We start from the raw sequence: 113,699 nt of genomic DNA, 5'->3' as shown, positions 1-113,699 counted from the left end.
ACACATTCACACACACACATTCACACACAGACATTCATACACACATACACACACACACACACACACACACACTCACACACACATTCACACACGCATTCACACACACACACACACACACACACATTCATACACACATTCACACAGACACACACATTCATACACACACTTACACACACATTCACACACACACACACTTATACACACATTCACACACTTATACACACATTCACACACACACTTACACACACACTTATACACATTCACACACACACTTACACACACATTCATACACACATTCACACACACACTTACACACAGATTCACACACACACACACACACACACATTCACACACACACTCACTCACACACACACATACACACACACACACACATTCACACACACTCATACACACACTCACACACACACACACATTCACACACACACTCACTCACTCACTCACACACACACATACACATACACACACACATTCACACACACTCATACACACACTTACACACACATTCACACACATTTGTAGGGGAATGGAGATGGACATTCCACGGCCAGATAACAGAAAATCTCTCTTTGAACATTGGGGGTTTTTCGTTCTCCCTGTCTCCCTCACCGCAGGGGAGCCGCTGTGACTTTTGTGATAACAGATCTTCTTCTCCCCACAGTCTTACAGGAGGACGCCCCGATGAAAACTATGTTTTATGTGATTATGCCATGAATGTTTGTCCGAATCAACTCCCTACACCGCATGTTTCACCTTGTGTTACGTATCTTTCCACTGTTTAAGGTTTTATATTCCCAATGCTTAAACTCTAGCGCCCATCACAGGTGAAAGAAGATGTAAAGTGTGTCTACCTCAAGAAATAATGTGCACAAACTGCCAAAAGTGTTTAACGTGTAAATGTTAAAACAGGGTTCAATGTTTTTGCCATTATTATTTACGTTATTCCAGTTTTATTTTCTCGGCCAGGAAGTTTTCGCTGTAGCGCCCGCCCCTTTCGCTCCCAGCATGCCCTGCGGGCCAGGTATCAAAAGGACTCCAAGCTAGAAACGCTCTCTTCTCTTGCTCTTCCTCTTCTCTTCTCTCTTGGAAGCCGTCTCCACGGACCAGCCTTTCACTTTTCCTTTGTCTCAACAAAATCCGTCCGTCACGTGGTCGACAAGGCCATGCCAGCCCTGGACTCTGAAACCACCTGAAACCACCTGGAACTACCTGGAACTACCTGGAACCAAGCTTAAGCGCTAAACCGGACAGAGACTTTCTTTGCTACTTTGTTTCTTTTTCTTTTTGAAGTAATCTACGCCGTTTACGTGGATCAGCGCTACGTCCTCATCTGAGTAAAGGCCGCGTGAGGAGCTATCACGCCGCTAAAGCGTTCTACCGCTAAGGAACTCCCGGACATCGCCTCCGTTGCCACCGGCGCCAAGGACCTCACAGCACGTCGCAGCAAGGCCAGCACACAGCTCCACGGCCGCCGCCCGCTTCACGAACCTTCGCCGCCACACCGCTCCATGCGACGCCTCGCTACGGACCTCGTCCGCGGACAAGGACCAGTCGGACCGAGTCTCTACAGAACCGTAAGCCGAATTCAGAGTGCGGTTTCTTTTGTGGCGTGATTTGGGTAGAGCTCAGCTGTTCCTCCTCCCTTTAGCTTCTCACTTTCCCTCTTTTTGATATAGATTAGCATAGACACGTTTGATTATCAAAGGCAAAACCCTGGTTTAACATTATCTGCATGAAATTTGCTGTTAAATCTGATATAACATCACCTGTGATTTACCTGTGCACATTTCTGCTCCGGTATTTTTGATTACCCTTTTGATAAGTCGGTGTAATCCCTCATTCGTCCAGGCGTGTTCCATAGTAGAAAAAGCTTCAGTTGTAGTCATCTGGACTCAGTTTGAAAAATATTATTTTTCAAACTGAGTCCAGATGACTACAACTGAAGCTTTTTCTACTACCCTTTTGATAAATAAACTACACGAAAGAGTTATTGACTATTGTTTGTTTGAATAGACTATGTGTAAGTCCCTGAATCGTGAAACACCCTTCAGACCTTTTTAACGAGCGCGATTAAGGACCGTATCTTAGCTCTTTGGGTTTAACCCTGGTGCCCCGTCTTGTCTCGTTTCTGCTAAGAAATCTCCCTTAATCATAAACTGAATACATGTAGTTTGAGACCCTACATATTTGGTGCCCCGTGTGAGACGATTAAAACTTTTCATAGTCTTTGAATCAGATTAGTACTCATATAAACTTTTGTGGACGTTTGAACTCAAACTGTATGCTGCTGTGTCGATGCTGGAATATGAGACTGCTGTGTGAACTTGCCTGCGCTGTAACGATGCTTGGATAAACCGTACGCTGCTGTTACCGTACGCAAACCGCCTAGTTACTTCACGAACACGTGCACAAGATAATTATCGACCTGGGGAAGCTTATTAGGGCTGTAACGCCGCATAAGCACATCCACCCCAAGACGGCAGGGGCAGTACGGCGAATTTCCCGTCCCCGAACAACTGCCACGCTCGCGAATACTTTGACTCGCTACCAAATGACACGAGCAGAAGCTAGTACATAGGCTACGGCCCTGAGCTAGCACAAACACGAGCCGAGCTAGTATGCTAAATGCCATGTTGTTGTGCTAACCGCCATTTTGTCTTTACAAACCACGCGGCCAAGCGTGGATGCTAACGCTAACACATGAGCTAAATGCTAACAAAGCCGTGTAGAGCGTGCTGAATGACGTCTCGACGCTAACTCAGACCCCCCCTAGAGGCGGTCCCAGGCGCCCTGCGCCCAGCTGGAATTCCTCCGGAGGAAAACTCTCCAGCCCAGGAGCTTTGTCTCCACCTAGTGGTCATTAAATTGAATCACTCTTTGCGGAGCTCTGTCTCCATCTAGTGGTCATTAAATTGAATCACACTCTTTGCGGAGCTCTGTCTCCATCTAGTGGTCATTAAATTGAATCACACTCTTAGCGGAGCTTTGTCTCCACCTAGTGGTCATTAAATTGAATCACACTCTTAGCGGAGTTTTGTCTCCACCTAGTGGTCATTAATTTGAATCACACTCTTAGCGGAGCTTTGTCTTCACCTAGTGGTCATTAAATTGAATCACACTCTTAGCGGAGCCTTGTCTCCACCTAGTGGTCATTAAATTGAATCACACTCTTTGCGGAGCTTTGTCTCCACCTAGTGGTCATTAAATTGAATCACACACTTAGCGGAGCTTTGTCTCCATCTGGTGGTGGGTAAATTGTACTACACTTTACCCTTAGGCTGACCCTGTTCCCCTGTCAACACACACCGGGGGGTGACAATTAAGTCTCACCTAGACACTAACAAGATTAGTGTTTACTTTCGCACTGCATGCTCCTCGCTGCTAACACAGATTGTTTAAATGCTTTCGCACAGTTTCCCCACTGTTGTTTTAACGCTTTAATCAATATTTTTATTTTAGAAGTGCATGGCCTGTTTTAACTAACCGCTTTGTACCTGTTCTGCTGCAAGTGTGTACACGCCCCAGAACAACACCTTGGTTAACGCTCGTTCTGCACAGCTGACGCTGTTTTAACGCGTTAATCAATATTTTTCTTTTGAAATGCATGGCCTGTTTTAATTAACCACTGTGTATCTGTTCTCCAAGTGCTTGCATGCTCCTAAGCTCACACCAATTGTTTAAATGCCTGTTCACACAGTTTCCCCACTGCTGTTTTAACGCTTTAATCAATATTTTTCTTTTAGAAGTGCATGGCCTGTTTTAACTAACCGCTTTGTACCTGTTCTGCTGCAAGTGTGCACACGCCCCAGAACAACACCTTGTTTAACGCTCGTTCTGCACAGCTGACGCTGCTGTTTAACGCTTTGATTAAACAAAAAAATGTCCTTTCTATACACTGCATGATTTTCAACTAATCTCCGCAGGTGTACCCCGGCGCTAAGTAACACTTCACTGTGAATGCTGCACGCTATCAGAATAACAGCTTGTTGTTTACCTGTTTGATTGCCTACTGAATGCTGGTCAAGAACAGCGAGTGTCGCCCCGATCAGACCTCTTGTTACGTAACTGCATGGCCCTGACCCCGCTAAGCCTTGCCGTGTAACCTAGTGAATTGCCGTGGACACTGCATGCGTCCATGGTTGATGTCTAATTGCAATGCCATTTAACATGCCTTGTTAACTGTGTTTCATCCAAACATCAACACCCGCACGACTGCATGCCCCGCTCACGCACGAACTAGCAAGCTACACGCACAAAGGTTAGCCTAGCCACAACAACTTAACATGAACACTCTAAAACGTTTCTTTTAAATTCTCCTAAGCGAGCGATTTTAATTCAGAAACTATCAGCGTCCCGACATATCTGTCCCACTTGACTGAATTGATCTAGGCAACTCACAGACCTGGCGACTTGGGACCTTCTCGTCCCGACCCTGCCTAAAGTAAACATGGCGGACTCTGATAGTGATGTCATTCACTGGCCTGTAGACAACCTACACGAGTCCATGGTAGACTATACCAGTGAAGTAGCCCCTGGTGTCCTGGGAAGGAACAGGCTCCTGTCCAACAGGAACCTTCACAAGGACCTTACGCTGTGGATTGGACTCCAACAGGCGCCAAAGGCTAAGGACATGGCCGAATGGGCCAGCCACGTTGCTATCGATTTGTATCTCATCCTGGAAAGGACCTGGGAACTCCTTGAACTTGAGCGTCACAAATCGGAAGCCAGGAAGACAGACCTGGAGGCACAGAGAACTGAGACCGCCGACCTCAGAACGGAGCTCGACCGAGCCAACGCAGACGTTGCGCTGCTAACACAAAGCGTTGACGCCAGGTCAAGATCTGAGGGAGCAAAGGAGGACGAAACCTCGTACCTCCGACAGGAGCTTCAACGGGCGGAGCAGAAATTTGCTGACCAGGAAGCTGATCTGGAAGATGCCAAGCACGCGCTCCATCGATCCATTCAGGCGACTGAAAAGGCAGAGACTGAGCTGCATGACCTTAGACTCCAGATAAGAGACCTGACTGACAGGCGAAGCCGTGCGAAACCGTCCTACGACCGACCGAGTACAGACAACCGGGAGGACCACGGGCGGGGGACTCAACCCAGTCCAACCCCCGTGGCCCGCCTGGATCCACAGAGGAAGGAAGAAAGGGGAGACTGGACAGACCGTAGCTGGCCACCACGGGACCACGACTACGACAGACGTAAGAGCCCCACCCCGTACGCTGACAATGACCGACCCAGAGACGATCGAACCTCCGACTCTGACACGCATGGACGAACCTACGGGGGGAGGAGCCCAAGCCGGACCGACACTGACGGTAGACGACTGGGGGACGGCCGTGACCGAGACAAGTCCCGGTACCACCCCGGACCCTACTCTACCAGCTCCGCCCGACGTTATTCAGACTATGACCTACGGGACAGGCGACGCGACAGACGTGACAGCCCCCGCAGACATCACGCCGAACTACAGGACGCGCGACGAGACGACCACGTTAGCCCCCGCAGGCACTACGATGACCACAGGGACGCGCGACGAGACGACCACGGTAGCCCCCGCAGGCACTACGATGACTACAGGGACGCGCGACGAGATGACCGTGGGGACACTCGCAGGTACCCCGACGACTTCAGGGACACTCGCAGGTACCCCGACGACTTCAGGGACACTCGTAGGTACCCCGACGACTTCAGGGACACTCGTGAAGACTATCGCGAGGGCAGAGACCCCGATAGACGCCATCGAGGCCCGACCGACCATGACTTTGACAAAATAGCCAGGCATATCTCTCGGTTTGAGCCCAAGCCAGGCGTCGCTAACGACACCAGCGCGTACCTGAGAGACATCGACTTCTATGCTGGACGCCTGTCGGATCCGTAAATCAAAGACAAGATCTTCTTGATCAAACTAACGTCCAGCCGAGACGTTAGCTGCTTCATGGAACGCCAACCTCCTTACGTCCTGAAGGACTATGAGCTCTTGTGTCATGCTCTCCTCGAAGAGTACTCAGATAAAGGCACCTCAATAGGGTTGCCTGCTGCCCTGATGTGCAAGCAAGACAGACACGAGGCTCCTCAAGCCTACTACGACCGATTGAGGAAAGCGTATTTTGGATCACAAAATGAAGCAGGGATGGAGGAGGACAAACATTTCAAATCTTTGTTCCTACAGAACCTCCACCCCGCAACCAGCTACCACCTGGGCGTGGCAGCCTGCCCAATAACTTAAAGCAGCCGCCAGCTGCGAGATTTAGCGGTAAGGAGCTACACCAAACAGGCAGGAACAACAATCAGAACCCAAGGCCACTCTTCCGTCCTGAGCGTCGAAAGACCTCTCGAGCTAGAGGGCACCTTGGAAAACCATCGCTCGGGAGACACCCGAGGACCCCAAAGACCGTTTAGGGACAGGGAGAACGCCTCAGGTAGGTATAACAACCGAAGGGATGCCAGACCGTTCAAAAGGGACTCCCGGCCTAACGGCTCAACGAAGGAAGAAACCCAAGGAGACTCCGCAGGTAAGTCTTCCTGTAAACTGAGTCTCGACGCTTCGAACCTCAGTAAAGAACAGCTGAGTAAGGTGCTGAAAATGATCCAAGACATGAAATGGAACCAGAAAAGTAAAGCGGAGGTCCTCGCCGTAACCTCCCTCGGACCTGAAACAAGTGATAACTCAGCGCTCAGCCAATCGGAAGACGAGTTAGAAAACTTCTATCGGAGCCCTGTGGACCTGGACCCTCTGTCGGAAACACCTGTCACTGGGGACCAATCCCCTGAAGACCAGGAACTTGACAGCGACGATCAAATGCCACCGGAGGCCAACGACGTCTTTGTGGTCCAGGTAAGTTCTATCTCCAGTCCACAGGATTACGACCCGTCGACCATCCAATGCAAGCCCCCCTTTACCCAGTTTCTTGGTGACCTTTCCGAAAAGGGAGCTGCACGCAAGCTCTATCTTTCAGTCCTCTTGGAGGACAACTTCGTGCATGATGCACTCCTTGATACAGCCGCCGACATCAGCTTGATCTCTCGCGAACTTTTCAGAACCTTACAAAAAGTGGCCCAGCACTCTCAACGAGAACTGAAGTCACAGCCCTGCTGCTTGGAAATCCGACCTTACTCTCAGGTCAACACCACCCTTGACGAGGTGGCCCTGATCCAGATAACGATCGGCCCCATGAAACTGATGCATCCTGTTTACGTTTCACCTTTGAATTCTATTCCCCTTCTTTTAGGTCAAGAGCTGCTCAGTCGCTTCGAGCCACTGGTTGATTTTAAACGACTCAAAATCTGGGCACAAGTCCGTCGACCTCTGCCCATGCCCCAATCAACTCCGCCAGTTCAGTGCTGTGCCATCGTGACCCCTCCCAAGGTCGACGTGCCGCCAGACAAAGACCTCAACGACCTAGCCGACTCCCTGGCAAAACAAGGGGCCCTTGAAGGGGCTCCCTGTAACTTACAGGCTGACTCACTGGACAGTGAGTTGATGCCCACCCAGCCCACCCTTTCGGTGGCCGCGATCACACGGCCCTGTGCTGTCACCGGACGGCCCCAGCCCGATCGCGCCCTTCTTGAAGTGTCTCCGACCTTCGCTACCTCTGACCTTGTGTCTCTACAAGCAGCCGATGGGGCCATAAGCCGCATCATCGGTTTCCTTCCTGACCCTGCGCCAAGTGCCATCCCTCCTGATGCACTTGCTGCCGACGCATCTCTCGCCGCGCTGTGGCGCACAAGAGAGAACTTCACCTTGCGTCATGGACTGCTGGTGTTTGCCTCTGAGATCCTCACTGCACCCGCATTTGTGGTACCTCAGAGCCTCCGGGGGGTTATGCTGACGCACGCACACGACGCCTACACCACCCACCAATACATGTCGGTCTTACAGGAGCACCTGAAAGCGACCTTCTCTTTTGCTCAGAAGAAGCTTGAGAAAAGTGCAAAGGATTGCAAGGCTTACTACGATCAGAAAGCCCCAAACGACGAGCTCCAGATCGGGGACAAGGTATGGTATTACATCTTAGCGCACCCGATCGGACAGACAAGAGACTGGCTAACCAAGCTAACCGAAAAGCTCCTCCCACGTTGGTCGGGACCCTACGAGATTGTCAACAAACGATCTCCGGTGGTGTACCACGTGAAGATCACCAAAGGACGCAGAGAACCTACTCTGAAGTGGGTTCATTGCAACCAAATCAAAGCGCACCAAAACCCCATGGGACATGTCAGGGATGCCGATAGTTCCAACTAGAACACAACTCCGACAAACACACGCCCGTTAGGGACTGTACTAACAACTGTTTTGCACGGATTGTAAAGTCTACTAACCCTAACCACTAAAACCTAATCATCAAAGAATTACGTGTTAGTGTCTCTAAAAACATCCCCAGATGTATGTTGACAGAAGCATGTGGTCACAACGCCTCCTCCTGATGGCATGTGACACTTACAGACCCCAGACGTTATTGCGTATCGTGATAGCAATACATGACAGTACCGGCGGCGTTTGCGGTTAAAAACCTGTGACAGCAGGCAGCGCGTGCCCAACCTTCGTGGCGGTGCGAGACCAGGTCACAGAGACCCGGGCTAAAATAGTTGGGGGGGCGTTGACTCGTGAACACTTCCCTCCGAGAGGCGATCCTCCACTATGACAAGCATGACACAGCAGCACGAGTTGTTCTGCCCCAACGACACCTAACACAGGCGCCACCTACTGGAGCTTGAAAATTTTTTGCCAAATCCCCGACTTACAGCTGGTTCTAAGCCCGCAAAGTCCCTACCACTAGCCTCGTATGTTAATCTCCCCTGCATGCAAACCATAGAGTAGAATATCCTGTCACCTGTTTCGAACAGAAGCGGTCCAACCTAGAAGTTGCCCCTTCGCTAGGGTGAAACGTATGTCAAGAACCTTGTTAACCACTTTTGTTTTGTTTTTTTCACCATAGACATCCACTTTGATAAGCTACCTCGGTGTCTTAGAATCTTGTTTCTGCGCCCAAATTCTTGCACTAGGAGTCAAGAGCTCTTGCATGGTTTACCACTCCCTCTGAGGATGATGTGCTGAGAGTTAGTAGCCTAGGGATAGTGTAACACCCACTAGCACCTGCCCCTCAGCCCAAATAGGATAAAGCGACCAGTCCAGGTTCAGAGGTGTACCCAAATCATGCCACTCTGTGCCGCTCGCTGATTCGGTAAGGACATTCCCTTTGACATTTGCCCGATGCTTCTTCATCGGAGAACCAACGGCCAATCGGGGGGTTGTAGGGGAATGGAGATGGACATTCCACGGCCAGATAACAGAAAATCTCTCTTTGAACATTGGGGGTTTTTCGTTCTCCCTGTCTCCCTCACCGCAGGGGAGCCGCTGTGACTTTTGTGATAACAGATCTTCTTCTCCCCACAGTCTTGCAGGAGGACGCCCCGATGAAAACTATGTTTTATGAGATTATGCCATGAATGTTTGTCCGAATCAACTCCCTACACCGCATGTTTCACCTTGTGTTACGTATCTTTCCACTGTTTAAGGTTTTATATTCCCAATGCTTAAACTCTAGCGCCCATCACAGGTGAAAGAAGATGTAAAGTGTGTCTACCTCAAGAAATAATGTGCACAAACTGCCAAAAGTGTTTAACGTGTAAATGTTAAAACAGGGTTCAATGTTTTTGCCATTATTATTTACGTTACTCCAGTTTTATTTTCTCGGCCAGGAAGTTTTCGCTGTAGCGCCCGCCCCTTTCGCTCCCAGCATGCCCTGCGGGCCAGGTATCCAAAGGACGCTCCAAGCTAGAAACGCTCTCTTCTCTTGCTCTTCCTCTTCTCTTCTCTCTTGGAAGCCGTCTCCACGGACCAGCTTTTCACTTTTCCTTTGTCTCAACAAAATCCAAGGCCATGCCAGCCCTGGACTCTGAAACCACCTGAAACCACCTGGAACTACCTGGAACTACCTGGAACTAAGCTTAAGCGCTAAACCGGACAGAGACTTTCTTTGCTACTTTGTTTCTTTTTCTTTTTGAAGTAATCTACGCCGTTTACGTGGATCAGCGCTACGTCCTCATCTGAGTAAAGGCCGCGTGAGGAGCTAACACGCCGCTAAAGCGTTCTACCGCTAAGGAACTCCCGGACATCGCCTCCGTTGCCACCGGCGCCAAGGACCTCACAGCACGTCGCAGCAAGGCCAGCACACTGCTCCACGGCCGCCGCCCGCTTCACGAACCTTCGCCGCCACACCGCTCCACGCGACGCCTCGCTACGGACCTCGTCCGCGGACAAGGACCAGTCGGACCGAGTCTCTACAGAACCGTAAGCCGAATTCAGAGTGCGGTTTCTTTTGTGGCGTGATTTGGGTAGAGCTCAGCTGTTCCTCCTCCCTTTAGCTTCTCACTTTCCCTCTTTTTGATATAGATTAGCATAGACACGTTTGATTATCAAAGGCAAAACCCTGGTTTAACATTATCTGCATGAAATTTGCTGTTAAATCTGATATAACATCACCTGTGATTTACCTGTGCGCATTTCTGCTCCGGTGTTTTTGATTACCCTTTTGATAAATAATCTACACGAAAGAGTTATTGACTATTGTTTGTTTGAATAGACTACGTGTAAGTCCCTGAATCGTGAAACACCCTTCAGACCTTTTTAACGAGCGCGATTAAGGACCGTATCTTAGCTCTTTGGGTTTAACCCTGGTGCCCCGTCTTGTCTCGTTTCTGCTAAGAAATCTCCCTTAATCATAAACTGAATACATGTAGTTTGAGACCCTACACATTCATACACACACACACACACACACACATTCATACACACACTTACACACACACATTCACACACACACACACACACACTTACACACACATTCATACACACACTTACACACACATTCACACACACATTCATACACACACTTACACACACATTCACACACACACTTATAGACACATTCATACACACATTCACACACACACTTACACACACATTCACACACACACTTATACACACATTCACACACACACTTACACACACATTCATACACACATTCACACACATTCACATACACACATTCACACACACACATTCACACACACACATTCACACACACACTTACACACACACACTTACACACACACACTTAAACACACATTCACACACACACACACACACTTAAACACACATTCACACACACACACACACACACACACTCACACACTCACACACACATTCATACACACACTTACACACACATTCACACACACACACTTATACACACACTTACACATACATTCATACACACATTCACACACACACACTTACACACACACACACACACACACACATTCACACACACATTCACACTCACACACACACTCACACATTCACACACACACACACACATTCACACACACACACACACACATTCATACATACACACACACACACACACACTCAAACACACGATCGATCACATTTACACACACATTCATTCACACACACACTCACACACACACACACACACACACACACTCATACACACGATACACACACACACATTCATACACACATACACACACATTCACACACACACACACACACATTCACACACATTCACACACACACACACACACATTCACACACACACACACACACACCAGTTGGTCACAGACACTGGAGGGGAGGCAGGTCACCTGAGGCAGCTGCGATCGTACTGATGGGTCAGTGACCGCTTTACCAGCCAACCTTCGGATCAGAAGACGAGCACTCTACCAATGAGCTACTGCTTGGTTCTAAATTTTACTAAAGTGAAAAAGTCAATTTGTGATCTTGAAACTTGAAAATGTATTTTAAAATAGAAATATTGGTATCTTCAAATCTTTGGCTATTGACCACAACAGCATGCAAAATTTCAGGTATTGATATCGGCTCAAAAATACATATTGGACCTACGACAAAACCATGACTTCTGTGCTACTGGACTTTACATTTTCAGGAGCATTCCAAACCAAAGAGTATGGTAATAATATAATCAACAAAGCAAACATAAATCAGCAGTCTTTTATTGAGAAGCTATTGCAGGTTAAACCAGGTAAATTGAAAAGACAGAGCTCAATTCATACCACCGTTTACATAAGGTGTATAGGACCACTCTGTCATAGTAAAAGTACACTCAACCCTCCTCTCTTCTCCTCTCTACAGCTCAGCATTTATTTCTTGATCCAAAAGTGTCACTTGTGTAGAATGGCCTTTTGACTGATATGCTCTGAAATCATTTGGACTGAGTGAATGTACAGTCTAGTGTCACTCCACTCCTCATCCCACACCTTTTACCCAAGATGCTACACCATGACCACAATTTCAACGACTTCCAGGCTTAGATGTCCACTTTTGGCCCATAGAGGTGATAGAGATGTGGTCAAGAGCTTCCATCTCCAGTAACTGTGATGGTTTTCTTCCTCTCCAGTCACACATTCTGGAAGAGTCTCTCATCTCATTTTCATTGTAGAAATAACAGAAAAGATTAGTGAAGGTTATTTCTGGGATGAGCGTATTAAAAAACAATGGTATCCTCTTTTTCATGATCCTTTGTCACAAAACATTGTTGGCTTATTTCAATAAAAAAAAATGTATATTTGATACTTTGAAAATGTACATCATTTCACAATACTGAAAACCTGGAATAAAATGTATTTCGAAAGGTATTCTGTTGGCTCAGAGTACTGTCTGAATACTTGACCTTTCATATTGAGTTGCATTATACTAGTGTAAAAATATGACAGGATATTAAAACTTCTTTTAGTTGCTTAAAATGAGTATTAAAAAAACATGTTAAAATTTTGTTAACATGTTTTTTTGGTGTATGTGTCCATACTGCCTGTCTAACCACTTCAGTTACTAATATTTTTCAAAGAATGAATACGCTAGTGTGACTTGTTTCTCTCTCTCTCACAAGTCTTTTTTCATTTACCCAGTAATTTCTGGAGCTGGAATGTTCCAGTGAACATTGTGTTGATGCAAAGGGCTCTGATGCCACGTAACTTGTGTTAAGACACTCACGAGGACTGACACAATGGCCTTATAATCCTGGTTTTCCTGAGAGTTTGGTCAAACATTATTGCATTCACGTCTATGGACTTATCAGACCATCTTTGACCAAACTTTTGCTTTCCAATTACGAACCATAAGACTCAAACCATTTTTATGTCAAGTTGAAAGAAAACAAAAATCGAAATAATCACAGTAGGAATCGCAAATTTGTTGTGTAACATTCTGGATAGACACTAGTTAAACCCTTCATCTTTTAACCACTGCCAGAGACAGCAAACGGCTTGTCAGAGATGATTACGCATAGACATGTCTATAATACAAAGCCAGTTTCATTTTTCGCTGCTCTGCCCACACCACTGCTGCTTATGCAACTTCCACTGTTCCTGCTCCAGTGAACCGGCAGTTGGTTCACTTATAAAGCATCTTCCTCAACTGGCATCCTGAGAAGTGGCATGGTCATGGTCTGTGCTGCCCAGATGGTTGCACAGCTAACACTGTGGGCTGTATGCCAAAGCATATACAGATAATAGGCCAATGCGCCTGAGGAGAAGCAAGGAAAAAACACCACAACACTCTTGTTTCCCTGCTTTAATTGAAAGCAAGGATTTTTTTTTTTAGAAGGACTTTTACTCTGTCCTCTAATCTCACACAGAAAAGCAATGAATATATTTAACAGCAACTACATGCATTAAAACACTTTAATTCTCTGTTGAAAACATGAATATCCTGTTGAGACTGAAACTTACCGTAACAATGTCTCTATAATGAGGCATTAGCTACTGTTACTTTGTATTTATTCACTTTTTTTTTTATTGTATTCCTTACCAATAAAAACGACTCTTCATCAAATATCATATGGTCCACCAATTCAGTACTGTGACTGCTATGTTTGAGAGACATTTGAAGCACAGTGTATTCAATTTGTTTCTCTGGCCAAACAGCATGTTATAGCTGTCTAAATAAGTATATGTTAAATGTATTAATATCCCAGAACATCTCAGTATGCATTTATAACATTGTGTAACATTTCCAAGATCAACTTTAACAAGCTTTTAACCATGCTGTAATGGCTTTTCCGCATCATTCATTTACTCAATGTTGTATTTTCATTTTTACATGTTTGAGTAATCCTGTTATGTCCGATTTGAGAACTCAAGCAGAAGTGCACATGCCGCTCCCCCGTGCGGACGCACAAAACACACGTGCGTTTGTTTATTAGTACGACGGACCGCATCGCATCTCTCGTCCCCCGTAGATTTCCGTCTCCTCTGAGTCAGCTCGAACTGTCTTTCTCTGTCTTAATTTTGTCCTGTACACTGAGGGAACTATATTATGATAGATCAATGCGCTTAGACACGTGGAAACATGCTGCTCTCATGGGGACGAGCCGCACGCTGCTGCAGGTGAACGAGGCTCTGCAGGTCAGCGGTAGGTGAGTTCTATGATTCATACGTGGCAGGACTAATGGGCAGTCCACGCCACGAGGAAATAAGAAGAAAATCGTCCATTCTACCTTTAAGGCTTGAGTCACCAATGACAATGAAAAATGCTTGTCACGGTGTTATTTCACTACGAAGAGGCGGAGCTTCTCAGTTCTGCTGTTTTGAATTAGAAATCAATGGACTTGTTTATTTTTCTTTCTTCTTCTTTTTTCATCTATTGAAAGAAAAAGGGGTTTTACAGAGTTTCCGTGCCCCTTCCTGGTCCCACATTGCACAGAAATAAGACACCATGAATCATTATATAATTCATGGTGTCTTATTATTAACATATTTATATATGTTTTAGGAATGTATTGAGAATTGAGTAGAAATTGACATTAAGGTTCCCCTGTATCCAGGTAATCTGCTTCATCATTTGCTAATATAGCTGCTATTTTTTCGAATTATTGAATTTCTTGTTCCTGTGTGCACCAGTCACAATGCGTTGGACTGTCAATATCTATCAATGCTTTTAGTTTTTAAGTAGAAAAAGCTTCAAATTTAGTCACTGGACACAAGACGTTTCGTCTCTCATCCAAGAGTAATTATCAATCTGCAAGTTATTATAGTTTATAATGCAGAACTTTTCTGAAATATGACTGAATTTGTCCCCTAAGTCCTTAAGAACACACATCTGTGGTGTTATTGGAATGTCTATAGTTAGATATGATGTTTTAAGCCAGTGGTGTCCAAAAGTTTTTCACAGAGGGCCACATATTGAAACTTATACGGAGCAGAGGGCCACAACCTTACCATGAAGTGAATGATTCAAACTTTTGCATTTGACATAGTTTAGATGAGCCTTTACATTTTTAATAAGACTTTGAACATTCATATTAGGTTGGTATAATATCAAAATATTTGAATATGTAAATGTTTACTGTAAAAAGAACAACTTTTTTTGTTTGGGGCATTTTAGGGAGCCTGAGGGCCAAAAAAAATTAAACTTTCATTGCGATTTGTTAACTCCACCTCTCACTCACTTAGATGCTTATAGATGCTGCCCAAAAAGAGTGGATGGAGAAAACAGTGTGTTTGAGAAAAGAGCTGTGTTAACATATCACCAAGCAGTTGGTCACAAGCCCCGCCCTACTCGTAAATCGCCCTGGTTCTCAGTTGAAGATGTACACACTGTTGACAGAAGCACTGGATCCGACTCCAGCCCCCTCCGAGTGTCTTGCTGCTCTGTTGTGTATTGTTTTTGGACTCCCTGGTTATGTGACAAGTCAAGCGTCATGTGACAAGTCTTATTGTGACAGGAGCTTGCTGTTCCACTGCAATCCCAAATGCACTTAGCGCTGTGATACCACAAGGCCGTGAGAGGGCTGTCCCCTCCAGTGAAACCTCTGCCTAACTCTAGACAACAGAATAAGCCCTAATGAAGTCTCTCTCAGCCCTGCATGTTATTGTAGGAACAAAACTCGGTTCAAATTTGTGAACTTAACTTGTCAAGAGCTAATGCATTTGATTACAGTTCTTTTTCATATGTAGTCGGTCTGTTGTGTACTATAGTGTAAAGCATCAGAGTAGCACAATGACAGGTGGTTTTGCACCATTGCCTCTGAGCCAGTAGGTTAGTTTGGGAACTTAAACCCCATAAACCAAATGAGGTGATTCTATGTGGAGTTTGCATTACCTGTAGTTCAATTAGATGTTTTCCCCCCGAGCTGATTCCAATATCTGAAATTTGTCTTGATGTTTCACAATAACCAATATTTGCCACTATCAGTCATTTAAAATCGAATGACCTTTTTAAAAATTGTAAACCAGTGTGCCGCTTGTGGTTGTGTGGCTAGCACATATGCCTGCTGTGTGGTTTCGATTCCAGCTCCAGGGCCACAAAAATCTGTAAAAAATGAAAAAAACATTTTTTTTTTAAAATTGTAAACCAAAGCATGCTAGATTCTGAGCAGGTGACAAAAGTGATAGGGAACATGATGTGAATTCTATGTGAAACTGGGCTTAAAGGAATAATAGAGGATTTTTTGGCGCCAAATCTGAGTCTCATTTCCTCGTGGCGTGGACAGTTGATAAGTCCTCCCACATGTCAATCATCTCTTGCGTCCTATTGCACACCTGCAGCCTCATTCTGGCTCTTCCCCAGGATAGCAGCACGTTTCCCTGGCTGTGCATGCGTGGTTGATATAACGGTGTGTGTTTAGCGAGTTCCTTCAGTGTAAAGTACAAAATGACGACAGAGAAAGACGAGTTCGAGCTCAGAAGAGACGGAAATCTGCAGAGACGAGAGATGATGCGATCTGTTGCGCTAATAAACAAATGCACGTGTAGCAGTGCGGCTGTTGTGTGCTTCCTCATGAGGGTGAGGTGTCAAATCGGTGAAAAATCCTCTATTATTCCTTTAACTACCGTATGTCACAAAAATATGAAAAATCAAGTTGGTCTGGGCATATGAAAAGACTCTCAGATCCATGTGAGTGATATCAGCCTGGTTTAAAGACGTCTATTGTACATTATTTGTTAACTTATTTGGGGATTATGACAGACATTTTTGATAGAGGCAAAACTGTGATTTTTATGTTTTACTGGACACATACTTTTTTCTCTTTGTGTACTGATGTATTACACATTTTACAATTGATTATACTTTTTTTGAAGGTTAAATACAATTTTCTAGGTTGTAAAATAGTATTTTTTACAATCTATTTTAATGGCGAAGCTACTAAACTTAACATTTATACCATAGAAATACTAAACTATTTTTTATTAAGTCTAAAAAAACATTAGCATGTGAATTGGACAAACTTTAATCATGTAATCAAACATTTCAATTACTGATGCCGCTAAGAATAAAATACCCTTATATTACAGATAATGCAGTGTTATTTGATCTGCACTTTGCATGTTCTTCCTGTGTCTCCATAGGTTTCCTTCCTATGCACAGGTTTCTCCTCCTATAGGGAACACGCTGTAACCAGGACAGGTTAAACAGAAATAACCTTCAAAATGTCGTTGAATTGCATCAATGATTTTCTGCGTCTACTGCTCCTCACTCCTCTGACACGCTGAATATAATACACATTTAAAAAATAATCTTATTGAACGAACCCATCATTTTTCTCTGGCGTTCTCTTTTCACTGCAATGCATAGCTACGCTGAGTCAAATAAGCTTTTAATTGGACACTTTAAAAACATGGCGTGACGTTAGTGAAGTATCACTCAGATTAGCACCGAGTCACGCCTCTCATTAACCAGCCACCTGTACATGAGCAGTCACATCATGTGCTCGTACGTTTCTTGGAGATTACGTTGATGTATATTTCATTATGCGATGTCCAGATGCATTGATTATCATTCATAAACCTAAGCCACAACACAAAAGGATTAGAGATTTCCAGGAGGTTTCTATATAATTAACTGATGTTGAAAGGGGTTATGATGTGATAGATGATTTTAAATTACATTTCATTATCTTGAGTAGTATTTTAATTACCGTATTTTCCGTACTATAAGTCGCACCAGCCAAAAAATGCATAATAGAGAAGAAAAACATATATAAGGCATATGCACTGGAGTATGAAATGCGGTTGCAAGTGTGAAAATAACAAATCATATCACATAAAAGTTGCTCCGGAGTATAAGTATAAGCATATAAGTATAAATATAAGTATAAGTTGCAAAATTATGAAAAAAGGTGCGACTTATAGTCTGGAAAATACGGGATTCATATTAGTACGCTGTGTATTATTTGATATACCATATAGTTGTAAAACGTTTTTGGTTTTGGTAAAAAAAAAAAAAAATGTGAGGGATAAGGCAAATAGTTGTTTTTGTGTGAATCAGATTTTTCTTTTTGTACTCGAAACATTAAATAGTTTACAATTTTCCCAACAAAAACGTTTCAAGAACGCCATACGTTCTAAAGACATTTAATGTGTATTTACATCCCTTTCTCTGTCCCATGATTATGTAAGCATGATTATATCATGTTGTGTGATTCACGGTGAATTTCCCTTTTGGCTGTTTGCGTGTGCACTGTTCCCTCATGGGAAGCTACAGAACTAATCGTGATTTGTGTCAAAGTCAAAGCCAGATTTACACTGAGCAAAGAAGATTCTATGTATGTAGGACAAGGGGAAGAACAGGGCAAAAGTTCAGGAGGAGGCTCTGGGCTCTAAACGTAGGACTTTATATCTGTGTATTTTCTCTCGTATTATGTTTCTCTTGATAATTTGAGCTACAATTGGTCGGACCAGAGTAGAGTGGTCGATATTGACAAAAAATTATGTTTGTGGATTCCAGGACAAAAATGGCCACATCAAATTTCTGTTGCACTTTTGTGGTTGATTAATATCAATATGTGTCTTTTTATTAACCCAATGACAATCTTCAGCTGATATTATGGCAGTTCCTTTGAAATGTTGGTTAAGGTTTTGCACAAAATGTGACTGGACCAAAAATAAACCACAAAGTTCAGATATATCACTTTATAATTAAGCTGCAACAATTTATTGACTAATCTTGACTAAATCTAAAATAATCATAGTCATATTTTGATAATCCTAATCATTATCTGGACTATACAGACTCTAAAACACAGAAAAAATACCCTTTTAAAACAAAGACAGCATTGAATTGAAATAATAAACTGATTTACGTCAATGATACATTATATTTGTAAATATTCTCTATATATCTAAATCACATCCAAACGTTTTTATTCACCACATTTCTACCTTTATTTGAGCGATGATGCATTTAAAAATCTTCAATGTACAGTAGAAATAATGCTTTAGGTCACCCATGAAAAAGAGCTTTTGATGTCAATTAGATCTAACCTGGTTGAGTAAAGATTAATAAATAAATGCATTATTAAATTTGTATATTATTATTAATTATTACTTAACTATAGTCAACCGACGAGTTAGCCCCTGTCCAGGGTGTGCCCCGCCTAAGGCCCAAAGTCACTGGGATAGGCTCTAGTCACCCGCGACCCCAAACGTGAAGCGGTAGAAAATGATTGAATGACTATAGTCTTATATGAAAAATAATTGTTAGTTGCAGACCTACTTTATACCCTTATTTAGAAGAGTATAATCTTCCAAATGGTTAAATATTAATTTAATTCACCACTTTTTGCTTCTCTTTTTTGGAGTGAACTCTACGGATTTATTTGAGAAAACATACTAAATATTCTATTTTGGCATGTCACAACTTTTCAACGTATCTTTCTCTTCTAAAGTAGAACACGGAGGGCAACCTTTCTCCTCACTTACATCCCCAACTCAGCCACAGCTCTTCATGTGGATTATTTATGGAAATAACCACATGAAACAGGAACAATGAGAGATGCTTGGACGAGCCATCATTATTTGTCAGCCTTTCGTGTCCTTTTATCATCAGCATATTGACTATTTGAATATAGCTTTACAGCAATTTATCCTTTTGCTCTCCTTTCTGCTCATTTTGGACATTTCAAGTGTTCAGAGCTGAATTTTTGACTTTTCTCTCAACCTTTATGAAACGTTTTAGTATTGACTCTTCTGTGCAAATAGGAGACAATTTGAAGATCTCTGGTTGTTACCAATTTCTTCAAATTTGTTCCAATTGCGGTCTCCTGCTCACTTAACATGATTCTTTCAACTCCCCTTTTTCTATTGGCATTTTGGGTTTCGAAGGCAATCTCATTTGTATCTCGTTTTCTGACCATTATAAAGGCTAACCCTGTGACCAAGTCTTAAAGCCAAGACTTTAAGACCGAGGAACTCTAGAAATGCAACATTCTAAAATATGATTGTAAAAAATGTCATACTGGAACAGGAGGTTGGATGAACCTCAAATGCAGCTTTTTCTCTGAAGAACTATTATGTATTTCTAACTTTTGCCTGATCCTTTTGCCAAATAAACTATTTGGTTTGTTTACCAATTACATTTTTTACCTCTTGCTGTCATTTTCTTAAGTTTGTTTGTACGTTCAAGTCTCAAAAGACCTCATCCCAAAGAAATGTATTTTCTTGTTCACATCCAAAACATTTTCAAATTTAGGCCTAAAAATTAGGCTACTGCGTATGCTTTGTGCACAGCAATGTTTCTAGTCTACAAAAGATGCTCTCACTTATTTTCACATTATAAGTGCTTATTGTTTATTCAAAGCATCATCCAACAGAAATGAAGGAAAGTTGGAAGTGCTGTTTGCTTGAGTAATTTGTAGAAAACAAGTCTAAATGCTAAATGGACCGCTAGCATTACTGAGCCGGAAACTAACGAAACATTTGGCAGATTTGTTCGGCAGAGCAGCAGTTTTTTTGTGGTGCCAATAGCAGCACATGTGGCATTTTGTTAAGCAAACGGCTAAAAGTCAAATTTACCAAAAGGATTCTTGCCTTAGATTGCTTTTCAGTCAAACACATAATTATGCCTCTACATATGCCTCAATATTTACGTTTCACAGTCATTTAGAAAATGTCATCAGTGAAGTTCCACCAAACAAAGACAAAGTTAAAGAGGACTGTCATGATAACATTATGCACCGTTCACAGTTTGAATATCGCCAACAACGAGACAGGGCCTCAGATTAGTCACTGAGTAATAACCCTCCTAAAAACCTAATCTGGGATTAACGTCTGATGCAACTGCCGGTATGTGACAGCAGATTCAGGTTCTGGCTCTTAGAGGTTTTTTATTGTTTCCTCCAAGCAACACACTGGTGAACAGGATCATATTTAACATTGTTTTCATATCAATTATCAGCTACACTTATCTGACTGCAACATTTGATTTAAAATAAACCTTTTTGAAGTGTCCAGGCTAAAAGCACAACTGAGTTATGTTATGTTAAATAGGAAAATCTGTATGACAAACATCTACAAACCACATTTAAACCATGAGTCAAAGTCACTGCAATACCAACAGTGGGCGTTAGAACTGACTTTAAACAGCCGGTTGATGGTTGATATTTTACATCTACCTTGTATTTTGGGTCCAGTTGTTTTACCTCTAAAACTAACCACTTGCTACACTGTGTCTCACGGTGCATTTTTATTGAATGGATTCAGAAGGGAAATGTATTTCAATATTAAAGTTATCTTTACAGCTGAATTGAATTAATTAGCAAACAAACAAACTGCTTCTCATGCTGAAAGCACCTTAAAATCACCGTTTGTCCTTAAAGGCAAATACGAGAGGCTCGAATGAATTAAAAACTAATCCATAATTTGCCTTTCCACAGGGAATATTACAAGACACTTTGACTCACTACTCATTTTTTCCTCAGTGCACCTCATCATGAATGTAATGTAAAGCAGACAGACACTCAAAAAACTCAAATCTATAACAAGTTATCCATTCCATTCAGCCTCTAGAGATATAATATATATAATATGATTATTCCCCCCCCCCCCTCAAATACCACATATAATTGCACTGGCAAGGAGAAGGCTAAATGTGTGCAGTCCTAATATAGTATGACCTAGGGAAGATGTGGGATTGCCATTAAAATACCATTTAAACACGCCCTGGGACTGGGACTACATACTAAATCAATTATAAACCTTCTCACAACATTTTATTTGTGGTTTACAAATTCTAATGTTATAATTCCATATTCTCAGAGGGGGACAAGTGTCAATTTTCTTTAATAATTATATCCTATTTTCATAAGAGATATCCAAAAGATAAATTCACAAATATGTAATACAATAGACTCTAGAACACGCTCCTGCCTACATCTTTATTTTAACAAGCGTTTAGCTGCCATCTGTATTGACTTGTTGATCAATGGTGAGGAAACACTGGGTAATACAGAATCCTCTTTATTTGATCTTAGTTTAGTTAATATAAAGCTAGAATAAAATGCTCTAGGCCATAGGGATTACAATATATATATATATATATATATATATATATATATATATATATATATATATATATATATATATATATATATATATATAATATTATTATGTTTTTAATGCTCTTTAAGAGGGTTTTGGAGGATTCTGGGCATGCAAATAATTAAAACAATAAAGTATATACCAGTAGTTGGCAACTCACTACTGAACATAATGTGTTTGCCTTGTGCCCATGTCGGGCTTTAAGTCTGCATGTGCCAGTTCCTTTTCTTTTCTTCCCTTCCCATACACTCACATCCATAAACACACTGGAACAATTATTAAGAAGAGTTTGTATACATTATGGGCACATCATATAGTCAGAGAGGATGTTCCTGGTCTTCTCATTTGCACATCACTTTCCCTGCTGTTCTATGACAAGATTTAGCATGTATTTTTATTTGTGTTGATCCTTTTCCAAACCTGCATGGTGATCCCCTCAAGAACTAACTCAACTGTTACTCTATATGAGCATCACTATCAACAGACTCCTATATATTTAAAGAAGTCTACTTGCTCAATCGAAAGCGATTTGGTAGTGGAATAAATCAAAATAAAACTGCAACCTTTAAATTCAGATGTATGTAGGAAATTTGCAGTTGCAACAACAGGACAATAGAGACTATAACACTATTTTAACCATACAAAATCTGTTACATAAGACCTTTATAGCGTCATTATGAGCAAACCAACATTGTGTCTATTTAGGGATTGTAGATGACTGACAATCAGTTTATTCTCCATGTGTATTATCATCATCAAATCATCAAATCAATTTATTTTTGTAAGGCCCAAAATCACAACAACAGTTGCCTCTGAGGGCCATAAGCGATGTGTAACTGTGAATCTCAAAGGAACAAAGACGCCACACTGTCACTGCTGTTCAGCGTTTACATTGAGATAAATATGTCTTAAATGAAACTCTTTGGGGGGGAAAATAAAATAAAAATAAGAACAATTTCATGCCAAGTTTCAAAAATAGGAATATTAACATGCTCCACTCTTTTTATTAAAGTGGGTGGAGATTAAACTTCTTTTTGAACAGAACATCAAGACGATGTATTTTCCTTTACACATACACTTTTCCATTGCCGTCTGGAGCTAGTTTGCATGCCTTTAATGTCTATTAGACACGCTGTTTGGTGCTCCACACTCCTTACGGACCCCCCACTGCCACCTCCTGCAGGCGTTTCTCTTCTTTACATCACATACTTCAGCACAACTAAAACAGCCTCTGAAGGCACTACGAGACCTGAGCTCAACAATTTTAAAGCTAAATAATATCCTGAACATCAACGAGGCATAATACTGACCGTTTGTGTATGAGAATTTTGTCGAATGTCCAATATTTTGAAGAAATATTTTCAGCTGCAGTAAATCGACCACACAAACAAGCTTTCACAACCCACATTCATCACCTTCAGTTTACCGCTGTGGAGACCTTTTCATGGGTAAGGTGCACAACAGATCATGGAGAGCAGTTTAGGCAACACAAAGCTTCAACCAATCGGACACGTGCAAGTGGGTGAGTCCACTTACTGAGGCGGGGGTCTGGATCTTTGAATTTCCCCAACATGTAGGCATTGTTTGAACATGAATTAGGCCTATATTGTTACACAGGTTAAAATGCACTCTTCAAATTTAGTTAGTGAAGACTTTTGAAACTTTTGTTGAAGAAACCAAATATGAAGAAAAGTGAAGCAACTTGGTAAGTCATGTACTAAGTTCTTTTTCCCTTCAGATTATAATAGATGAGAAAAAACAACAACATTTGGTCCATTTGTATTTGTTATTTTTTTTAGAAAACCAGCTCAAACACTTTTGTAAAATTGGCCAAACCAAGACATTTCCATTGCTGTGGGGTTGGAACATCTTCAGACGCCATAAGAATACTTATCCTCCCACACAGTGTAAATATGGAGTCATTATTCAAGTCCAATCATAAGCATTAAATGGCTGGTTCTTCCTGGTAGGACAGAAATGGAAAAAGCCACAAGATGTAATGAGCCTGTCTATTAACACCACATGGATCCTTACCATTCCCAACAATACTTTAAGTCACACTATCCAGCCGATGTGTCTGATTGAAAAACATATTATTGAGCCCAAACTTGAATGAGAGGGATTTGAGCATTACCTAACGCTTAAGATGAGAGCTAATTGGCTGTATTATGCACAGACAGTATATCATAAATATTTTTGAGTTCACATAATATCTTACAGAAGTTAATGCTAGGAGTAATACATTATAGTGTATGGACTGTAACGACTAGAATCATACAATGAAATCCAAAATATGGCCCCAATTACCGGTAAGTTAATTTATCAACCCGGACACTGTTATTGTATCTATAAATTATTAATCAACATTTAAATGTGAATTTCAGCTTTTTTCCCTGCTAGTTCAGATTAAGTCCAAATAGGGCTTAGACGTTAATTTACATAACGAAACTCGGAAAATCTTATCAATCTCTCTATCTCTCTAGCTATCTCTTGCAGTCAACGTTAAATGTTTCATTGGGTTTGCATATGCATGTTGTGAATTCAAAACATGCAGCAGTGTAAAAGCCTTCTATAATGTATAAATTGGCCAGTTATGGAAACAATTGCTACAGAAACATTAAGGGGAGCAACCATCTAGTGGTGAGTGAAAAGATACATAAAATCAACTGAAAGAGATGCATAAAACAGAGGATTTGAATAAAAATATACCACATATACATATAAAAAATGTAGTCGTTCAGGATTAAATTGATATCAGAAAAAATGGCTTTTATGCTAATCACAAACAGTGGATTTAGGCGGATTAAAGATTTTTGTCAGTATACGGTGGTGGAAGAAGCTGCATTTTGCTACTTAAGTCAAAGTACAAATGCTAGAGCACAGATTAGTCCAAATAAAAATATAACATATGTATTAAAATACATGTTTAAAATTTCTGTTTCACGCTGATTTTGCTAAATTTTAAAGAATAAAATGGAAAGATCTTGATAAAGAATTGTATTGATTATTTTGTTCATGTTAAGTTTTTTTTTATATATATAAGGGGCATCTGTTCTAATTACTAATATAACTTCAAGAAACAATAAAGTCAGAATGATTTTGTGGGGTTTCATAAAACAAAAATGTCAAGGCAATTACATTTGGTTACACCTGTTAGTGAGGAAAACATCAACTACTTTAAAAGACTCTGACAAAGAGTCTGACAAAGACCTGTGGGCAGAGCGCATGGATCAGGGCCTCTTCTGGTTCTTTGGGTCACGTACCTACAGTTTACACCGAAGCAGTAAGAGCGCGTACGTGCAGCAAGGCAGCATATGCCCAGAAATTGCTTTTAATTATAACCGATCGCACAATTTACACCAGCAATGTCATGCGTGCGTGCAACAGGCGTAATTATTCTATGTGCCTTTCAAATTTGGCCTGAGTTCTAATTTTTCAGCGTCAACAGCACGTCTGAAGCAGTTTTAGCAGGAATCATAGGAAAAAATTAACTGCTGATGCCCTTTCAAATTACGTTATCTAAAACATGAGTCACATAAACAATGTGCTTCATGTGGAGTATTATACTTTGTGTGTGCATCCTCGCACGGGCTGCACCAGTTACTGCAAGGTCATGAATGTCCTCCCACTTGAAGAATTCATTTCTTTGGTGCCGACCGATAGTCCTCCTCCATGGCCTCCCTGAACTCCTCCCAGGCCCGGGTTTTTGCCTCTGCGACAGCACGAGCCGCGGCTCGCTTGGCCTGCCGATACCTGTCGATGACCTCAGGAGACCCACAAGCCAGAATGGCCTGATAGGTCTCCTTCTTCAGTCTGACGGCATCCCTTACTTCCGGTGTCCACCACCGGGTTCGGGGGTTGCCGCCACGACAGGCACCGGAGACCTTGCGACCACAGCTCCGAGCAGCCGCATCAACAATGGAGGTGGAGAACATGGTCCACTCGGACTCAATGTCCCCAACCTCCCCCGGGACATGGGAGAAGCTCTCCCGGAGGTGCGAGTTGAACACCCTACTGACAGAGGGCTCCACTAGACGTTCCCAACAGACCCTCACAATGTGCTTGGGTCTGCCAAGTCTGTCCGGCTTCCTCCTCCGCCAGCGGATCCAACTCACCACCAGGTGGTGATCGGTTGACAACTCTGCCCCTCTCTTCACCCGAGTGTCCAAGACACGCGGCCGGAGGTCAGATGACACGACAACAAAGTCGATCATTGATCTCCGGCCTAGGGTGTCCTGGTGCCATGTGCACTGATGAACACCCTTGTGCTTGAACATGGTGTTTGTTATGGACAATCCGTGGCTAGCACAGAAGTTCAATAACTGAACACCGCTCGGGTTCAGATCGGGGAAGACGCTCTTCCCGATCACCCCTCTCCAGGTGTCACTGTCATTGCCCACGTGGGCGTTGAAGTCCCCCAGTAGAACAACGGAGTCCCCGGTCGGTGCACTGTCCAGTACCCCTCCCAAGGACTCCAAGAAGGCCGGGTACTCTGCACTGCTGTTCGGCCCGTAGACCGACACAACAGTGAGAGACCTGTCCCCCACCCGAAGGCGGAGGGACGCGACCCTCTCGTTCACTGGGGTAAACTCCAACATGTGGCGGCTGAGCTGAGGGGCTATAAGCAAGCCCACACCAGCCCGCCGCCTCTCCTCGCGGGCAACACCAGAGAAGTGGAGCGTCCAGCCCCTCTCGAGGAGATGGGTTCCAGAGCCCAAACTGTGCGTGGAGGTGAGGCCGACTATATCTAGTCGGTATCGCTCAACCTCCGGCACAAGCTCAGGCTCTTTCCCCCCCAGCGAGGTGACATTCCATGTCCCCAGAGTTAGTCTCTGTGTCTGGAGATCTGGTCGCCGAGGCCCCTGCCGTCGACTGCCGCCCAGATCTCTCTGCACCGGCCCCTTATGGATCCTCCTGCGGGTGGTGGGCCCACAGGAGGGCGGCCCCACGTCGCACTTTCGGGCTGTGCCCGGCCGGGCCCACCATGGAGCACCCATCCCAGGCCTGGCTCCAGGATGGGGCCCCGGTGACGCCGATCAGGGCAACGTAAACGGCCTTGCTTTTGTTGTCATTATAAGAGGCTTCTGAACCGATCTTTGTCTGACCCGTCACCTAGGACCTTGGGAGACCCTACCAGGGGCTTGAAGCCCCCGACAACATAGCTTCCGGGATCATTTGGGCACTCAAACCCCTCCACCACGTTAAGGTGTCGGTTCAAGGAGAGGGATAACACAATATGTTCATAGTAGAAAAAGCTTCAGTTGTAGTCATCTGGACTCAGTTAGAAAAAATAGACGTTTCGAAAAAGAGGAAGCGATAGACCGGCCTCTGTATTACAGACTGTATCCTGGTGAAGCCATGCCCTGCATTTATGGCCTTCCAAAAATACACAAAAAGGATGTTCCACTCAGACCCATAGTGTGCAGCACATATTCCATCACTTACAATGTGGCCAAGCATTTAACAACTATATTGGCTCCGCTTGTGGGGAATTCGGAACATCATGTGGAAAACACGCACAACTTTGTGGATAAAGTGAAACATCTCCAACTGGACCCAGATGACCTCATGGTTTCATATGATGTTGTGTCCCTGTTCACCTGCATCCCGACCTCTGATGCAGTAGCAGCAGTGAGGATCAGACTGCAGGAAGACACCACCCTACAGGAAAGGACCAAACTGACACCTGAACACATATGCAAACTGTTGTACATCTGTCTGAACACCACTTACTTTCAATTCCGGGGACAATTTTACAGACAGATTCATGGCTGTGCCATGGGCTCGCCCGTCTCTCCCATAGTGGCCAACCTGTACATGGAGCACTTTGAGAAGAAGGCACTGGCCTCATTCTCAGGCATAGCCCCAAAACTGTGGCTTCGCTATGTCGATGATACGTTTGTAACAATCAAGAAACAAGAGCTGGAAACCTTCTCTGATCACGTCAATGCTGTGGACCTACATATCAGGTTTACAAGAGAAGACGCTAAGGAGAATCGCTTGGCCTTTCTTGATTGTTCCACGATCAGAGGAGAGGACGGGAAACTCCAAATAGAAGTATATAGGAAACCTACACACACGGACCAGTATCTGCTCTTTGGTTCCAACCACCCACTACAGCACAAGCTGGGAGTGATCAGAACCTTACAACACAGAGCTCAAGGTGTGCCCACCAGCTCAGAGGGCAAGAAGAAAGAGGAAAAACATGTCCGAAATGCCCTCTCAGCCTGTGGTTACCCCGCTTGGGCCCTCAACAGAGTGAAGAGAACCAAGAAGCAGGACAAAAGGGAAACTGAACAGAGAAGGAAGGGTGTTTCTATCCCTTATGTGTCTGGCCTGTCGGAAAAACTGCAGAGAATTTTTAGACAACACGAAGTCCCTGTTTATTTTAAACCAGGAAACACTTTAAGACAAAAACTGGTTCATCCTAAGGACAAGTTGCCGACTCAAAAACAGAGCAATGTAGTTTACTCGATCCAATGCAGTGAAGAAAGCTGTAAAGAACGGTACATAGGTGAGACGAAACAGCATCTACACAAGAGGCTCTATCAGCACAGAAGAAATACAAGTTCAGAACCACAGAGCGCCGTGCATCTCCATCTTGAAGCCTCTAATCACTCGTTTGAAGACGGTGAGGTGAAGGTTTTAAGCAGGGAGAAAAGATGGTTTGAAAGAGGAGTCAAGGAAGCTATTTTTGTTAAAAAAGAAAGACCTTCTTTAAACAGAAATGGAGGGCTCAGATTCAATCTTCCTGGTATCTATAATGGTATACTGAACCCCTGGAAAAGTAGAGGACCAGGACAAGGACATTTAGATGCTAATCAGGTACTCAGGGTGGTTGAGCCAGGGTCTCACAAAGACAAAGAGGATTCTAATAGCCCATTCAAATTCTGAATAGGCTAGCTCGGTAGATACAAGGGGGGAGTTTCTGTTGAAACAAACAACTCTTGCTACTTCAGGAAGGCTCCGCCCAATGGGCGGGTCTTACCACAGAACAGTATTAATATCGGAGTTCTCGATCTAAATTCTTTTATTGACAATGACTCTTGGATGAGAGTCGAAACGTCTATTTTTTCTAACTGAGTCCAGATGACTACAACTGAAGCTTTTTCTACTATGGAACACGCCTGGACGAATGAGGGATTACACCGACACAATATGTTCATGTAAAGTGATCTGGTGGACAAATTCTAAAACCACTAAGACCGCATAGTCTTTTAGCGTTTTAGCTTTTGTCTTGGAGAGATCATTACTCTCTGTAATCCAAAAAGAGTAATTTGATGAAAAGTTATTTTCAAAGTTCAAAGCGTCTCTGTTTTCTCTATCACGTCCTCTGCTCTTGAGGGCCGTAAAACTCCACACGGACAGCTGATAACACCTTTAGCCCGCATTCCTGTCACCATGGCAACAGGCGGAGGACATCTGCATATCTTACATTCGCATACTGATCGCGTTCAGGACCTCGGGGAATGATTTGTAAACCAGGACAAGTTTATAGAAAAATCTGAGAAATATAACATGCTTTACAAAATGAAATCATGACGTCCTTTTACAGCCTGAGGTGCACGAACAAACATCTTGCTTCTTATGAAGTATGAATTGGCCTTGATGCGGGTCATCACAGCAGTCTGGGGGTGTGCGCTTCAGGCGAGGCTGCATTTCTTTCATTGCCTGGATGTAATGCATGACGGCAAACATAACGCACACAGGTGGTGCTCTTGAAAGCCACAGTTATCGGTCATTGGTTAAAACACTATCACCATATACTTGACAAGGAGTCGCCACCCACCTCGAAAGGGCAAGCCACCTTGAAGTAAATCCTCCCAGTGCATATTGCAGGTCCTAGTTTGATAAAGCCATCAGCACAACTTAATCTGCAAAAAGCAGAGATAAGATACTGTGGTTCCCAAATCAGACACCCTCCAACTCTTGACTATACCGACAAAGGGCAGCTCTGGCGGAGTCCAACATGCACTGGGAACAGGTGGCTGCCTTATTGCTGGCAATGCGAACACAGCTCCTGCTCCAGTCAATCAGGGACTGGAAAGCCCTGAGTAAAGGACCCCAGATCCCATACTACCGGAGCACCCCCCACAGGACACCACAAGGGAGATGTTCCCCAGATTCCACAAAGGACATGTGGGCTAGTTGGGCAAATTCTGATGACCCCTTGAGCACCCGATGGAGAGCATAGAGCTGTTCCAGTGTTCCACGACCGGGACGAAAACCACACTGCTCCTCCTGAATCCGAGGTTCGACTATTGGTCCTCTTCAGTACCCTGGAATAGACTTGTGAGGCTGAGTTTGATTCCCCTGTAATTGAAACACACCTTCCTGTCCCCCTTATTAAAAGAGACCACCACCCCGGTCTGCCAATCCAGAGGTACCCATTCCAGACTGCCATGTGATGTTGACGAGATGTGTGTCAGTCAAGACAGCCCCAAAAATGTCTTTAAGGCCGACCAATAGTCCTCCTCCATGGCCTTTCCAAACTCCTCCCAGCCCCGGGTTTTTAAGCGACTGCAGACTGACCCAAATCCGGTGACCAAATTAAGCTTTGCATTTCAATAGGCAACCTTTTTTAAAAGGCCTAGACGCAGGACAGGGCGGGGCAGGTTTAATTATAGACGCCGTGGCAATGCAGAAATTGCGGAACCTGCGGGTCAGGTTTTTTTCCAATAACCCTACTATATCTAACACAGTCTGAACGAATACTTTAATGTTCAACATTGCTGATTTAAATACACAATACCCTATTAACCCAAGTTATAAGTGCCTATAATATTTATCTTTGAATGTGTAAAACTTCTCTCCACTTTTCCATGTTATCAGAATGAACAGATGTCAGATTATGTTTTGATATTGGTCCATAATTCTTCAGTGTGTGAGCAGACTCCTCCAGGACTGTCTCTGAGAAGATTTAGATCAGTGGTGTTTGGTGGGCTGTCAGTCAAACACATACTCTACCAAACGGATCTTTAAAGCGCCGTTCAGTTACAGTGACTCGCAAAAAAGTTAAAAGTTAGTTACTTAAAAAAAAGAAGAAAAACAGAAGTCGTTCATTCAAAGCATAACCTGTTTATTTCCTGACATTTAGGTTTTGTAATCGACGTGGTATACATGTATTTCTTTGCCTGAAACGTTACACAGTATGGGAATGGAGAAAAGCTGGTGGGGCCATCAAGCCAAGTTCCAGGATCTGTGGAGCCTGTAGAGACAAGCCCACTCCTTTTTGAACAATGAAAACATATCTAATTGAAGACAATAGATAGGTTTAATGCCATACTGTGGCAAAACCATCCCTGGCAAATCAGACAACTTTGTGAGTGAATGACAACTATCTCTCAAGTTGTAACTTGTCGGGACACTAACTACAAACCTGCAATACAACATGTCTCAAGATGAACTGAGTACATACTTACCAGGTATTAAAACTGACCAGTAAAACCTCGGGCTGAATCAGTGCCCACAGGGGACACCGGGGAAAACAAACGCTCAACCCGGAGACCAAATGAAACGCAGGACTCAATGTATTGACATTAGAGAGCGTTCCAGCCCATTTGAGTCCAGCAGCACTCAGAGTGATGAGCTGCAGACACGGCTTTCATCCTCCTCCAAAGGGAAACAGTGGGAGACCCTTCACCACTGTTTGAGTCCACTATTTGCTTATTTGGGTGCCACTTCTTATTGACGTGGTTCTTTTATAATGCACTTTAAATCTTAGCGTGAAGGCATGAACTAATATAATGCTGTTATTGTGTAGCCGCTCATAATGCCTGAGTGAAAGGGTTTATGATAATTGTGAAACAGCAATGTGTTTATCCCATTAGCTACATGTCACAGTTATTCAGCAAGAATGCGCTCTCAAATGTAGTGGAGTGAAAGTAAAAAGTATCCACTGTAAAAAATGACATAAGTAAAGAACAGTTCTTTTACTTTTGTACTTAGTTAGATTCCACCACTAGAGAAAATAAGAGCGCCGCTTCAACAAACCTGAGCAACGAGCATAGAAAGCATATTCAGGTGAACAGTGGGGAGTTGTCATTAAAAGTATTATTCATCTGTAAATGACCTAATATTGACCAACCAACCACATGTGTTTCTCATAGATTGTTTTAATGAAGTGGAGCGGAACTGTAGATGCTAATTACTTACTTACCTATTACTTATTAAAGTGCTTTGGCGGTGGTCCTGTTGTTGTGGTTGTTTATATCAATACAAAATAAAAGAGAGAAGTAATTAGGATATCTGGCGACGTGGATTTAGTCGTAATGAGCTGAAACCCCTTTGGGATGTGTGTTGACGATCCCAAATGCTAATGCTGTGAGGAACTTATACCACTTTCATCATTTATGAGAGTACATAAAAGAAGATATTATATTTTCTTTTCTGCTTGGCTTACATATCCTGCAGCATATTTTATTCCACAAATAAGTAAACACAAATATTTCTGAATAGAATAGTCTTTAATGCAAATAAATAAACACACAAACAAATAAATAAACACACAAACAAATAAATAAATATATATGGCACTTGCCGTGAAATATTTTTCTGGACACTACTGTATACTCTGTAAGGCGGCACATTTGAATGAAACAGTAAGTCCTGCTTTTCTTATGTCTTTGTCTTTGGTCTGAATTGTTTCTTTACATAAGTCATAAGTGCATCTAAAATAATGTATAATTGGATAAGATTTATAATAGGCATGTTTTATTGTTTGTTTTATTGAGAGCTACACAATACATTTGGCCCAGTTCACTCTTGAAAATGAGGAAAGTTTAAAAAAAAAATCTGGTTAAATAAAGGTTAAAAAAAATCTTTATCTTTTCTTATCAATTTGATACGTTTTTTGATAAATTTGATAAATACATGTTTATTGTGCTTTTTCACTTGTGGGTAAACTGTTTTAGATGCACTTGCACAGAGTCTACTTTAATGGAAAATTATAGACAATTGTTCTTATTCTAAAAAGGGAGTGAAGAGAAAAGAGACGGTGTTTAGCAGAACAGTTCTGACCAGAGCTGGTTGGTTTGTTGGCTTGTTTGAAGTGATAAAGTCATGGCTTGAAAGGATTTATTATTGCCATTTAATCTATGGAGCCTACTGCATTTGTACACTGAAAACTGTTCTCACCCTCGTTACCTCCCATATATGCTATGGACTTTTTAGTTTCATCACAAAGATAAACTTAAAATCAACACCTGAAGAAAACGCCAACAACCTTTGGAACTTTTTAAATGTGTTTCTTTGTCCAAATACAATACATACAGTACATATTTTACAGACTTAACCATTGTTTGGCACTATATATATATATATATATATATATATATATATATATATATATATATATATATATATATATATATATATTTATATTTTTTTTAATAAATAAATAATATATTTTATATGTGTGTGTGTGTGTAGTGCCTATATTCTACTGCTTGTTGAAAACCTCCACTCAATTGTAGGATGAATTTGAGAGTGGAAGGGCTGTTTCTATTTGATAACACACAGTGTACATTACAAATAGAAATATTGGACATTAAAAACAACACTAACTATATAATATATTGTACAAAATATACTTCATTAGAATGTCTTCATTCTCCCTTATGGTAAACTGTACTAGACCATTATAACACTGTACAGTCCATGTATAGGCACCTGAGATGGGAATACAGATATGAGTTTCAGTTCAGAGGCAATGACAGTTCCAGACATAGACATTTTTCAACACTTTGGCCTGAATGGCTTTAACACAGTGCAATCACATGAAAGTGAAGGCCAAGGTTGCTTCAAAATATGATGGCAAACGCTGTTAAACATAACACAAATGATGTTGGATGCAATAATAAGTATAAACATTCAGGCATTTTGAGTTTTCAGGTAGTCATAGGAAAATTAACCATTGCACAGTGAGCTGTCGGCACATAACTCATAACTCTCCATTTAAGTTTGAAAAATAAATTTCTTTTGCCATTAAAGATCCCATATCACGCTATTTTTCCCGTTTCCTAGTCCACCCTAAGGGTATATTTGATAATAATAAGTGTTTTGCAACACCCATAACATAATAGTTATGAAACATCACCCATATCTTGGACCGCTCACAAACCCGGAAATGCAGACGGCTTAGTTTGAGATTCGCCCCCATTCTTGCAAAAGCGTTCCCCACCCACCCCGTAACGTAGCCTCAGCGTGGAGACGGTGGGAATGTAAACAGAGGCCGAGGCGTGCGTCGCTACACAGCACATGACACAGCAGCACATGACACAGCAACACATGTCAACAGCAACGTTGGAACAAAAGAAATAGCGTTTGAAGCTAAATTGCTGTGGCTCCTCTCGAGCGCGGGGGCGGGGGGCAACTTTTTTTCCGTAGGATACTTCTGACACTGTACATTTCTGAGCCAATCAGAAGGTGAGCAGCAACTACGTCATTCATAACATCAACACGATTACCATGGCAATGGCCACCACTGCACCTGTCATGCTTAAGTGTTCACATGATGACTAGAGTGCATGCACAATGATGATTTGTGGGGGCGTAAAATAGTGATTAACATGATAAATAAACAGCGTTCATGCCTTGCTTATTGATATTCAAATTCAAATTGCTTTATTCACATACAAATAAAAGGGTTAGTCACACACAGCACGCCACATGTGTAGACCACATCCTATTTTGCCCTCTTCTCTATTGTGCAAGGTAGCAACTCTGAACATTTGTATCCTCAGATTTAGAGCGTGTATCTACATATATATAGCATCAAGTGTTTACAATAGCAAATTTGAATCCTGATGATGATGATTCTGTTTGTATGTGACAATGTCTAACAAAGTATTGTATTTTTTCTTTATCAATTAAATATATAGATTTGATTAAATCAGATATCACTTTTCACTCTTGAATTATTAGCCAATGAGGAATTATTTGGGACACTAAAATCAAAGTCAAGATAACTAGATGTGTTTTAATTTCTGCTTCGCATCAAAAAGTTAAGTGAATCAAGAACTGAATTTTAACCTGAGAATTTAAGAGACTATAAAGCAAAGGTTTCTTGAAAAGGTTGTGAACCGCTGTCTGTGTAGGTAGGTATCTCCATGAATGAGCACGTAGGCCCCTGTAGGCCCCTAGACGATGTAGACACTTAGACGTATTCTAATGATTCTGATCTGTTGCGTCGATGGGCCCTTACAAAACGCGCTCTTTCTAGCATGTCGATAACAATACTCTATTTAGTTCAGTCACTCGTTAGTTTAGGTTATGTGGCGCTGCCAACTTCTTCCTGGGTGGGAGTAGACCAGATTTCAGGTCACCTCCCACCCAGAAGCTGCTCGCCTTCTGATTGGCTGAGAAATCTACATAGTGTCCCTGTAGGTATGACATGTCCCTGTAGGTGTGACGCGTCTCTGTAGGTATGACGCATCTCTGTAGGTATGACATGTCCCTGTAGGTATGACACGTCTCTGTAGGTATGAGGCGTCCCTGTAGGTGTGACGCGTCCCTGTAGGTATGACACGTCCCTGTAGGTGTGACATGTCCCTGTAGGTGTGACATGTCCCTGTAGGTGTGACGCGTCTCTGTAGGTATGACATGTCCCTGTAGGTATGACACGTCTCTGTAGGTATGAGGCGTCCCTGTAGGTGTGACGCGTCCCTGTAGGTATGACACGTCCCTGTAGGTGTGACATGTCCCTGTAGGTGTGACATGTCCCTGTAGGTGTGACGCGTCTCTGTAGGTATGACGCATCTCTGTAGGTATGACATGTCCCTGTAGGTGTGACATGTCCCTGTAGGTATGACACGTCTCTGTAGGTATGAGGCGTCCCTGTAGGTATGACATGTCCCTGTAGGTGTGACATGTCCCTGTAGGTATGACATGTCCCTGTAGGTATGAGGCGTCCCTGCAGGTATGACACGTCTCTGTAGGTATGACATGTCCCTGTAGGTATGACACGTCTCTGTAGGTATGACACGTCCCTTGTAGATATTGCTAATCAATCTGTCTGCACATCCGAGGAAAGGGAGAGATGTTGTTCTATCGCTGAAGACTTCAGGAATCAATCAAAAAAACATTTATGAGGCACCAATAGCACTATAAGAAGATTAGAATCTTGTCGATGTTGCGTGATACGGGACCTTTAAACAAAACAAAGAAGATAAATTCCTTTTGATTTGAATCACCTGGAATGACCAATACATTACTGTGTAGACCATAGGTGTCAAATTCATTTTAATCTGACCCGCCGAACATTTCAAATTTATATTATTATTCTTATTTTTTTTAAATTAAATCGATTAATAGAACCGTAGTTACATCTGTAACCGTTTTTATCGCTAAAACTACGCCTCCCACAATGCCAGCGGTGGCTGCCCCTCCCCCACGGGGCTCTGCTGCACTGCTGTGTGAGCTGCCGAGGGAAAAGTGCACTTTAAGCACTTTTGAGCCGAAGTTTAGTGGTGTGTCAGTTCAGGTGTACAGTGATCCCTCGTTTATCGCGGGGGTTACGTTCCAAGAAGAACCCGCGGGAGTCGAAATCCGCGAAGTAGAAACCTTTATTTTTTTACAGTTATTATACAATGAAATACTCCATAAAACATTGAAAGCAAGGAACAAAACCTTTTTTACAGGCCCAAGCATTTGTTTAACAAAGAAAAGTACTGTATTAACGTTTGTACTGTACTCTCACCGGCCTCTCCCGGAGCTCACACGCGCGCTCTCACCGGCCTCGCAAACTTCAATTTGGCAAGCTGTTTTACGTACGTGTACATATTAATCCATAACGTTATTGACACACAGGTAGAGAAGACGCGGAGAGACAGTTTAGCCAATCAGAATGCAGAACACAATGCATGATGAAAATCCGCGAAGCAGCGAGACCGCGAAAAGTGAACCGCGATATAGCGAGGGATTACTGTGCAGATAACTACACAGATGTGGAAAGGTGTTTTTAGATCTTGAGAAGTTTATTTTATTATAAAGTCAAATGTTTATCTAACACTTACACTTGTTTTTCTAAATACATTTCAGTTTATGAGAACAAAAGTTTTGTAATTTTTTTTTAGCGATCCATTAATTGCTTCAAAACAGCGTAGGCTATATAAAGCTATTTATTTCTTATATTTTTAATCGTTTTATGTTTTGCGTTATGTTCGGCCCGCGACCCAAATGATTTTGACACTCCTGGTCTAGACCTTCAGTCTGAGACTGTTGTATTATCGTAGACTGCAGTCTCTGCATTCTACATCACAAGCCACCAATCAGAGAGACTAAAATGGATTTGATTGTGTTTGAACAAGTACCTCCTGAAGTCCTAACTTACTAAGTTTCGAGCACAGTGCAGAGAGCAGACGAGGCAGAGCAGCAGAGCTGCAGTTTGAGGCTCACTGTCTAAATCCACCTCTGTCTGTCATGGCGCCCAGCCCGCTCAGACTGATATGACAGTCTCCAGATTATCTCCCGCTGCTAATGTAGCGTTCAGGTGAGGCGTGTGCACGGATTTGAGGCTTCTGAAGTTACTAAAGAGTGAGTCACTCTGTTTCAATTAACTTTGAGTGTACAGCGGTTAAAGGATATCACATTTCCCTGTTAACATCAATTATTTTAAAAAGAACACACTGAAACTACAATGCATGGCATAGTTTAAACATGATATGAAAAAGACTGCAAATGACAAAGTCATAGCTCAACGCACAAGAATATGCAAGCATTTTTTGTAGGTATAACTGAAACTGTTTTTGACATAGATATTGCAGTTTGACAGCCATCAACACAGCACCTTCTTGTGCTCCTTTTTTATGACATTGTATCTATGGAAAAGCCTATTATGATGTGTTGCCCTATTTAAAGTACATAATTCCTGCTGAAAATATTTTGAGCTTAAATTCCCATTGTCATAAAGTGAAATCTGCGCCATGCATTTTAGTTTCATACTTTGTTGTTACTCTTCACAACTATTGAGTGATGCATAAAAAAACATAAAAAAACAAGCAAAACATTCCTCAGTCTTTGTTTGTGCGCTCCCGGAGAGACTCGTTATTGTTTAGCGCTGGCTGAGGTGATTGCTTGCTCCTCATGCTCCTCCCCTCTGTGGCGGCCCGGGACGTCTCCGTCACAAAGAGGCGTGTCACCCAAACGGAGGTGACAATGCGCTTATACTCATTCCGGAAGTTTCTGTTTAGTAAGCCATAGATGATTGCATTGAGACAGCTGTTGAAGTAGGCCATGAAGTAGCTGACCACAAAGAGCCACTCTGGGATCCGCGGGCCGACCCGGGTCGGGTCTATCGCCACAGCTAAACCGATCAAGTTCAGAGGCGCCCAGCATATGGCGAACAGCACAAACACCACGAACATGGTGAGGAAGTTCCTCAAGTCACTGGGTCTGAGGCGAAGATTCTCCTCCGTCTTCACTTTTCGTCTCACCTGTATAACAGCAGTTGGAACAATAAGTTACAAAAGACTCTTCATCTGAAGACAGCTATTCAATGATGGTTAAAGGGGAAATGGCTGTGAAAGTTCTGAGTGCACTATTGTTGGTTTATGAGATTATCACATGTAGCTTGTAAAATTTAGCACATGAATACTTACTCTACACATCAGAAAATCAGTATTTTTAATGAATTGGTCTTTTATAACACTTTTCCAGACGCTCATCAAGTCATTTCACATCAGTCTTTCCTCCAGTGGTGGCAAGATTGATGGAAGTGGGGCCATGTTTTTGTTGGACTCAGTGAATTCGATGCATTCTGAATCGTTATTCAGTTACACAGGGTCCTTCAATTTCAGAGACACAAAAAGCCCAAATGTTATATGTCAAATAGTGATTTGTATCGTTTAATGGAGCAGTGCCTTTTGTCATTGTATTCTGGCATTTAAATGTTCCACTGACTTTTGTAAGCTCCCCAATTAAAGGTCAGAATAGCAGAAAACCTATTTCTGTGTTGCTGACCTAGTTTTTGTAAGAAGAACCAAGAAGAGGTTTATTATTGTTGGTTAAAATAAATAGGCCTGTGTGCCGTGGACAGCACTAGAGAAATGTACATATTATAATCTACAGTTGCACCATTTCAAAGTGGATTAGAGATTGGTTTGGACTACTGGTGTAAGGGTCCCATAAAAACTGTATATCCATGGAAAAATAGGTGACGCCACTAGTATGTGCATGGTATTAAAAACACCTGTTATTGAAGCGTGTGTGTGTGTGTGCATCTGTGTGAGTGTGTGTGCATCTGTGCTGTGTGTGTGTGTGTGTGTGCGTCTGTGTGTGTGTGTGCATCTGTGCTGTGTGTGTGCATCTGTGTGAGTGTGTGTGCATCTGTGCTGTGTGTGTGCGTCTGTGTGTGTGTGTGTGCATCTGTGCTGTGTGTGTGCGTCTGTGTGTGTGTGTGTGCATCTGTGCTGTGTGTGTGTGTGTGTGTGTGTGCGTCTGTGTGTGTGCATCTGTGCTGTGTGTGTGTGTGTGTGTGTGCATCTGTGTGAGTGTGTGTGCATCTGTGCTGTGTGTGTGTGTGTGTGCATCTGTGTGTGTGTGTGCATCTGTGCTGTGTGTGTGTGTGCATCTGTGTGTGTGTGTGCATCTGTGCTGTGTGTGTGTGTGTGCATCTGTGTGAGTGTGTGTGCATCTGTGCTGTGTGTGTGTGTGTGCGTCTGTGTGTGTGTGTGCATCTGTGCTGTGTGTGTGTGTGTGTGTGTGTGCGTCTGTGTGTGTGTGTGCATCTGTGCTGTGTGTGTGTGTGTGTGCATCTGTGTGAGTGTGTGTGCATCTGTGCTGTGTGTGTGCGTCTGTGTGTGTGTGTGCATCTGTGCTGTGTGTGTGTGTGTGTGTGTGTGTGTGTGTGTGCGTCTGTGTGTGTGTGTGCATCTGTGCTGTGTGTGTGTGTGTGTGTGCATCTGTGTGTGTGTGTGCATCTGTGTGTGCATCAGTGTGTGTGTGTGTGCATCTGTGTGTGTGTGTGCATCTGTGCTGTGTGTGTGTGTGTGTGCATCTGTGTGTGTGTGCATCTGTGTGTGCATCAGTGTGTGTGTGTGTGTGTGTGTGTGCATCTGTGCTGTGTGTGTGTGTGCATCTGTGTGTGTGTGTGCATCTGTGTGTGCATCAGTGTGTGTGTGTGTGTGTGTGTGTGTGCATCTGTGTGTGTGTGTGTGTGTGTGCATCTGCGCTGTGTGTGTGTGTGTGCATCTGTGTGTGTGCATCTGTGTGTGTGTGTGTGTGTGCATCTGTGTGTGTGTGTGTGCATGTGTGTGTGTGCATCTGTGTGTGTGTGTGTGTGTGCATCTGTGTGTGTGTGTGCGCATCTGTGTGTGTGTGCGTGTGTGTGTGTGTGTGTGTGCATCTGTGTGTGTGTGTGTGTGCGTGTGTGTGTGTGTGTAATTCTAATATTTTTCCTCCTTATAAACTAGAACAGAGCCATACGTACAAACACATTACACATGCAGACATATACAAACAAAAGCTGCTCAGTCACCTCTTCAACCTTTAAGAACATTTCTCACATGCAGTAGCATTTTCTTCTTTCCTTCCATATTTCCATTGTAGCAGTGTTCGGTTCCTTCCACATTTTTCAAATTAGCCGGGCGCAGATTACACCAGTGTTCATCTCCCTATATCCATGTTTACTTATTTTCTCTATCCATTGCACACAATGACAAGTCAAATTCTGTGTGAGGAAAATCCACGCTGGTTGAATCTGCCCAGCAATAAAGCCAAGAGGTCCCATGGAGAAAGGGACAGTGGACACATCACGAGGGACACGAGACATTAGAACTGTCTGGAAAAATGTTTAGATGTTTAGAAGGAAATGTAGTGAAATATGAGATAATGCTGAAGTGAGAGGAGACAATGGATAAGGTTAGATGGTGGTTGATGATTCACTCCCAAAATATAATGACTTTACCTGAATGACTAGCACCCAGATGCGTAGATAACAAAAGGTAACCACACCAATGGGCACCAGGAAGTGGACCACCACCACAGCCACAGTGTAGGAGCTGCTTACATTCTGAGCAAACGTACAAGAATACACTCTGGGATCATATCTCAAGGATCCCACAAAGAAATTGGGTACTATGGCAGCTACAGTGAGCAGCCAGATTAAGGCCACAAACAGCAGGGTGTTGCGGTAGCTGTACAGGCGGCTGTAGGAGAAGGAGTGACAGATGTAGCAGTATCTGTTCACCGCGATCCCAGTGATGTTGAAGATGGAGCCGATGACACTCAGCCCCATAAGGAAACCACTGACCTGCAAACAGCACAAAGGAAAAGAAACAATCCGTCAATCTCACTGTGACATTCTACCTGAGGAATGATATGATTGCTTGTGTGGAAAGAGGTCTGGGCATCCCTGCTCAGACCTGGCCCTAGAAGAAGATGCCTGATTGCCATACTGTGAATGATTACAGTTACAAGTGCACAGTTTCAGTTTCAACATCTCCATAACATATATATTAGTTTCATAAAAAAGGAAGGATGCAAGATGTGTCTTTATAAGATCACACGTTAAATGTAGTGTATAGCATTTGTTTAAAATGGAGCTGGTGGGCAGGTTTGACCTCTGTTGTGGATATTGCAGATTTGTTGAGCTGGTTTATGGTTTCATTGGTTGTTGATAGGCTGTGTTCACATTCATAATCATAACAGCAGTTTCCTTGCAGGTTCGTTACATACAGTATTATGCTAAATAAATTGAGCTTTTAACTAAAGATCAACTGATGTGTGAACAATCTGGACTATCAGCCATCAGCTGTCATTTGTCATAAAGGCTGGAAGCCTTCAGATCCACGCTCGGCTTCTGCAGCAGTAGACCGGCCGAGGTGCAGGAGAAGGCTGGACCGATGCATATGTTTTGGTGAACAAACGATGCATTTCCTTCCTCCCTCCAACAAAGTTTACAGTCAACGTCATTGTAAAACGAAAGTAACGGCTCATCACAATTATACTCGTGGCACTGGTTTGTTAAAAGGCTGTTGAAACATTCCCCAAACTACAACTGGTGACGTACACGCCGATAAGAAGGGCCTTCTTCTTTATAATCCACTTCTGTAAATGTTACTTGTTACTTATGTTACTTACTCTGGCTGCAATGACAGGAATAATAACATTACTTCACAATGGAGAACGCAAAGTGAATCACTTCTTTGCGGCACAATTATGTGATTTCTCCACTGTGCAGTACAAGTTTAGTGTTGTGCTCCGTGTTAATTTCATAAAGGAAACTAACGGTATTACATAGAGCTTTCCATTTGTTTCTCCTGAAATGTTCTAGTGAAAAGATGTTTCACTCACATATGCATTATATGCATCATATGCATACACCATTGCATGTGATCACATGCAATGGTATTTATTTATTTATTTTTATCTTTATTATTTTTTCCCCTCCATCCCTTGTTGGGTAATGGGTGGTTTTGTCTATAGGATTTTTTGTTTATAGATCTTCTATTGAGAGTGTTTTTCAGACTTCCTATAAGTGATCTGTTCTTTTCTTCTGTATCTGCCTTTGTATCTACCTGCGTTGCATCAATGAAATTTCCCCATGTGGGACAATAAAGGAATCTTTATCTTATCTTATCTTATATGTAATTGTAAAGCTGCCTTTCACAGCGTGCTATCATCTCTCGTCTCCGCAGATTTCCGTGTCTTCTGAGCGTGAAGTCTTTCTCTGTCGCCATTTTTGTACTTTACACTGAAGGAATTCGCCAAACACACACCGTCATATCAACCACGCATGCGCAGCCAGGGAAACGTGCTGCTATCCTGGGAACGAGCCAGAACCAGGCTGCAGGTGTGCAATAGGACGCAAGGGATGATTGACATACTCGGCTGTCCACGTCACGAGGAAATGAGACTCAGATTGCTCGCCAAAAATCCTCTATTATTCCTTTAACATTTTATTATTTCTTTCAGGCAATGGATGCACACAAAATAGAGAGAATTCCTGAGGTGTTTTTCCTCCTTCCTCGCTCTATATTGTAGTGCTCTGATCTCTCCCAGCTTGTGCTGTAGTGGGTGGTTAAAGCCAAAGACCAGATACTTATCTGTGTGTGTAGCTTTCCTATATACTTCTATTTAGCGCTTGCTGTTCTCTCCTCTGACAGTGGAACAATCTAGAAAGGCCAAGTGGTTCTCCTTAGCGTCTTCTCTTGTAAACCTGATATCCGGGTCCACCACATTGAGGTGCTCTGAGAAGGCTTCCAGCTTTTGTTTCTTGATTGTCACAAATGTGTCATCCATGTAGTGGCACCAAAGACTTGGAGCGGTGCCTGAACAGGAGGCCAGTGCCTTCTTACCAAAATGCTCCATGTACAGGTTGGCCACTATGGGAGAGACGAGGGAGCCCATGGCACAGCCGTGAATCTGTCTGTAAAAATGTCCCCAGAATTGAAGGTATGTGGTGTTGAGACAGATGTCTTGTAGTTTGAAAGAGGAGTCAAGGAGGCCATTTTTGTTAAAAAAGAAAATCCCTCTTTAAACAGAAACAGAGGTTTAAGATACAACCTAAACCTCTATATACAATAGTGTGTTGAAGCCATGGAGCAGGAGACGCCCTGGCCATTCTGGTGCTAATCAAGTACTCAGTGACAAGGGAGCGACAGTCAGTGACAGTAGGATTTTGATAGCTTATTACAGGTCTGTTAGGAAACAAAGAAGAGTAGTCTCTGGTGAACATGTAACAGCCATAATCAGGAGCCTCAGGGGAGAATAAATATCTGAGTTCCAAGACTCGATACGCAGATTGATAATGACTCTTGGATGACAGTCGAAACGTCTTATTTTTCTAAAAACAGTATCGAGAGGACTATTGAACAGTTCTATACCATTTATAAAGTAGTGTTTTAGTTTAGATTTTTTTTTCTTTTTAGTTTTCTTAAACCAGGCAAATACTGTGTTTGTTCTGAGTGAACAACCTCTGCACAAAAATACATTTGTGTCTTTAAAAACTTTAAAAATTGCACTGTTGAAATAAATGTTCTAGTAATGTTCTATTTACCTGCATCTTTCATAAATTTATATTTTAAGTGAACTTTGACTATTTAATAATTCAGTACTTGTTGCTTTGCTGCTGTGTTTTTCATAAAAAAAAACATATTGGTTGACCTCTACTTGTAAACTTGTTACAACAGTGTTGACTCATCATCATTTTTCGTACAATGTTTGAGTAATCCTGATTATATTATGAGTTAAAAAATGTCACGTGGCCAGTAAGTTCTGCTGTTTTCAATAGACCTGTTTCTATTATTTAGGTGATTTAGATCAATATTGCAGTTGAACAAAATGTAAGTTGATTATGTAAAATCATAATCAACTTGCAATATAATACTTTGTACTGGAAAAATAAAAATATGTCTCCTTTAAGCCAAAAATAAATGTTTTATTTGTTTTACTTTTTCTTTTAATTAGTATGGTTGTATATGGTTCTGTTTGGGTTGTCACTAGATCCTTCAAAAATAATAATAATGCACACTTTTATTAAACTTCCGATCATGCCATCCCTAGATTAATTTCAAAAGAGTATAGTATGTTGTAGCTGAAATTAGCTCCATTTATGAACCTTGTCACAATACCTCAGTAAATCTTGTACTGGATTTAACCTGAACATTCTATTCAGTGACTTTTGGACAGGAGTATATCCCAGCTTGTATATAAGAATCATTGTTAATGTCTTACCATGCATTGCGTGTTCCCCAGCGCCCAGCCGTCATGGAAGAGGGCGTAGAGGACCAAAGGGTATGGATAAAAGGCCACCACCAGGTCAGCGAAAGCCAAACTCACCACAAACACATTACCTACAAGAGACAACACACATAATCATTAAAGTCACAAGGTGTTGTGAGGTGCAAAGTCGGGTTGAGTTAAGCAGTAAACAAGTGAATGAATCACAATCAGACTCAGACTCAGAAACGGTTTGATGCCATTGTCAGTGAACAAAAGGCTAGGAACTTGCTTTGGTGATTTGCTGCAACATACAATGATGAACAGTGATAAAAGCAAGATATATCAAATAAGGCATGCATTAAAGAGAACAATTTAAATGTACTAATTAGAGCAAAATAGCCTTAGTATATACACAAAATTAACAGAATGAGGTCATATTCATTCACACACCAATGACGCTCTTCTAACTATTGCAGCTTCCAGCCTTTTAATCCTCTCATTCCAAGTGAGTGATTTAAATTAAAAGTACATTACAACTATGCAAAGAAAAATGCACAAAAGTAAAATGATTGAATGTGACTGGTATTAATTTTTATAGATGCTATAGATGTTAAAGTATGTCGAATAATTAAGTCTGAAATATTTGATAGGTTTAAGTATTGGTATGTGCTGTGTGAAACGGCAAGTTGACTTTAGGTTTAGTTCATCTCAGGTGGAAAGAACTTTGTGGATACTCTGGCTTCTTCTCATTTTCCGTAAGGTTAATGCTATAGAGATAAGTTCAATGCTTTATGGAACAGTCGGTGGCAAAGGCGGTTAGTGCTCTTGCCTCCCAAGAAGGAGATCATGGGTTTGATTCCCGGACCAGACCATCGTCACATGATCTCTCTGGGTGGAGTCTGCATGTTCTCCCTGTGTTACCGTGGGTTCTCTCCGGGTTCTCTGGCTCCTCCCACCGTCCAAACACATGCATGTGTTAGGTAAAATTGGTGACTCTAAATTGGCCCTAGTGAATGAATGTGAGCGTGAACTGCGACGAGTTGGCCACTGTCCAGGATGTACCCCGCCTAAGACCCGAAGTCACTAGGATAGGCTCCAGTCACCCGCGCCCCCGAAAGGGAACAAGCGGTAGAAGTGGCTTTATGGAACAGTCCAGACGAAGCGATGACATCTCCATCCAAACCCTGTCTCTGATGAGGTCACTGTATGAAACCTCCAAACTTTGAACCAAAACACATCTAATCATATGTTTAACCCTGTACTTCCTCTGTCATCATGATGGGAACTGTGCATGGCCAAACCACTTTCACCGGTGCATTGATGTTTTGTATCATCTGGGTTTAATCCTCAGCCGGTCCCGTCACTGCCATTCCACTCTGAGCTTTGCCATCGTACAAGAGTTCAGACCGGGTGCTGAAGTTTTCATCTGATCAGGCGCAGCCGCTACTGCTGCAGCATTTGTGCGTCATCAGATGATGTTCTTGTTGTCCCTCCATTTTTAACCATTTTGTGTAATATTAGCTGTGTGAATATTCATTTACAATTAGTATGAGTAACACCTTTGGTAATATTTGGCTTTCAGAGTACCATCAGATCTACACCTGGATATTTTCAGGCCTAAATAGTGCAAAACCAGGTGAATACAAACAAATGCTGCAGAGGGCCCTCGAAGGCGGCCCGTTTTAGAAACGTTGTAGTTGCCTATTATTTCAGGAATATGACAGCAGAAGAAGTATTTCTCTCTGGACCTACTCAAATAGAGATATGAGAGCAAAGAAAGCAGACCAATAGTTGGAGAGTGCGAGGAAAACCCGTTAAGGAAAGCAATGCACAGGTGCCGAGCAGGAAATAGGGTAAAAAGGCTAAAAACCGAACATAAATCTGTCTAAAAAGTGTCACCGGGACTTGAACATGGGGTTGCAGTGACCTGAAACTGTCTGTGTACCTGGATGCTACGACCTGCCTCTATCCTGGGACAATTTTGGAGTGGTTTTGGTGTAAGAATGTCAAAGTCAAAGGACAGAGATTACAGAGAAAGCTTTTCTCTGTAATCACGACCAAGGAGTGAGCGACAGAGCTGTGCTATTGCCATTATTCTTCCACACTGTTGTCTTATTGCACATTCATACAAACACTGAAATGTAATAGTGAACGTAATAACATCGTTGAAAAAGGTTATAAATAAAAATACATTTCATGCAAAGTTCAAGATCATTCTAAAACAGAAAAGGTCAAATGTCTTGTTAGTGTGATTTCTTTGTCAGTTCCAGAATCTAGTTTGATACTAGTTTTAGTATCAATTAGTATCTAATACATCTGTATTGTGCAACATGATAGACATTATTCTGTGACTTTAAAAGATCCTCTTTAGGTTAATCTTATTTTACAGCAAAGGATATAGTAAGAGAGCAAAAGTATACATTGCTGTAGTGGATGATGTTTGTTACACCGTTGCTTAGTTGGCCCTGGATTGGCTCCATAAACATTTTATAAAAAATAGGAAATTACTGTGTTGTGAAAATTGTTGCACTTCAAAACCACAAAACCATCAATTTGAGCTTAAAAGATCAAAGAAAGAGGCTGAGGTGTATCTGCATTTGGATGTGAGACTAAATATGCTGTTAGGTAGACGTTTACTTTAAATATATATATATACATATATATATATATATATATATATATATATATATATATATATATACACACACACTGTCCTAGTCCAGGCTTCTATTTTAGTGTAACATTATCTGCCCTGAACATGAAACTAAATGTGTGGTGTGTGCATGGGGGACAAAACCCTAAATCCTTCAGAAATAGATCATTTTCAGAAGCAACAAAACGGATCATAATTAAATGTAATTATGTTTCAGTGGATTTAATTAACTTTCTGACTCTGCTTTAGCAATGATAGCATTTATTTGCATTGGTTTCCTTACCGACTGCTGATGTAGCCTCTTTTTAAGTTTTAATTGATTTTATTCAAAAATGAGATGCAAAAGTCCTGTCGTCCAATTCTCACTAACTCATAAATACCTTACTGAGTTTCAGAAAATGTTGCAATTCTTTTATTATATGCACACAGACCAATAACATGCATGTCTTGTGGAAGTAATTAGGCCCGAGCGCCACAAGCTGGCGAGAGGCCTATTAATCTCGTAAGGCCGTGCGAAGCAAGGCTGCGAAAGTGCGCACGTAGTGCGCATGAAATCGAGCGCGAAGCGCTCGCCCACTTCCAAACACTCACTAACGCACTCCTTCACTCATGCACGCCCCGTGCATACTAATTAGTAGTAGGAAAATGGAACATTACCGTTGTAAACGGGCGAAGCCCGTGCAAAAGTGCGCACTAAACGAGCACTTTACATTGGGATGACGACTCATTTGCGATAAGTACCTCACGAATACGTTCCCCATCTCTTGCATGTTCCGTGCATATAAGCATGTAATGCAAAAATTGAACATTATTACTGTATAGAGGGCCAAAAACACAAAGTGGGCGGAGCCCACTCAAAATTAACGAAAGTACCCGTCAGTGACCAGGGACCCACACCATGAGGTAGGAAAGCGCGAGCGCTTTCCGAAAATGTATAGTTTATGATACTTGAAAAATGGGAAACATTGTTTTCGCATCGGAACATTATTCTTTCTTTCTTTCTTTCTTCTTCTTCTTCTTCTAGGGACCAACCCCCCTATTTTTCACCCAGTGAACATTGACGAAAAGTCACAAAAATTTGCACACCTCTAAAAATCGTGCTTCTCTACATTCTGGCTATTTCCCTTTTCTAAAATAAAAAAAATTGGCGCGTCAGCGCCCCCAAATGTACCAAAAATGCATTGAGATAGGAAATGACCCAAAAAAAATCTGATCGTAGAATCATGAAATTTGGCGCAGAGGTAGATGGTGACAAGAGAAGTAAAAAATATTATTACGGCAACGCCGTCCACCCAACCAAATGTCGGCCATATTGGTTCAAAAATGGCTAAGCATGACTCGGGAGTTTTTCCAAGCGTCGTACTTTTACGAACTCCTCCCAGGGCGTTGGCTCTAAAAAGCTGAAATTTGGTGAAAATGGTACTGAGGAGTGGGACAAAGTATCAAAAGTTAGTCAAATGACATTGATACCTGTCACGGTCTCTGAGCGGCGAAGCCGCAAACTTTAGCTAGAATTTCAGAAACCTCCCAAATTTAACATTTCTGCCGTTTGTGCAGATAAAGTCCGAATTGCGTCAAATTAGAATCAGTTGTTAAACTCTTTGCCCTAAACCTACTTGAAGTGAAATAAATTAATTTGGCGCCACAGCGCCCCCTACAGATTTTATATGGAGGTTAAATGTTTAGTTTTGCGAAATTATATGAAATTTGACACACAACTCAATTTTAGCATCCCCATCAAAAAAGTCATTGAGACCCATGTCATAATTGTTATGGCTTTGCCGTAGCGATGACCAAAACCTCCCATGTTATTCCAATGGGGAAATCGCCAGAACATGTTTACACTTTATACTTTCACAAACTCCTCCCAGGGCGTCAGCCCTATTAACCTGAAATTTGGTGAGACTCATCTTCAGGGGTGGACCATCAAAAGGTATCCACATTTTTATTCAAAAAGTCACGGTCTCTGTGCGGCAAAGCCGCACATTTTGCCAAGAATTCAAAATAAAATAGCTTTTTGATGGTAAAACAAAGGGGAGAAGATGTGACAGCGTCACAAATTCAGCAGTAGGCGTAATAAAAGGACCATTGGGGCGCGTTAGCGCCCCCTCCTCTTGCGGCGTAGCGAGGGCCGATCATTGCCGCTTGCGGCTTTAATTATTATTATTATTATTATTATTATACATTTTTATTTTATTAGCATTATAAGGATTTGCTCATCATCATCATGTGTTTTGGTCTTTTTATTCAGAAACTGGATCAATCGGCCACTGCAGACTTCAGTCTTCAGTGAATACATTTATTTTACTTAAAAACAATGTGTCTCGGAGGTAAAACTCCAACAACAGCAATATATCAACGCTAAAGGCAGTTTATGTAATGCGTGGGTTTAAAATTGAAAGCAATTATTTGACAAAATAACTGTGGCACTTTAAACAGAATATACTGAGACATGCATATTTTAGATTTTCTACAAATACAAGGACATTGGAAGACTATGATTTTGAGGATATAGGCCTGACACCGATAGTCAACAGGCTAATGATGTTACAGAATTTTGGTGTATTTCATCAGAGGGGATTCGAAATACAAACTGCACATTAAGGTAAAAATGATCAAAGCAGAGACAAAAGAAGAAGTATTTCTCCTACTCCATTATTATAACACTGCTATGTAGTAGTGCATTTTAGATATATAATACAAGTACATTCAGAGAGCTGTGTTTTTATGGAAATAGGCCTAATCTATAAAACACAAATCATGGAATACAGCCCGATGAGCTTAGAGTCCTGAGAGTTAAGAAGAGAAGAAAGTCCTCCTCCATCACATTTTAGGTAAAAACTAACAAAGGAGACACAAAAGGCTCCTACTTCATTATTGTACCACAGTAGTACTTTTGGCCTGATAGTACAAACAGGCCTGATCTAAATACTATAATGAATGATTACTATAATGATCATACTATAATGGCCATGAGAACAGGAGATTAGAGAATGTGATAAAGAGGCAGGTGACTTGGGCCACTCTGGAGGTACAACAAAACATTTCAGTTCATTCATAACATTCTGGGATATTTTAACAATTATAGAGGTAAATTATGGAAAATGATTTGCACATTTAGGCAAAAACTATCAAAGGACATACAAAATCTACTTTTACATTACCACACCACAGGACTAGTCACACTGCAGTAGTGCACAGAGAGACAGTCTCACTGGAGAATGACTATTAGGCCCACCAACTTCAACATTTATATTAGAGCTTCTTTTAATTATGGTGTGACAACGTTTAACGCGTTGTTATGCAAATTAAAGACAGTGACAGGTAATCTTTCATAAATGGTGCATGCGTCTCAACGATGACATACTTTGGGGAATTCAAACATTACAAACAATGCTCTGACATTAGCGTGTGGATTTACAGCCCCACCCAGCTCAAGCTCGTGCACTGATACTATGATACTATCCAATCTCAATCCAGATCAAATCATTCACTGCACAGCGTAAAGTCCACGTAATGCGTAACGTAACTGATGCCACACTCAAATGTGGAATAAACGACGGCATTAATAACAACGCAATACGGATTTATGAAAACGCTTCCCCAATTTCTCCAATTAAAGGAAATTCCTCACAGTGACAGAGAATTATAAGGCCTAATATAATGTAACACAAATGTATTATAGGCCTAGAACAACAGACTAATACCCTTGTATCATTTTAGCATAAAAATGGATTGTCTAAACATTGTCGTAAACTATAGGGATAGACGTGGTGTTTCTGCTGTTGGTGATAGAGAAGACGGCTAAATTATGGTTGTCTGAGAGTTTATACAATATGTATCTTTAGTTTTCAAATGGAAAGTTGCGGTTCTTGCATGAGGTTATTTTTCTTATAGAACACATCTTTCGTCTATTAGCTTCAGAAATAAGACTGCTGAGTTTACTGGAGCAGGTCATATTGGCTTGAATTGTTAACTGGACATGCTTGTGAAGGCCAGCAGATGACCATATGATTATTGACCAAATGTAAAAGGGAAATCCTTCCTCTGATGCTGCAGGTCATCACTTGTCTGGCGGAGTGTTCAGGACTGCTTTGGCACCAGAACAGGAAATTAAAACATGTTTAAAAAAAACTTGTGAGCTGCAGACTCTGGAAGCTTGTCTGCCATGATCCTGTTTGCAAAGTACATTATCTGACAGGCCGCAAACAGATTTAAGGTGGGATTCACGACATTGCAGTGTGTGGCACACCTGAGCGGAGAAGGCCAGGAAGACACGGATTATGCCACAGGACGCATTTTAAAATCCTCCTGCCAATGACAGTTAGAATCCAGTCAAATGATCTCATTTTAAACTTTATATCCTGAGCAAAGAAAGTTAACTGCAATAAAAAGTGTATTTGTGACTTTATACATTTAGCCTATAATTGCAAACGAGAAGAGTGAAATATATTATTTTCTAAGGCAACGTATGAATTGACAGTTTCTGTAATCATATTAAATATGTGAAATATTGTGCCTCAAGGCATGATAATTTAAGAAATGTATTTTCTGTGGGTGGGAAGAAGTGGCTGGTTTGCATTTAAATTTGTTATGATGAAACATGGCAAAATGCTTCTAATTCAAATATGGAATGCTGGAGTTAAGCAATTAACGTGAGTGAAAATACTGTAAACTTCCTTTAATCTAATATGTCAGTTTTATTTTTCTTATACATAATCAATATACAGGAAGTATGTGCCTCAAAAAGCAGATTATATATTTTAAACTAAAACTATGGCAATGTCAGGAGTCTAAAGCTCGGGTTTCTGAAAGACAATGACACACTATAGAATCTATTTGTCCCAAAATTAAATCACAAAAGAATTGAACAATTAGAACATTTCATTTACATAATACTCATATCTAGAATAAGTAGTTTTGACACTTTCTAACTCAAAGGCTTCGGCAGTGTGGCATGTGGAAATGTAAAAAAAAAAAGGAAGCAGACGTAAACAATAAAATGCTAATTGGACTGAGGGCAAGACAGCAGCACCAGGAAACACACACGACCGAACAGAAGATCAGTCTATTATTTTCTCTGGGCCCAATAAGCCGAGCTGTCACAGTGCGTACGTGCATCACAGCCTGGGCTCCTGGGGTACATGCATCACAGCCCTGGGCTCCTGGGGTACATGCATCACAGCCCTGGGCTCCTGGGGTACATGCATCACAGCCTGGGCTCCTGGGGTACATGCATCACAGCCCTGGGCTCCTGGGGTACATGCATCAAGCCTGGGCTCCTGGGGTACATGCATCGCAGCCCTGGGCTCCTGGGGTACATGCATCACAGCCTGGGCTCCTGGGGTACATGCATCACAGCCCTGGGCTCCTGGGGTACATGCATCACAGCCTGGGCTCCTGGGGTACGTGCATCACAGACCTGGGCTCCTGGGGTACATGCATCACAGCCCTGGGCTCCTGGGGTACATGCATCACAGCCCTGGGCTCCTGGGCTCCTGGGGTACATGCATCACAGCCCTGGGCTCCTGGGGTACATGCATCACAGCCCTGGGCTCCTGGGGTACATGCATCACAGCCCTCGGCTCCTGGGGTACATGCATCACAGCCTGGGCTCCTGGGGTACATGCATCACAGCCCTGGGCTCCTGGGGTACATGCATCACAGCCCTGGGCTCCTGGGGTACATGCATCACAGCCCTGGGCTCCTGGGCTCCTGGGGTACATGCATCACAGCCCTGGGCTCCTGGGGTACATGCATCACAGCCCTGGGCTCCTGGGGTACATGCATCACAGCCCTGGGCTCCTGGGGTACATGGATCACAGCCCTGGGCTCCTGGGGTATATGCATCACAGCCCTGGGCTCCTGGGGTACATGCATCACAGCCTGGGCTCCTGGGGTACATGCATCACAGCCCTGGGCTCCTGGGGTACATGCATCACAGCCCTGGGCTCCTGGGGTACATGCATCACAGCCCTGGGCTCCTGGGGTACATGGATCACAGCCCTCGGCTCCTGGGATACATGCATCACAGCCCTCGGCTCCTGGGGTACGTGCATCACAGACCTGGGCTCCTGGGGTACATGCATCACAGCCCTGGGCTCCTGGGGTACATGCATCACAGCCTGGGCTCCTGGGGTACATGCATCACAGCCCTGGGCTCCTGGGGTACATGAATCACAGCCCTGGGCTCCTGGGGTACATGCATCACAGCACTGGGCTCCTGGGGTACATGGATCACAGCCCTGGGCTCCTGGGGTACATGCATCACAGCCCTGGGCTCCTGGGGTACATGGATCACAGCCCTGGGCTCCTGGGGTACATGCATCACAGCCCTGGGCTCCTGGGATACGTGCATCACAGCCCTGGGCTCCTGGGGTACATGCATCACAGCCCTCAGCTCCTGGGGTACGTGCATCACAGCCCTGGGCTCCTGGGGTACATGGATCACAGCCCTGGGCTCCTGGGGTACATGCGTCACAGCCCTGGGCTCCTGGGGTACGTGCATCACAGCCCTCGGCTCCTGGGGCATCCCTCCACACAGGCTTCAACAGTCAATGACAAAAAACGTCTCTATCAACCCGATCGGGAGACTAAATCTCACGATTTTAAGATATTTCAATCAACTTTTGTACGCCGTTATCCTTTATTTTGGTAGCAAAGGCGAGCAGGGGGAACATGCGGGGGACATGTTGGTTTTGATGACGCTGCTGGGCGTGTTTCAATCCCAGAATGCATTGCGTAAGTCAAATGTCACACCCTGATAGAGTGTGACATTACTATGGACAGTTCAGTGGCGCCGACATAGGCAATTTACATTGCCAAAGGCAATAATGGCTCCTACGTGCATTCTGTTTTGTTACAGAAGCATGTGAAGGACTGAAAATTAATTGCGTAAAGATAGGTTTACCAACGTGATAAAAATAAATAATTGAAAAATAAAAGATTTTGACGTTTTTTTACAAAAAACGCAGATTTTTTTTCTCCAGTCGGCTAGTTTCATACCGGGTCGGTCGGGTTATGGCAAACAGACATATTATTTTACTCAGCCTTGAGCAAATTGGTTTATTAAATTGCACACTAATCTTAAGGTCTATACATGCCCCCAAAGATGGCTTTTGCCTGCATGTGGCTTCTGAGGATGATGTGCTGAAATTGTTAAACAAACTAAATTCAAGCAAGGCGACCGGATTGGATCAATTATCACCTAGATTTGTTAAAGATGGTGCGAAGCTTATATCTAAACCAGTTACCCATATTTAAAATGTATCTCTTGTCTCAGGCAAAATCTCTGAAGACTTAATGGCGGCGAGGGTGACACCAATTAAAAAAAAAAAACAATAAGCTGGAAGCCGGTAATTACAGACCCGTCTCAATCCTAAGTACCATATCAAAAATATTTGAACGGGCTGTCTATAATCAGATGGACAATTACCTACGTAAAAATAAACTCTTATATGAGTATCAATCAGGTTTTCGATCCGCTTACTCCACTGACACTTGTCTGGTACATCTAACGGATTATCTTAGGCTGGAGCAAGATAAGGGCAATTATATTGGCCTGGTATTACTTGATCTCCAAAAAGCCTTTGATACAGTGGATCATAGGATCTTACTCAGAAAACTTCAAGCTCTAGGATGTCAAAAAACAGCTTTAACCTGGTTTCAGTCCTATTTACAGGAGCGCAAACAATCAGTGAAGATAAACGACACTATCTCCAAACCCGCAATTATCACTTGCGGTGTGCCTCAAGGCTCGATCCTTGGGCCCTTACTCTTTCTCATTTACATAAATGATGTACCTTCAGCCGTCCGATGCAAGCTCCTTTTGTACGCGGACGAATCTGCCCTAATTGTTGCTGGTAGCGACCCCATGGAAATACAACGCCAACTGTCCGTGGAACTTGAATCAATCAGAGAATGGCTGATTGATAATAAGTTATCATTACATCTAGGAAAATCTGAGTCAATACTCTTCGGTTCGAAGAGGAAACTCAATAAATATAGTTCCATTGAGGTACAATGCGCTGGTAATACATTGGCTTATCGTACCAATGTAAAATACCTGGGGGTCAAATTAGATCAATCTCTTACTGGAGAAGGAAATGCAGATCAAATAATTAGCAAATCCAATGCAAGGTTAAAATGTCTCTATAGGCAGACTCGTAATGTCAACTTGGAGACAAAAAAAAAGTTAGTGTCGGCCTTAATTCAATGTCATTTTGACTATGCCAGTGCATCATGGTACTCCGGATTAACAAAGAAATACAAATCTAGGTTACAATGTACACAAAACAAAGTAATTCGGTTTCTTTTAAATGTACCTGCCAGAACTCTTTTAAATGAACCTGCCAGAACTCATATTGGTGCTTCGGAATGTGAGACGGTCAATATGTTACCGGTTGAACTACGTGTACAACATTCTTAATGGTATTGCTCCAAACTTTTTATCAAACAATATTCACTGTACACGTAGCCAGCATAACATCAACACACGTTCCAGCACATCATCGCTTCAGATGATTCCACATGTAAAATCGTTTGGAAAATCCACTTTTTTATATACTGGAATAAAAGCCTGGAATCAATGACCTCGTCATGTACAGAATGCTCAAAATAAGTCTCATTTTAAATCTCTAGTCAAAACCTTTTTATTTGAATGTCTAAATAGCCAGGAATCAAACTTGTATGTATTTTATAAACATGTTTTACATTTCCTTTTTACTTATTAAGTAAAAAGTAAAGTTTGTGTTATCCTGGCTTTTTAAATTGTATTTACATGTGATTTTATATATATATATATATATATATATATATATATATATATATATATATATATATATATATATATATATATATGGTTGTAAACATATATATGTTTACAACCATTTGTTTATGTTGTGTTTATGTATTACATGTTCATGCACTTTATGGCAAATAAATCAAATCAAAATTGTTCTTGAACAACCCTTATTGAAAAAGTAACTGCAGAAGTTTGTGTCTCTTTGGACATCATTAGTGTAGACTTAGTAACTCGACAAAACAAGTAGTCTGATTTTGATAGGCGTGTCACATGACTGAAAATTATTTGAAAATATTTCTAAAAGATGCTTTTGAATTGTGTGTCATTTGTTATTACTGCCCCTTGTGGTTGTGATTTGAAACATATTTGTATATATTTGTGTACCCTCTACTCCTAAATTGCAATTTGTTTTGACAAAATGTCAAATTATGCATGCTTCAAATTTATGACAACAATTATTTGAATATAACCATATTAAGTCAAGAAACCATCTGCCATTGTAAACCACACTCCAAATCCATTGTGTGCTCACTTGGGTAGAAACTTGAATGGCTTTGTTTCTAAACAGTTGGTCAGACTCTGCGCTACAGGTGAATAATGTGATCTTTGTCACGCTAGAGTTAAGAAGCACAAGGCTTGAATGAGAGAGCAGAGCGAGCCATCTGCACAAACACTCGGGGCTTAGCAGCGTTCACATGAGTGTGGCATCAGGAAACCCGCCCCACACAGCAGCAGGAGTAGATCTGTACACAGTATATACACTGCACTCCAGTCTCAAAGAAATAAACACTGCACATTAAAGGAGAAAAATAATTGTATTGATTTCCAAGCCCAGAGAAAAGGTGGGAGTTGTCTTGGCTCCTCCTTTCAAGACCATAATGTCTTTGTAAAATTTGTAATAATCACAAATGATTTATTCTTTTTTTGAATTTGGATTTAATAACGCCCATGTCTTTCTTATATGTCTTTTGGCGTGGGTTTTAGAGTCACCAATATGACGCATTTACATGGCAAACATGTACTGTACTACTTAGGCCCTGCCAGAATGATCTACTTCTCTTTTCATTGCGTTGTGTTATTGCTTAACACTGCAAACATCATTGACTTGATGTTAATGAAGCTCGTTAAATAAAAGGCAATGAGGATTTAAGAGTTACACAGTAAACAATCTGTTGAACTGCGTCGCAAAGGGACACACCTGGAATACTGCTCATCCGGAGGCAGGAATACTACGTTTGAATACAAAGAATTTAATACACGGTTTTGGATCATTGCAGAATTTTCTCTTGGATTGCAATTGCAAAACAAGTCATGAGGTTAAAGGGACTTTATTTTGCCTGTTTTTTTTTTCCTTGGCTATGCTATTACATTGATTTGTGGAAGTCATTATTTTCAAATTATATCTGCCTTTTCTGTCAGATGAAGGATCGACTCGCTCTCCAATCATTTCAGAGACTTCACACAAGTGCCAGCAACAAGTCAGTGACCATCTTCAAAAGAAAATTAGTGAGACAAATACAACAAAATTGGCTCCATAATAGCCGGACGGAAGCCAACATATGCCATTCACACAAAGGTGCAACGTAATTTAAAGACAATATGATGCAGGGATAACATTAAATAACATTGACCTCTTTGTTCAATGGCAACAGGAGGATGTTGAATAAATGTGAGCAAAGCTTTATCAAAGAAAACACTTGTGTAACAGCGTATGTGCAAGGACTTTTTGCTTAACTTTATTAATGCTTTGTCAGAAATGCCCTTTAACTGTGGTTGTATAAAACTTTCTTATCCTTTTGAGATGGAAATAACATCAGTGAGAGACAGACTTGTTTGATAGTCTCTTTAAAAGTCAATGAGTATATGTGCATAGAAGAAAGTGATTAAAACAAGTGGAGGATAGTGAGATAACAAAGGGCAGAGAGATCTAGAGACAACCACCAAAACATCTGTGAAATCCACAAGTTTAAATGGTAGATGTGAAAAAGTAAGAGTTGTGTCAAACACTTAAGTTTCAAGGACTTGGGGAAAGTTCAACTTTGTTAAAATCACAGCTGCAGAAAAAGCTGCTCACTGTGAGTAGACAGGACGTGTTTATCACCACCTCAGTATCAGCGACAGCATCGAGATCAGCGCTGGTGATTGTACGGCTGGATAAGACACAGAGTTACCTATGTGCACGCAGATACGTGCGGTTTCCATGCTTTTGAGGACATTACATTGACTGATCATAACCATAACCCAAACCCAAACCCAAACCCTTACCTTGACTATTAGTTCTTGTAACTCTTTATTATTATTATTATAGAAACCCTGTTTTCACAGGGCACATATCACAGGTCACATCTTTTTTGTCATTCAAAGGTCATTTTGAAAATCATCGTCTGATTCTTCTTCTTCTTTTATACCATGGCGTGATATCATCGTCACGGCAACTGTACAGAATCAGAATAAACTTTATTGCCATTTGTCAATGAACAGGATTCACGGACATAGGAACTTGTCCTGGTGCAGCACAAACATCAAACACTGAACAATGAATACAAAAACAATGGACAATAAATAACTACCAGTATTAAAAATAGGTAAGTAAAGTTAAAAATAGGCATGATATGTACATAAAATGAAATATGTAGTGCAATAAAAAGTGAACAGTGCAGTGAGTGCAAAGTGTTTAGGCAGTGTTCATGAGTCCAACGGCAGAAGGAAAGAAACTGTTCTTATGACGGGAGGTTCTGGTCCGGATGGACCGTACGTAGCCTCCTGCCTGAGGGGAGTGGCCTCCTGCCTGAGGGGAATGGCCTCCTGCCTGAGGGGAGTGGCCTCCTGCCTGAGGGGAGTGTCTCAAATAGTCCGTGTCCAGGGTGAGAAGGGTCGGCTGTGATCCGACCTGCACGTCCCAGAGTCCTGGAGACGTACAGATCCTGCAGAGAAGGAAGTCTGCAGCCGATCACCTTCTCAGCAGAGGCACAATGTGCTGTAGTCTCTGTTTGTTCCTGGCTGTGGCTCCAGCGTACCACACGGTGATGAAGGAGGTGATGGAGGAGGTGAGGATGGACTCGATGATGGCCGTGTAGAACTGCACCATCATCTGCACTGGCAGTTTTGCTTTCTACAGAATATGGCCATGCATTACGCAGTCACTCGCAATGGGTTCTTGCCTTTGCACAGCGTCTAATTCAACCATGTCGTTGATCTATATATTGATGTTTTACCTCATGGGGATATCATTTTTAATGCCAAAAAAGAAAGCAAAAAGTCCCCATAAAGGACTGTGTACAGACTCCGCCCCCACAATGAGATGAATACCTGGCCAGACTCATGAATAGCCCAGCCAGAGAAAAGATCTATATCTATTTTCCCAAGTGAACCCATTTCATTGGCCAGTACCGGTACTATCAAAAAAGATATACTCCCTCAACATCTCAACAATATGTTGGTCTTTAATAATGAATTTCATTTATATCCAACCTGTAGCTGACTGCTCATTAAAACACTTTACTCTCGCACAACTCATCTCCAATGTTGTATTTTTTACAGAGGAGCTAAAAAACAGCCTGCTCTTCTTTTTTACAGAGCTTTCACAATGTCAGTTTAAATTGTTTTTGAAAGTGTCTGCGTCTGAATACCTTTACTTTTTCACACAGAATTGAGTTTTAAGTTTGTATATTTTGTGCAGGTTTCTAGTGCTTATATGTATACATTTTATAAGCAAGTTACACATGTTAATACTATTTTTCATCACATTCTATTGTTGCATGATACATTCTATGCTTTCTTCTTTACCAAGAGAAAACAAATATAACTAACTCTACATAGAACATTTGTTTTCATGCTAAAAACAAGCACTCATATACATTTGCAAAATATTTAAGATGTTCTAGATGTTCAATATAGGGCAGGAATTCAGTATTTCATTTAAATGACACTATAAGGATTTTAATAATAATCATGGTATTAATCAAAGTATTACTGCTCATTTTCCACCACCAGATTCCATCAACAAGTCTTGCAAAGTGTTCAAAGTGGATTGGTAATGTGTATGTTTATGTGTATGGAAATGCGTTCAAGTGTTCCTCATAATCGGCATTAGGTTCTGTAGGTGTTCTGCTGTCCCCATCGTCACTCACTATTTGCATAATGAGTTTGAACAACGACTTTCTATAAGTGGTTATTGAAGCCACTTTCCCCACTCTGATGAAATATAACCTTTGGGCCTGGTGGAGACTTTTATGCTAATGGAAGCTAATTCAGGCTTTGCATTTCCACCCAACGACAACCCATATAATTGTGAGTGCACAAAATTATAGTGTGTGTGTTTTGATGGAAATGTAACATTCACAGTACATTTAGATTTGTATTTTCATAACTTTCATGAGGTTTACTCATTTATTCAGGATTATGCTGTGCAATTAATCAAGAATTGCAATCTAATTGATATTATTATCATTTCAAATAATCAATGATAGGGGTCGTTTGACACTGACACTGCTTATGTTCATTAGTTAGGGCTAGGGTGAAAATTAAAGCCTTTTTTATACATTCATTATATGATCAGGCTGAGAAAAATAATATGTATTTGCCGTAACCCGACCGACCCAGTATAAAACTAGCCGACTGAAAGAAAAAAAAAAATCAGCATTTTGTTAAAAAAAACGCCAAATTCTTTTATTTTTCAACTATTTTGCCGACTCACCGACCGGTCTTTCTGTAAGCGCCGTGTCAAATATTTATAATACGCTAATATACGCGTCTGTAACAAAACAGAACAGGCAGGATGGAACCTAAAGAGTCTCCCACCGCTCATGCCGTTCTCTATCGCAGTGTGGCTTGATTTAAATTTGACGTGCGCAATGCATTCTGGGATTGAAACACGCCCAACAGTGACATCACAACAAACATGGCGGCGCCCGTGTCCCCCGCATGTTCGGCATGTTCCCCCCGCTCGCCTTCGCTACCAAAATAAAGGATAACGACGTACAAAAGGTCGATAGAAATATCTTAAAATTGTGAGATTTAGTCTCCTGGTCAGGTTGATAGAGACGTTTTCCGTGATTGACTGTTGAAGCCTGACCCCTGGACTGTTGAAGCCTGACCCCTGGACTGTTGAAGCCTGAACCCTGGACTGTTGAAGCCTAACCCCTGGACTGTTGAAGCCTAACCCCTGGACTGTTGAAGCCTGACCCCTGGACTGTTTAAGCCTGACCCCTGGACTGTTGAGGCCTGACCCCTGGACTGTGGAAGCCTGACCCCTGGACTGTTGGATCTTTTTTTTTGCCTTCAAAGTAAAAAAAAAATAAGAATTTACCTACCAACCGACCCACTTGAAAAATGTTGGGGTCGGGTTACAGCAAACATACAAACTATTTGGGGCAGCCTCAAGTAAAAAACAGTCCAAAGAATACACTTTCTTTTCTGTTGTGATTTTGTGTTGCAGCTGGACCTGATGCAAGTTGCATTGAGAGGAGCTGTCTCAGGTATCAGCTCCTTATCGCCACTTTTACTAAACAGGAGTCTCTGAAAGTTACATGGACCTATGTATTAAGATATAAGACAAGAGATAAGATATTCCTTTATTGTCCACACATGGGGAAAAGAACAGATAACTTATAGGAAGTTTAAAAAACATTCCTAATAGTTAAAGGAGCAGTGCTTTGAGTTCCATTATTCTGTCTCTGACTTGAACAACCTTCAACTGCCGGGACACTGCATATTTCAAATATATTCAAGATAAAGAGAAATTCAACCTCCTAATAAAGTGTGATTTGAAATGATCTCTGCAACGTTAAATATGGAAAAGAAACATACAGTAACTGAATTTAGTTTTCAAGCAGCTTTAAATTTCATTTCACTGTGTTTGTTCTCGAGAATGTACAATAAGTAATACATTCCACATTAAGAACAGGATGAAAAGTCTTTTTCAACCCCTTCAACCCATTCTTTACATGATTAACATTGACATTAAATGTTGTTGAACAAAAACAGAGAAGATATTGAATGATTAAAAAACAATATGTCAGAATATCTTCCCAACATACCCAACTTTTAAGTCTATATAAAAGCTCAAACATTACAATGATCAGAACGGTGATTTTGGCCTTTAGTGACCTAAATAGGTGTGGGACATTTGCACCTTTTACATTTTGCGCCCGAAAGTATTCTAAAGGACTAAAGGTGCTTTCTTAAAACAGGATGCTGAGACTGGACCTGCTGAAGTAATATGAGTGTATCTGTGTGTCTTTGCAATAATGCCATATTCATATTTACGCCATGTGGTTGTCCCAACATAAAGTGGTTTCAGAGACTGTATTTAGTACAAGTGAGCATGACCCAGGGATGATCAAACAAACAGATTGTACAATGTTTAGTGATATATAAGGATATATGATGATATGACTGCATGTTTGACAATGTATGATAATATGACTTTGTGAGGATGGTAATAATAAAAATATAATCCAATGTGACTCCTTCTTCACTTTGGAAATCTCTAAACTGTTTTTTTTCTTTTTTTAATCTTTCTGCTGCTGTTTTGTTGCTGTTGCTTTTGTTTTGTATTTGCGATCTCACAATAAAGGGAAAAAAGAGCACTGTGAACAGTGGTTTGGAATATTGTATTTCTAAAGCAATAAACTAAAGAAAGTTTACAATCAAAAAAGAGATAGATATCTGCTAGTCACAGTTACAAACATGCATGTCATTTTTTTTTAGTTTAGCAGTAAGTTTCATTTTTCTCTCAAATGTTACTGCTATTGGACAATATAATATGGGTAGTGTGAACTGAGTATTGCATATTTAGGAACTATCAACATTTTAGTAAGATATGAGAATAAGGTCACATTTTTCTAAAAATTAAATACAAAAGCGGGAGTTTAATTGAATGACAAAGTATGAATTGTGCACAGACAGAACATTATTGGTGAAATATCTTTACCTGGACTTCATTGAGTCCTATAATGACTAACTGCTGTCTTCTTGGAACATCATTCACACATTGTATTTTCATTATTAATCACTATAGCCTATATTACAAAGTTAGTTGGAGCATAATGATGAGACATATTTCATCAGTGCACAATACACAGTGTGGGTGTGTTTTCTGATTAGGTTCTTTTCCTCACTGGTGATTTGATGATTTCAATCATAAATATAATTTTTTAATTGGTGCTCTTATTTTGGAATGGAATAAAATGTATCTTATAAATTGATATTACGTTTAACGTGATATGCTGATTATTCCACAAGCTTTTGATAAAAGATTTCCTGTTAGAAATCTAACAGTGAAAAATACCCAAACTTTGCTCACAGCCACACAATGGCTTCAAATGGGGAGAGTCTCATTTGGTACCTTCTTGCTGTGAGGTGAGCGTGCACTCTCCCACCACGACCACCACAAGACTGACAAATGAAAAGGTGCTCAGATGTTCAATGAGTTCAGCCACTTAATATTCTAATGAAAATTGGTTTCCTGCACAGTTCATTGCACCACTCTGTAACAAGGTATATTATATCTTACCTCAAAACTCAAGAACCACCTGATGACTGTGTCCTTAATAGTGCTTGAGCTGTCAATCAAAGCTGTTCAGAAATGCTTGAATTGCAGCAGTCTGTTGAAAATGCATTTTTCAGAGGCAACCATACTGTCCTGATACACCAACTGACTTTCATCATTGTGTCCTGTGTCTTTTAGTTAAGCAGTTATTGATCTGCAGACGTTAAAAATGAAATATCTGTACGTAAGATGACACACAAATGTAGTGGGCAGATTTTCTTCAATCTGTGATATTTTGAATCAGTGTGCTATCTGTGAGAAGAATTTGGCACAAATAGACAGGGGAATACATTGTAGAAAACATTATTATTGCTCAAATAATTGCTAGTAGCAAATCGCTGTTGTACAAACCCAACAAAAGGATTACACACTGGTGCAAACACTTGTTGTGGCGTTAACCCAGTTTAATCTTGCCAACAATCCTAATCAATCTGCTTGGCCGTCTCCAATGAGTTACAGAACAACATCTCTTCAATAGATTGTAAAATGTATTTTGTGAAGTTTCTGTTGGACAGGTTTTGTTCAAGCATTAGAATGATCTCATTCACATTGAAAATGCACTTTGTGGACAGTGAGTCTGAGGCCCTCACATTTAGGATGCACAGTAGCAGACCTGGGCCGTTTCCCCTCCACTCCCTCATATTAAATACAAGGCTCTGCCTGCTCTGTGCGCACATGCTGTCAGGTCCACTGGACTCAGAGGTGGAAAATGAAAAACACCTCACTTCAGCCGTAAACCCAGACTTTGAACCGAGTTGGATGATTTAGACTAATATATTTATTTGTGGCCTCTTATGTCCAGAACAGCAGACCATGAGCTGGTTCCTTGTTCCAGTCAATTTACTGTCCAGGTCCTGGCCCTTGCCCACCTCACTAACAGAGGTCAACTTATTCGGGAGCATGAAGTGTCACTTGGAATAACACTCAGTAACTTTTCAATGGATAAGCAGCAGGTTTAGCAGCTGTTCTTGCAAATGAAGCAGCATCAAGTGTGGTTAGATATTGACCTTTTGAAGCGTACACTGAACTGTAAAGCGAAACAGATGATTCAATCAGAAGGCTGTCCAACCTCATTATTATAACCTTGCTAAAACATGCTTCAATAAACTAGTGCACAAAACAAAGACATTTATTGACAGAACTGATTTTTAATGACTTTGGTTACGTAAATGATTTGGTGTCTACTTTTTATGACCCAAAGAGACTCAATTACTTGTTGTTGGTCAACTGCAAATTTTGAAGGGCTTTAATTCCTCTGGGCATTGTGTGTTTAATCAGAAAACCTGACATTTTTAGATGGCCAATGTTTTGAGTACTCAACTATGCTGCACCCGTCCTACCAAGTCCTAGAAGCCGTGCAGACAGTGCAATCGAGAGTGGGGAAGAGAAGAGCAGGCAAAGGACAGCGAGCCCCCCAGGAGAGACACTGCCAAGGCTTTTTTCCATTTAGCCACAAATGTCTATTTTCACATCACCTCAGATAAACCTCATGCACACATAAGCCATAATATTATAACCATCTGTCCTCAACCAATGGAGTAAGATTTTCAGTTTATATTTACAATCCCTTTATCAGCTCTCATAACAATCGATTCTCAATTATATTATTATTATTATTATTATTACTACTACTAATATTATTTTTGCTTCCTAGCATATAGTGATTCGCATGATATGACAGGTTGACCTGATATTGGGTATTGTATGCCACTCCTGTGTCTTGAGTCATGTTTTATGGGACCACACAAATATTTACCTATAAAACATGCAGTTCTTAGTTACAATCCGTCTCCATTTCTCTACTGATGCTTGAGAAAAGCATAAAGAAAGCATTGACTTTGAACCTGACCTGTTAGACAACAGCTGCAGACAATGGACTGGTCTCAATCGTGGTTCTGTTGGACCAGGGTTCTGGTTCTGTTGCAGGGTTCAGTACTCGGTTCACACTTAATATGCTGCTGTTACGTAAAACAAGCTGTTGTGCTTCTTGACTCTAGGAAAACAATGATTGAGGGCCATTTCTCTCACTTTACTATTGCACCATCCAAGTGTTGCACATAGTTCTCATCCAACAAAGTGCTCATAATAAAGTAATTATGGTTCATTTTCAACATCAGTCTTATAAATATACCTCACATTAGTGAAGGCAGTTATCTCATCACTGCACAAATGAGCAAATAATTACAGGCATCTCCCATCACAGCTACTGGACTCCTTTAATGTAACTTACAACTTCCATCTGCGTTGTTGTTCTGTTGCACTGGGAGAAGGGTTTGTTATTTTCTGTTTGCATCTCGTCCCTGTCTCCTGCTTTTTTTTCAGCCTCAATTGCTCTAGATTTTTTGTATCTCCCTTCAACATTTTTGCTCAGTTTTCCCTCCCTCTTTTACCTCCACCACCTCCTTAACCATCGCTGCCGGAGGGTTTTGAAGAAGTGTTACGTAACCTACTTCAAATCATGGAGGTCACGATGCATGTTTTATGGATGCAACTGGGAAGATGTGACAAAAGGTGATCACTTATTTTTGCAAGTTCTACAGATCTGTTTCATCTTGTGGAAAGATTCGAGGAGATAGTCTTGTCACTTCCTTGTATGTGAAGATGCACATGTTCAAACTTGTGCAAGTGGTTCATCCTTATAACAACTTGTGATATGATGGCAGATGACAGTGCTTCTTACACTTGGCATGTCATCAACATTTCCACTATGGTTTGTGCCTAGAACCAGAAAATTATGACCAATAAAAAGCAAAAATAATTACACGGATCGTATGTGTTGACATATGTTTATAGCACGGTACAAAATGATCATGTTTATATTGATGTTTTGAAGAAGCCTCTCATTGTATTATACATGCTGCACTGAAACAAAGCAAAGGACCAGGGTCTATTAAGTTTCCTCAGAATTATTATCATGCTACTGCAACAAAGCCATTTAGGCAAGTTCATACCATTTGATATTGTCATTGTCACGATTACATTTCAAACTAAAACACTATTTTCAATACCTGTTTTGACATCACAATGATGATTAAACCGCTTTTAGTCAAAGTAATGTTTGCTGTAGTTTGCTTAATGTTGTCTCGTATAATGCCACGCTGTAACATTAAACAAACTACTTCTGACATAGATCAAGATTATAATAAAACTTTCAATACTTGTTAAAGTTACTCTCAATTACTATCTGGCTATTGATTTCTTTTATTTTTTTTTGACAATCCTACATAATAATGTGCGGATTGTATGAATGTGGTGTAGAATTTGATTTTGTTTAATTGCGTTGGCTCGACAACAGATCAAAGCATTGTCCAAAACTGATGTTGAGTATCGCTGCAATAAGAGAATCTAAAATAGTGTCATGGAAATGAAGCGATGGTTGGTCATAAGAACATAATAACATACTAATTAATAGGAGATAGAAGCCATAATGTTACGCCTCATAAGTCTGAACACTTTCTTTTTCAACTGCCTTTGCCCTTGTTCTCTGACTGCGTAGCCTTGCCTTTCTTCTGCATTCTCACTGTTTTCATCCTACCTTCTTAAAAAAGACCAAAGTCTCAGCAGAGGCATAAGTTCAAACTCACCCTACAGAAAATACTGCCTTTAGTCATGTCCAGCCTTCACTTGAAATTTGAAAGAGAAAAACAGTTGAAGATGATAAAGGAATTACAAGGCTCATGCACAGATGGAGAATCCCCCATAGTCCCATACAGTAGATTCTCACTTCCATGCATTATAGATCAATGGGAACGCCAGCTCCCCTATGGATTCTATGTTAATGATGAATCTAGACGTGGAAATTAATGAACCAAGGGACCACGACTAACAGGGATCTCACGCAGGAGTGAAGGCAGCTCAGAGAAGCCAAGAGATGGACTCCCATCTAAAGGACATCACACCGTATTTAACCCATATATTTCCTTATTGTGTGACACGTTTGTTGAAGAAAAGTGGCATTAAGTATGAGAAGATCAGTGTTATCAGTTTGATAACTAACTTTCACGTTGCTAGATACGTTTGTTTATTTATTGGTGATTGGGGACCAGATCTTGTGCCCCAAGATTGTTCTTCTTCATGAGAATGTACATTGATTATAGGTTAGTTCACATTAGACAGCTGAAGGGGGTAATATTGATCATTTGCGAAATAAACTAAACAACTAAATGATGCATGTTTATTTTTCATCTAAACTGTCTTGGTCCAATGCGGTGTCTTCTTTCTTTCATATTGTGTTTCTGCTACCATGTGATCTATATCAGACAATTCATCCACATGTGCTCAGACCATGACGATGGTGTTGTTACGTACAGTTTGTGCCAGCGATGGACTGTCATGTCTGTCAGGCTTTACTACAGCAAAGAACATCTGCCCATAATGTGCACGTCACAAAAGGAGCGGTGACGCTTCTGAAGCAGTTCAGCAGCTCATGGAGGGTTAAATCAAACGTCTCTCGTTCTTCCTAGAGGAGAAATCTCAATGTGATGTGTGTTCTGCTCTCAGTAAAAGAGTGTTTCAGTTAAGGTTTAAAAACTGTTGATTATAATTTAGTAATAAATAGGTCTTAATTGATTTGTTGCTGTTTATGCTGAAAACCCGTCACTGGGATTAAACAAAAATAATCATTTGCTCTCAGGATTGGTTTTCTTGTATTTTATTTTGAAGGCCCAGTTAGTCGTCGCAGTGCATTGTGGGTAACAGGAACCAGTCAGAAGTTTCTGTAAGCTTGCTTGTTGATATTCAAACTGCTCCTCCTGTGTCTCAAATCTTATCTAAACCTACGAAAGCAATGGCTGTAAGTTTAAGAAGTGTTATAAGTCTTTGGTTACTTTTACAAGTGTATAAACTTATAAACTGTTTTAGAGATAGTTTTTGCACATCTGATTCTCAAGAATTAGACCAATGCCTAGATCTGGCTAGCTCAGGAGGACTGTGTATTAGCATAGCAATAACTTTATTCACACATAATAACGACCTAATTAGCACATGAAAAGATCACCAAAATGTAATGAGGACTTGTTTATCTCATGTTTAGCATTTTAACTATTTCCTGGTGCTTTTATTTGATATATTACAAAGCTAATGTAGATTTGATTTATGTTTGTTTTCCAGTTTCATTCAAGCTTTTTACACCACACTTGTAAATATTGTTAGCTCCGCTTCAGTTATGGAACTGTCTGGGAAACAAGGCCTTTGAGAAACATATTAATGGCTTTCATAACAAGAAGATGCTTGTTTGACTTAAAGGCGCAATGGACGATTTTTCGGCTATTTGAGAACTCAGGCGGAAGTGCGCATGCGCGCTCCCCCGTGTGGACTGATACAACACACACGTGCGTTTGTTTATTAGCGCGACGGATCACATAGCGTCTCTCGTCTCCCGTAGATTTCAGTCTCTTCTGAGTCAGCTCGAACTATCTATCTCCATCCTAATTTTGTCCCAAACACTGAGGGAACTATATTACGATAGATCAATGCGCTTAGACACGTGGAACCGTGCTGCTTGTGGGGACGAGCCGCACGCGGCTGCAGGTGAGCGGTAGGTGCGTTTTATGATTGATACGTGGCAGGACTAATCGGCAGTCCACGACACGAGGAAATAAGACTAAAATTTGGGCCAAAAAAATCATCCATTCAACTTTTAAGCCTTTAGGCTCTATTTAAAAGCAAATGCCTTGATACAATGGACCCATTTATATTATACATTATAGGTCATTATAGATTGTTGCACATTGTAAAACCAGGTAAATGGTTGTTGCAAACAACCATACATAGTTTGTGTTCCATAAAAATATAGCTTAAAAAAGCATAATAAATATTCTTTAAGATCTAGTATTCTCATGCCTCACTCCCCGCTTAAAAAACACAGATAGCATAGCTCTAAATCCTGCTACAGGACCAAATGTAAAATTCAATTCATCTGACAACCTGTTCAGCTTGTTTATTTCACATTTTGATTTTAATGAATTAGAATCAAACATCCAAGTGCCCCATGCAGTGGCCAAAAACCTTGGTGAAGACTACAGAATAAATTACATTGCAACTAGAGCAAAGAAATTAATAATTCTTGGATGCCCATGGGGTCATAGTGGGTCTTCAAATGGTGTGTGGAATATCAAAATAATTTGAAAAGAAATGAGGTACAGAGGATTTGGAATATTCATACATACCTGGTGTTACACTATATATATATATATATATATATATATATATATATATATATATATATATATATATATACACTACTATAAGTGTAGTGCATTTTTACATTCAGCAATTTGAAATAGAGTAAGCATTTCAAATAGCTGCTTCTAATATCTTGTGGGATTCAGTCAAATATTCCTGGGAGAAGACGGCTCGACTATTGATTTGCGGCAGAGTAACAAGGTCTTAAATGGTGAACTGCATACTACTGAAATACAACTGAAATTGCCTTTACACAAAATGAAAAATTGTTGTCCATCACAGCAAAACTGATTCTGAAAGAGGAAGAGACTTAAACTTAATTACACACACGCACACGCGCACACACACACACACACACACACACATATGGGGACTAGTGAGGGTGAGAGCCACTATCCAGGACGGTTTAATTCCGTGTACAATCTGAATTAATCTGGCCCTGATCCCAACATCAACATCACATCCAGTCTTATATTCTTCATTAATTTACAGAATTTTGGATTTAGCAGTAGCACTTGTACAAGAGCTTTATTGGCTGAGTCCATGTTCTGCAACAAAGTTTGCCTTAAAAACTTTGTGGAGACTTGGACATTATGTCAGAACTTCACAATGGTTATTACAGTTTGTATTTGAACATTTCACAGATATTATCAAACCAATGTAGTGTAGACTAAAAGCTATAAAATTATGTCTCACTCATGTAGAAGTTATGGTCATTCGAATGTATACAACTCAAATACGACCTGTGTGAGCCCAGAGTCACAGGGGTGCTCATTTGCATATAATTGAGATAAGCCCCTCCCCTCCTCACACTGACAGAAATGTTTATTACACTAATCACTAACGGTAACAATCTACACAAACACAGAGTTGAGTGAAATTTTTATTTCCACGTTAACAAATCACATCTTGTGTGAAAACCAGTTCATTAAGAGCATCTTGGACCATTAGCTATTCACCACTTTCAATACCACTCTCCATTGTCCATTTAATATTAGACAGAGGTCTTATTTATCAATGATTTCCTATTAGTCTGCTGTCTATCAAGTTTATCAGAAAGCCCTTTGGCGGTCAGTTTAACTTCATGTTTGGCAACCCAATAACACTGCTAGATCTCACAGCAGTGCGCTGAAGCAGCATAGCATAGCTTAGCACTGTCTGTTCCGGTGCACGAGGCAAAAGTGACAAGGCAAAAGTGGCAAAAATCACAAAAACTAACACCAAACCACCATAATACACAGCGTTAAAGCAATCCTTAAGAGTAAAAGTACCTCAGTTCCGTTGCAGCTCCGTTCGGCTCCGGTGGAACAATAACAAGCTGAACTCAGCGGCTAGCGCAGGAAACGTCACGAGGACCGGTGGAACTTTCGTCAGGCATTTGATAGATGTAGTAGTGGTAGAATCATAAGCTCTGGAGAAAGTCTGGAGAAATAAATGAAACGAAAGCGTCTCCCAAGGAGAACACGTAGCTGCTGCTGAATTAAGTAGCTGAATAAGTAGCCATCTGCTTGGCAGCTGATTAGTCGAAAAAGAACAACATTGCGCTGCTGAAAAAAGGTAACGCCCCCCGCACAGAGCACGGCACAGCTTAAAGATCCCATAACATGCAAAATCGACTTTTCAGAGCTTTTAACCTTCTTACATTGCTGTTTGTGCTTCATATATGTACCCAGAGTGTTTTTGATTGATTCCCGCAGTGTTTAGCTATATTACAGACTATCTCCTTTCCTCGAATCTCCAAACTGACAGGCGGTGGGACAAAACCGCGTCATAACCACAGGCACGCGTCATCATCCCCCCTCCCCCTCCCCCTACCTCCTCTCCACCCGTCCCGCCTCCCGCCCCCTTCCCCCCAGCGCCGCGCTGCTCGTGTCTCCCTACAAGCCCGGAGTTTTTCTGCTTCGATTTACGAGGAAACACGGCTCAAAGAGGCCCAAAACGTCATTAATGATATCACACTCTTTACTATTATCACAATGGTGAAGGTTTATGTGGCAGTTGATGCAGCAACCGGGAAAATAAACGGAGAGAAGTTCTATCCGATACCGAAAAACCAGGAAATAAGAGCGCGATGGACATAAGACTTTTTTATATATATATATATATATATATATATATATATCTGTTCTGCGCACGCTGTAGAATAAACACCAGATTTGTTTAGTCTCAAAGTAGTGTTGATCTGAAGTTCTATCGTTTCTCACTCATTCGGGCGGGGCGGCGCAGCGCGGAGCAGACAGCTGTGGGGCACACACTACGTCACGGGTGGGCGGGGCACACACACGCTCTGAGACTACATCACGGGTTGGGCGGGGGAGCCAGATCGCTCTTCGCAAGGGTGGGGGCGAATATCAAACCAAGACGTTTGCATTTCCGGGTTGGTGAGGGGGTCCAAGGTCTGGGTGATATTTCTTAACTATATATAATATATATACCCCGTGAAAGCTCCCAGGCCCCCTTCAAGCTCGGGCCTGGGAGCTTGAGGGTTCTGCGCAGTATCTTTGCTGTTCCCTGCACTGCACTTTTCTGGATCGAGATGTTTGATGTTTTTCCTGGGATTTGCTCAAGTCATTCCTCCAGTTTGAGGGTCACTGCCCCAAGTGCTCCGAATACTACGGGCACCACCGATACCTTCATGCTCCAGGCCTTCTCCAGCTCCTCTCTGAGGCCTTGGTATTTCTCTAGTTTATCATGTTTCTTTTTCCATCCCATTCTTTCCTCTGACCCTTGTCGACCACCAATATGTCCGGTTGGTTTGCCATTACAATTTGGTCTGTCTGTATCTGGACGTCCCAGAGGACCTTGGCTCGGTCAGACCTTTGCAGGTGTTTCCCACTTTGTCCTTGGAGTCTCCAGCCTGTACTCTTCACAGATGTTTCTGTACACTATGCCAGCCTCCTGGTTATGGCGCTCCATGTGTGCTGTCCCTGCAGCATTTTGCACCCTGCAGTTATGTGCGGGATGGTCTCAGGGCCCCCTTTGCACAGCCTACTACACCTTGGGTCTTGTCTGGTGTGGTAAATCTGGGCCTCTATTGATCTGGTGTTCAGGGCCTGTTCCTGTGCTGCCATGATCAGGGCCTCTGTCCTTCAGATCGGCTCTTTCCAGCCATTGGTAGGATTTTGTGATATGAGCCACTTCAGTTATGTTCCGGTGGTACATCCCATGTAGGGGCGTGTCCTCCCATGATGGTCCCTCCAGCACCTCATCATCCTCTGTTCCCCATTGTCTGAGACATTCACTGAGCACGTCATCAGTACGAGCTGAAAAATATAATTCGGTCCTTTTTCTTTGTGACGTTATAGACTTTACATCTCCAGTTCAAACCTGGACCTACTTTTAGCATTGAACTGATAATTACATGTCTGGGCTGTGATACTTTTGATCAAAGACTGACCTCTTTATTCGAGAGAGAAACTCCGGGGGTCGAGGAAGAGCTATTTGCATAACCCCCGGCCTTTTGGCCAGGACATTGTCTTTCTCCTTAAGTGTCAGACAGTCCGGAGTCAAATGCAATCAACTACCTGTTCTTTTGTTCAACCTACCATTTGTTTCGGAGCCAGTGGCTTTCCGTGTAGTGTGGGTCATGTGACCATCTGTTCAAGTGCAAGCCTCGAAATAACGGGCCGGACACGGTCAATGACGGCGCAAAAATCAGTTTTGACCAACTCCAAAATCAATGCTCCGGACACAATGACCGACGCAAATTTTTCGCCGTAATATACATTTTTAATAGGCAAAAACAGCGCGGTGCACATGCCCAAAGCGATTCCTGTGCACAAACTCGGGCGCGCTATACTACAGACCACGATTTTTGCTGTAGTTGTACAGCGGAGGAAGGCAGCGGAGCGCATGTGCACGGGCATTTCCATCGCTTAAGTTTCGTTTTGACAGACATGCTGCTTTGCAGTCTTCTCGCTTCTCATTGGCCGAGCGGTGTCCGTGATCTAATGTCGATGAAAGCGGGCATCTGATTGGCCGCTGCGTTCGGTTGCGTTCGGTTGTACTCGGAAATGCCCGGTCTAATTTTGCGCCACAAGTGATATCGAGGTTGGCGGACGTCAATCTCCTCAGTTCGCAATTCAGTCTTTTTAAAGTTGTTTGCAACAAAAGCTGTAATTTTGCACATTAGGGACAATGTCAATGTGGAAGTATCCAAGGGCCCCAAGGGCCCCGCCCCCTTTGGAGTTGTTAGCATCGGGGCAATGTATATATGTTAGTAGTTTATTTTGTAGGCTGTGATTTTATATATATTCCACAAGATCTCCTTGTGTCAAATGCTGTAAACAGTATTTATTTTGTATCTAATAAACATTATTATATTAAATTAAACAGCATTAAAGATCATGATCTCTGGTTTATAGGATTCAGTATTTGTGCTCTTCATTTCAAATAACAGATAAAAGTACTTTAAATTGTTTTACATGCTAATAACCAGGTTTAAAACAACACATTTATCTTGTTCTTATGACGCCGCGATGCCGCGCGCGCTTGTGGGCCCCTGAAATTGCTGGGGGGCCCCTAACTTTTTCAGGTAGGGGGCCCCCCTGGCCCCTAACTTTGAAAATCTATTTCTCAGCCTGTAAATGATAACGAGACATGTTAATAAAAGTTCATTTTTCATTAATTATGTTATTCTGTTTTCCTTTCCTTGTGACCGATTCAGAATTAGCCATGACAGGTACCAAATGATCGGTACCTGTCATGTTGACAGGGACGTAAAAATAATTATTTCAAGGCTTGCAAGTGTAAAACTATATAAAGAAGAACCACTGCTGAGTCGAGACAGAAGACTAGGAAAGGACAACTGACAACCGGAGCAAGGTGAACCATAGTCCATCCATCCATTTTCTACCGCTTGTTCCCTTTCGGGGTCGCGGGTGACTGGCGCCTATCCCAGTGACTTCGGGCCTTAGGCGGGGGTGAACCATAGTGTATACCATTTTTCTATCCACACACAGGGCCTTATTTTTCCTTCAGACTTAGCATTAACGTGAGCCTTTTCCAGAGGGCGGGGCCAAGCGCTATTTTGCTACCTTGCCGATCTTAACTCTGGCATGAAGAGACTGTACTTGGCCACGTGAGGCTATAGTGGGATGATACCAGTCCATTATGGTGATAGTGTTTGAACCAATGACTGATAACTGTGGCATTCAAAAGCACCTCCTGTGTGGGAGATGCTTGTCATGGCAATAACTGAAGTGAGCAATAACTTTGTTTGAATTCCCCTTTTCAATATGTTACCAACATTTTTTAAATGTATATGTATATTTAAATGAATAAATAAAATATAATATTGAATTGCAGCCTCAGAGAATTTTGTCTTTATTTAATTCACCTTTATTGTTTTTTAAGGCGGAGAGCTGCCTTCATTGACCGGACTAAACCCAGACTAAGAACGCGCACACATCTCTGCTTATAAACTCTACCCCAGACGGCTGCAATGATGACCTGCATTAAAGCCAATTCATACTTCATAAGAAGCGAGAACTTTGTTTGTGCTTTTTGGCATAATCACACTTCTTGACTAGAATTCCACCCCCTGCGCTGTCATCAATTGCGCCGACTGCAAGGTATGACGAAATGAGCGATGCTGCGCCCACGTTAACGCCACCTCCGAGGGCAAAATATGGCCCACAATCTACTCCAGTCTTTGATCTGTCTTTCTTGTATTTATTGAAGATAAAGACAGATTAAAGACTGGAGGCAGATATAGGCAATACATAGATATTGGCACACAATAGATTTAAGTTACCATGGTCCTATCTACATTAATGTGGACCTGGATGATGAAATTAAAAACACACTTTGGAGGTTCAATTGCCAGCCTGCTTAATCACCCTTTGTTTAAAGGCGCAATGGACGATTTTTCGGTGATTTGAGAACGCAGGCAGAAGTGTGCATGCGCACTCCTCCGTGCGGACTGATACAACACACACGTGTGTTTGTTCATTAGCGCAACGGAGCGCATCGCATCGCTCGTCTCCCGTAGATTTCTGTCCACTTCTGCGTCAGCTCGAACTGTCTTTCTCCGTCTTCATTTTGCCCCGTACACTGAGGGAACTATATTATAATAGATCCATGCTTGTTTTATGATTGATACGTGGCAGGACTAATCGGCAGTCCACGCCACCTTTAACAATTCAGACAGCCACTTTAATTACAGTAAAAATATTGGATTGAAATCAACAAAGTGCTACAGACTATTTTTGGTCATCCAAGCTTGTTTTAAATTGCATTGGACAGTTAACCTCCAGGGTCCCCATTGTGGCCTCCAGAGTGGCATGATATGATAGTTCCTTTCCGTCATTACCAGTGCTGGCCACTGTTTTTAATGTTTTGGGGCTGGTTGAGCCACGGACCACCGCTGTCTTGAGCCACGGACCACCGCTGTCTTGAGCCACGGACCACCGCTGTCTTGAGCCACGGACCACCGCTGCCTTGAGCCATGGACCACCGCTGTCATGAGCCACGGACCACCGCTGTCTTGAGCCACGGACCACCGCTGTCATGAGCCACGGACCACCGCTGTCTTGAGCCACGGACCACCGCTGTCTTGCCTCTGTGTTTCATCTGGCCTGTATTTTGTTTTCCCTTGTCCACTACAGTCTTACCAGAGGCATGTCTCCTTCATCTCAGCTGGTGCGCTGTATTTCGGTCAAGGGATGATATGTGAAAATGTAAACTCTGGAATTGTTACAATAGAATCATATGCAATTATGGTATTAATATAAATATTGACCTGTGATTTAAAGTAGAATAATAAGACTTTTAATTGAATGAATCTAGTAGTCTATTAGCCTCATCCTGATTGCAGCAAACCTGTGTGCCATCATTTAATTGGCCCCAGAGCCTTCTCGGTGGGTGATGTTGTTGGAGTGTAGGAGGAATATAAAATAACCAAGAAACCCCCCATGCGACACGTACATTGTAAATGTTTTCATGCAAAACATGTCAATGCAGGAGCAACTTGAATTTATAGAGGAACTCTATTTTTTACAGAATTGTGGATGTTCAGTAAAAAAAAACTCTACTCTATGCTTAAAGCATATGTGGGAAACCTGTCAATCTTCCACAAGTGTATCAGACAAGGTTGAGGAAATGAATAAAGAGCATTGTGAGTAGAGCTGGGTTGAAAAAAATCGATTTTCTAATTTTTAATCGATTCGATTAGACCGATTATCGATTCGTAAGATTCAAAGATCGATTTATATATATATATATATATATATATATATTTTTTTTTTTTTTTTTTTAATAAAAACGATTTTCTACATTTCCCTCTGTGAACTTCAAACTACCTTCAAGAAAGATAATTCAGGACTCCTGGATTATCTTTCTTGAAAGTAGATTGACCCTTAACCTTTTCATCAGTCTTCCAGCCATCAGTAACTACCAATACTTGTAAGATTTGCTGTTTAATATTGATATAATACTAGTTTTAATATGTTGCTTCTCTACTCAGTCATGAAGTGAAGGAAACGGTTCAAATACATTTTTCATTTTTAATAACATTAACCCCCGGATCGAATCGAAATCAGATCGAATCGGAAATCAGATTGAAATCGGAGCGAATCGGATGGGATCTGAGAAATCGGAAAAAAACGATTTTGAAACGTAAAAATCGGAATCGATTCTTGAAATTTGAATCGAAACCCAGCTCTAATTGTGAGTGTGGGCTGGATCCCAAACAGCTCTGGTAATGAGTAAGAGTGACAACCATTCCAGATCCGAGCCTGTTTAATATGTTGCTCACTTGGCTCTGGACTGAGTAAAGGAGCTGCTTAAAGTCCAAAAAATAGGGTACTGTGTAATCTGCTCCAGCCTGGGTTAAAAACGAATTCACGTGAAGATTTACATTTGCATAATGTTTTATTTTTGTAAGAATGCTTCAAACTGCATTAATCAAACTGCATTAATAGCTGTGTTTTATTTACTTCATGTGTGCAAATGAATTGGGGAGGAAAATACGCTAAAAACGCTGTAGTTCAACTTTTATTAATTTGCCCTGTTCGCTATTCTCCGTGTTTGTATTCTTCCACCGTGTCCATAATTCCATCTGCTTTGCTTTGCTTTATTGGTTTATTATTGCTGATGTTTTATAGTTACAATATCCTAGTGTAACCTGTCGTGTGTTGTGGTGTCTGTCGAGCAGACATCCTTTTGCACTGTTTCCATGCCACGAGCACAGAGGGGCCAAGACTATCATAAATCCATCTTCATGGAGACAAGCAGGTGGCCCAACCAGGAGCAGTGAGCCCCCTTAAGAGATTTAGATTTTTTCATCAGGGTACAAATAGATAATGTCATACTGTGGAGCATTTCAGGCAAAGCTAATATCTCCATGGAGACAGGATAATAATATGGCCCGTGGCCCTCAGAGGCAACTGTTGTTGTGATTTTGGGCCTTACAAAAATAAATTGATTTGATTTGATTTGATTTGAATATTATAAGGTCACAAACATAAAGTCAATTGGTTCAATGTTACTAAGGTGAAAGAGAGGAAAATTATGTTTTCAGTTCAGTCACTACATAAACCTGTTTTGTTTTTTCATCATATTTAAGACTTGAGAGGCATCACTTGTAGTAGTGCGTCTGAAACATTTGTAATGATGTACAAAATACCACCAAGTTATTCAGGGCGAGACGCTTAAGATGTATGTGTCTAAACGTCAGGAATGTACAGAGGAGAAATGGACTTCACTTACTTCTCGCCCTCTATAAAAGAGACGTTGTTATTATGTGGGTTGAAAGTTGAAGTACATGAATTCCAATGAACACAAGCACAACTTAATGTTTTTATTTGTTTCATCATTTTAAATGAATGATTATAAATGTCAAATGAGATTTTTCCTTTGTCAAAGGAAGCGCTAATGGTACAAGCTTTACGCTGGGCCTAAAGATGCAAACTAAATGTCCAGGTTTGGGACAAGCAGCAACTAGCCACTGCTAGTGATTTTATACTGATTTGTGATTTTATTTAACATAAATATTTTTGCTTTTCCAACCAAAGAATTATTCTTTAAAAGGTTCTTGCAAATTTAAAAGTTGAATCTTGGGATGGTCAATGTTCAACACAAGTGCAAGTAATATCATTTTGATTGTATTCAAACTAGGGCTGCAAGATTTGGGACTACTATCTAATTGTGAATTGAGATTACAATGAGATTCGGTGGTAACAATGATTTGATCATGTGTTGAACATAGGATTCTGTTCAAAGTTCACATTATAAACATGGAGCATGAAAAAAAATATTTGTGTAAATTTGCACTGATTTGTTAAGTGCTTCCATTAAAGGCGCAATGGACGATTTTTCAGCGATTTGCGAACTCAGGCGGAAGTGCGCATGCCACTCCCCCGTGCACATGCCACTCCCCCGTGCACATGCCACTCCCCCATGCACATGCCACTCCCCCGTGTGGACTGATACAACACACACATGCGTTTGTATATTAGCGCGACGAATCACATCGCATCTCTCGTCTCCCGTAGATTTCCGTCTTCTTCTGATCAGTCAGCTCGAACTGTCTTTCTCTGTCTTAATTTTGCCCCGTACACTGAGGGAACTATATTATGATAGATCAATGCGCTTAGACACGGGAAAACGTGGGGACGAGCCGCACGCGGCTGCAGGTGAGCGGTAGGTGCGTTTTATGATTGATACGTGGCAGGACAAATGGGCAGTCCACGCCACGAGGAAATAAGACTCAGATTTGGGCAAAAAAAAATCGCCCATTCAACCTTTAAAATTGCAATTTTCATTACAACCATTAATCATTTTAACATCTTGTTTATTTAATGCAATTTTAATTTGCGCAACGTTTTTTTCCATTGAACACACATTCCAACAATGAACACACAGCCCTGGCATCAGTGCTGTCATTTACTAGCACGACAGAGATAGAAAAAGTGCTCTGAACCAGCACACACAGAGTAAAGAGCGTTCCTCCCCAGCCACAGACTAAAGGGTTTAGTGCAGCAGGGAGAGGATGAGAGGGAGGAGGCACATGATGTAAATAGAGAGTCTTTGAAGGCAGTGTGTTGTGTCTTATCCTTCCTAACTCTCTTTGAAGGATCCAACACCTCAGCACTACGGGACCTCTGCCCTTCATTACTACAGGCCAGTGCTGCTCACAGGGGAACGTGAAACCAAACACACACTGAGCTGCCTTCAGCCAAAGATAAGGCATTAGTGTTGATTTAAGAATGTGCCGAATGGGAAGTTTATGTGCTCTGACTTGCATACGCATCTGCATTTGTATGTGAGGACCTGAGTATTGAGCATAAACATGAAATTAAAAAAAAATCTCGGGAAAGAAAACATATTCCTAGTGGATAAAGGTTTCACAGAAATATAGCTTAGTAAAAACAAATTTAAAAAGAGGCTGTAAACTTTCTTATCATTGACTTGAAGACAACTGAAAAACTCTTTGGAAATAAAATAAATCGTAGAGTGTTGTTTTAATACTAACTTAAACAAATGAATACCATCTTGAAGTTAACAGGACTGGTGCAATAACCTCAGACACAGAAGCAATTATGGATGGTACAAACCTGGATATCTAAGTCATACAGATTATGTACAGAAAGAATAAAATTAGCGACTTCATGCATACAATTAATTATAGCTGCAAGTATAAAGTATGTATGTGAGACACGTTTATGGAACAGACAAATCAGGAAAATCGAATTGACACAATTTGTGAATGTAGTGTTTTTGAAATAAAATCTATTTATACTACATATCTGTTAATATACTCTTACTTTAGCTTACTCTGAGTCAAATTCAATGATCATACATCATATTAACTGGCCTAAACCACTAATCACATAAACTGTCACTTTATTAAGGCCGAGAAAATTGTTTTACTTCAGTTTGTCATTCAGAAAGTGACATTTCCTAAAGAAATAAAAACACAATGGAAACAAGATTTCCCCGTAATGGTGACGTGGTAAAGTGTGAAGTAATCGTAACATTAACATTTGATATTGTGACATCCCTACTCTCTGCAGGTAAATCTGTCAAGGGCGTTATACCTGATATAGTTTGTGTAACTATCAGGACTTGCTCACAGAAGGTCAATGAAAAGGACTTGAACTGGTCCCGCTAGGTTAGGGGTGTAAAAACCTTTTTCAACAACCCAACAATTTAATTATTCAAAATGTTGCATTAGACAATGTAACGATGAGCCTTCAATAAGACTTGGAACATTAATATGATGTGATTTTCCATTTTTGAGATTTGTATCCTCAAATATGCACGGTCTCCTATACCTCCTTTGAGTGGTTTTCACGGGGTCACGTCTCTAATTCAGCACAAAATCTGCCTGATGGCACCTGCTCTGGCATCCACACTCTCTGACACACCACAGCCTCTTCAGTCTGACTCTGCGGACACTCAAACATATTTCGCCGGCGGCTAAATGATCATACACACAACATGAGCTGATGGTAGTGGTTAACCGTGAGGTAACTTAATTGTGGAAGAAGCTGCAAGTACGTTGTAACATCATGTTTTTTTCAGGCTGTAGAGACATTTGTCAGTAGGACGGCATGAAGCAGTTACCGGTATCTCACTCAATAAGCTATAGCTGTATTAGTCTTATCTTTTTCCCCTCACAGAATCTGATTTTTATTAAGAACTACAGTATATCTGAAAGTCCTCACTGCGCTTTGCCCTTCATAAGCAAAACCTTGTGCCTGCATTAACGTTTACAGCAGATTCTACAACACATTTTGCTGTACATGAGTTGACCTTTATTTCACACTTTTATCACTTTTTGCAAATGTACTATTCTGGATATTTTTGATACTGGCCACTGCAAATGACCCCCTTTATCAAAACATTTACTATAATATCCCAAGTACAAACAGAAACGGGGCTAAGATGAATAAATGCTTTCACATCTCTCAATAAAATGACTCAAATCAAAATCACATTCACATACAGTAAATGTTCAAAATGTATTCCCATTAAAGGCAAGGCCTATCAATCGATATGAACCTGCTGTTTATTAAAACAAAAACATAGCAAATATTTGCTGATTTACAAAACATGCAAATGTATAGTGCTGATCTGACTGAAGTATGGAAAAGTGAAAAACACAGCTGGTCAGCAGTAGATCAAGAAATAGCAACCCGACAACTTTGTATGCTTTAATATACTTTGAGAGGGTGCAATATACACACTAATGCCTCGTTTTTCACTGTCCTCCCAGTTGTGTTTAAAGTCTGACTTAGACTCTTGCATATTGTATAGCATAATTTTAAAACAAGAACAACGTTCACTTCTGCTGAGGTATTTTCTGTCAATCCTTTTAAATTAAATTGTATGCACAGAGAAGCATGCTTTCTTTTATATTCTAAATTGGACCAGCAGGACTCCATCTAGATAATTTCACATCAACAAAGATTCATATTTCAGAAAGGCTCAAATGGCTTCTTCAAAGCGCCGCTGTTTATTCTGAATACATAAGGCATTTCGCACAGGCAGACTTCCATTTGTGTCATCAACAAAATGTCTTTGGTCAAGTCCTTTACAGCCACAAACGCACATATTTAGAATAGACCTGTTGTTGTTTCTTTATGAAAACTGTAGTGGCAATAAATGCTCTTGAGTCAATTCAATTGTATAATTGTAACGCCCAAAATCCCAACAGCACTCGCTGTGTTGTGTGTTCCAGAGTTGTTGATTTAACCAACAGAAATGAGAGAATCAAACAATGAAACAATCAGAAGCTGATTAAACAATGTTCACAGGAATTTAGCAAATGTAACTGTCCCAGAGCATGTCCTGTCCTTTATTTGTGAATAGTTTTTAACTCTAACATCAGTAAAGCCTAAGCTCCATCAAAGCACTCTAGACTCAGTTGGAGCGCACTTTCACAGCCTTTACATCATCAGAGGAGACGCGGCTCTTACCGGAGTTCCGGAGCTTGCGGTTCCTGAACACGGAGATGATGACGAGCAGGTTCCCCAGCACGTCCACCACGGTGGTGAAGATGAGCACGCTGGCCAGGATGCCGATGACCCAAGCGGGACGCGTGGTCGTCTCTGTGGCCAGGGCGCGCTCCAGCTGTCCCAGCCGTGGCTCCGTGCGGTTCTTAATGAGGGTCAGTGCGTCCGGCATCACTGACCCTTAGCTCTGTCCTGACCCGCACATGGAGCGCACCTGGAGAAGACGAGCGCGCGTGACCTAAACAAAGTTTATTTTGTCTCTTTTAACATGCACTTTATATGAAATCATCATCGGAACAGGTGGTAAAGCTCCAACGCTTAAGTCTTCCTCCTCGTCAACAGTTTTCTCTTCTGGCATCTCTAATCCCCGTTCGTCTGCGTCTTGTGGCCGCGCGGACAATGCTCGCGATCTCTCTCTCTCTCTGACGGTCCGCACCGCTGCAGGACGATGGTTCCATTAAAGATGTGAAGTGCGCGATCTTGTTCCGTGTCTTGTCCCGGTGTTTGGTCCCGGTGTTTGGTCCCGGTGTTTGGTCCCGGTGTCTGGTCCCGGTGTCTGGTCCTTACCACGCACGGAGTGAACTGTTCGACGCATCCAGCGCAGCAGCTCTGGATGGTTCAGGAGAGTCCTCACACACTACACTACACTACACTACACTACACTACACTACACTACACTACACTACACTACACACACGCACACGCACACGCACACTACACTACACTACACTACACTACACTACACTACACTACACTACACTACACTACACACACGCACACTACACTACACACACGCACACTACACTACACTACACTACACTACACTACACTACACTACACACACGCACACTACACTACACACACGCACACGCACACTACACTACACTACACTACACTACACACACGCACACGCACACGCACACGCACACTACACTACACTACACTACACTACGCACACTACACTACACTACACTACACTACACACACGCACACTACACTACACTACACTACACTACACACACTACACTACACACACGCACACTACACTACACTACACACACGCACACTACACTACACTACACTACACACACGCACACTACACACACACACACTACACTACACACACTACACTACACACTACACTACACACACACACACTACACTACACACACTACACTACACACTACACTACACACACTACACTACACTACACACACGCACACTACACGCACGCACACTACACTACGCACACTAAACACACGCACACTACACTACACACACGCACGCACACTACACTACACTACACACACTACACTACACGCACGCACACTACACTACACACACTACACTACACTACACACACACTACACTACACACACGCACACTACACTACACACATGCACACTACACTACACACACTACACACTACACTACACACGCACACTACACACACGCACACTACACTACACACACGCACACTACACTACACACACGCACACTACACACGCACTACACTCACACTACACTACACACAGACTACACTACACGCACACTACACACTACACTACAAACACGCACACTACACACTACACTACACACACGCACACTACACTCACACACTACAGTACACATACGCACACTACACTACATTCACACTACACTACATACACTACACTACACTACACTCACACTACACTACATACACTACACTACACACAACACTACGCACTAAACACTACACTACACTATACACCACACTACATACACTACACTACACACACTACACTACACACACTACACTACACACAGCACTACACTACACTCACACTACACTACATACACTACACTACACACAACACTACGCACTAAACACTACACTACACTATACACCACACTACATACACTACACTACACACACTACACTACACACACTACACTACACACAGCACTACACTACACACAGCACTACACTACACACAGCACTACACTACACACCCGAGCACTGTGTTGAGACAAAAACAATTTAGCAGTCACTTTCCCTCCAAGTGTTCATCCTAATCCCATTGCCTTCTCCTCTGAGTGTCTCTGTGCGTCTCTGTGCATCTCTGCGTGTGCATGTGCTCAAACGCGGTTCCCTCATTTACCCCCGTTCTGCCCAGCATGACTCCCGTCTGGCTTTGATCTCTGTACAATGCTCCATCGCACAGTCTGAGCCGGGGAAACATGTGTCAGATGAACTGCGTTGATGAGACTCGACTGAGGCGTCATCACACAGCGGTCTGAGCGTAAACACTGGACAGATACTTACACATTGTGTGAAGCACATTAGACTTTATCTTTGAGAAGTGTTGCGTGTACAGGAGCTAGATACTTACTGAAGCACATGTACAGGAGCTAGATACTTACTGAAGCACATGTACAGGAGCTAGATACTTACTGAAGCACATGTACAGGAGCTAGATACTTACTGAAGCACATGTACAGGAGCTAGATACTTACTGAAGCACATGTACAGGAGCTAGATACTTACTGAAGCACATGTACAGGAGCTAGATACTTACTGAAGCACATGTACAGGAGCTAGATACTTACTGAAGCACATGTACAGGAGCTAGATACTTACTGAAGCACATGTACAGGAGCTAGATACTTACTGAAGCACATGTACAGGAGCTAGATACTTACTGAAGCACATGTACAGGAGCTAGATACTTACTGAAGCACATGTACAGGAGCTAGATACTTACTGAAGCACATGTACAGGAGCTAGATACTTACTGAAGCACATGTACAGGAGCTAGATACTTACTGAAGCACATGTACAGGAGCTAGATACTTACTGAAGCACATGTACAGGAGCTAGATACTTACTGAAGCACATGTACAGGAGCTAGATACTTACTGAAGCACATGTACAGGAGCTAGATACTTACTGAAGCACATGTACAGGAGCTAGATACTTACTGAAGCACATGTACAGGAGCTAGATACTTACTGAAGCACTTGTACAGGAGCAAGATACTTACTGAAGCACATGTACAGGAGCTAGATACTTACTGAAGCACATGTACAGGAGCTAGATACTTACTGAAGCACTTGTACAGGAGCTAGATACTTACTGAAGCACTTGTACAGGAGCTAGATACTTACTGAAGCACTTGTACAGGAGCTAGATACTTACTGAAGCACTTGTACAGGAGCTAGATACTTACTGAAGCACTTGTACAGGAGCAAGATACTTACTGAAGCACTTGTACAGGAGCTAGATACTTACTGAAGCACATGTACAGGAGCTAGATACTTACTGAAGCACTTGTACAGGAGCTAGATACTTACTGAAGCACTTGTACAGGAGCTAGATACTTACTGAAGCACTTGTACAGGAGCAAGATACTTACTGAAGCACTTGTACAGGAGCTAGATACTTACTGAAGCACATGTACAGGAGCTAGATACTTAATGAAGCACATGTACAGGAGCTAGATACTTACTGAAGCACTTGTACAGGAGCAAGATACTTACTGAAGCACATGTACAGGAGCTAGATACTTACTGAAGCACTTGTACAGGAGCTAGATACTTAATGAAGCACATGTACAGGAGCTAGATACTTACTGAAGCACTTGTACAGGAGCTAGATACTTACTGAAGCACATGTACAGGAGCTAGATACTTACTGAAGCACATGTACAGGAGCAAGATACTTACTGAAGCACTTGTACAGGAGCAAGATACTTACTGAAGCACTTGTACAGGAGCTAGATACTTACTGAAGCACATGTACAGGAGCTAGATACTTAATGAAGCACATGTACAGGAGCTAGATACTTACTGAAGCACTTGTACAGGAGCTAGATACTTACTGAAGCACTTGTACAGGAGCAAGATACTTACTGAAGCACTTGTACAGGAGCTAGATACTTACTGAAGCACATGTACAGGAGCTAGATACTTAATGAAGCGAGAAGATATTGTATGTCTAACAAGTGTCATTATTCAGTGTGCCGCGGTGCTGCCATGGGCCCGCGTAGTGTGCGACCTCCGGGATGTGCGGCGTGCGGTTGGCCGGGCGGCTATGTGGCGTAAAGCCTCACGCGCTAGCTGCGCCGTGCTGCAGCCATCCCGTTCCAGGTGCCCGGAGAGGACCCTGTCTTGCCTTTTGTTGGGAACGCTTTAACTGAACGCTTTTTGTGGGTTCTTGTATGTCAACCTGTCTCCTATGAAGACAACAGACTGTGAACATCGACGATTTGTATTAATAAATGTATCAATAACTTAAACCATGCCTCTGTTGTTCCAACGATGAACTTGCGTGCCTTCGATTAGATTGGTCCTGAGCCAGAATCTCAGGTGGCGTTGTTGGAAATGTGAGTGTAAACTGTGAACATGGAGTGAAATAGTGGACGCATTGGTCCACTCTGCCACACTAACTTATTAAAATATTATTGATTTATTTAAAAATACAAATATAACATGAAACAAACATGTTTTGGTGAATCAAATGTTTTAATATTTGCATTGTGATTGCTTTGTTTCTTTGTATGTTTTGTAAAGTGCTTTATGAATAACTTGATATATTTTATATAATATAACAACATTATGTAACTTGCTGACATTTGTACATTTTTGATGCATATGTGACCTGCACTGGTAAACTAATTGAACCTTCATCCTATATCACCGATCTGTCCAGCAGTTAGATTAAAAATGAGGAATAAGCGTTTATTATTCATTTATGTTGCTGAACAAGCTGTGGACCAGGACTGGCCTGTGAAGACGAACTGTCTGTTGTTTATAGGCCTATTGAAAGAATTCACATGTTTCTTTACCTTAAAAACTATGCCTGTTGCCTTCAAGTAACATTGCTTCATAGAAAGGTGTAAAGGTATTGTATACCTCCCTTTACTCCTTTGTCACCTTTAGAGTTATTGTGTGATTCTAGCTCTAGTATATGGATGGTTCAAAGCATAGATGAGATCAAGCTCCTCTCTATGGGCCTGAGGAAGGTCTAATGTCCACACAGCAGCAGCAGCAGCAGCAGCAGCAGCAGCAGCAGCAACAGCAGCAGCAGCAGGAGCAGCAGCAGCAGCAGCAGCAACAACAGCCGCAGCAGCAGCAGGAGCAGCAGGAGCAGCAGCAGCAGCAGCAGCAACAACAGCCGCAGCAGCAGCAGGAGCAGCAGCAGCAGCAGCAGGACAGGACTCGGACAGGACTCGGGCAGGACTCGGACAGGACTCGGGCAGGACTCGGACAGGACTCGGGCAGGACTCGGACAGGACTCGGACAGGACTCGGACAGGACTCGGACAGGACTCGGGCAGGACTCGGACAGGACTCGGACAGGACTCGGGCAGGACTCGGACAGGACTAGGGCAGGACTCGAGCAGGACTCCGACAGGACTGCTGCGGCTGTTGTTCCCTCCCGGACGGTGCGGTGTTTTCCAAACAACAAGCCGTGGATTAACCGTGAACTGAAGGCTCTGCTGAAGGAGAAGAAGAGAGCCTTCAGGTCAGGGAACAAGGAGGAGCTGAGGACTGTGCAGAAGGAGCTGAGGAGGAAGATCAGACAGGCTGAAGCCGGCTGCAAGAGACAGCTGTGTCCTGCAGAAGTTCTCTGATGACTCTGCCATCATTGGACTCATCACGGACGACGATGATGCGGAGTACAGAGGACTGGCGCAGGACTTTGTGGACTGGTGTCAGCGGAACCACCTCCTCATCAACGCGGGGAAGACCAAGGAGATGGTGGTGGACTTCCGCAGACACCACCCCACCGCCCCCTCACCAGTGAACATCCAGGGACGGGACATTGAGAGAGTGGACTCATACAAGTACCTGGGTGTTCATCTGAACCACAAACTGGACTGGACTCATAACACAGATGCACTGTACAGGAAGAGCCAGAGTCGGCTCTACCTCCTGAGGAGACTCAGGTCTTTTGGAGTGACAGGGCCACTACTGAAGACCTTCTACGACTCTGTGGTGGCATCAGCCCTCCTGTACGGTGTGGCCTGCTGGAGCAGCAGCATCACAGAGAGGGAGAGGAAGAAGCTGGACAAAGTCATCAAGAAGTCCAGCTCCGTCCTGGGCTGTGCTCTGGACTCGGTGCAGGAGGTGGGGGACAGAAGGGTCCTGGCTAAATTCACATCTATGCTGGACCATGAGTCTCACCCCCTGCAGGACACTCTGTCCGCTCTGGAGAGCAGCTTCAGTGAGAGACTGATCCACCCTCGCTGTTGGAAGAAAAGCTTTCGCAGGTCTTTCCTTCCTGCTGCTGTCAGTCTTTATAACAAACACTGCTAGCCCTGAACATGTTTAATACTGATGTAACCATATGCAATAAGAGTGTTCTATTTTGTTTCACCTGTTTTCTGTTTACTTACCTACTTACCTTCCTACCTTACCTATTACCTAGTCTTGTGCTAGCTATTTTTACTTTATTTTATTTTATTCTATTATCATTGTTTTATTATTATTATCTTTTTTATTTTTTATTTATCAATTTAATTTTATTTCCCAAGAGTTCCCAAGAGTTCTATTAAGAGCGTGTGTGTTTTTTTTTTTTTTTTAATTCCTATAATCTGTCCTTTCCTCCTGTTCTACTGCGTTGTAACATCAAAATTTCCCCTTGTGTGGATATTAAAGGTTTATCTTATCTTATCTTATCTTAGGACTGCATGTTGAAGACCCACTTGTCAATAATAACATACATAGTATCCCAGGGTTACTTTGGTGTTCATAGAGTCATGGAGGTACAGGATCTAAGCTTAAAGCAAAGCAAATTCACAGTAGTTAGTTTAAAATGTAAAATTTGAACTTTTTGTCTTACCAAATGACTTTGACAGAAGACACTACTCGGCTACATTCCACTGCAGAGGAAACACCATTCAAACTGGACTTCAGACTTATTTCAGGTGACTTTAGGCATGTTTGTCATGTTATTCCTCTGCAGCTGCTTTAGAGGCAGAGCAGTGGGAGCTGGAGATAGTGTCCGACCATCACATCTCACGGGTGGAAACACAACAGCCAAAGTGTGTTTTCAGAGCATTGGACTTATGTGTCATCGATACTGTCAGCTGCACTGGTGACATATTGAGGCCAACGCTCACTTATTTAACTCTTTCTGTGTAGCACGGCCATAAGAGCAAATGGCCTGCAGCGCTGCCGGACGGGATTATCAGAGCTGTGACGGGACGGTCCTATAGGAGGGGGCTGCAGTGGGACCATGACCACAGAGCCATCAGAGTGAGGTCAGACAGACACTAATACTGGGCTGCCGCGTACATAACAAGGTCAGAAACTAAAAGGGTAGTATACAGGAGGAAAAGAAATGCAATATGCTATAGTAATAATATTTTTTTAGATTATTAAAGGGGAAAATGATGCAAAATCCTTTTTATGAGCTTTTAACCATGTTATACTAATCATTCGTTTACTCAAAGTTGAATTCTGATTTATATTGTGCTCGTGTAAGTAATCCTGCATTTAAGGTTTGAGTGCTCTGAAATGTTCCGTTTTCACCTGCCCCCTATCCACAACAACATCCTGGTACTTAAAAATAATGATGAATGAAAAATAATGAGTTATACACCAAGGGGCACAATCTTCAGTAACTATTCTTCAGAAAAAGGGGTTAGTTCTGCAGTTTTGAACAGATATGTGTTCTAGTACTGAGCTGTTTTAGATAAATGTTATACATTACTTGGATCTAGTGAAGAGCTCCATCCCAACATTTGTACATTTTTGCCTGGAGAAAGGAATCCATTGGGGCAAATTACATTGTTTTTCTACTTTGACTATGGCAGCAAATGACAAACAAACTGAGATCTTCCCTCAGGCCTGTGACAGAATCAGAATCAGAATCTGAAAGGGGTTCACAAACTCGGAACTTGCTTTGGCATTAAGGTGCAACATACAACAATGAATACTGGTAATAATTATAATAGTTTCAAAATATGTATGCATGAAATTTAGAATATTAAACTTGGTCTGAATATAGACTCAATTCACATTTGGTCAGACTAGTGCAGAAAAATGAGCAGTGCATGAATGGTTATTGGTTTGAATAATAGTTAAAGTGGCAGGTGTTAAGTGTTCATGAATCCAGCGACAGAGGCGGGAGGTTCTGGTCCAGATGGACCGTAGCAATGCACTGTAGTCTCTGTTTGTCCCTGGCATCGATGGTAAGAATAAGAAAATACTGAAAAAATTAAACCAAATGTACAAATCCTGTGCAAAGGTGGTGCTGGGGCGGCGAAGAGCAGTTTGAGCTGAACAGCTCTCTGGAGAAATGAGAAAAAGGTTTAAAACATATTGGCTGAAAACTGGAAGGTTAGTGCTGAGCTGAAGTGGGAACACAGGGCGCTTGCATGAGGTGGCACTGAGCAGATAGGCTGGTGGTGGGCGGTGATGGGCCGGGCAGTGACTTAAGCATGAGGCGCTGAGGAGGCAGTGTAGGTTCTGAAGATTGTGAAGGTGAAGCTTAGTGAAGCCTCCCAGTCTAAACTGTCACTACAGCTCCGCAGAATAAGATGTTCACCATTTTAAATTACGCTCATTGTAATATTCAATGATATTTTTTTTTTTAAATCTTCAAAACCCAGATGCTCATCTGAGAATTGTGGACCTTAAACAATATATAGTTCTTATTCTGTTGGGTTGTTTTTTGGGAAGATTTAAGATCCAGGCACTCCCAGGATATTTTTGTCCTTTTTTGTCCTCTGGCAACTGTTTGTCCCTGCCATGGATTACTGGCATTAGGAGGAACCAGTGAACTTAAAGAAATTACTCCAGACTGTGCAGTCTGTGTACCTTTTTCAGGTAGTTAGCAACTAGCTAATGCTAGTTTACACATTGAACTACTGTGTTAAGTCTCAACATCAGCCAGTTTCCTAGTGTCTTGGTGTATTTTAGGATCAGACACAAAGTCCGCGCTCTTGAATGAATTGAGGGCTTGTCCGATGCTCAGAGAGCTTGTGGACGAGGAAGCTTGGATGTACTGTCCCTTTTTATTTTCAGTGAGATAATATAACAGCGGAACTACACACTACAACACACGGTGATGTCCTCAAAATGGTGACGACAACAAATAAGTCATGTGATTGAAACCCATGAATATAATTTAATTTCTCCTCATGAGTCTTCCATATTGTGCTTTAAACAAAGTATCAAGGGTAAAAAGGGACAACGTGTAGTTTTTTAGGTTTTATTGTTATTTATTGCCATGAACAAAATAAACAAAACTGTTAAAACAAGTATTTTTTCCTTTAAATTACCAAAGGTTTGTTTCATCCTGAGGGTTTAGAATACAACAATATAGAAACTATTTAGAATGTGAGTAAGATTCATGCTGGATGATACTATTGTTGTGTCTTTGGGGAAAGCACTTAACCACATTGAAGACAGTTACAGTATGTTGGTTGCTGGTTGGGACAGGAAGGGCATCCAGTGTGAAAACAACATGCCACATCTCCTTCATAACGTTGCACTCTTATGTGTGACCCTTTGTTTAAACTTCACTCATGCGTATGAAGTCAAGTTGATTGTTCGTGACCCAAATATCTGCTTTGCCACTGCACATGGGAAAAATAACAAAAATAAAACTTACAATTTGCTTTGAATGCAAAAGTCTGAATACAAAATTAGATGAGTGAGAGCACCACATGCTTCGGTCTCATCCTGCTCTATGTGCTACGCTTCTGTGTTAATATTAATGACACAGTTGTTTAGAGACAATTCTTTCTTAGCTCTTGCTTTGTTCACAAATCTATAGCTGCTGCCAATTGAGGGTGTGAAGGCAGCAGGAGCTGTATGTGTGGGACTTAAACTATAATGTTTTTTTTTATTTAGTTTGCAGCATTAATTTTATTGTATTTATTGTATTTATTTATTTCATTTATTTCTTTTATTTTATTTATTTCATTTTTATTTAATTGTATTCATTTTATTCATTTTATTCATTTTATTCATTTTATTCATTTTATTCATTTTATTCATTTATTTATTATTATTATCAATTTGTGGAAATGATTAGCTTGTAAATCCATGAATTTGCCACATTTGTACATGCTATCATCATGTACAAATATCATACAGTGTATGAACAGATTTCAACCAGATTTCCTTCATAAAAGCAAATTGTCCATTTCTGTTTAGACTTTGGGACGGTCTGATATTGAGATCTATTTATAGTTCTGTTGCATTACTACTACTACTACTACTACTACTACTACTACTACTACTACTACTACTACTACTAATAATAATAATAATAATAATAATAATAATAATAATAATAATAATAATAATAATAATAATAATAATAATATAAAGGCTTTCATGTTGTTTTTCATCCCAGAAGAAAGAACGCAAATCATTTCCCTCTTGTATTATTTATTTGGTATAGCATTAAAAATACAAAAACATTAACATGTTTGCGTGTTTCAGGTGACGATTATGTTTCACGCTTGATGCTTTAATTGCATTAATCTGGACTTGTATGATTAATAGGGCTGGAGTTTCGCATTATATTGCAATTGCACATCTTCTATAAATTAAACAGTGAATCCATAATGGTGAACTACCATTTACCCTTTACTTATCTAAAACAAAACCATGCGTTACTTTGTTGGTACAGCAAACCCTGCAAATCTGATGTGCACACTTTCTGATTGCTTTCCAGTCATCCACGAAAGGTTAGCGGTATGAGCATTCTGACTGTTCATGGAGGAACTCATTTAAAGGGTCGAACGGGAGCAGGTTCAGCACATTTTGGGGTGTTTTTCATTCTGCTGGCAGGCGGGAACAAAACCACGATGATCAAAGCACAATATGGAGTCTTTTTTGTCTTATAACGAAATCACATCTCAGCAATCTCCAGGGCGACAATGTACCCTTCTTACTGCAGCTAACGAGGCGTACTCCAGGTGCCCTTAAGTAAAGTCAGAATCTTATACTTTGCATTTCGATTCATCAGTCTGTCTTGCTACGGACGTTACATAAGATTTATGAAGGTTGATATGAGCATACAGCAATTAGCCCTTACAAAAAATTACAGTGGCAAAATGAACAAGACAGATTTACAACGCTGCTCTTTTTAATGTGTTCTTAAACTGCATTGGGCAGCATTTTATTTATTATGCACTAGGTTTAGGCATCAATCACATTTCATTTGTGACTACAACATAACAAAAGTAGTGTAGCAAAACAAATACATCATTTAATTCTCAATTTGGCCACACGTTCTGCACTTTAAAACACGTGTAATTGCTAATAAATGAAAATAAGTCTATGATAATGGCTTAAAAGTAAGTTCCTTAGTATTTATTTTACTAAATTCCTTAGTAAAATGTTCATAACGCACTATTTATTGGAGGCTTATAATATCTTATAAATGTTGATAAGTCATTAACCAAATCAGTGTGTTAAACTTTTTTTTAATAACCAAGTGAGAAAAGTATGTGTGTATGTTGTATGTTCAAAAACAAATACAATACAAACATTTAATAGTGCTAATTAATGCATTATACATAGTTTACCTTAGGAACCGTATTTTATCAATGGCCTAAATAATCATGATTATAATTTTCTTTTCAAAAATCGAGCAGAGCTAACTATTGTTTTAATTGCTGAAGTAATTGTCTGGTATAAATGGGCACAAAGGTTTGTTGTGGCTCCCAGGCGAGTAAAGAAGAACAGTCCCATCCTTTATTGTTGGTTCAATTTGTGTCACCCATTTTCTTGTTATGGCCTTCTTTCCTGCTGCTGTCGTGGTTTACTAACTTTATCTGCTTACCTTGTAAACACCTCCATTCCTCCAACAATGTTAATATTGTCTTCTTAAGCTAAATCCAAATCAAATCAAATTTATTTATAAAGCACAATTCATACAAACTGCAATTCAAAGTGCTTTACAGTGATTAAAACACAATTTAAAAAAATAAAAATAAAATAAAAACAATTCAATTCATAAAAATGTAAAACAATGTACGTCAGAGTAAAATAAAGAATAAAAATAATGTAGTATTTTAAAATATTAAAAACCAGGTAAGATTATGTCATAGTCACTTATCTGCTGATGTTGCTTCCTGAGGCGTGGTCAGCCTGATGGACCTGGCGGGTCAGAAGATGGCTCGCAGTTAAGCAGCCTTAACATGTCAACAATGTAATAACATCTCCTGATTGATTGTCTTCAAAAATAATCCAAGTGTGCGGAAACATCTCCATTCCTCTGGTTTTAAATTGTCATAATGCATTGACATTTAGATAGTTTGACAGTTTGAAAATCCAATAAGAGACATCAATTACTGGGTAACTGACATGTCAGCGGCAGCATTATTTCCATGGATTTGATGGCAGATTACACTGGTATTAATCTGTTATGCTACTGTGACTTTGTAACAGAGATGAGTGATTTGAATTCTTATTGTGTATTCTCTCCCTCTGCAGCCTTCTTTGTCCTGTTTTTATTGTTTTCCATCAAAATACATGAAATGAAATGGCGTTATGCGTCGCTTGTGACATTGACGGTATCAGTCGTATTCATGGTGGTCATGTCAAGGACTCTGCGTCCGACAGATGTTATGGTGGTAGATTAGGTCCGGTGGTGGTAATCCTGGTGTTACGGCAGAGGATTTACAATCATACACAGCAGTGCATTCAGCGGGGGAATAGTAATCTGCCTTGTACTTTTCCCACACTCATCTATCACCTTTTCTTATCCGGCTTTTTTATACTTGAGATTAAAGAAGAATGTTATTGAATGTGAAGGGGTCGAAACATGGGGACAAATCACTAATACTAAGTAGAACAAGGGGGGCCCAAGGGGGGCCCGAGACTTTTATAGAAATGTGGGCTTTACATGTGACAAACAGAAAAACACCCCCTAATAACACAGGGTTCATCTCTAAATATAAGAGAGCAGCGGAGGAGTGGGTCAGTCTGCCTCTGTGCCCCTCACACGTCTGCCTCTGTGCCCCTCACACACATGTCTGCCTCTGTGCCCCTCACACACGTCTGCCTCTGTGCCCCTCACACACATCTCTGCCTCTGTGCCCCTCACACACGTCTGCCTCTGTGCCCCTCACACATGTCTGCCTCTGTGCCCCTCACACACGTCTGCCTCTGTGCCCCTCACACATGTCTGCCCCTCACATGTCTGCCTCTGTGCCCCTCATACACGTCTGCCTCTGTGTCCCTCACACATGTCTGCCTCTGTGCCCCTCACACACGTCTGCCTCTGTGCCCCTCATACACATGTCTGCCTCTGTGCCCCTCACACGTCTGCCTCTGTGCCCCTAACACACCTCTGCCTCTGTGCCCCTCACACACATGTCTGCCTCTGTGCCCGTCACACACGTCTGCCTCTGTGCCCCTCACACATGTCTGCCTCTGTGCCCCTCATACACGTCTGCCTCTGTGTCCCTCACACACGTCTGCCTCTGTGCCCCTCACACACGTCTGCCTCTGTGCCCCTCATACACATGTCTGTCTCTGTGCCCCTCACACGTCTGCCTCTGTGCCCCTCACACACCTCTGCCTCTGTGCCCCTCACACACATGTCTGCCTCTGTGCCCGTAACACACGTCTGCCTCTGTGCCCCTCACACATGTCTGCCTCTATGCCCCTCACACAAGTCTGCCTCTGTGCCCCTCACACACGTCTGCCTCTGTGCCCCTCACATGTCTGCCTCTGTGCCCCTCACACACGTCTGCCTCTGTGTCCCTCACAACGTCTGCCTCTGTGCCCCTCATACACATGTCTGCCTCTTTGCCCCTCACACGTCTGCCTCTGTGCCCCTCACACACGTCTGCCTCTGTGCCCCTCACACACGTCTGCCTCTGTGCCCCTAACACATGTCTGCCCCTCACATGTCTGCCTCTGTGCCCTTCACACACACCTGCCTCTATGTCCCTCACACACGTCTGCCTCTGTGCCCCTCACATACGTCTGCCTCTGTGCCCCTCACACATGTCTGCCTCTGTGCCCCTCACACACGTCTGCCTCTGTGCCCCTCATACACATGTCTGCCTCTGTGCTCCTCAAACGTCTGCCTCTGTGCCCCTCACACACGTCTGCCTCTGTGCCCCTCACACACGTCTGCCTCTGTGCCCCTCACACATGTCTGCCTCTGTGCCCCTCACACACGTCTGCCTCTGTGCCCCTCACACACGTCTGCCTCTGTGCCCCTTACAAACGTCTGCCTCTGCGCCCCTCACACACGTCTGCCTCTGTGCCCCTCATACATGTCTGCCTCTGTGCCCCTCACACATGTCTGCCTCTGTGCCCCTCATACACACGTCTCCCTCTTTGCCCCTCACACGTCTGCCTCTGTGCCACTCACACGTCTAACTCTGTGCCCCTCACAAACGTCTGCCTCTGTGCCCCTCATACACATGTCTGCCTCTGTGCCCCTCAGACATGTCTGCCTCTGTGCCCCTCATACACACGTCTCCCTCTTTGCCCCTCACACGTCTGCCTCTGTGCCACTCACACGTCTAACTCTGTGCCCGTCACACACGTCTGCCTCTGTGCCCCTCACACACGTCTGCCTCTGTGCCCCACACATGTCTGCCTCTATGCCCCTCACACACGTCTGCTTCTGTGCCCCTCATACATGTCTGCCTCTGTGCCCCTCATACATGTCTGCCTCTGTGCCCCTCACACGTCTGCCTCCGTACCCCTCATACACGTCTGCCTCTGTGGCCCTCACACACGTCTGCCTCTGTGTGCCTCACACGTCTGCCTCTATGCCCCTCACACGTCTGCATCTGTGCCCCTCACACGTTTGCCTCTGTGCCCCTCACACACGTCTGCCTCTGTGCCCCTCACAAACATCTGCCTCTGTGCCCCCCATACACACGTCTGCCTCTTTGCCCCTCACACGTCTGCCTCTGTGCCCCTCACACGTCTAACTCTGTGCCCCTTTCCCACACGTCTGCCTCTGTGTCCCACACACGTCTGCCTCTGTGCCCCTCACGCACGTCTGCCTCTGTGCCCCTCACACACGTCTGCCTCTGTGCCCCTCATACACACGTCTGCCTCTTTGCCCCTCACACGTCTGCCTCTGTGCCCCTCACACGTCTAACTCTGTGCCCCTCACAAACGTCTGCCTCTGTGCTCCTCACACACGTCTGCCTCTGTGCCCCTCACACGTCTGCCTCTATGCCATACATACATGTCTGCCTCTGTGCCCCTCACACATCTGCCTCTGTGCCCCTCACACATGTCTGCCTCTGTGCCCCTCTCCCACACGTCTGCCTCTGTGCCCCTCACACACGTCTGCCTCTGTGCCCCTCATACATGTCTGCCTCTGTGCCACTCACATACGTCTGCCTCTGTGCCCCTCATACACACGTCTGCCTCTTTGCCCCTCAAACGTCTCCCTCTGTGCCCCTCACACGTCTAACTCTGTGCCCCTCACAAACGTCTGCCTCTGTGTCCCTCACACACATGTCTGCCTCTGTGCTCGTCACACACGTCTGCCTCTGTGCCCCTCACACACGTCTGCCTCTGTGCCCCTCACACATGTCTGCCTCTATGCCCCTCACACAAGTCTGCCTCTGTGCCCCTCACACACGTCTGCCTCTGTGCCCCTCACATGTCTGCCTCTGTGCCCCTCACACACGTCTGCCTCTGTGTCCCTCACAACGTCTGCCTCTGTGGCCCTCACACACATGTCTGCCTCTGTGCCCCTCACACACGTCTGCCTCTGTGCCCCTCATACACATGTCTGCCTCTTTGCCCCTCACACGTCTGCTTCTGTGCCCCTCACACGTCTGCCTCTGTGCCCCTCACACACGTCTGCCTCTGTGCCCCTCACACACGTCTGCCTCTGTGCCCCTAACACATGTCTGCCCCTCACATGTCTGCCTCTGTGCCCTTCACACACACCTGCCTCTATGTCCCTCACACACGTCTGCCTCTGTGCCCCTCACATACGTCTGCCTCTGTGCCCCTCACACATGTCTGCCTCTGTGCCCCTCACACACGTCTGCCTCTGTCCCCCTCATACACATGTCTGCCTCTGTGCTCCTCAAACGTCTGCCTCTGTGCCCCTCACACACGTCTGCCTCTGTGCCCCTCACACACCTCTGCCTCTGTGCCCCTCACACATGTCTGCCTCTGTGCCCCTCACACACGTCTGCCTCTGTGCCCCTCACACACGTCTGCCTCTGTGCCCCTTACACACGTCTGCCTCTGCGCCCCTCACACACGTCTGCCTCTGTGCCCCTCATACATGTCTGCCTCTGTGCCCCTCACACATGTCTGCCTCTGTGCCCCTCATACACACGTCTCCCTCTTTGCCCCTCACACGTCTGCCTCTGTGCCACTCACACGTCTAACTCTGTGCCCCTCACAAACGTCTGCCTCTGTGCCCCTCATACACATGTCTGCCTTTGTGCCCCTCACACATGTCTGCCTCTGTGCCCCTCATACACACGTCTCCCTCTTTGCCCCTCACACGTCTGCCTCTGTGCCACTCACACGTCTAACTCTGTGCCCGTCACACACGTCTGCCTCTGTGCCCCTCACACACGTCTGCCTCTGTGCCCCACACATGTCTGCCTCTATGCCCCTCACACACGTCTGCTTCTGTGCCCCTCATACATGTCTGCCTCTGTGCCCCTCATACATGTCTGCCTCTGTGCCCCTCACACGTCTGCCTCCGTACCCCTCATACACGTCTGCCTCTGTGGCCCTCACACTCGTCTGCCTCTGTGTGCCTCACACGTCTGCCTCTGTGCCCCTCACAAGTCTGCCTCTCTGCCCCTCACACGTTTGCCTCTGTGCCCCTCACACACGTCTGCCTCTGTGCCCCTCACAAACATCTGCCTCTGTGCCCCTCACACATGTCTGCCTCTGTGCCCCTCATACACACGTCTCCCTCTTTGCCCCTCACACGTCTGCCTCTGTGCCACTCACACGTCTAACTCTGTGCCCGTCACACACGTCTGCCTCTGTGCCCCTCACACACGTCTGCCTCTGTGCCCCACACATGTCTGCCTCTATGCCCCTCACACACGTCTGCTTCTGTGCCCCTCATACATGTCTGCCTCTGTGCCCCTCACACATGTCTGCCTCTGTGCCCCTCATACACACGTCTCCCTCTTTGCCCCTCACACGTCTGCCTCTGTGCCACTCACACGTCTAACTCTGTGCCCCTCACAAACGTCTGCCTCTGTGCCCCTCATACACATGTCTGCCTCTGTGCCCCTCACACATGTCTGCCTCTGTGCCCCTCATACACACGTCTCCCTCTTTGCCCCTCACACGTCTGCCTCTGTGCCACTCACACGTCTAACTCTGTGCCCGTCACACACGTCTGCCTCTGTGCCCCTCACACACGTCTGCCTCTGTGCCCCACACATGTCTGCCTCTATGCCCCTCACACACGTCTGCTTCTGTGCCCCTCATACATGTCTGCCTCTGTGCCCCTCATACATGTCTGCCTCTGTGCCCCTCACACGTCTGCCTCCGTACCCCTCATACACGTCTGCCTCTGTGGCCCTCACACACGTCTGCCTCTGTGTGCCTCACACGTCTGCCTCTGTGCCCCTCACAAGTCTGCCTCTCTGCCCCTCACACGTTTGCCTCTGTGCCCCTCACACACGTCTGCCTCTGTGCCCCTCACAAACATCTGCCTCTGTGCCCCTCACACATGTCTGCCTCTGTGCCCCTCATACACACGTCTCCCTCTTTGCCCCTCACACGTCTGCCTCTGTGCCACTCACACGTCTAACTCTGTGCCCGTCACACACGTCTGCCTCTGTGCCCCTCACACACGTCTGCCTCTGTGCCCCACACATGTCTGCCTCTATGCCCCTCACACACGTCTGCTTCTGTGCCCCTCATACATGTCTGCCTCTGTGCCCCTCATACATGTCTGCCTCTGTGCCCCTCACACGTCTGCCTCCGTACCCCTCATACACGTCTGCCTCTGTGGCCCTCACACACGTCTGCCTCTGTGTGCCTCACACGTCTGCCTCTATGCCCCTCACACGTCTGCATCTGTGCCCCTCACACGTTTGCCTCTGTGCCCCTCACACACGTCTGCCTCTGTGCCCCTCACAAACATCTGCCTCTGTGCCCCCCATACACACGTCTGCCTCTTTGCCCCTCACACGTCTGCCTCTGTGCCCCTCACACGTCTAACTCTGTGCCCCTTTCCCACACGTCTGCCTCTGTGTCCCACACACGTCTGCCTCTGTGCCCCTCACGCACGTCTGCCTCTGTGCCCCTCACACACGTCTGCCTCTGTGCCCCTCATACACACGTCTGCCTCTTTGCCCCTCACACGTCTGCCTCTGTGCCCCTCACACGTCTAACTCTGTGCCCCTCACAAACGTCTGCCTCTGTGCTCCTCACACACGTCTGCCTCTGTGCCCCTCACACGTCTGCCTCTATGCCATACATACATGTCTGCCTCTGTGCCCCTCACACATCTGCCTCTGTGCCCCTCACACATGTCTGCCTCTGTGCCCCTCTCCCACACGTCTGCCTCTGTGCCCCTCACACACGTCTGCCTCTGTGCCCCTCATACATGTCTGCCTCTGTGCCACTCACATACGTCTGCCTCTGTGCCCCTCATACACACGTCTGCCTCTTTGCCCCTCAAACGTCTCCCTCTGTGCCCCTCACACGTCTAACTCTGTGCCCCTCACAAACGTCTGCCTCTGTGTCCCTCACACACATGTCTGCCTCTGTGCTCGTCACACACGTCTGCCTCTGTGCCCCTCACACACGTCTGCCTCTGTGCCCCTCACACATGTCTGCCTCTATGCCCCTCACACAAGTCTGCCTCTGTGCCCCTCACACACGTCTGCCTCTGTGCCCCTCACATGTCTGCCTCTGTGCCCCTCACACACGTCTGCCTCTGTGTCCCTCACAACGTCTGCCTCTGTGGCCCTCACACACATGTCTGCCTCTGTGCCCCTCACACACGTCTGCCTCTGTGCCCCTCATACACATGTCTGCCTCTTTGCCCCTCACACGTCTGCCTCTGTGCCCCTCACACGTCTGCCTCTGTGCCCCTCACACACGTCTGCCTCTGTGCCCCTCACACACGTCTGCCTCTGTGCCCCTAACACATGTCTGCCCCTCACATGTCTGCCTCTGTGCCCTTCACACACACCTGCCTCTATGTCCCTCACACACGTCTGCCTCTGTGCCCCTCACATACGTCTGCCTCTGTGCCCCTCACACATGTCTGCCTCTGTGCCCCTCACACACGTCTGCCTCTGTGCCCCTCATACACATGTCTGCCTCTGTGCTCCTCAAACGTCTGCCTCTGTGCCCCTCACACACGTCTGCCTCTGTGCCCCTCACACACCTCTGCCTCTGTGCCCCTCACACATGTCTGCCTCTGTGCCCCTCACACACGTCTGCCTCTGTGCCCCTCACACACGTCTGCCTCTGTGCCCCTTACACACGTCTGCCTCTGCGCCCCTCACACACGTCTGCCTCTGTGCCCCTCATACATGTCTGCCTCTGTGCCCCTCACACATGTCTGCCTCTGTGCCCCTCATACACACGTCTCCCTCTTTGCCCCTCACACGTCTGCCTCTGTGCCACTCACACGTCTAACTCTGTGCCCCTCACAAACGTCTGCCTCTGTGCCCCTCATACACATGTCTGCCTCTGTGCCCCTCACACATGTCTGCCTCTGTGCCCCTCATACACACGTCTCCCTCTTTGCCCCTCACACGTCTGCCTCTGTGCCACTCACACGTCTAACTCTGTGCCCGTCACACACGTCTGCCTCTGTGCCCCTCACACACGTCTGCCTCTGTGCCCCACACAAACATCTGCCTCTGTGCCCCCCATACACACGTCTGCCTCTTTGCCCCTCACACGTCTGCCTCTGTGCCCCTCACACGTCTAACTCTGTGCCCCTTTCCCACACGTCTGCCTCTGTGTCCCACACACGTCTGCCTCTGTGCCCCTCACGCACGTCTGCCTCTGTGCCCCTCACACACGTCTGCCTCTGTGCCCCTCATACACACGTCTGCCTCTTTGCCCCTCACACGTCTGCCTCTGTGCCCCTCACACGTCTAACTCTGTGCCCCTCACAAACGTCTGCCTCTGTGCTCCTCACACACGTCTGCCTCTGTGCCCCTCACACGTCTGCCTCTATGCCATACATACATGTCTGCCTCTGTGCCCCTCACACATCTGCCTCTGTGCCCCTCACACATGTCTGCCTCTGTGCCCCTCTCCCACACGTCTGCCTCTGTGCCCCTCACACACGTCTGCCTCTGTGCCCCTCATACATGTCTGCCTCTGTGCCACTCACATACGTCTGCCTCTGTGCCCCTCATACACACGTCTGCCTCTTTGCCCCTCAAACGTCTCCCTCTGTGCCCCTCACACGTCTAACTCTGTGCCCCTCACAAACGTCTGCCTCTGTGTCCCTCACACACATGTCTGCCTCTGTGCTCGTCACACACGTCTGCCTCTGTGCCCCTCACACACGTCTGCCTCTGTGCCCCTCACACATGTCTGCCTCTATGCCCCTCACACAAGTCTGCCTCTGTGCCCCTCACACACGTCTGCCTCTGTGCCCCTCACATGTCTGCCTCTGTGCCCCTCACACACGTCTGCCTCTGTGTCCCTCACAACGTCTGCCTCTGTGGCCCTCACACACATGTCTGCCTCTGTGCCCCTCACACACGTCTGCCTCTGTGCCCCTCATACACATGTCTGCCTCTTTGCCCCTCACACGTCTGCCTCTGTGCCCCTCACACGTCTGCCTCTGTGCCCCTCACACACGTCTGCCTCTGTGCCCCTCACACACGTCTGCCTCTGTGCCCCTAACACATGTCTGCCCCTCACATGTCTGCCTCTGTGCCCTTCACACACACCTGCCTCTATGTCCCTCACACACGTCTGCCTCTGTGCCCCTCACATACGTCTGCCTCTGTGCCCCTCACACATGTCTGCCTCTGTGCCCCTCACACACGTCTGCCTCTGTGCCCCTCATACACATGTCTGCCTCTGTGCTCCTCAAACGTCTGCCTCTGTGCCCCTCACACACGTCTGCCTCTGTGCCCCTCACACACCTCTGCCTCTGTGCCCCTCACACATGTCTGCCTCTGTGCCCCTCACACACGTCTGCCTCTGTGCCCCTCACACACGTCTGCCTCTGTGCCCCTTACACACGTCTGCCTCTGCGCCCCTCACACACGTCTGCCTCTGTGCCCCTCATACATGTCTGCCTCTGTGCCCCTCACACATGTCTGCCTCTGTGCCCCTCATACACACGTCTCCCTCTTTGCCCCTCACACGTCTGCCTCTGTGCCACTCACACGTCTAACTCTGTGCCCCTCACAAACGTCTGCCTCTGTGCCCCTCATACACATGTCTGCCTCTGTGCCCCTCACACATGTCTGCCTCTGTGCCCCTCATACACACGTCTCCCTCTTTGCCCCTCACACGTCTGCCTCTGTGCCACTCACACGTCTAACTCTGTGCCCGTCACACACGTCTGCCTCTGTGCCCCTCACACACGTCTGCCTCTGTGCCCCACACATGTCTGCCTCTATGCCCCTCACACACGTCTGCTTCTGTGCCCCTCATACATGTCTGCCTCTGTGCCCCTCATACATGTCTGCCTCTGTGCCCCTCACACGTCTGCCTCCGTACCCCTCATACACGTCTGCCTCTGTGGCCCTCACACACGTCTGCCTCTGTGTGCCTCACACGTCTGCCTCTGTGCCCCTCACAAGTCTGCCTCTCTGCCCCTCACACGTTTGCCTCTGTGCCCCTCACACACGTCTGCCTCTGTGCCCCTCACAAACATCTGCCTCTGTGCCCCCCATACACACGTCTGCCTCTTTGCCCCTCACACGTCTGCCTCTGTGCCCCTCACACGTCTAACTCTGTGCCCCTTTCCCACACGTCTGCCTCTGTGTCCCACACACGTCTGCCTCTGTGCCCCTCACACACGTCTGCCTCTGTGCCCCTCACACACGTCTGCCTCTGTGCCCCTCATACACACGTCTGCCTCTTTGCCCCTCACACGTCTGCCTCTGTGCCCCTCACACGTCTAACTCTGTGCCCCTCACAAAAGTCTGTCTCTGTGCTCCTCACACACGTCTGCCTCTGTGCCCCTCACACGTCTGCCTCTATGCCATACATACATGTCTGCCTCTGTGCCCCTCACACATGTCTGCCTCTGTGCCCCTCACACATGTCTGCCTCTGTGCCCCTCTCCCACACGTCTGCCTCTGTGCCCCTCACACACGTCTGCCTCTTTGCCCCTCATACATGTCTGCCTCTGTGCCACTCACATACGTCTGCCTCTGTGCCCCTCATACACACGTCTGCCTCTTTGCCCCTCACACGTCTCCCTCTGTGCCCCTCACACGTCTAACTCTGTGCCCCTCACAAACGTCTGCCTCTGTGCCCCTCACACACATGTCTGCCTCTGTGCCCGTCACACACGTCTGCCTCTGTGCCCCTCACACACGTCTGCCTCTGTGCCCCACACATGTCTGCCTCTGTGCCCCTCACACACGTCTGCCTCTGTGCCCCTCATACATGTCTGCCTCTGTGCCCCTCATACATGTCTTCCTCTGTGCCCCTCACACGTCTGCCTCTGTACCCCTCATACACGTCTGCCTCTGTGCCCCTCACACACGTCTGCCTCTGTGTCCCTCACACGTCTGCCTCTGTGCCCCTCACACGTCTGCCTCTGTCCCCCTCACACGTTTGCCTCTGTGCCCCTCACACACGTCTGCCTCTGTGCCCCACACACGTCTGCCTCTGTGCCCCTCACAAACTTCTGCCTCTGTGCCCCTAGTACACATGTCTGCCTCTGTGCCCCTCACACGTCTGCCTCTGTGCCCCTCACACATGTCTGCCTCTGTGCCCCTCACACATGTCTGGCTTTGTGCCACTCACACACATCTGCCTCCGTGCCCCTCACACACGTCTGCCTCTGTGCCCCTTTCCCACACGTCTGCCTCTGTGTTCCACACACGTCTGCCTCTGTGCCCCTCACACACGTCTGCCTCTGTGCCCCTCACACACGTCTGCCTCTGTGCCCCTCATACACACGTCTGCCTCTTTGCCCCTCACACGTCTGCCTCTGTGCCCCTCACACGTCTTACTCTGTGCCCCTCACAAACGTCTGCCTCTGTGCCCCTCACACACATGTCTGCCTCTGTGCCCGTCACACACGTCTGCCTCTGTGCCCCTCACACATGTCTGCCTCTGTGCCCCTCACACACGTCTGCCTCTGTGCCCCTCACACACGTCTGCCTCTGTGCCCCACACATGTCTGCCTCTGTGCCCCTCACACACGTCTGCCTCTGTGCCTCTCACACACGCCTGCCTCTGTGCCCCTCACACACGTCTGCCTCTGTGCCCCTCACACATATCTACCTCTGTGCCCCTCACACACGTCTGCCTCTGTGCCCCTCACACACGTCTGCCTCTGTCCCCCTCACACATGTCTTCCCCTCACATGTCTGCCTCTGTGCCCCTCACACACTTTTGCCTCTGTGCCCTTCACACGTCTGCCTCTGTGCCCCTCATACATGTCTGTCTCTGTGCCCCTCACACATGTCTGCCTCTGTGCCCCTCACACGTCTGCCTCTGTGCCCCTCACACACGTCTGCCTCTGTGCCCCTCATACACGTCTGCCTCTGTGCCCCTCATACATGTCTGCCTCTGTGCCCCTCATACACATGTCTGCCTCTGTGCCCCTCATAAATTTCTGCCTCTGTGCCCCTCACACACGTCTGCCTCTGTGCCCCTCACACACGTCTTCCTCTGTGCCCCTCACACAAACACGTCTGCCTCTGTGCCCCTCACACACGTCTGCCTCTGTGCCCCTCACACATGTCTACCCCTCACATGTCTGCCTCTGTGCTCCTCATACATGTCTGCCTCTGTGCCCCTCACACGTCTGCCTCTGTGCCCCTCATACATGTCTGCCTCTGTGCCCCTCACACACGTCTGCCTCTGTGCCCCTCACACACGTCTGCCTCTGTGCCCCTCACACATGTCTGCCCCTCACATGTCTGCCTCCGTGCCCCTCACACACGTCTGCCTCTGTGTCCCTCACACACGTCTGCCTCTGTGCCCCTCATACACATGTCTGCCTCTGTACCCCTCATACACGTCTGCCTCTGTGCCCCTCAAACACGTCTGCCTCTGTGTCCCTCACACGTCTGCCTCTGTGCCCCTCACACGTCTGCCTCTGTGCCCCTCACACGTTTGCCTCTGTGCCCCTCACACACGTCTGCATCTGTGCCCCTCACAAACTTCTGCCTCTGTGCCCCTCATACACATGTCTGCCTCTGTGCCCCTCACACGTCTGCCTCTGTGCCCCTCACACATGTCTGCCTCTGTGCCCCTCACACGTCTGGCTCTGTGCCCCTCACAAATGTCTGCCTCTGTGCCCCTCACACACGTCTGCCTCTGTGCCCCTCACACACATCTGCCTCCGTGCCCCTCACACACGTCTGCCTCTGTGCCCCTTTCCCACACGTCTGCCTCTGTGTCCCACACACGTCTGCCTCTGTGCCCCTCACACACGTCTGCCTCTGTGCCCCTCACACACGTCTGCCTCTCTGCCCCTCACACATGTCTGCCTCTGTGCCCCACATACACACGTCTGCCTCTTTGCCCCTCACACGTCTTCCTCTGTGCCCCTCACACGTCTAACTCTGTGCCCCTCACAAACGTCTGCCTCTGTGCCCCTCACACACATGTCTGCCTCTGTGCCCGTCACACACGTCTGCCTCTGTGCCCCTCACACATGTCTGCCTCTGTGCCCCTCACACACGTCTGCCTCTGTGCCCCTCACATGTCTGCCTCTGTGCCCCTCACACACGTCTGCCTCTGTGCCCCTCACACACGCCTGCCTCCGTGCCCCTCACACACGTCTGCCTCTGTGCCCCTCACACATGTCTACCTCTGTGCCCCTCACACACGTCTGCCTCTGTGCCCCTCACACACGTCTGCCTCTGTGCCCCTCAGACATGTCTTCCCCTCACATGTCTGCCTCTGTGCCCCTCACACACTTTTGCCTCTGTGCCCTTCACACGTCTGCCTCTGTGCCCCTCATACATGTCTGTCTCTGTGCCCCTCACACATGTCTGCCTCTGTGCCCCTCACACACGTCTGCCTCTGTGCCCCTCATACACGTCTGCCTCTGTGCCCCTCATACACATGTCTGCCTCTGTGCCCCTCATACATTTCTGCCTCTGTGCCCCTCACACACGTCTGCCTCTGTGCCCCTCACACACGTCTTCCTCTGTGCCCCACACACAAACACGTCTGCCTCTGTGCCCCTCACACATGTCTACCCCTCACATGTCTGCCTCTGTGCCCCTCATACATGTCTGCCTCTGTGCCCCTCACACGTCTGCCTCTGTGCCCCTCATACATGTCTGCCTCTTTGCCCCTCACACACGTCTGCCTCTGTGCCCCTCACACACGTCTGCCTCTGTGCCCCTTACACATGTCTGCCCCTCACATGTCTGCCTCCGTGCCCCTCACACACGTCTGCCTCTGTGTCCCTCACACACGTCTGCCTCTGTGCCCCTCACACACGTCTGCCTCTGTGCCCCTCACACAAGTCTGCCTCTGTGCCCCTCACATGTCTGCCTCTGTGCCCCTCACACACGTCTGCCTCTGTGCCCCTCACACACGCCTGCCTCTGGGCCCCTCACACACGTCTGCCTCTGTGCCCCTCACACACGTCTGCCTCTCTGCCCCTCACACACGTCTGCCCCTCACATGTCTGCCTCTTTGCCCCTCACACACGTCTGCCTCCGTGCCCCTCACACACATCTGCCTCCGTGCCCCTTTCCCACACGTCTGCCTCTGTGTCCCACACATGTCTGCCTCTGTGCCCCTCACACACGTCTGCCTCTGTGCCCCTCACACATGTCTGCCTCTGTGCCCCTCACACGTCTGCCTCTGTGCCCCTCACACAAGTCTGCCTCTGTGCCCCTCATACACGTCTGCCTCTGTGCCTCTCATACATGTCTGCCTCTGTGCCCCTCATACACATGTCTGCCTCTGTGCCCCTCATAAATTTCTGCCTCTGTGCCCCTCACACATGTCTGCCTCTGTGTCCCTCACACACGTCTTCCTCTTTGCCCCTCACACAAACACGTCTGCCTCTGTGCCCCTCACACACGTCTGCCTCTGTGCCCCTCACACATGTCTACCCCTCACATGTCTGCCTCTGTGCCCCTCATACATGTCTGCCTCTGTGCCCCTCACACATCTGCCTCTGTGCCCTCATACATGTCTGCCTCTGTGCCCCTCACACACGTCTGCCTCTGTGCCCCTCACACATGTCTGCCCCTCACATGTCTGCCTCCGTGCCCCTCACACACGTCTGCCTCTGTGTCCCTCACACACGTCTGCCTCTGTGCCCCTGATACACATGTCTGCCTCTGTACCCCTCATCCACGTCTGCCTCTGTGCCCCTCACACACGTCTGCCTCTGTGTCCCTCACACGTCTGCCTCTGTGCCCCTCACACATCTGCCTCTGTGGCCCTCACACGTTTGCCTCTGTGCCCCTCACACACGTCTGCCTCTGTGCCCCTCACAAACTTCTGCCTCTGTGCCCCTCATACACATGTCTGCCTCTGTGCCCCTCACACGTCTGCTTCTGTGCCCCTCACACATGTCTGCCTCAGTGCCCCTCACACGTCTGCCTCTGTGCCCCTCACACATGTCTGCCTCTGTGCCCCTCACACACGTCTGCCTCTGTGCCCCTCACACACATCTGCCTCCGTGCCCCTCACACACGTCTGCCTCTGTGCCCCACACACGTCCGCCTCTGTGCCCCTCACACACGTCTGCCTCTGTGCCCCTCACACACGTCTGCCTCTGTGCCCCTCATACACACGTCTGCCTCTTTGCCCCTCACACGTCTGCCTCTGTGCCCCTCACACGTCTAACTCTGTGCCCCTTTCCCACACGTCTGCCTCTGTGTCCCACACACGTCTGCCTCTGTGCCCCTCACACACGTCTGCCTCTGTGCCCCTCACACACGTCTGCCTCTGTGCCCCTCATACACACGTCTGCCTCTTTGCCCCTCACACGTCTGCCTCTGTGCCCCTCACACGTCTAACTCTGTGCCCCTCACAAACGTCTGCCTCTGTGCTCCTCACACACGTCTGCCTCTGTGCCCCTCACACGTCTGCCTCTATGCCATACATACATGTCTGCTTCTGTGCCCCTCACACGTCTGCCTCTGTGCCCCTCACACGTCTGCCTCTGTGCCCCTCTCCCACACGTCTGCCTCCGTGCCCCTCACACACGTCTGCCTCTGTGTCCCTCACACACGTCTGCCTCTGTGCCCCTGATACACATGTCTGCCTCTGTACCCCTCATCCACGTCTGCCTCTGTGCCCCTCACACACGTCTGCCTCTGTGTCCCTCACACGTCTGCCTCTGTGCCCCTCACACATCTGCCTCTGTGCCCCTCACACGTTTGCCTCTGTGCCCCTCACACACGTCTGCCTCTGTGCCCCTCACAAACTTCTGCCTCTGTGCCCCTCATACACATGTCTGCCTCTGTGCCCCTCACACGTCTGCCTCTGTGCCCCTCACACATGTCTGCCTCAGTGCCCCTCACACGTCTGCCTCTGTGCCCCTCACACATGTCTGCCTCTGTGCCCCTCACACACGTCTGCCTCTGTGCCCCTCACACACATCTGCCTCCGTGCCCCTCACACACGTCTGCCTCTGTGCCCCTCACACATGTCTGCCCCTCACATGTCTGCCTCCGTGCCCCTCACACACGTCTGCCTCTGTGTCCCTCACACACGTCTGCCTCTGTGCCCCTGATACACATGTCTGCCTCTGTACCCCTCATCCACGTCTGCCTCTGTGCCCCTCACACACGTCTGCCTCTGTGTCCCTCACACGTCTGCCTCTGTGCCCCTCACACATCTGCCTCTGTGCCCCTCACACGTTTGCCTCTGTGCCCCTCACACATGTCTGCCTCTGTGCCCCTCACAAACTTCTGCCTCTGTGCCCCTCATACACATGTCTGCCTCTGTGCCCCTCACACGTCTGCCTCTGTGCCCCTCACACATGTCTGCCTCAGTGCCCCTCACACGTCTGCCTCTGTGCCCCTCACACATGTCTGCCTCTGTGCCCCTCACACACGTCTGCCTCTGTGCCCCTCACACACATCTGCCTCCGTGCCCCTCACACACGTCTGCCTCTGTGCCCCTCACACATGTCTGCCCCTCACATGTCTGCCTCCGTGCCCCTCACACACATCTGCCTCTGTGTCCCTCACACACGTCTGCCTCTGTGCCCCTGATACACATGTCTGCCTCTGTACCCCTCATCCACGTCTGCCTATGTGCCCCTCACACACGTCTGCCTCTGTGTCCCTCACACGTCTGCCTCTGTGCCCCTCACACATCTGCCTCTGTGCCCCTCACACGTTTGCCTCTGTGCCCCTCACACACGTCTGCCTCTGTGCCCCTCACAAACTTCTGCCTCTGTGCCCCTCATACACATGTCTGCCTCTGTGCCCCTCACACGTCTGCCTCTGTGCCCCTCACACACGTCTGCCTCAGTGCCCCTCACACGTCTGCCTCTGTGCCCCTCACACATGTCTGCCTCTGTGCCCCTCACACACGTCTGCCTCTGTGCCCCTCACACACATCTGCCTCCGTGCTCCTCACACACGTCTGCCTCTGTGCCCCACACACATCCGCCTCTGTGCCCCTCACACACGTCTGCCTCTGTGCCCCTCACACACGTCTGCCTCTGTGCCCCTCATACACACGTCTGCCTCTTTGCCCCTCACACGTCTGCCTCTGTGCCCCTCACACGTCTAACTCTGTGCCCCTTTCCCACACGTCTGCCTCTGTGTCCCACACACGTCTGCCTCTGTGCCCCTCACACACGTCTGCCTCTGTGCCCCTCACACACGTCTGCCTCTGTGCCCCTCATACACACGTCTGCCTCTTTGCCCCTCACACGTCTAACTCTGTGCCCCTCACAAACGTCTGCCTCTGTGCTCCTCACACACGTCTGCCTCTGTGCCCCTCACACGTCTGCCTCTATGCCATACATACATGTCTGCTTCTGTGCCCCTCACACGTCTAACTCTGTGCCCCTCACAAACGTCTGCCTCTGTGCCCCTCACACACATGTCTGCCTCTGTGCCCGTCACACACGTCTGCCTCTGTGCCCCTCACACACGTCTGCCTCTGTGCCCCACACATGTCTGCCTCTGTGCCCCTCACACACGTCTGCCTCTGTGCCCCTCATACATGTCTGCCTCTGTGCCCCTCATACATGTCTTCCTCTGTGCCCCTCACACGTCTGCCTCTGTACCCCTCATACACGTCTGCCTCTGTGCCCCTTACACACGTCTGCCTCTGTGTCCCTCACACGTCTGCCTCTGTGCCCCTCACACGTCTGCCTCTGTCCCTCTCACACGTTTGCCTCTGTGCCCCTTACACACGTCTGCCTCTGTGCCCCTCACAAACTTCTGCCTCTGTGCCCCTCATACACATGTCTGCCTCTGTGCCCCTCACACGTCTGCCTCTGTGCCCCTCACACATGTCTGCCTCTGTGCCCCTCACACATGTCTGCCTCCGTGCCCCTCACACACGTCTGCCTCTGTGCCCCTTTCCCACACGTCTGCCTCTGTGTTCCACACACGTCTGCCTTTGTGCCCCTCACACACGTCTGCCTCTGTGCCCCTCACACACGTCTGCCTCTGTGCCCCTCATACACACGTCTGCCTCTTTGCCCCTCACACGTCTGCCTCTGTGCCCCTCACACGTCTAACTCTGTGCCCCTCACAAACGTCTGCCTCTGTGCCCCTCACACACATGTCTGCCTCTGTGCCCGTCACACACGTCTGCCTCTGTGCCCCTCACACATGTCTGCCTCTGTGCCCCTCACACACGTCTGCCTCTGTGCCCCTCACACACGTCTGCCTCTGTGCCCCACACATGTCTGCCTCTGTGCCCCTCACACACGTCTGCCTCTGTGCCTCTCACATACGCCTGCCTCTGTGCCCCTCACACACGTCTGCCTCTGTGCCCCTCACACATGTCTACCTCTGTGCCCCTCACACACGTCTGCCTCTGTGCCCCTCACACACGTCTGCCTCTCTGCCCCTCACACATGTCTGCCTCTGTGCCCCTCATACACACGTCTGCCTCTTTGCCCCTCACACGTCTGCCTCTGTGCCCCTCACACGTCTAACTCTGTGCCCCTCACAAACGTCTGCCTCTGTGCCCCTCACACACACGTCTGCCTCTGTGCCCCTCACACATCTGCCTCTGTGCCCCTCACACACGTCTGCCTCTGTGCCCCACACATGTCTGCCTCTGTGCCCCTCACACACGTCTGCCTCTGTGCCCCTCATACATGTCTGCCTCTGTGCCCCTCATACATGTCTTCCTCTGTGCCCCTCACACGTCTGCCTCTGTACCCCTCATACACGTCTGCCTCTGTGCCCCTTACACACGTCTGCCTCTGTGTCCCTCACAC

The 113,699-nt window shown here is 44.4% G+C and overlaps 1 protein-coding gene across 1 annotated transcript; it reads right to left on the bottom strand.

The window, feature by feature from the left end:
* Nucleotides 1–38,224: 38,224 nt before the first annotated feature.
* mtnr1bb (melatonin receptor 1Bb) lies at nucleotides 38,225–83,409 on the bottom strand. Its single transcript, XM_072445958.1, has 4 exons — nucleotides 83,163–83,409; nucleotides 45,061–45,179; nucleotides 41,291–41,635; nucleotides 38,225–38,819 (listed from the first exon to the last, which is right to left on the bottom strand). Exons 1-4 carry the CDS (start codon nucleotides 83,368–83,370, stop codon nucleotides 38,397–38,399), a joined length of 1,095 nt encoding a protein of 364 aa, XP_072302059.1. The 5' UTR covers nucleotides 83,371–83,409; the 3' UTR covers nucleotides 38,225–38,396.
* Between the last annotated feature and the right edge of the window lie 30,290 nt (nucleotides 83,410–113,699).

This window comes from Eucyclogobius newberryi, unplaced genomic scaffold (genome assembly GCF_026437365.1).
Source record: "Eucyclogobius newberryi isolate DKJ021-1_F unplaced genomic scaffold, fEucNew1.0.hap1 SCAF_15, whole genome shotgun sequence".
Taxonomy (NCBI): Eukaryota; Metazoa; Chordata; class Actinopteri; order Gobiiformes; family Gobiidae; genus Eucyclogobius; species Eucyclogobius newberryi.
Note: the sequence above shows the minus strand (reverse complement) of the source record. Positions and strands in the feature narration are given on the sequence as shown.

What these genes read in the sequence shown, in the direction of transcription:
- mtnr1bb (XM_072445958.1), bottom strand. Translation starts at nt 83,370, where the DNA reads ATGCCGGACGCACTGACCCTCATTAAGAACCGCACGGAGCCACGGCTG. An exon ending in TGGGGAACACGCAATGCATG is followed by an intron (nt 41,636 to 45,060) that starts GTAAGACATTAA and finishes TGCTGTTTGCAG; the next exon opens with GTCAGTGGTTTCCTTATGGG. An exon ending in TCTGGGTGCTAGTCATTCAG is followed by an intron (nt 38,820 to 41,290) that starts GTAAAGTCATTA and finishes GCTGTTATACAG; the next exon opens with GTGAGACGAAAAGTGAAGAC.